General features: G+C 40.2%; 1 protein-coding gene and 1 long non-coding RNA gene across 4 annotated transcripts; one reads left to right on the forward strand and one right to left on the reverse strand.

Annotated features, from left to right (window-relative positions):
• Positions 1-4,077: 4,077 nt before the first annotated feature.
• On the forward strand, positions 4,078-20,329 carry LOC309667185. Its single transcript, XR_014267598.1, has 2 exons — positions 4,078-10,050; positions 17,942-20,329. It is a non-coding gene; the product is annotated as an uncharacterized lncRNA (long non-coding RNA).
• DCBLD1 (discoidin, CUB and LCCL domain containing 1) lies at positions 20,112-91,765 on the reverse strand. Of its 3 annotated transcripts, none has more exons than XM_082475196.1 (15): positions 91,518-91,765; positions 71,448-71,660; positions 55,393-55,527; positions 53,997-54,048; positions 50,385-50,457; positions 36,633-36,766; positions 31,452-31,492; positions 30,267-30,479; positions 28,696-28,820; positions 28,272-28,431; positions 28,076-28,183; positions 25,878-25,962; positions 25,601-25,671; positions 24,558-24,677; positions 20,112-22,198 (listed from the first exon to the last, which is right to left on the reverse strand). In XM_082475196.1, exons 1-15 carry the CDS (start codon positions 91,627-91,629, stop codon positions 21,678-21,680), a joined length of 2,163 nt encoding a protein of 720 aa, XP_082331322.1. In that variant the 5' UTR covers positions 91,630-91,765; the 3' UTR covers positions 20,112-21,677. The 3 variants fall into 3 exon arrangements, with proteins under 3 accessions (XP_082331322.1, XP_082331321.1, XP_082331323.1); XM_082475195.1 differs by having other exon boundaries at positions 25,601-25,650; positions 91,518-91,715; XM_082475197.1 differs by lacking the exons at positions 55,393-55,527; positions 91,518-91,765 and adding an exon at positions 55,255-55,344 and having other exon boundaries at positions 71,448-71,559.
• Positions 91,766-129,047: the final 37,282 nt, after the last annotated feature.

Genomic DNA, 129,047 nt, shown 5'->3' on the forward strand with positions numbered 1-129,047 from the left:
AATTAATGTAAACCATATTTCAGAAAATTACTTGAGTTATGAACATTTAGAAGTATTTATTTTTTTGTCATTGAGTAACTTTGATTTAGTCCTAATACAATATGCTGTGTATCAGCTTCCAATTCACCAAGCAATTTGGAAAAGTCTTTTCCCCAGAATTCACCCACATAGGATATTGTTCTATTTATTAAATTAAAAAGATTATTTTATTTAAGGGGTTTTATAATTAACCTTTTAAAAAAAATTTTAGCTGAAAGGTATTATTGCAAATTACCATGTGCTGTTGGTGCTAAATATTTGTCTGATCACAAATCTTTTTCAGGTGTATTTTGAGAGCTACAGTCATGGTCGTGGCAGCCAGGAGAATGCACCCCTCAGCTCTCCAGCAGGAAGGAACATAAGGGACTGAAGGCCCTCCAGCCTCTGCACTCTGGTCATCCCCACATTAACGCACAGGCTCTGCCTCACGCTGCTGCCAGCCAGGGACTGAGCATGGCAGAGAGTTGAATCCTTCACTTTGGCTTGAAGACTACCTGACGGTCTTGCCAGACTCCTTTAGGATTGCGTTATAGTCTCTAAGTCACTTTCACCCAACCTTCCTTCTTTCATTTACCTGGGGTCATGCCTGCATCAGGGGCTGGTTGCCTTCCAGCCTCCCACCAACCCCAGCTCCCACCCTCTTTTTCCTCACCAGCACTGCCCCTAGTAAGTCTGTTCTATAGCTGATCCGTTTTTGGTCTTGGTGTCTGCTTCTTGGAGGACCCAGACTAACACAAGTGGACCAGGAGTGAGAGCTGAGAAAACAGGTTCATAGCAGATTAGGAGCTGGTTCATCTCCCTCCCAAAGGATGAAGAGGATGACATCCTGGCCGGTAAGTGGTGTACATATAGGCCTTGGCACAAGGTTATGGCTCAGTTACTAGATATTTCACAGATGGTGTGCAGAAAAGAGTTATCAAAGCAGGCCTGAACCTGTTATCCTTAGAAAGGCCTGCTTTTGAGGTTCACCTGTGGCTAGTGTCCAGCAGTTTGGACTTCACGGGTGTTCCCCCATTCCCTAATTGATAAGAGTGGTTTACTGTGCCTGAAATGTTTGTGCAAACAATAGGGTTTATGCTGAACACCTGCTTTCCTTTTGGGAATCATGGATTTTGGTACATGCTAGGCAAAGAGTGCCTACTTGACTGGGCACAATAAAAACCCTGGACTCCTATGCCCAGGCTCAGGCCAGCTTCCTGGTGGACAGTACTTTATACATATTATACATCATTGCTGGAGGAATTAAGCTCATCCTGTGTGACTCTATTGGGAGAAGACTCTTGGAGCTCGTGCTAATTTCATCTGCACTTTGTTCACGTGCCTTTTCCCTTTGCTGATTTTGCTTGGTGTTCTTTCTCTGTAATAAATCACAGTTGTGAGTACAGGTGTATGCTTAGTCCTGTGGGCTCTTCTAGCAAGTCGCTCAACCTGGGGGTGGTCTTAGAGACCCCAGAAACAGGTGGTAACTTAGGCAAATATCCCCATGGAGAGGAATTCTCTAGAAGTTCAGTGAGGCAGGCGTTTGATAAATATGGAAAGGACAGTGTCTACAAAAACAGCAGAATTGGCTGGTTACTGCTTGGTTGTACTGATGACCTATAGAAGGATAATGAGAGACCGAGGGATGTTATCAAGCTGTTAATACTGAAATGTGAGAGCCAAAGGACCTCTGGGGAGCTCATAAGGAGGCCTTTTCTCCTGCAATGGAAGGATTGAAACAGCCGAGATTCAGGCTGAACATCTAATTGTTACAGTCACAAAGCTTCAGAGACTTGACTTAAATGTTCAGCCACATTATATTTTGTGAAATTCAAGGTGCTGGTAGGGAAAACCTAGAACCTTGAAACATGCCATGGGGACACCTGGAGGGATGCCTCTGAAGATGTTGACTCTGCAGTCCCTACTGCATCCTATAGTCTTGCAGAAGCAGCCCAGCCTTCCCTAATAAGTCACCTCTGCTTATGCTGGAAGATGCTGCAGAGGCTGCTACCCACCACTCCTCCTGCCACCCTTTTCCCCCTCTCGCCCGCAGCCCAAGACAGTAACTGCCACTCTCCTCTCTCTTTGCTGCTAGGCCTATAACTAGGGTTAAATCCTAGCAAATCCTGGCTGCAGATGTGCTGGGCCTGGTAAGGGAGAAGAAAGACCACACATCAAAAAAGGTAAGATTTGGCTAGTGTATCCTGGCAGAAGCCAAGGAAGTGCTACTGGGATTAGATTTTTGACAGTGCTTGATAAAGGGCAACTCTCCAGTTGAAAGAAAGGATTCAAATTGGAAAAAATCCAGCAAAAAGTTCTTTATGAGGAACATACCTAAGGATACAGAAAGTTTGAAAGTGAAAAGATAAAGAAGATACACTAGGCATATATTCTCCAAAGGCAAGCTGAGATAGTTACATTCATATCAGAGAGAATAGACTTCAAGGGAAAAAAAAGCATTATCAGGCAAGGAGAAAGCTACTTATATTCTTTTTTTTTTTTTTTTTTTTTTTAATTATAGTAGGTTTACAATACTGTTTTAGTTTCAGGTGTACAACAAAGTGATTCAGTTACATATATTTTTTCTTCAGATTATTTCCTATTACAAGTTGTTACAAGATATTGAATATAGTTCCCTCTGCTATACAATAAATCCTTGTTGTTTATCTGTTTTATGTATAGTAACTTGTATCTGTTAATTCCATACTTCTAATTTATCCCTCCCCACTCCTTTCCCCTTTGATTACCATAAGTTTGTTTTCTATGTCTTTGAGTCTGTTTCTGTTTTGTAGATAGATTCATTTGTATTATTTTTTAGATTTCATATTTAAGTGATATCATAGAATGTTTATCTTTCTATGTCTGACTTCACTTAATATAATATTCTCTAGGTTGTTTCATGTTGTTGCAAGTAGCAATAATTCATTCTTTTTTATGGCTGGGTAGTATTCCATTGTATACATATACCACATCTTCTTAAACCAGTCGTCTGTTGATGGGCCTTGGGTTGTTTCCATGTCTTGGCTATTGTAAATAATGCCGCTATGAACATTGGGGTGCATGTATCTTTTCAGATTAGAGTTTTCATCTTTTCTGGATACATGCCCAGGAGTGGGATTGCTGGATCATATGGTAGCTCTACTTTTAGTTTTTTAAGGAACCTCCATACAGTTTTCCATAGTGACTGCACCAATTTACATTTCTACCAAGAGTGTAGGAGGGTTTCCTTTTCTCCACGCCCTCCAGCATTTATTATTTGTACACTTTTTGATGACATCCATTCCGACTGGTGTGAAGTGATACCTCATTGTGGTTTTAATTTGCATTTCTCTAATAATTAGCAAAGTTGAGCATCTTTTCATGTGCCTGTTGGCCATCTGAATGTCTTCCTTGGGGAACTGTCTATATCTTCTTTGGAGCAATGTCTACTTAGGTCTTCTGTGCATTTTCTGATTGGGTTGTTTGTTGTTTTGATATTGAGTTGTATGAACTGTTTGTATATATTTTGGATACTAGTGTCAGTCGGATTGTTTGCAAATATTTTCTCCCATTCCATATGTTGTCTTTTTCTTTTGTTAATGGTTTCCTTTGCTGTGCAAAAGCTTTTAAGTTTGATTAGGTCCAATTTGTTTATTTTTGCTTTTATTTCTTTTGCCTTGGGAAACTGATCTAAGAAAATACGGCTACGATTTATGTCCAAGAATGTTTTGTCTATATTCTCTTCTAGGAGTTTTATGGTGTCATGACAAACCATTTTGAGTTTAGTTTTGCATGTGGTGTGATGAGAGGTTCTAATTTCACTGACTTACATGTAGCTGTCCAGCTTGCCTAGCACCACGTGTTGAAGAGACTGTCTTTTCTTCATTGTATATTCTTGCCTCCTTTGTCGTAGATTAATTGACCATAGGTGTGTGGGTTTATTTCTGGGCTCTGTGTTCTTTTCCATTGATCTATATGTCTGTTTTTGTACCAACACCACACTGTTTTCATTACTGTAGCTTTGTAGTATTGTCTGAAGTCTGGAATGATTATGCCTCCAGCTTTGTTCTTTTTCCTCACAGTTGTTTTGACATTTCTGGGCCTTTTGTGGTTCCATATAAAATTTATTATTATTTATTCCAGTTCTTTGAGAAATGTCATGGGTATTTTGATAGGGATCCCATTAAATCTGTAGATTGACTCCCTCTTGCAAGAGCACCGGAATCACAATTAACTGCTGAACAATCATGTCAGGAAGACACTGGAACTCAGCAAAAAAGATACCCCACATACATAGACAAAGGAAAAGCCACAATGAGACAGTAGGAGGGGCGCAATCACAATAAAATCAAATCTCATAACTGCTGGGTGGGTGACTCACAAACTGGAGAACAATTATACCACAGACATCCACCCACTGGAGTGAAGGTTCTGAGCCCCATGTCAGGCTTCCCAACCTGGGTGTCTGGCAACGGGAGGAGGAATTCCCAGAGAATCAGACTTCGAAGGCTAGCGGGATTTGATTGCAGGACTTCGACAGGACTGGGAGAAACAGAGACTCCACTCTTGAAGGGCACACACAGGGTAGTGTGCACATTGGGACCCAGGGGGAAGGAGCACTGACCCCATAGGAGACTGAGCCAGGCCTGCCTGTTGGTGTTGGGGGGCCTCTTGCAGAGGCGGGGGGCAGCTCTGGCTCACTGCGAGGACAAGGACACTGGCAGCAGAAGTTCTGGGAAGTACTCCTTGGGATGAGCCCTCCTGGAGTCCGCCATTAGCCCCACCAAAGAGCCTGCAGGTTCCAGTGCTGGGTCGCCTCAGGCCAAACAACCAACAGGGAGGGAACGCGGCCCCACCCATCAGCAGAGAAGCGGATTAAAGTTTTAGTGAGATCTGTCTACCAGAGCAACACCTAGCTCTACCCACCACCAGTCCCTCCCATCAGGAAGCTGGCACAAGCCTCTTAGATAGCCTCATCCACCAGAGGGCAGACAGCAGAAGCAAGAAGAACTACAGTCCTGCAGCCTGTGGAACGAAAACCACATTCACAGAAAGACAAAATGAAAAGGCAGAGGACTATGTATCAGATGAAGGAACAAGATAAAACCCCAGAAAAACAACTAAATGAAGTGGACATAGGCAACCTCCCAGAAAAAGAATTCAGAATAATGATAGTGAAGATGATCCAGGACCAAAGAAAAAGAAAGGAGGCAAAGATCGAGAAGATGCAAGAAATGTTTAACAAAGATCTAGAAGAATTAAAGAATAAACAAACAGAGATGAACAATACAAAAACTGAAATGAAAAATGCACTAGAAGGAATCAATAGCAGAATAACTGAGGCAGAAGAATGGATAAGTGACCTGGAAGACAGAATGGTGGAATTCACTGCCACGGAACAGAATAAAGAAAAAAGAATGAAAAGAAATGAACACAGCCTAAGAGACCTCTGGGACAACATTAAACACACCAAGGTTTGCATTATAGGGGTCCCAGAAGGAGAAGAGAGAGAGAAAGGACCTGAGAAAGTATTTGAAGAGATTATAGTCGAAAACTTCCCTAACATGGGAAAGGAGATAGCCACCCAAGTTCAGGAAGCACAGAGAGTCCGAGGAACGATAAACCCAAGCAGAAACACACCGAGACACATAGTAATCAAATTGACAAAAATTAAAGACAAAGAAAAATTACTGAAAGCAGCAAGGGAAAAATGACAAATAACATACAAGGGAACTCCTGTAACGTTAACAGCTAATTTCTCAGCAGAAACTCTACAAGCCAGAAGGGCGTGCCATGATATATTTAAAGTGATAAAAGGAAAGAAACTACAACCAAGATTACTCTACATGGCAAGGATCTCATTCAGATTCGATGGAGAAATCAAAAGCTTTACACACAAGCAAAAGCTAAGAGAATTCAGCACCACCAAACCAGCTCTACAACAAATGCTAAAGGAACTTCTCTAAGTGGGAAACACAAGAGAAGAAAAGGACCTACAAAAACAAACCCAAAACAATTAAGAAAATGGTCATAGGAACATACATATAGATAATTACCTTAAATGTAAATGGACTAAATGCTCCAATCAAAAGACACAGGCTCACTGAATGGATACAAAAACAAGACCCATATATATGCTGTCTACAAGAGACCCACTTTAGACCTAGGGACACATACAGACTGAAAGTGAAGGGATGGAAAAAGATATTCCATGCAAATGTAAATCAAAAGAAAGCTGGAGTAGCAATACTCATATCAGATAAAATAGACTTTAAAATAAAGAATGTTGCAAGAGACAAGAAAGGACACTACATAATGATCAAGGGATCAATCCAAGAAGACGATATAACACTTATATATGCACCCAACATAGGAGCACCTAAGGCAAATGCTAACAGCTATAAAAGAGGAAATCGGCAGTAACAATAATAGTGGGGGACTTTAACACCGCACTTACACCAGTGGACAGATCATCCAGACAGAAAACTAATAAGGAAACAAGCTTTAAATGACACAATAGACCAGATAGATTTAATTGATATTTTTAGGACATTCCATCCGAAAATAGCAGATTACACTTTCTTCTCAAGTGCACATGGAACATTCTCCAGGATAGATCATATCTTGGGTCACAAATCAAGCCTTGGTAAATTTAAGGAAATTGAAATCATATCAAGTGTGTTTTCTGACCACAACGCTATAAGATTAGAAATAAATTACGGGAAAAAAACCGTAAAAAACGCAAACACACGGAGGCTAAACAATACATTACTAAATAACCAAGAGATCACTGAAGAAATCAAAGAGGAAATCAAAAAATACTTAGAGACAAATGACAACGAAAACACGATAATCCAAAACCTATGGGATGCAGCAATAGCAGTTCTAAGAGAGCGGTTTATAGCAATACAATCCTACCTCAAGAAACAAGAAAAATCTCAAATAAACAATCTAACCTTACACCTAAAGGAACTAGAGAAAGAAGAACAAACAAAACTGAAAGTTAGTAGAAGGAAAGAAATCATAAAGATCAGAGCAGAAATAAATGAAATAGAAACAAATAAAATAATAGCAAAGATCAATAAAACTAAAAGGTTCTTTGAGAAGATAAACAAAATTGATAAACCTTTAGCCAGACTCATCAAGAAAAAGAGGGAGAGGACTCAAATCAATAAAATTAGAAATGAAAAAGAAGTTACAATGGACACCACAGAAATAAATACGAAGCATCACGAGACTACTACAAGCAACTCTATGCCAATAAAATGGACAACCTGGAAGAAATGGACTAATTTTAGAAAGGTATAACCTTCCAAGACTGAACCAGGAAGAAATAGAAAATATGAACAGACCAATCAAAAGTAATGAAATTGAAACTGTGATTAAAAATCTTCCAACAAGGGCTTCCCTGGTGGCGCAGTGGTTGAGAATCTGCCTGCCAATGCAGGGGACACGGGTTCGAGCCCTGGTCTGGGAAGATCCCACATGCCGCGGAGCAACTGGGCCCGTGAGCCACAACTACTGAGCCTGCACGTCTGGAGCCTGTGCTCCGCAACAAGAGAGGCCGCGACAGTGAGAGGCCCACGCACCGCGATGAGGAGTGGCCCCCGCTCACCGCAACTAGAGAAAGCCCTCGCACAGAAACGAAGACCCAACACAGCCAAAAATAAATAAATAAATTAATTAATTAAAAAAAAAATCTTCCAACAAACAAAAGTCCAGGACCAGATGGCTTCACAGGTAAATTATATCAAACATTTAGAGAAGAGCTAACACCCATCCTTCTCAAACTCTTCCAAAAAATTGCAAGGGAAGGAACACTCCCAAACTCATTCTATGAGGCCACCATCACCCTGATTCCAAAACCAGAGAAAGATACTACAAAAAAAGAAAATTACAGACCAATATCACTGATGAATATAGATGCAAAAGTCGTGAACAAAATACTAGCAAACAGAATCCAACAACACATTAAAAGGATCATACACCATGATCAAGTGAGATGTATCCCAGGGATGCGAGGATTCTTCAATGTACGGAAATCAATCAATGTGATACACCATATTAACAAATTGAAGAAGAAAAACCATATGATCATTTCAATAGATGCAGAAAAAGCTTTTGACAAAATTCAACACCCATTTATGATAAAAACTCTCCAGAAAGTGGTCATAGAGGGAACCTACCTCAGCCTAATAAAGGCCATATATGACAAACCCACAGCAAACATCATTCTCAATGGTGAAAAACTGAAACCATTTCCACTAAGATCAGGAACAAGACAAGGATGTCCACTCTTGCCACTATTATTCAACGTAGTTTTGGAAGTCCTAGCCACAACAATCAGAGAAGAAAAAAAAATAAAAGGAATACAAATTGGAAAAGAGGAAGTAAAACTGTCACTGTTTGCAGATGACATGATACTATACATAGAGAATCCTAAAGATGCCACCAGAAAACTACTAGATCAGTGAATTTGGTAAAGTTGCAGGATACAAAATTAATGCACAGAAATCTCTTGCATTCCTATACACTGATAACAAAAGATCAGAAAGAGAAGTTAAGGAAACAATCCCATTTACCGCTGCAACAAAAAGAATGAAATACCTAGGAATAAACCTACCTAAGGAAGTAAAAGACCTGTACTCAGAAAACTATATGACACTGATGAAAGAGATCAAAGATGACACAAACAGATGGAGAGATATACCATGTTCTTGGATTGGAAGAATCAATATTGTGAAAATGAATATACTACCCAAAGCAATCCACAGATTCAGTACAATCCCTATCAAATTACCAATGGCATTTTTCACAGAATGAGAACAAAAAATCTTAAAATTTGTATGGAAACACAAAAGACCCCGAATAGCCAAAGCAATCTTGAGGGAAAAAAACAGAACTAGAGGAATCAGGCTCCCTGACTTCAGACTATACTACAAAGCTACAGTAATCAAAACTATATGGTACTGGCACAAAAACGGAAATATAGATCAGTGGAACAGGATAAAAAGCCCAGAGGTAAACCCACACACCTATGGTCAACTAATGACAAAGGAGGCAAGGATATACAATGGAGAAAAGACAGTCTCTTCAATAAGTAGTGCTGGGAAAACTGGACAGCTACGTGTAAAAGAATGAAATTAGAACACTGCCTAACATCATACAGAAAAATAAACTCAAAATGGATTAAAGACCAAAATGTAAGACCGGACACTATAAAACTGTTAGAGGAAAACATAGGAGGAACACTCTTTGACATAAATCACAGCGAGATCTTTTTTGACCCACCTCCTAGAATAATGGAAATAAAAACAAAAATAAACAAATGGGACCTAATGAAACTTAAAAGCTTTTGCACAGCAAAGGAAATTATAAACAAGACAAAAAGACACCCCTCAGAATGGGAGAAAATATTTGCAAAGGAATCAGCAAAGGAGTAATCTCCAAAATATAAAAACAGCTCATGCAGCTCAATATTAAAAAAACAAACAACCCAATCAAAAAATGGGCAGAAGACCTAAATAGACATTTCTCCATAGAAGACATACAAATGGCCAAGATGCACATGAAAAGTTGCTCAACATCACTAATTGTTAGAGAAATGCAAATCAAAACTACAATGAGGTATCACCTCACACCGGTTAGAATAGTCATCATTAGAAAATCTACAAACAACAAATGCTGGAGAGGGTGTGGAGAAAAGGGAACCCTCTTGCACTGTTGGTGGGAATGTAAATTGATACAGCCACTATGGAGAACAGTATGTAGGTTCCTTAAGAAACTAAAAATAGAATTACCATATGACCCAGCAATCCCACTACTGGGCATATACACAGAGAAAACCATAATTCAAAAAGACACATGCACCCCGTTGTTCATTGCAGCACTGTAGCCAGGTCCTGGAAGCAGCCTAAATGTCCATTGACAGACAAATGGATAGAGAAGATGTGTTACATATATACAACGGAATATTACTCAGCCATAAAAAGAAATGATATTGGGTCATTTGTAGAGACGTGGATGGACCTAGAGCCTGTCATACAGAGTGAAGTAAGTCAGAAAGAGAAAAACAAATATCGTATAATAACGCATATATGTGGAACCTAGAAAATGGTACAGATGAACCGGTTTGCAAGGCAGAAATTGAGACACAGATGTAGAGAACAAACGTATGGACACCAAGGAGGGAAGGTAGAGTGGGGGGCTGGGGGGATGAATTGGGAGATTGGGGTTGACATGTATACACTGATGTGTATAAAATTGATAACTAATAAGAACCTGCTGTATAATAAAATAAGTAAATAAATCTGTAGATTGCTTTGGGTAGTATAGCCATTTTAGCAATATTAATTATTCCAATCCAAGAGCATGGGATATCTTCCCATTTCTTTGAATCATCTTCAGTTTCCTTTATCAATGTTTTCTAGTTTTCTGCTTATAGGTCTTTCACCTGCTTGGTTAAATTTATTCCTAGGTTTTGGGTTTTTTGGTTTTTTGGGGGTTTTGATGTGATTTTAAATGGGATTTTTTTTTTTTTTACTTCCTCTTTCTGATATTTCATTGTTAGTGTAAAGAAATACAACAGATTTCTGTATATTAATTTTGTATCCTGCTACCTTCATATTCCAATGTGAAAATAATTCTAATCTTGTATATGCCAATTTAAACTAGCTTCAAAATTTATAAAGTAAAAATAGAACCATAAGAAAATTATAAAAGTCCCTCACAATAGTGGAGATTGCAAGAAAACTTTCAAAGAAACTAGAAGGGAAGGAAGATTTAAACAGAAAAAGTAACAACATTGTCTTAAAGTTCAAGTTAAGAGGGTATTTGGTTATAAAAGAAAGCCTTAGCCTTTAAGTAGAATGATAGATGAATGGACTATAAGAAGGAAAATTAGATACACAAAATGTAAAACAGACAACTAAAACTTAGACTCTATGCTTTGGAAAGGTAAAATTTGCAATTTGCTAAAATGCCAGCAGGGGGCAGAAGATTCCAAATGTGATATTTTACTGCCACCTATTGTTAGAGCTGGAAGGCTTTATAAAGATTATCAAATAAAATACTCTTTATTGTGAGGATGAACAAACTGAGGACTAGGAAAGATGTTACTTTCCAGGGTCACACAGCTAGTAAGTGTCAGAGGCAGAACTCAAATCCATCTCTTGGTTCATCTTTAATAGGCCATATTCAAAGAGGGAAAAAGAAAATACAGATGAAATTGTTGGTTTTTCAGTCTTGCTCTCCCAATAATTATTTTTATTTTTCTTAAATGGTGCAAGGTTTGATGAAGCCTAGGATTGATTCTGTTTTGATTTTTTTTAAATTAATTAATTAATTTATTTTTTGGCTGCGTTGGGTCTTCATTGCTGCACGTGGGCTTTCTCTAGTTGTGGCCAGCAGGGGCTACTCTTTGTTGTGGTGCACGGGCTTTTCATTGCGGTGGCTTCTCTTGTTGTGGAGCATGGGCTCTAGGCGCGCAGGCTTCAGTAGTTGCGGCATGTGGGCTCAGTAGTTGTGGCTCTCGGGCTCTAGAGCGCAGGCTCAGTAGTTGTGGCACACGGGCTTAGTTGCTCCGCGGCATGTGGGATCTTCCCAGACCAGGGCTCGAACCCGTGTCCGCTGCATTGGCAGGTGGATTCTTAACCACTGCACCACCAGGGAAGTCCAACTGTTTTGATTTTTTAAAATGATGGTTGAGCTGGATCTGGATTTCAATAGAAATAGTTTCTTCATAGTTGAGTGACTGTTAGAATGCAAGAACTTCTCAAGTTACGAGTAGGGTCCTCAATCCTTGAGACTGTAGCATTCCCCCTCCCCATACACACAAATGTTCTGTGTGTGTGTGTGTGTGTGTGTGTGCCTACGGTCCCCAATTCTTCAGTAAGCAATGTTTGTGACATTCAGGGAAGTGTCATTGTCACTAGGTGCCTTCCTATTGTCATCCTCACCATTGTTAAGGGCATTTTTTACCTCTGCCTATGGCTGTAACAAGTGGATTATCAGCTTCTGAAAGTGGGAAAATAGTAGAACTAAAAAAAAATTAAAAACTGATTTTTCCAGGGAAAAAGACAAACTGTTGGCTCTTCCAGTCATGAAAAGGAGAGTACTAAAGGCAAATGCACAAAATAGGAAATAAGGGAGAAATAGCCATAAAAGCAGGGGGAAGTAAAAGGATAATGAAAGACTGTTTTGTTCAATTACATATGAATAAATTTGAAAACTTTTCTAGGAGAATACAATTTACCAAAACTGAAGTTTTAAAATCTAAACAGATTTCCCTGGGAAAAAAATAGAAAAAAATTGTCAGATTGCTGCCAACCCTGACAAATACTCCAATATATAGTTTCACAGGGCAATACTACTAAACCTTTAAAGGGCAGATAATTCTAATGCCTAGCAAGCAAACAACCTAGGAAGAGAAGAAAACTTCTAAATTGTTTTTGTCAAGCTAAAAAAAACCTGATAAGGATTGACACAAAGAACAAAATGAAAGGGTATCTTGAAAAAGAATATTAATGGAAAAATTCTAAATAAAATGTTATCACTGTGAATTCAGCAGCACTTTAATAGACTCATACACCATAACCAAATGTTTAATGTTAGGGCATCTAATGGTATAATTAATCATTTGGCTGGGTCTAGAGAGGGATCCTAGGGAAGAAAATCATTTGCTTCTAATTCCATAGATGCTGAAAAGGCATTGGTCAAATTCAATACCCATTCTTGGTGAGGGGAAAAAAGGGACATAACCTAATAACATATACCCCAACATAATCTATGCCCCAAAGCCAGCATCATGTTTAGTAGGGAGATACTAGAAGCATTTAATATGGCACTGGAGGAATTAAATGTACATATAAGTATTATAAAAGAGGTTGCATCAGCACTATTTGCAGACATTATGATCACATTCCCAAAAAACTAAATCAACTAAAAACTACTAGAAGTAAGGAATTTAGTAAAGGAGCAGTATGTAAACAAATCAATCAGGACAAAAAATTAATTATATATTAAAATATATATGTCTGTAACTGCTAATACCAACATAGTGCTTATCATGGGTCAGGTACTGTTCTAAAGGTTTTACATGTATTAACTCTGGTAATGTTCACCATAACCCCATGAGGTATATATTATTATGATCTTCATTTAGAAATAAGGAAATGGAGTCAGAGGGAGGTAAAATAACATTTTCTTGGTCACACAACTAGAGCAGAATTTGAACCCAGGCAGGCTAGTCCCAGAATTCATGCTTTTTTCCACTAGGGCCATAGTGGTTCTTGATATATAAAAGGAGGGGTGTGGGATCATTTACAATGACAACAAAAAACACCTAAGCATAAATTAAACCAAAAATGTGTATTATTACATGAAGACCATTTAAAATGCCCTGAAAGGATACAGAAGAAGGCTTGAACAAATGGAAAGGGTTATTATAGAAACTAAAAATTCCATTAGAAAAAAGAATGGGAGATAAAGCATATGAAAATTCTAGGCTTAGCTCGCTCTTGGAAGAAAGAGGACAGGTAATTAGAAGGGCTTGGGATATTAAGGGAGAATTCTTTACATTTGTGAGAGATTTGAACAAGTTTATAGGTCGAGAGGAAGATACCAGTTCAGAGGGAGAAGTTGAAAATAAGGAAATGGAAATAATTGGAGGGAAATCAGAGGTAAGGGAGAGGCAGTGGGCGAAGGTTTCAAACACCTTTTCCATCGACACAGGATGGAAGGACTGGAGTAGATACAGCTTTTCGTGGGAAGAGGGATGGGCAGGTGGTTGTAGGATCTGGTTTTAGTGACTTTCTAGGTGAAGCAGGTGGCAAGATCTCAGAGCAAAGGGAAACTGCAGAGTAGCATTGCTTTGGAATAGCTGCTGAGAGAGATGGAAAAAGAAGTGGATCCAAGATAAGTGAAAGAGTTGAGGAGTAATGAGCCCCAGGTAAACTGGAAACTGGGAGTTGGTAAGAGCCCCTGTGTGAATAGTTACGCAGTGTTTTTCTGCTGCAGTGATGGAGATGTGAAGATGGTTTCCTGAAGGGCGCTTACGTTGTCGGGGCCTCAGGTTTGTCAGTCCAGGAGAGACCATAGAATGAAAATGCTAAGACTAAAACAGTTCAAGTGATGGATGGGGAAGAAAAGGCAACTGAAAAAGCTTAGCAGCCAGAGGAAAATGATGGGATCTAGGCATTAAAGAAATTAAGTTAACTCTCTTAATGAGATCAATGAATAAGTAGGATAAAAGGTGAGGAATCAGAAGAATTGGAGGTTTTGAGCAGAGACAGAATTATTATTAAGATTTCAGAGCTGGAGTTCTTGCTGATAACAAGCGTGGACGTGTGTGGAGGTGGTTTAAGTGAACTGCAGGTTTCTAGAGTAAATGTCAAAAAATCATAAAAGTGACCATGTTGGACACTGAACTGTTCAACATGATTAATAGAGGAAAAACGGAGAAGAATTGAGCTAGGTGACAGTCCTCAGTCAATGGGGAAAATGGCTTGGAAGATATTAGGTGACACACGGAGAAGAAAAGGTGGTAGAGCTAGCCGGCACGAGTATCATAAAGGCAGAGAGTTTTGCATGGGGCTGAAGGAGAGAGTGGATGGGGAAGTGGGAATCAGGAGGAAGGTGTGCATTGTGGGATGGTTGAAGAGAAAAGGCAGCCTCCACTTGAAAAGGACTAAAAGAAATGGTGTTGCAAGACAATTTAGACTTCACATTGGGCAGAAAGAAAAGGAGGCAGTATTTATTGATCACCTCTTTATGCAAAACACTGATATAATTAGTCTTCACAACAGCCCTTTTATAATCCTTTCCACTTTAGGGATTAAGAAGTGGGTTTAGAACTCACCAGTGTTAAAAGATACACTGAGGCATATTAAAATTTTAAAGAGTTTATTTGAGCATTTATGGATTCTAATTGGGTGGAGGCAAACTGGAAGTAGTTAGGAGCACTCCACCAAAGGAGCCAGAAGAAAGACTTAGAGAAAGTCTGGAAAGTATGGAAGCAAAGAAAGGAAATTATTTTATTGGCTAGAGCGTAAAGACTAGTTCGCTATTTGTGATTGGTTGTCCTTAGGTTTCCGTTTCATAACCTTGAGTTATTTACAGGCTTAGATTTTGGTTTGCTTACCTAGGCTGCCATGGCATTAGAGCCACATCAGTCTCATGTCCTCCTTGTTTAACTAATTTAACACCCGTATAATGTGCCTGAAATCATGTATTTAAAAAGATTAGGGGCTTCCCTGGTGGCGCAGTGGTTGAGAATCTGCCTGCCAATGCAGGGGACACGGGTTCGAGCCCTGGTCTGGGAAGATCCCACATGCCGCGGAGCAACTAAGCCCGTGAGCCACAACTACTGAGCCTGCGCGTCTGGAGCCTGTGCTTTGCAACGGGAGAGGCCGCAACAGTGAGAGGCCCGCGCACCGCGATGAAGAGTGGCCCCCGCTTGCCACAACTAGAGAAAGCCCTCGAACAGAAACGAAGACCCAACACAGCCAAAAATAAATATTAATTAATTAGTTAATTAAAGAAACGTTTAAAAAAAAAAAGATTAAATCCCAGGTTAAACCTGAGTTCTCTATGGTTCTAAAGCCTGTGCTGTTTGCAATAAATATGATATCTTCTGTCTGTTGGGGAGGTATCATTCCAAGATGGCAGACTAGATAAGAAAAACTGTCTGAATTCCTGGGTAAAATAAAATCAGAATTCTTTAAAAGGCCCAGCTAATCTTAAGAAATAAAGGGAAATACCCAGGTATCAGAATCAAAGAAGAAACTGACAAGTAGAGTGACAAGCACTGACTGGAGCTGAGGCTCTGGGCATCCTGGGGTTGGGGAGGGTTTCAGTTCCTTAGACGCTGGGTATTTAACCTACAGGAAGGGATAGGAGACAAGATTTGCGGTTAGGCATGGCAGGAACAGTGAAAGAGTGAACCTGAAAAAATCTGCCCAATAAGACAACGAAGGATGAATGAATGACCCTGGGTGACAAGGGCAGTCTGCCCTGAGGAATTAAAACCAGAGGGCTGTGCTGCACACAGGCTTGGGTCTAAACTTTCAGTGTAGTCTAGGAACCACCAATCCAAAAGTTAAAATACAAACCGATGCTGGGTGGGTGATACTCCTGGTATTAGGGTTGCCAGATTTAGCAAATAAAAATTATAGGACATGAATAATTTTTTAGTATAAATCTGTCCCATTGCACAGAACATACTTGAACTAAAGAATTATTTGTGTTTTATCTGAAATTCAAACTTAACTGGGTATCCTGTATTTTATCTGGCAGACCTACCTGGTGTACCTGACAGATACAAATTCGAAACCCCTCAGAAAGGACATTATCATGAAGTTTTCACAAGGAGGAAAAAGCCCTGCTGAGGGATGGCTCACAATCAAAAGTCTGAGACCACACAAAGACACAAACCATCACAAACAAGAGTCGGTAGAAACAACAAACAGGACAGAGCCGCAAGAACTTCTGCTTGTTCATTCACTGAGCAAATACTTCTTGAACACTGTCCTAAGTGCTGGGAATATGCAGGGAACAAAACAGACAAAAGTCATTCCCCTCATGGGATATGGCTAGTGGGAGAGTCAGCTAATAAGCAAGAAAATAAAACTGTGCCGGATTAGCGACACACATTAAGGAGAAAAGTAAAGTAGGAAAGGAGATAGAAAATGTGTTAGAAAAGAAATGTGCAGTTTTCTGACAGGGAGAGGAAGGAAGAGGTCATGGAGGTTTCAGTGGAGTACAGACTTGACAGAGGTAAAAGAACAAGCCGTGCAGCTATCTAGGGGAAGAGCTTTCCAGGAAGAGAACAGCAAGTGCAGAGTGTGTCCCTGGCACATGTAGGTGACAGCCAGAGGGCCCACGTGGCTGGCATGGGGTAAACAAGGTGGGAGAAGTGGGAGATGAGGTCAGAGAGGTGACAGCACGATGGGGGGTGCAGATCACAGATTTGTCCTGTCCAACACAGTAGCTACATGTGGCCATCTACATTTAAATAAATGAAAATTCAACAAAATTAAAAATTTATTCCTCAGCCACCCCAGCCACATTTCCAGTGCTCCATAGCCACACGTGGCTGGTGGCTACCCTACTGAGCAGCTCAGAGCATATTTCCATTCTTGCAAAAGTTTTACTGGACAGTGTTGACAGAGCCTTATAAATCACCGCACAGACTTTGGCTTTTACTCTAAATGAGATGAAGATAACAGAAAAATCAAAGAGAATGTAAAATTAGTAGGTTTCAAATGATTAAAAGAAGGAATCAAAGCCAAAGAAAATACCAAGACAGTGTAGAAAAGGGAAGACTTGAAAAAGAATCAGTAGACCCTCCAGAAATTTTTTTATAATTGACATTAAAACCTCAATGAGAGGCTTCCCTGGTGGCGCAGTGGTTGAGAGTCTGCCTGCCAATGCAGGGGACACGGGTTTGAGCCCTGGTCCAGGAATATCCTACATGCCGCGGAGCAAGTGGGCCCGAGGGCCACAATTACTGAGCCTGCGCGCCTGGAGCCTGTGCTCCGCAACAGGAGAGGCCGCGATAGTGAGAGGCCCGCGCACCACGATGAGTGGCCCCCGCTTGCCACAACTGGAGAAAGCCCTCGCGCAGAAACAAAGATCCCACACAGCCATAAATAAATAAATAAATAAAACTTAAAAAAAAAAAAGTTAAATAAAAAACCTTCAATGATTAAACAGCCGATTAGATAGCAGGATTGGGAATTAGTAAACTGGAGTGTAATATGTAATCTTATACAGTGCTTCATGTGGGCCAGACGGTGCTCTGAAAGCTTCATTTAATCTTCATAACAGCCATAGGTAGGGGGAGAGTATTTTTTTTCCCCCAGGTAACAAGCAAGGAAACAGGTGCAGAGAAGTTCTGGTGCCTTGTCCACCATGCACTCAACAACTGTGCCATGTTGTCTTTCAGGAATTTACCTAGAACGCAGCACAGAACGATAAAGAGGTGGAAAATAAGAGGGATGAAGAGACATGGGGGATAGAATGAGAAGGTCCAATGAGCATTCAGCAGGAATTCCAGGACTGAATAAAGAAAACAGCAAAGAGGCAAGTAGTATTGGAAAAAAGGGGCTGAGACTTTTTCACAGTTGATAAAGATGAATGAATCCTAAGATTCTAGAAGCACAAGTCCCAAGTGAATACAAATGAATTTATAGCCCAACACAAAGTGGTAAAATTGCAGAATACCAAAAAGCAGAGTGAAAAATCTTTAAAGCCTCTAGGGGAATTTATTCCCAGAATAGGGAGAGGCTGGGCGAGAGACCCATAGTGGGAGATGAGAGATCTGTAGCGGGCCATGAACGCAGCAGTGTGGCTTTGAGAAGGGCACTGGGTGACTGGATGGGCTGTTTTGGGGCAGGGACCGCTGGCTGGGCTATATTCAACCCTAGCTTCTCGTTAGTGGCACTCAGCTCCTCTCAGTTCCTGGCAAGAGCCTAGGCACGTGCTCTCTCTTAACTCAGGTCAGTACAGGGTGAGCACTGCTCTCAGAACCTTAGTAAATATTTGGTGCGTGAATGAATGCAAGAGAAGCATTTTGAGAATAGTGAGGCCAAGCTGGTGGCTATACTTGGATTGCTGAACTGATGATTTATGTTTTTATGAAAGGCCTTGTGGTGATGTTTTTTGGGTTTTTTAAAAAAATTTTATTTATTTTTGGCTGTGTTGGGTCTTCGTTTCTGTGCGAGGGCTTTCTCTAGTTGCGGCGAGCGGGGGCCACTCTTCATTGCGGTGCGCGGGCCTCTCACTATCGCGGCCTCTCTTGTTGCGGAGCACAGGCTCCAGATGCACAGGCTCAGTAGCTGTGGCTCACGGGCCCAGTTGCTCCGCGGCATGTGGGAGCCTCTCAGACCAGGGCTCGAACCCGTGTCTCCTGCATTGGCAGGCAGACTCTCAACCACTGCGCCACCAGGGAAGCCCTGTGGTGATGTTTTTATGAAAGGCTATTCATGGTGTCTATAGTTGTGCATATACTATAAATTTGATTTCAGTTTCTGCTAAGAATCTAAAGCAGTGTAAGATAAACACAGAAAGATCTCTAGCATCCTTTCTAGAGGTTTTCTAGGCTGATTATAAATATTGGTGCAAGTGTAAATCATAGTAGTAGAACCCAGAGCACAGTTTCAGCAGCCTCTGTGGACAGCATAGTCTTGTCTGTCAGAGCAGATGTGTTTCCACCACAATTGTAAAAAGTGACAGAATGCAATCTTTGCCTCCCAATAGGATTTGATAACAGAAAAAAACCAGACAATTGCCTTATCTTATGTGCTAATGTTGCAAAACAATGGAAAAGAAAAACATAGTATTTTCCTGCTCTTATCCTCTAGTTTAGGCTTGGCTGTGTTGGGTGTATCAGACAGACTTTTCCACTGCCCATCCTGGGCTACACAGTAGGCCATTCTGAGGAAGCGGTGTTCCAAAACAAAGTCCTGTTCTCCCACTTTCTGTCATGATTAGATCATGTATACAGGGAAGAAATGTGATAGATGGACACAGCCCCACCGTAAAGAAGTCTGTTTTTATGGACTAATATTTTAATGTTAAAAATATATACAGCCCAAATGTTGTCACAATTAATTCTTATCATCTGTAAGCCTTGGAGGAAGGCACATTCACATCCTTGTTACACATGAGGAAACTGAGGCTCAGGGTTATGTAATGACCAACTGAATATACAAATGGATCATGGCCATACCATAAGTAAAAACAGAACTCTGGCTGGCAGTGCACAGCAATAAGCCTAGGAAACCAACTCATTATCCATAGTCACCAGCCTAGAACCCGGCCTGCTGTAAGTCAGACTTGTAGGAAGTCTACAAGTTGTAGACTGGACTGTTACTTTTTGTAACAATCCAGGAAGCCAAACTAAAATGCATGAAACAATCGACCCCAAATTGCTAAGATTTTATTAATAACTGACAGCTTCCATAATTTTTGTCCCCAGTTCCAACTTAGGACCAACCAGAGGAAGCCAGATATGCTCCTTCCACTGCACCACTTGCACTTTTACGGAGGCTGAGCCTCAAGTGCCTTCAGTAGCCCAGCAAGCAGGACACCAGTGAGAGACAGCGGTACGTACGTTGGTTTGGCATAGTTTATTGCAATTAGTATTCGTAGAAAACCATGTAAACTCACAAGGTAAATGGTTTAACCTCCACAATAACCACAGATAGTCTGCTGTGACCTTCCAGCACCTCAGTATTCTAAAATTTATGTTTCACAGAAAGTCAGTCATGCAAATAGGATTATAATACATTTTTAGGGAAAGGATCTTTTTGGTCCACATTTTCTATTAAAACAAACAAACATACACTTTCCTCTTTGGCAAAAGAGGTTAAATCCCCCCACAGTGAACTCACAAAGCAAACTCAGATAAAAACCACTGAACATGAGGTACAGCTGAAGTCTGGGCTAATCTGGAATTACAGACACATACTCGAGGGGAAATTTTTTCTTACAAAATTAGTTCAGTTTCCAACCATCTCAGTAGAAAAGCTCTATGTAGATTGGGTCTCAGTCACTTTTGTAAGAACACATGTCAAGTAACTTTTTTGTGTTTCAGAGTACGATGTGCTATTTCTGAAGAAAGTCATGAAAGTGTGGGTGTCTGACCTCAGCAATATTTTTAACCTGAGGTACAAAAGCATCTGACACAGTAATTTACAGTGTAATTGCTGTGCTACCTTCATTCAGTTTGTTGAGAGAGCAGTTTTGGTTGCCGTTAAGTCTCAGCATTTGGCTTTGCAGACAGTTTGAAAAGGCAGATTTGCATGTGAAAGCAAATGTCTGCCAGGCCTGAGGTGAGCAAGAAGCAAAGTGTGAAGGCCAGCTGCTCAGGAGCCAGGTCCCACAGGCTTCGGGCAGTGAGGCCCCCTGCAGGCTCCAGAGACCTCCTGCTCCTTGCACGCCTTGACAGGCCGCGGCACACCCCCACCTGAAGTGGAGCCTAAGGAACTGGCAGCTGCTGAGGTGGTGGATTTTGTTTGTTTGTTCTTTTTAATCTACAGTCATAATTGCAAACAAACAACCACCCTGGTGTGCTTTTCTTGCTTCAAGTAATTTCATTCCTTCCAGGAGAAGAATGTTAACAATGCTTTTAGTTCTCGATATCAAAGGAAAGGAAATGAGCCATAATAAGAACAAGATTAAGTTTAAACAGACCTGCTGCTAACACACTATCAGATAAAATATCTTTAAAAAGTGAACATACTATTATATACGTTTTTGCAACAGCTGCATTCTCCTACATAACCTCCGTGTAGAACCAAAATCTGCGCAAGCAAACTTAAGTTACTTTAATTCTTGTTAAATAACAACTCTGTACAGATTGCACATTTTACACCGAAGCAGCTCGGTATCACAGAGAAATGAAAAAATGCCATCTGAAAACTTTCATTTTTCTAGCCCCACAAAACCCAACAGACGCTCGCCCTAAGGGTCAGAACAAAACCAGCTGCACAATTCTGTAAACAAACAGTGAGGGGGGGTGCCTCTACGACTCCACCGCAGGATCCTGTTAAACCACACACGCGCGCGCACACACACGCGCGCGCGCACACACAGTCTCTCGCGCGCGCATCTCGCCGCTTCCAGGGCCGCGCACAGCCCGGCGCTCAGTACCACAGCAGCTTTCATTCACAGTGTGTTCACAGAAGAGCGGTCACGGCCGTCTGGTTGAGGGGTCTGAGGCAGTCTCTGGGGGCCAAGTAGGCAGCGTTGGTCGCGGGGTTGACCTGCGGCTTCTGACAGGTGGGATCGGCGCGCCCCGCGGCTGAGCCGCCGCCGCCGCCGCCGCCTTTGGGCTTGTCGTAGCCCGGGTCCGCGGGCGCGGGGCTCTGCGGCAGCTGGTAGCCGGCGGCCGGGGAGAAGGCGCCGGAGGAGAGGGAGTGCTTGTGCGCCGGCCCGGGCCCCGGCACGCGGTAGCCGCTCCGCGCCGAGAAGGTGTGCGCGCGGGCCAGGTGCCGCTCCACGATGGGCGTGGCGTACTCGGGCTCGGGGTTGGTCAAGGGCAGGGCGTACTCGTGGCGGCCGGCCGGGAGGGGGCAGTCGTAGTGGCCGCCAGCCGCGGCGTCCGGCCCCGCCTCGTCGGCCTCGGTGTCCATCGGCCGGAAGGTAGAGCCCTTCCTGGCGACCGTTCCGGTGCCAATCATGAGAGGCTGCTGGTAATCTGAAACCCAAAGGACAGACGTTTGTGCACCACCCCCCATACACCCACAAACCGGCTGTCTGTAGAGGGGGTTCTCTGCTGAGGGCCTGACGTGTACCGGGCAGGAAGAGAAAGATTAAGATGTAAAAGGCACAGACGCCACACTTAGGGGTTTACATAACTACGCACGTGCGTTAGGAAGCCTCAAGCTCCCAGGAACCTAGCGAGGCGGAGCTAACCTCTAACCACACCGAGGGGTAGGAGGGAACAACTTCACGGGGAGCTCTTAGGCTGACTCCTGAAAGGCCACGTTTTGGAGGTGGAGGTAACACTGTCAGGAAAGGGAAAAGTGATTGAACAACCTGATAAACAGCCATGAACATAGAGTGTGATGTGGCCAGGGCATGAGGGACATGGAGGAATTTAATAGGATATGAAGACCAAAGTAATAGCTTGGGGGCTAATGATCACGATAAAGCTCAAATAAAGCTTTCTTGAGTCCTTACTTGGTGCCAGGCACTATTCTATGACATTAAGATATCAATTAGTTAAATCCTCTGGAAAAAAAGTACTATGAGGTAGGGACTATTATTCCCTTTTACAAATGGAAAACCGAAGCAGAGAGAGATTAATTTTTCCAAGATTACACAGGTGGCAGCCAGTGGGGCAAGAATTTGAACACGTGTCCCAAGTGCGAGCTGTTATCCATGTACTAGATCATGGAGGGCACTGAGTGCCTGGCTAGGAAGTTTGGTTTAACGCTGTAGAAACCTACAAAGTTTCTAAATTTAGAGACTGGCAGAAGAGGTAACCGTGGAGGGAGACTGAAGAGGGAAAGATAAAAAAAACCCAAAAAGCAAAAAGCAGAGAAATGAGACCTGTAAGTCATAAATTAGGGGACTGGCGGCAGCTCTGGAAAGGCCACACCTTGGGGACAGGTATCAGAGGAATGTGTCACCAGTGATGTAGGGAGGGTATGACCAAAGAGGACACCGCCCAGATACTAAGCCCTGAAAACTGGGATGCCCATTCAGAAGCCACTTAGAAGAGGAATGCACAGAGCACACAGGTTAAGGTTCAGTTCTGGACCCCCTGAGGAACTGGTGACACTTGCAGGAGATGATGTCCAGCAGGCAAGAACTACTGACTTACTGGGGACCGGGAGGGAAGTCTGGGTGTGAGCTGCAGAGCAGATAAAAAGGAAAGGAAGGGCTCTGCCGGGAGCTCTGAAGTGTAGTGGGTGAGACTGCAGATGACTGGGGGCGAGAGTGGGACCCGGGGCCTTGCATGTTTCAGGTGCCCAGAAGGACCACGCAGCGAGGAGGGAGAAGAGGCCGGACCAGAAGCTGAAGGAGAATGAAGGGAGCGGGGCTCTCCACTCTCCTCGCCTCACCCCCAAGGCAGAGCTTGAACTGTCCGAGGAGAGGAACAAGACAACGGATTCTGAGTGGAGAATTGCTCCCTTTGCCCCTGAAGCAGGTCAAGCAACCTTTCCACTGGTAGCTTTCTGACTTTCATATATACACACACCACCTGGGAACTTCGGTTCAGCAGCCCTGGGGCACGGCCTGGAAGCCCCCATTTCTAGCAAGCTCCCAGATGCTGCTGCTGGCCCTCAGAACACACTCTGAGTGGCAGAAAGCTAGAGTGGCGCTACTCGCAGTGGTCTGTGGATGCCTACCTGTCTGAGAACTGTTTGTGACAGATCTGTAGAGAGGGAAGTGCACAAACTGATAGGAAGTGTTCAGATCTTGCAGCAGTTTGAGAGTGATTTTATGTCCCTTGAATCTAATTTAAAAATTAGAGCTTTGTATTTTATGTCTCTTTAAACATTTCATTTACTAATTTATACTGTATTTTACAAAAATTTTAGTCCTTGATGGATTAAAGAAATAAAAGGCAAAAAATGGATCCTTCCTCACAAATCGTTTGAGAAGCTTGGCTTTCAGCAATGGCTTGTCAGGGACCTTGAGGCCATTCTAACAGATTCCTTCATCTCCCACCTCCAATTCGTCAAGGGCAGGAGCTATGCTCAATTCATCTTTCTAGTCCCTTTCTCCTAGTGCCTTAATCAAAACCTTAGTAACAAAAACAGATTAGTTAAGGGCTTCCAGATTTCACTGGTACTTCAGGACCATTGCTCTGGGTGTCATTAGAGGCCCTGCAGGTGTAAGAGCCTTGGCTGAATGGGGCTTTTGGGAAATATTTCAGTGTCACTCTGTAACTCTGTGCAGAGCACAGAGAGAAAACGTCACACATTACTGATTTACTAGACCCCATCTAAACAAAAGATTTTGGTCTTATTTCTCTCCCTGGTCTCCCCTCTCCCATAAGCAGCACCTCCTGGCTAACAGCATGGTCACGGAGACTTCGTACCTACCTGCCATATCACTTGTGATGAGATCCAACTTTTGTGTCATCTCCTTTTCATTATCGTAGCTGATGGTAAACTCAGCTGACTGATGCCTGGCAAAGGGATATTTGATCTGCTTCCAACAGTCTGGAATAAAGATAACATGAAACAAACTAATCTCTCAGAAGTGTAACACATTTACTACACCACAGGTTCCTGGTTAAGTCAGAGGTCAGGCTGCCTTTTGCCAGCTGACTGTGACAGATGCACAACCACAGCTCTCCATGTGTGTGTGGTGGAAACAGCATGAGGAGGTCATAACACCACCAGCACACACCATGCCAACCATGCTTTCTACTCTGCGGGTAAAATGTATTTGTGTACCCATCAGGTCCCAGATTATCCCTAGGTTAGACCACCTGGGCATGGTTTTCCCTAATCTGCACTGACATGGTGTTTGTGACCTTGAGGAGTCAATGCAGCTGGCTGTTTAGAGCCTATGGAGGTGGAGTCCTAGGTTGTCCTTGAGATTCTCAGGGGTCCTGCCCTGCTGCTCTCGCTCTTTCTCTCTCCTCTCTCTCTCTTGCTCTCTCAACTGCAGCTGACTCATTGCTTGGGCATCCTGTGTCCTAAGGATTTTCTGAAACCCGCCCTGCCTAGTCCTTCCCTAGAGTGAAAAATACAATGGAGGCCTGAAGATGCTGGGAGTGCTGGGCAATGTCCAGTTCACAGATGGGGATTATATAACTTCTCCCTGGTGACAGGCAGCGTGGTGACGTAAATTCCAGTTGCCAAAAGAAAATAATTAATTTTGATAAATGATGGGATGATGTTGAACAAAAGTAAAAATAAACTGGCTATGAAGATTCTGAATTAAGAGACAGGATACAATATATTCCTTCCTGGTAGATTTGCTAACTTAAAGCTATTAGATCTTATTTCTTAAACCATGTAAGTGTGGGTTTTAATCAGGATCTGCTGATTAAAAGCGCCTCATCATGCTTTTAATCAGCAGATCCTGTCCCTTCCTCAAGGACAGAATAAAACTGTAGATAGTTTTTTCAACCAACCTGTTTTCTGAGCCTTAGCTGATCCATAAGGATTTCCTTTCTTCTTCCTCCTAGCAAGACAAAAAATCCCACTGAAAAGATTTCTAAATGGTAAGTACTGTTCATAAAATAATACATGATATTTTCTACCTCTATCCAACTTGTTTTAAAAATATAAGTTAACATTTTATCTTGGGAGAAGTAATGCTGCTTTCTACACATGAACATACGAAGAGTAAACTTTTGTGATTGTTTACATAATTAGAGAAAAAAATTTTTTAAATGTGAAGTCACATACTTTCTAAGGACTACAAAGATTCCCACTCCAGCAACCAGCAGGACGAGGAGCACCAGGGGAGTGACAACAGTTACGACGTTTAATCCTAAGAAGGGGAAAAGACATCATATCACAACAGAAATGAACAGCCACCAAATTTCATGATCTAAAACTGAATTCTGATTTGAAAGGTCCTCAATGGTTTCACATGTGGGGGACAAGGATACATGCTAGGCATTTACTGATATTGGAAAGCAAAAAGGGAGGATTCAAAATCCCAGCTAAAGTTTAGGAAAATAAAATGTATCTTCTTTTTTTTTCTCCCAAAGGCACTTTCCAATGTTCCTCAGTTTTAACATTTACTCCAAGTTTGTCGCTTGGACCATATTAGACTCTAAAAATCAAAATTAATGGGGAGGTTTATAGCTGGCCCACCCAGCCAGGAGCTATTCAGGAAGGTAGATGATGTAAGCACAGTGTAGAGCTCTCAGCTTGGCTCAGGCAACCATTTTCCCGAGATGGTGGGCGGGTTTGGACCTGTACAGTAACAGAGACCCCGGGAACCAGAGCCTTATAACTGTTGACTGAAAGGAAATGCAGCCTGAAGATCTCAACAGCAGATCCATTCTGCTGCATGAAACATCAGACCATGTGTTCCCACAACTGTCTCTTTTAAGGAAGGTCACTTTAACAGCCACTGAGGAGGCCCCAAACTTGTGATACTATGAAAACTAAAGGAGAAATGTTTGTTCTTAACCCTTCTTTTTTCTGTGTTTCCTGGGAAGAAAATAAAGGAATGATCAGGAGTGGACATGTTTAGTTCATGAAAGGGAGGACAAGGAACTTAGAAGGGAAAAAAATTTATGTAAATAACAATGGTGTTATTTATAAGAGTGGAAATTTGGGAAAAATCTAACAATTTAAACATCCAATAATAGGGGAATGGTTAACTAAATGATGGTATGTCCGTATGAAAAACATACTATAAAGATATTAATAATTGTGTTTTTCAACTATTTAATAGCACTGGAAAATGCTCATAATATAATGTCAAGTAAAAAATATATGCTACAGAACAAAATATACGGTATGCTGACACTTTGTCTCAGTTATAAATATAAATATAGTTGACTAGATACAGTGGAATATGGTGACCATGGATGCTGATTTATGCGTGATTTTTTAAAAAATAAATTTATTTTGGCTGCGTTGGATCTTTGTTGCTGCACGCGGACTTTCTCTGGTTGTGGCGAGTGGGGGCTACTCTTCATTGCAGTGCGTGGGCTTCTCATTGCGGTGGCTTCTCTTGTTGCGGAACACGGGCTCTAGGCTCGTGGGCTTCAGTAGTTGCAGCACGCAGGCTCAGTAGTTGTGGCTCGTGGGCTCTAGAGCGCAGGCTCAGTAGTTGTGGCGCACGGGCTTAGTTGCTCTGCGGCATGTGGGATCTTCCTGGACCAGGGCTTGAACCCATGTCCCCTGCATTGGCAGGCAGATTCTTAACCACTGCGCCACCAGGGAAGTCCCTATGGATGATTTTTATTTTCTTATTTATATATCTCTAATCTTTCCAAACTTTGTAAAATGAATATGCAAATTATTTTACATTCTGAAAAAATAAATGTATTTTTAATGTTTATTATTTGAATAGATTATATACATTTATATGTTTAAAATTCAAAAAGTATAAAAAGGTACGGAATGGAATGTCTCCCTTCCACCTCTGTTCTTCCTCTATGTGAAATTATGTCTCTTGACATTTTTCCAGATATACTGGGAAGAATATATATATATATATATAGATGCTGTATCACCCCCTGCTTTTACACACATGGTCGAGTGCTATGTAAACTGTTCTGTACCATGCTTATTTTTTTAAGTTGTCAGTGTGTCTCAGAGAACCTTCTATATTACTAACACATTCTTTTTTTTATGGCTGTAGAGTAATCCATGGTATGGATGTGCTATTGTTTTATTTTTCTATAAAAGATTTACATAGTGTTTGAAGGGCGCATATGTTTGTTTCCAGTCTTTTTCTACTTACAATAGTGTAATGAAAAGTGCGGACATATATTATTTTACACATGTGCAGATATCTCTCGACCATCTGCCCCCAGACACTTACATGACACAGAAAAAAATAATGTTGTTGAAGCTACCATATTATTGGCTGGAGTACAAGTTATATTCCTTAAGAAACCGCAAAACGATAACTGCCCTACCTTTGGGCATTTCTTCAGAGGGTATGGGTTTTAAGATTGTCTCATCTTCTCTGTTAGTTGAACCAACAGTATTTAGACTTGTTTTGCTCCACACCAATGAGTCATTACCTGAGCGAGAAGAGATGTTAGAGAAACCACATTAATAACAACAATTTGTGAAAGGTGACGACCAGAATCCAGTAACTCACTGACTCACCCTGAGTCCTACTTGGTGCAATCTGGCAGCCAAGGAGCTCCACTTTCAAGGCTATCCTCTGGTGCCACGTCTGGGGGATAACACGCACATATCTGGCCACAATGGGAGGGATGAAATTGTTCCGCACAGGGTCCCGAAAATTAGAGTTGCCCTGAAACACCTGTAGGAACAGGTAACATTTACCTGAAGATTCTATTAGTTTCTAGGTCTTTATCAATCCACTCACACCTGGTTATATGAAATCAAAGCGAGGATTCTCTGTTGCTTTTTTATAGACATGCTTGATATTGAAGTTACAAGGCTTTGCACTCAAAAGCTAAGTAATCTGGTGCTGTGCATCTGTTTTTGGAAACACACTGACGAACTGATGAAAATATTTGGAGGCCCACTCTCCTACTCAGTTCCTTCCTCCAGTGTCTCTTACCTTTTCTTCATTATTCACAATTCCTTTATAGGTCTCCCACTTGGAGTTGTTGTTTCTGAAGTTCATTACAAAACTCTTTACATAAAAGTTGAAATTTGACTGTGTGGATCCAGTGGTCCTAATTCCTTGTAAGAAAATATTATGGGTTAGTTTTAAAAATATGTTACACAACATGTATTATAACTTCAGGTTTCTTTTCTTTTTTTCCCTCTCATTTGAAATTGCAAATCATTTTACAGGCCTGCTTTTCTTATCTGCATTTAGAAACGTGATGACAATTGAGTCTTTTCACACTGACAATATGCCATAAAAAGGTTTCAGCATGGAGATATCAGCTCTCTCACCCACACATCCATCCTTACCCCCTGCATACAGGTTCTTCCCACAGAGACAATGTGAAGATTTGTTACTTTTAAAAAAGACATGGCAACTGACAAAGGATTAATCTCCAAAATATACAAGCAGCTCATGCAGCTCAATATCAAAAAAACAAACAACCCAATTCAAAAATGGGCAAAAGACCTAAACAGACATTTCTCCAAAGAAGATATACAGATGGCCAACAAACACATGAAAAGATGTTCAACATCACTAATCATTAGAGAAATGCAAATCAAAACCACAGTGAGGTATCACCTCACACTGGTCAGAATGGCCATCATCAAAAACTCTAGAAACAATAAATGCTGGAGAGAGTGTGGAAAAAAGGGAACCCTCCTGCACTGTTGGTGGGAATGTAAATTGATACAGCCACTATGGAGAACAGTATGGAGGTTCCTTAAAAAACTAAAAATTGAACTACCATACAACCCAGCAATCCCACTACTGGGCATATACCCTGGGAAAACCATAATTCGAAAAGATATATGCACCCCGATGTTCAGTGCAGCACTATTTACAATAGCCAGGACATGGAAGCAACCTAAATGTCCATCAACAGATGAATAAAGAAGATGTGGCACATATATACAATGGAATATTACTTAGCCATAAAAAGGAACGAAATTGACTTATTTGTAGGGACGTGGATGGACCTAGAGTTTGTCATACAGAGTGAAGTAAGTCAGAAGGAGAAAAACAAATACCATATGCTAACACATATATATGGAATCTAAAAAAATGGTACTGATGAACTTAGTGGCAGGGCAGGAATAAAGACGCAGATGTAGAGAACGGACTTGAGGACACAGGGTGGGAAGGGGAAGCTGGGACGAAGTGAGAGAGTGGCACTGACAATATACACACTACTAAATGTAAAATAGATAGCTAGTAGGAAGCAGCCGCATAGCACAGGGAGATCAGCTTGGTGCTTTGTGACCACCTAGAGGGGTGGGATAGGGAGGGTGGGAGGGAGACGCAAGAGGGAGGGGATATGGGGATATATGTATGCATATAGCTGATTCACTTTGTTGTACAGCAGAAACTAACACAACACTGTAAAGCAATTATACGCCAATAAAGATTAAAAAAAAAAAGACATGGAGTACTGAGGTGGGGGCACCTGTGCAAATTCAAAACATAATTTCAACTGCAAGTCATCTTGTTTTGTGAAACTGCACTCGTTTCAGTACCTGTTATTTTCTTTTTCTCTCCCAAATCTATCCTCAGCCACTCTCGTTTGTGGTTCTTGCTCCTGTCCCCCGAAGCCCATGACGGGCCTTGGTCCTGAAGTCGGGCTTGGCCAGGAGACCAACGGACCTGATCTCCAGTCTCATTGATCCACTCCCAAGAAGAAGAAGCTCTGATTTGCCGGTCAGGTTCCAAACTCAAGGATCTGCTGCAACCTAGAAAAAAAGGGCAGGGAAATATTTCAGATATAGACACAAAATGAAAACTAAAAAAAAAAAAAAAAAAAGCACCCCGTTTCACCTAGAATTATTCGGTTGATTTACTTCCATTCTGATATTGAATCAACTGTTTAATTACTAGTTTTTTAATGATTCAGACTTGCATTTGACTCGCTGGTGCTGTGGTATCTTGATACTGTTGCTGCTTTTCTTCTTAATGGACCTTATGTCCCCTATAAGTGACATCTCTTTGTCCCCACTGTAGATTTTCCTTTCTAATCTAAATTCACCATGATTTCAACGAAGTACAAGGTGTCCTAAAAGCTGAAAATGCTGAGGTTCTTCTCACTTGATCAGAGGGAGGACTCCACGCTCTCTACCCTTGAAGAACAGGTACGTCAGGTGCTCCGAAGATCAGTTAATTGTACCCAACATCACCCCTGGGAGCTTAACTATACCATGTCCAAGACAATGTGGAGGTTGCAGATAAAGGCCAGTCCTCCTCCTGGGCAGAGAAGACATGTTTGTACTGTTCTCCTCGAAATATGTTATTTTATGTGAGGGAGACTATTTCCCCAGAACATATTCCATGACAGAGGGGCTAAAAAAGCCTTTATGCTATTCATTTTCAATAACTTCATTCCAGATACACACAAATCAAATTGCACTGCTCAAAAGGTTTTTCTGTTAAAATCTAACATAAAGGAATTTATCTTAACTGTCATTTCAAATTTTCATTTTTTTCTGGCAAAAGTTTTAGAGAGATTATAAAGAAAAATATTTTTTTCCTAATGTTAACTGGGTTTATTGTCTGATGTATTTTTAAGTCACAGCATACTTGGTGCTACATGACCTGAGGGGAAAAGAAAAAATTAATCTTTTAAACTGTATCATCTGAGGGGTATGGAAGAATAAACTACCCCTGAAGATTTTAAAATATCAAATTCTTAAGGAAAGCATGATCCTTACCATTGGAGGGAAACAGGAATCGCTTGTCTGACAGGGAACCACTGAAACAATAAACACAAAGATGAGGAGGTGAGTTGCGTAACTGGATCTTAATGACTGGTACAGCGCTACAGGATGGGGCTCAGAGCCTTCCCACACCTCACGTGGTCCTCAGGGCACCCGGCAAGGCTACTGTCATTATCTCTGTCATTGGTATTTCATAGACCAAGAAACTCAGGCCCTTCGAAGGTAAGCAACTTTCCTGAATTCATACAGGTGACAAGCAGCCAGGACTCTTGAGGTACTGCTTTTGAATCACAATCCTGTGCTGTTTCCATCACGCCACATTGTATTGGGAAGGAGCAGGCACATATACAGTCTCCAGGACACCCTTAAATCCCAATTAATGATACGTCGTGATGGAGACAGAAAGGATGACTGCCCTGAACGCTCCCTTTGCTCAGAAGGCGCCCCTCCAGCGCCCCACTCGCTTCAACAGTCCAGGACCACTGAGACATGAAGATGCCTGATCACTTTCAGAAGAACGAGCATGTCATTTGCTAGCTGCCTTCCCTACAGACTTCTCCGCTCCTTGCCTGAGGGGTCCTGCCCCAGCAGCGTGGCTCCGCGGAGAGCCTCCGCCCCAGTCTCTCTCTCTCCAGTCACACTCCTACCTAGTGCAGCAAGGACACCAAACCATGAACCACCTCCTGCTTCTGGATGACAAGGTGCAGCTGGAGAAAACTCAGAGCACCTCACTGACAGGTCCTGAACCGCTGCAAGACAGTCCTGCACATCTGGCATTGATCCCTGGGCCTCTGGACCCCCGCGTTCTGTACCTTGTATTACTCTCCTGGTGAACTTATCAAATCAGCCTTGCTCGGCAGTTGTCTCCTTCTGCGGAAAAGAGGTTCCTAAGGCCTAAGATCGCATGTATCTTTTTGTAAATCCCTCACCAACTCAATGCTGTAACAATATGTAGAATGAATAGAAAACTTGGAAGTCTCAAGATTAATCTATGCATCGTACTTACTATATTAGATACTACAGGTAAACAAAAAAAGGTAGATGTCGCTGTCATGTTCAGTTATTTTACAGTCTGAGAGTACTCCTATTTTAAATGTTTAACTCTGAATTATTGTGGCAATAATGGACAGAGAGGGTACTGAAATGTGAAATCCACAGAGAACCCAAAACTAGTCTGGACAGAAGCATCTTCACAGCAACATTTTGTTTTTGTTTTAAGTAACAGGTTTTTCTTTCATATTCTTTGTCCACTCTCAGGCAGAGACTCTGTAAGCCCTGGTTTTCCACATAAAGATTCTGTTATAATCTGTGCTGAATATAACGCAGGCACCAATCATTTCGTACAGGAGAAAATGCAGACCCACTTGGGTCATGGGACCTTCTTCAGTTCACAGTTAGTGGCCAAGCAGGGGTAAGGACCCAGCTCTCCTAAGCGTTAAAGAAAGGTGCACACTGTTGCCATTTGTATTTAAATTTGTTAAGATTTTAGAGCCTCTCTTTGACTGATTTTTGCATTTTCTCTAATGTTCCTGCACAAAGTATTACACTTGAAGTTTGGCCCAGATAAGCCCAAATAATACTGCTGCAACCCTGATCGCCTAAACGCACTCCCACTGCCATGAAACATTAAAATATTTACTTTATTGTTGTTGAAAAAGAGAAGTTAAGGAAAGAAGGTTAGCTTTGGAGTTCATCCTGAGAAGAAAATGCTAGGTAAGGTTCTGCTTCTAAGATCTCTCTGCCTGGCTTTCCTCTATTATCAGCTGGAATATGTTTTTCCATTTCACCCAATTAAGTTAATTAAATACAACCACTAGAGAATTCTATAGGTAAATAAGCTTCCTCTTTGAAATCCCCCTAGGGAAAACGGGGTTCTAAGGCATTCACACATTAGGGTGAATGAATTCAATCAGATTCCAGGAACTGCCAGCCTTCCCAGAGGGCTGTAGAAGCAATCAGGAATAGTCTGAGGTAAACAAAGAAAAGCCTTCCCTGCAGATGGTTTGAGCCATCATCCTCTGTGTGAGGTCAATCGCTCTTCCTGATTCCATTCTGGTCTCCTCAGATCAAGGAAGTGACCTGACCCGGGATGAATCCCAGAAGAACCCTAGATATTTACTTTAGGGACCACTTCTTCCTCAGCTGCAATGCTTCCTTCTGTGTTTCTTCCTGAACGCCAAACAATCATGTGTGGGAACAGAAGTTCAATGACCGCATGTACAGTGCTTCCCCAACAGCGAAACAGCACAGATCAAAACAACTGCTCCCTGAAGATCTGGGAATGGAAACGAGTGGAAGAGACTGTATGAGCACACAGCTTACTCTTTTCTGTTCAGTACAAAAAGATGGTGCCAAACCACAGAGCCAGATGGGAAAAGGGGCCTTGACATAATTCTAGACTTTCTAACTACTTCCACCAAAACAAAAATCGGACAATTAGTTCAAATAACTATATGGAATGTGGAGCAAAACTTTTCCTAATTCATGAATGGTTTAGATTTCTGGACTCTTATTTTTGCATCAAAGTTTAATATCAAATTATATAAAGTGACTTCATATGTATTAAGTCCAGTTGATGTAGCAGAATTGAGAACATTATGTCTACTTTTACTTAATAGTTTAAATAACTTTTCTTCAAAAGTAAAATAAAATCCAAGTAGTACAAGTTAAACTTTACTATCCTATTTTTCTACAAAAGAAGCATTCAAATGTATTCAAACATAGGCAAGAGAGTCCAAAAACAGATTTAAAGCCAAAGGCCAGTTCTTTGTTCCTATTTGGAGAGAGCAGCACCTAACAAATCTAGGCCACAGCTTGATACCTTCCTGAAACAGCACCTTATTATCAATAGAGCAAACAATAAAAAACATAAAAAGAAATAGATCCTCCCAATGTTCACTGCAGCACTATTTACAACAGCCAAGAGATGGAAGCAACCTAAATGCCCATTGACAGAGGAATGGATAAAGATGTGGTACATCTATACAGTGGAATATTACTCAGCCATAAAAAAGAATGAGATAATGCTATTTGCAGCAATATGGATGGACCCAGAGATTATCATACTAAGGGAAGTAAGTCAGAAAAAGACAAATATATGATATCACTCATATGTGGGATCTGATTTTAAAAAATGATACAAATGTGAGATCTGACTTTTAAAAATGATACAAATGAACTTATTTACAAAACAGAAACAACCTTACAGATATCTGAAACAAACTTATGGTTACAAAGGGGAAACCTGGGGGGTAGGGATAATTCAGGAGCTTGGGATGAACATACACACACTACTATACATAAGATAGATAACCAACAAGGACCTACTGTATAACACAGGGAACTCTATTCTGTGATAACCTAAATGAGAAAAGTATCTAAAAAAGAATGACTATATGTATATGTATAACTGAATCACTTTGCTGTAGACCTGAAACTAACAGAACATTGTAAATCAACTATACTCCAATAAAATTAAAAAAAAAAAAAAGAAACATCCTCAAAAGTCAAAGTCAAGCAGACATTTAAAGCTTACTGTGCATAAGCAATCACTCTTACTATAAATCAGGATATAAATATATAAATCAGTATATAAATTTTAATGTCCCAAAGAGTTTGAGGCAAGTACATAAGTAAAAAAAATGTAGGGCTTTCCTGGTGGCGCAGTGGTTAAGAATCCACCTGCCAATGCAGGGGACACAGGTTCGAGCCCTGGTCCAGGAAGATCCCACATGCCATGGAGCAACTAAGCCCGTGCACCACAACTACTGAGCCTGCGCTCCAGAGCCTGCAAGCCACAACTACTGAAGCCCGCATGCCTAGAGCCCGTGCTCTGCAACAAGAAAAGCCACTGCAGTGAGAAGCCCGTGCACCGCAACAAAGAGTAGCCCCCGCTCACTGCAACTAGAGAAAGCCCGCGCGCAGCAACAAAGGCACAATGCAACCAAAAATAAATAAATAAAATTAAATTTAAAAAAATGCATATACATATGTGTGTGCATATATGTAAGTATATATAATACATGTGTATATATTATAAAATTGTATTTATGTAAATAGTACATGTGTGTATACATACATGTGCATATATGTCAGCCGTATCTGCAGATTCTGCTTCCCCAGATTCAACCAACCACAGAGTGAAAATGTTCAGAAAAAAAAAAAAATTCCAGAAAATTCCAAGAAGTAAAATTGGAATTTGCCACATACTGGCACCTATTTACACAACATTTACATTGTATTTACAACTATTTACATAGCATTTATATTGTATTAGGTATAAATAATCTAGAGATGATTTAAAGTACATGGGAGGATGTGCATAGTTATATGTAAAGATTATGCCATTTTATATAAGGGACTTGAGCATCCGTGGATTTTGGTATCCACGGGGGTCCTGGAACCAATCCCCAAGGACACCAGCTGTACAGTGGCTCAAGGAGCACTGTTCCCTCACTAGGCAGCCATCCATTCCAAAGCAAGTGTCCCTCTGGACCATTCCAAGCTGCCTGTTTATACTGGTGGACAGCTGGATCACAAGGCTGGCCTATTTTAGTTCAAACAGCTCTAGTTTTCCACTCTAGAAGCTGAGGAAACCTGAAAGCATTAAAAGCTGAGGTTGAAGTGTTTAAAGCAATTGACATACTTTTTTCTTATGAAGCGAAAAGATCAGAGGATAACACGGAACAGAGAAGTTAACAATGTTAAAAAAAAAAAAAAAAGCCATCTTTTTTTCACTTCCCAACTATTATTCATCCTTAAGAGACTGTCTCTAGGGATCCTCTAGGGAGTTCAGTGGTTCTGCTGGGTTTATTTCAGTCCCTTATCTCCTTCAGTATCTTTGGTGATATTGGTGATGATCATTAATTTACAGAATCAGGAAAAACTAGAGAGGAATAAGCTTTATCCCCTCCCCCTGGAGCACCCGAGAGTAGAATGCTCCTCTGTCCTGGGGCTTCAGATGTGTGCTATTCTAACTTACTTGTCAGTGAGCTTTTTTATTGCTGCACTTGTCTTCCACACTGACAGCATAAATGCTGTTCTAAGCAGTCACACACATTTTTCCCAGTTGACATGCCCTTGGTATCACATGCCTGCAGCCCTTTCCAGACTGTGAGCTGATGACTTGTGCCTGCGGGGTTACCTTCCACTCGGAACAAAAGGCGAGGTACTTACTGCCTTGAGAGTACACCATTGGCCAGGATCCCTTCGTATCGACTCACGCCTCTGCGCAGAAGCACACCAATCTGACCGCCCACTTCATCTGCAATTACTCCTGCATGGATGGCGGCTTTGCATAGTAAAGAGGTCTGAAACACAGCAACATCCCACTTACAAATGGCTCAACAATACATCTGAAATATAGCGGGAGCTTTACATTTTGTTACAACTTGTGCTCAGGATCCCTATTTGACCCCTGACATGGCTAAATAATAATTCATTTAAATAAAAAGTAGAAGGGGGTGGAAAAAATTATTGGCTAACTATCTCAGAATGACATCAGAGTCATTCTATTTATGCTGACGAACCTGGGAACCCTTCCACTAGGGAGGAAGGAAGGGAGGTAATTTACAGTATTCATGGCTCCCCAGTGAATAACGCCTCCTGGTGGTGTGGTCATCTCCCACACCGACTCTGAACTGGGCCCTGGCGCTTGCTTTGTTCTGCTGCAGGTAACATGGCCTGGCAAACTGCCACATATGTCAGTGAGGCCACCTTAGACTCCCACCCCAGATGACCTGCCACACGACTGCAGCTGCAGGCGCAATTCTAGGTAAAGGAAGCTTAAGAACCAACCAGCCCACACTGCCAACCCACAAACTCATCAGCAAAGAAAATGGCTGTCATTCTAAGCCACTAAGTTTTGGGGTGACTTGTTCAGCAAGAATGGATAACATTAGTTTCTTACATTCGCTTTACTAAATATACATACTGAGGATCATTTGAAAAGCTGAACCTTCCATACCATAGCTTCATTTTAAAATTAGAGATTTAACAAGGCATCAAAACCAAAATGGTAGTGTCAGCCACAGAACACTGAATAAAACAGAAAACTTCATGAAGGTCTCAGAGTGATGACGAGCAACCCAGGGCCCAAGGCCTCCACCTCAATTCCTGAATCTCCTCTGAGAGGGTCAAACAGCTGGCACCTGCTCAGCCCTCCAAGGCTGCTGGCTGGTGTGACAAACCCAGCAGGGGTACCTGGCTGGCTCTGATTAGCAGGGGACCCCGTGGTTGAAAGTGCGACTGCAGGAAGAAGTGGAACTGTTCCACGGGGTGCCCAGGCCCGTACGTCCCCTCGAGCACAGACCCGTGGGGGAGGGTGATTAGGTATTTAGCCCAGGACTGAGGGGCCGAGAGGATCTTTTCCTAAATAAATTTTAGCAATGCCTTGCTTCTCTGCAATGGCTAGTGCCGAAAAGAGAAAAGCAGCTCATGAAATTGTGTTTCAATAACTGAACTTGGGGGTTTCTCTTTGTGTTAATGACAACACTGTTTACCTTACTGCAGTGGAAAGTTTTCCCTAGATTTAGGTTACAGTATTAGGAGGACCAGTGAGACCAACTGTATTTTGCAACTAATGTGGTTGCAATAAAGTTGAGAACTTTTGTGATCTTTAACATAGAGAGCTCATACTTCCCAAACTAGATTAGATTTGGCAAAGGGAGTCAGTTTTGCAATGACTGCTATCATAGTGAAAAAAGGGGGAGGATTTCATGACAGAGAAGAAATAGGAGAATGCTGAAACTGATGCAGATACTACCCTTCTTGATTTGTGGGGAAAAAAAGAGGAATTAGAAGAGAAAGATAGTACTCTTTAAAGGGGCAGCTTGCATTTTCATTTTTTCTGAATTTTCTTAAAAAGGTTTCTTATTACTGTTTTAGACTCTTAGGGTACAAAATAGAGGAGCTGGCTGTAAAAGTCCTGGATTTAAATTCAGCAATTTAGCTCATCATCCTGACTCTGCCTCTAACTCTACCAGGTGTGCTTAAGTCACCTCCCTGCTCTGGACCTGGCTTCCCAATTCATCTTCACAATGAAAAGGCTGGGCTGGGTGATGTCTAGAATCACCTTGTGATTCTAAATGGCACCCTGTATACCTCTTATAGGGTCCATGCAGGCCTGCCTCCCTCTCTCAGCCCCAAATGAAAAACAAAGTGGTCGGCTGGGCAGCTATTCCCTTGTCCCTAGGATCACCTGGCTTCCTTGGAATTCAGTCTGGGGATGGGATGGTCTTCATCCCAGCATCCCTGCCCTGTGTGTAGAGCTCTCACTGGACTTGGCATGTACAAGGGCCTCCATGGTAACAAGAGGACAGATTAGATTCACAGGCCAACAAGCAACATGACCTATCAGCTTCATTGCCCAACAGATATTCTCATTTCCCACAGGCCCCAGCATTGAGGGAACCCAGTGGTATGTGCCCCTTTTATGGAGTTTATTTCATTGCATTATTGAATGTTAAATTACACGTATTTATTTAATATTTTTTCATAATATTAAATGCAGGCCATAGGATACATCCCCAGGAGAATAACCACCAGATCTGGCTATCATATTATTATAATAAAATTATCAGCCCTTTCCTGAGTTATTTCCTTAAAAAAATCACTCGCTCACCCACTAACTTAAATAAAATTGATGTTTTCTAAAGTTGGGGCTTTTTTGGTATCAATTTTTAAAATTCACATTCACTGAACCTGCTTTTTAAACATTTCCTTTTGAACAGTAGATTTATACTTTATTTTCTAGCTATTTTGAGGTCTAAACCTCACCGAAATGTAAATATAGGAAAGCCTATGTTAATTAGTGATTGCCTTAAACAAACAAAATAATTTAAATGTAATTCTTCAGGGAAGGGAATGCAATGGACAGGTGAGGAGTACACATGCAAGACTCATGAACTTGAAGGTTGATGGAACTAAACATCCCTGAAGTTCACTGAGCCACAAAAGATGGCCAAGCAGATCAGCATGAGAAGACAACTGTCAAAGCAGTTATCAAATCATCCCGGAAATGGAGTATTTTCTTAAGTCTTCCTTTAGGAAAAATCAATTTGTACGAAAAAGTATTGACAAAGTATTAAAATAAAATGTAATATAAACGTCTTAGGGGGAAGGCGCCTCTGCTAACCTGATAGTCGTGTTGCTGAATTGCCTGGGTCCACCTCTCCGTTCAACCAGTAAGTCCCTCCATGACCTCCTCCAGCTGGATTTTAGCTTGGACAAACCACTCTCCCTGCCCCACTGTTGGTCCACCACGTGAAAGAATGATTACCGTGTGGCTGGCAGGGCCCTGGTGCTCCGGCCGCGTGTCAAGCCTGAGCCTCTGACGTGGGAGAGCCAAGTTCAGGACATTGGTCCACCAGAGACCTCCCTGCCCCTTGTAATATCAAACGGCAAAAGCTGTCCCAGAGATCTCCATCTCAACGCTAAGACCCAGCTCGACTCAAGGACCAGCAAGCTACAGTGCTGGACACCCTATGCCCAACAACTAGCAAGACAGGAATACAACCCCACCCATTAGCAGAGAGGCTGCCTAAAATCAAAATAAGGTCACAGACACCCGAAAACACACCACTGGACATGGTCCTGCCCACCAGAAAGATGACATCCAGCCTCATCCACCAGAACACAGGCACCAGTCCCCTCCACCAGGAAGCCTACAAAACACACTGTACCAACCTAACCCACTGGGGGCAGACACCAAAAACAACGTGAACTACAAACCTGCAGCCTGCAAAAAGGAGACCCCACACACAGTAAGGTAAGCAAAATGAGAGGACAGAGAAATACCCAGCAGATGAAGGGGCAAGGTAAAAACCCACTAGACGAAACAAATGAAGAGGAAATAGGCAGTCTACCTGAAAAAGAATTCAGAGTAATGATAGTAAAGATGATCCAAAATCGTGGAAATAGAATGGAGAAAATACAAGAAACGTTTAACAAGGATCTAGAGGAACTAAAGAGCAAACAAACAATGATGAACAACACAATAAATGAAATTTAAAATTCTCTAGAAGGAATCAATAGCAGAATAACTGAGGCAGAAGAACGGATAAGTGACCTGGAAGATTAAACAGTGGAAATAACTACTGCAGAGCAGAATAGAGAAAAAAGAATGAAAAGAATTGAGGACAGTCTCAGAGACCTCTGGGACAACATTAAACGCAACAACATCCAAAATATAGGGGTCCCAGAAGAAGAAGAGAAAAAGAAAGGGACTGAGAAATATTTGAAGAGATTATAGTTGAAAAATTCCCTAATATGGGAAAGGAAATAGTCAATCAAGTCCAGGAAGCACAGAGAGTCCCATACAGGATAAATTCAAAGAGAAACACACCAAGACACATATTAATCAAACTATCAAACATTAAATACAAAGAAAAAATATTAAAAGCAGCGAGGGAAAAGCAACAAATAACATACAAGGGAATCCCCATGAGGTTAACAGCTGATCTTTCAGCAGAAACTCTGCAAGCCAGAAGGGAGTGGCAAGACATATTTATAGTGATGAAAGGGAAAAACCTACAACCAAGAATACTCTACCCAGCAAGGATCTCATTCAGATTCGACGGAGAAATTAAAACCTTTACAGACAAGCAAAAGTTAAAAGAATTCAGCACCACCAAACCAGCTTTACAACAAATGCTAAAGGAACTTCTCTAGACAGGAAACACAAGAGAAGGAAAAGACCTACAATAACAAACCCAAAACAATTAAGAAAATGGTAATAGGAACATACATATCGATAATTACCTTAAATGGAAATGGATTAAATGCTCCAACCAAAAGACATAGACTGGCTGAATGGATACAAAAACAAGACCCGTATATATGCTGTCTACAAGAGACCCACTTCAGACCTAGGGACATATACAGACTGAAAGTGAGGGGATGGAAAAAGATATTCCATGCAAATGGAAATGAAAAGAAAGCTGGAGCAACAATTCTCATATCAGACAAAATAGACTTTAAAATAAAGACTATTGCAAGAGACAAAGAACGACACTACATAATGATCGAGGGATCAATCCAAGAAGATATAACAATTGTAAATATTTATGCACCCAACATAGGAGCACCTCAATACATGAGGCAAAGAGCCATAAAAGGGGAAATTAACAGTAACACAATAATAGTAGGGGAATTGAACCCCCCACTTTCATCAATGGACAGATCATCCAAAATGAAAATACATAAGGAAACACAAGCTTTAAATGATAAATTAAACAATATGGACTTAATTGATATTTATAAGACATTCCACCCAAAAACAACAGAATACACATTTTTCTCAAGTGCTCATGGAACATTCTCCAGGATAGATCATATCTTGGGTCACAAATCAAGCCTTGGTAAATTTAAGAAAATTGAAATCGTATTAAGTATCTTTTCCAACCACAACACTATGAGACTAGATATCAATTACAGGAAAAAATCTGTAAGAAATACAAACACATGGAGGCTAAACAATATGCTACTAAATAACCAAGAGATCACTGAAGAAATCAAAGAGGAAATAAAAAAATACCTAGAAACAAATGACAATGAAAACATGATGGCCCAAAACCTATGGGATGCAGCAAAAGCAGTTCTAAGGGGGAAGTTTATAGCAATACAATCCTACCTCAAGAAACAAGAAAAATCTCAAATAAACAACCTAACCTTACACCTAAAGCAATTAGAGAAAGAATAACAAAAAAACCCAAAGTTATCAAAAGGAAAGAAATCATAAAGATCAGATCAGAAATAAATGAAAAAGAAATGAAGGAAACAATAGCAAAGATCAATAAAACTAAAAGCTGGTTCGTTGAGAAGATAAACAAAATTGATAAACCATTAGCCAGACTCATCACGAAAAAAGGGAGAAGACTCAAATCAATAGAATTAGAAATGAAAGAGGAGAAGTTACAACAGACACTGCAGAAATACAAGGGCTCATGAGAGATTACTACAAGCAACTATATGCCAATAAAATGGACAACCTGGAAGAAATGGACAAATTCTTAGAAAAGCACAACCTTCCAAGGCTGAACCAGGAAGAAATAGAAAATATGAACAGACCAATCACAAGCACTGAAATTGAAACTGTGATTAAAAATCTTCCAACAAACAAAACCCCAGGACCAGATGGTTTCACAGGCGAATTCTATGAAACATTTAGAGAAGAGCTAACACCTGTCCTTCTCAAACTCTTCCAAAATATAGCAGAGGGAGGAACACTCCCAAACTCATTCTACAAAGCCACCATCACCCTGATACCAAAACCAGACAAAGATGTCACAAACAAACAAAACTACAGGCCAATATCACTGATGAACATAGATGCAAAAATCCTCAACAAAATACTAGCAAACAGAATCCAACAGCACATTAAAAGGATCATACACCATGATAAGTGGGATTTATCCCAGGATTGCAAGGATTCTTCAATATACACAAATCAGTCAATGTGATACACCATATTAACAAATAGAAGGAGAAAAACCATATGATCATCTCAATAGATGCAGAAAAAGCTTTTGACAAAATCCAACACCCATTTATGATAAAAACCCTCCAGAAAGTAGGCATAGAGGGAACTTACCGCAACATAATAAAGGCCATATATGAGAAACTCACAGCCAACACTGTTCTCAATGGTGAAAAACTGAAACCATTTCCACTAAGATCAGGAACAAGACAAGGTTGACCACTCTCACCACTATGATTCAACATAGTTTTGGAAGTTTTAGCCACAGCAATCAGAGGAGAAAAAGAAATAAAGGGAATCCAAGTTGGAAAAGAAGAAATAAAGCTGTCACTGTTTGCAGATGACATGATACTATACATAGAGAATCCTAAAGATGCTACCAGAAAACTACTAGAGCTAATGAATGAATTTGGTAAAGTAGCAGGATACAAAATTAATGCACAGAAATCTCTTGCATTCCTATATACTAATGATGAAAAATCTGAAAGACAAATTAAGGAAACACTCCCATTTACCAATGCAAGAAAAAGAATAAAATACCTAGGAATAAACCTACCTAAGGAGACAAAAGACCTGTATGCAGAAAACCATAAGACACTGATGAAAGAAATTAAGATGATACAAACAGATGGAGAGATATACCATGTTCTTGGATTGGAAGAAGCAACATTGTGAAAATGATTATACTACCCAAAGCAATCTATGGACTCAATGCAATCCCTATCAAACTACCACTGGCATTTTTCCCAGAAGTAGAACAAAAAATTTCACAATTTGTATGGAAATGGAAAAGACCCCGAATAGCCAAATCAATCTTGAGAAAGAAAAATGGAGCTGGAGGAATCAGGCTTCCTGACTTCAGACTATACTACAAAGCTACAGTAATCAAGACAGTATGGTACTGGCACAAAAACAGAAATATACATCAATGGAACAGGACAGAAAGCACAGAGATAAATCCACGCACCTATGGTCACCTTATCTTTGATAAAAGAGGGAAGAATACACAATGGGGAAAAGACAGCCTCTTCAATAAGTACTGCTGGGAAAACTGGAAAGAGACACGTAAAAGAATGAAATTAGAACACACCCTAACACCATACACAAAAATAAACTCAAAATGGATTAAAGACCTAAATGTAAGGCCAGACACTATAAAACTCTTAGAGGAAAACATAGGAAGAACACTATGGCATAAATCACAGCAAGATCCTTTTTGACCCACCTCCTAGAGAAATGGAAATAAAAACAAAAATAAACAAATGGGACGTAAGGAAACTTCAAAGCTTTTGCACAACAAAGGGAACCATAAACAAGACAAAAAGACAACCTTCAGAATGGGAGAAAATATTTGTAAACAGAGCAACTGACAAAGGATTAATCTCTAAAATATATAAACAGCTCATGCAGCTCAATATTAAATAAACAAACAACCCAATCCAAAAATGGGCAGAAGACCTAAATAGACCTTTCTCCAAAGAAGATATACAGATTGCTAACAAACACATGAAAAGATGCTCAGCAACACTAATCATTAGAGAAATGCAAATCAAAACTACAATGAGATATCATCTCACACCAGTCAGAATGGCCATCATCAAAAAATCTACAAACAATAAATGCTGGAGAGGGTGTGGAGAAAAGGGAACCCTCTTGCATTGTTGGTGGGAATGTAAATTGATACAGCTACTATGCAGAACAGTATGGAGGTTCCTTAAAAAACTAAAAATAGAACTACCATACGACCCAGCAATCCCACTACTGGGCATATACCCTGAGAAAACCATAATTCAGAAAGAGTCATGTACCAAAATGTTCACTGCAGCTCTGTTTACAATAGCCAGGATATGGAAGCCACCTAAGTGTCCATCGCCAGATGAATGGATAAAGAAGATGTGGCACATATATACAATGGAATATTACTCAGCCATAAAAGGAAACGAAATTGAGTTATTTGTAGTGAGGTGGATGGACCTAGAGTCTGTCATACAGAGTGAAGTAAGTCAGAAAGAGAAAAACAAATACCGTATGCTAACACATCTATATGGAATCTATTAAAAAAAAAAAAAAAAACGAAGGTTCTGAAGAACCTAGGGGCAGGACAGGAATAAAGACGCAGACGTAGAGAATGGACTTGAGGACACGGGGAAGGGGAAGGGGAAGGGGAAGGGTTAGCTGGGACAAAGTGAGAGAGTGGCATGGACATATATACACTATCAAATGTAAAATAGATAGCTAGTGGGAAGTAGCCACATAGCACAGGGAGCTCAGCTCGGTGCTTTGTGTCCACCTAGAGGGGTGGGATAAGAAGCGGGGGAGGGAGATGCAAGAGGGAGCGGATCTGGGGATATATGTATATGTATAGCTGATTCACTTGTTATACAGCAGCAACTAACACAACTATGTAAAGCACTTATTAATAAAGACGTTAAAAAAAAAGTAAACGTTTTAGATTGACTTTAATAAAACATGAAGAAAGCACATGTTTAAAATGTTGTTGGAGGGCTTCCCTGGTGGTGCAGTGGTTAAGAATCCGCCTGCCAATGCAGCGGACACGGGTTCGAGCCCTGGTCCAGGAAAATCCCACCTGCTGTGGAGCAACTAAGCCCGTGTGCCACAACCACTGAAGCCCACGTGCTTAGAGCTCATGCTCCGCAACAGGAGAAGCCACCGCAATGAGAAGCCTGTGCACTGCAATGAAGAGTAGCCCCCGCTCGCCACAACTAGAGAAACCCCACGTGCAGCAACGAAGACCCAATGCAGCCAAAAATAAATAAATAAATAGATTAAAATGTTGGTGGGATGATGGTCAAATGTTAAATAATAAAAATATATTCCTCATTCTATCTTATGAATTGTTTCAGTGTTGCTGCAGTCTTCATAATTACCATGATGATAACATTTTCTTTAGGAAAGCAATACATTCATTATAGAAATTTTGGAAAATAGGAAAAAAATAAAATCACTCCTATTGTCATCAGTCAGAGACAATCACTCACCAACACAGTGTGCTTACCTCTGGCTTGTTGTGGGCGTAGGCGATGGACTGGGTCTCTCCCTTTCTCCCCTAAACCAGGAGCACACTTTTTACACTGTCTGCCTTTAATTTACAATACTCCTTGAACATTTTTGGGGGAATGGAGAATTACTGAAATGAGTGAGTTAAGGGATGTGTTCCACTTAAAAGCAGATGGTACAGTCAGCAGGCTTGGGAGAAGGTGCCAAGAGAAAACCTGTTCTGGGGGCTTTTTATTTCTGGTTTCCAGGTGAGGCAGAGCTTAAAGAGAAGCCCATGGTTCTTAACCGGCATGGTAAGCCTACACCATAAGATGCCTTAATTCAGCAGTCAAGGAGACAGACTCACAGCATCTTCAGAACTCTAAAAGATCTTTAAAGTTTTCTCTGACACCTCCCGACAGACTGTCCTACTCTCCACCCACAACACCTTCCATACACATACAGGCCGCCCTGACGAACGGCTGTAACCTCTACACTGGACACTTCCAGTGACTAGGGCCTCACTGTCCCTTGAGACGTCCCATCCCATTTTGCATTGTTCAGCTATTCCTTATATGCCACAGAAATTGGCCTCCCTGATCCTGGTTCTGCCTTTTGAAACAACACAGAATGAACCAATTCTTTTTCTCTAATTATTCTTCAATTCATCCCATTTCTTCCCTGTGACAGAGCATCTGCTTCTTCAACAGCTTCTCTAGTAACTTGTTTTACAGATTCTGTCATTCTGACCAAGAGGATATGCTTAGGTTTTGCAAAGACCCTTCCAGAAAAGACTTGTTACAACTGAACATATTCCCTAAGAGGAAGACACCCTCGAGGAGGAGAGACTCTAAGATAACCCACATGATCTCTGCCTACTGGTATTCTCCCCTTGTGTAATCCCCTTAGGCGGGGGTGGGAGCTGTGGCTTTCTCTTAACTAATAGGATATGGCAAAGGTGATAGGACAGCACTCTCATGATAACATTACATAAGATTATAACCTGTCTTGCTGGGAGACTCCCTGGTTAGGAAACTCTCCATTGCTGGCTTTGGTTAAAAAGCAAAAGCCTAAAAGCCTAAGCAATTGAAACTTGATCCTGTAGGCGGTGGTGACACCTTCAAAGTTTCTGAATAGGGAGAATAAGAACCTATCTAAATGAATCTAAGGGGAGGGGCAATATAGGGGTGGGGAATTAAGAGGTACAAACTATTAGGTATAAAATAAGCTACAAGGATATATTGTACAACATGGGGGATATAGCCAATATTTTACAATAACTATAAATGTAGTATAACCTTTAAAAATTGTGAGTCACCAATATCAAAAAAACAACCCAATCCAAAAATGGGCAGAAGACCTAAATAGACATTTCTCCAAAGAAGATATACAGATTGCCAGCAAACACATGAAAGAATGCTCAACATCATTAATCATTAGAGAAATGCAAATCAAAACTATAATGAGATATCATCTCACACCAGTCAGAATGGCCATCATCAAAAAATCTACAAACAATAAATGCTGGAGAGGGTGTGGAGAAAAGGGAACCCTCTTGCACTGTTGGTGGGAATATAAATTGATACAGCCACTATGGAGAACAGTATGGAGGTTCCTTAAAAAACTAAAAATAGAATTACCATATGATCCAGCAATCCCACTACTGGGCATATACCCTGAGAAAACCATATTTCAAAAAGAGTCATGTACCGTGGAGGATTACTGGATTGAATGTCAATATTATGACATAGTATGAGTGTGTTTCATGTTTGGTAATTGTAATCATTGTTGCTTTTGTTGTGGTCATCCATGTACAAGGCTTGGTGTCAGTCTATTTATCTCTTGTAAAAATAAAATACAGTGTGTGTATGTGAAAAAAAAAAGAAAAAAAATAATAATAATTTTTTGGAAAAAAAAAAAAGGAGTCATGTACCAAAATGTTCATTGCAGCACTATATACAATAGCCAGGACATGGAAGTAACCTAAGTGTCCATCGACAGATGAATGGATAAAGAAGATGTGGCACATATATACAATGGAATATTACTCAGCCATAAAAAGAAACAAAATTGAGTTATTTGTAGTGAGGTGGATGGACCTAGAGTCTGTCATACAGAGTGAAGTAAGTCAGAAAGAGAAAAATAAATGCCGTATGCTAACACATATATATGGAATCTAAGGGAAAAAAAAAAAAGGTCATGAAGAACCTAGGGGCAAGATGGAAATAAAGACACAGACCTACCAGAGAATGGACTTGAGGATATGGGGAGGGGGAAGGGTAAGCTGTGACAAAGTGAGACAGTGGCATGGACATATATACACTACCAAACATAAAATAGCTAGCTAGTGGGAAGCAGCCGCATAGCACAGGGAGATCAGCTCGGTGCTGTGTGACCACCTAGAGGGGTGGGATAGGGAGGGTGGGAGGGCGGGAGATGCAAGAGGGAAGAGATATGGGAACATATGTATATGTATAACTGATCCACTTTGTTATAAAGCAGAAACTAACACACCATTGTAAAGCAATTATACTCCAATAAAGATGTTAAAAAGAAAATTGTGTCACTATATTGTACACCTGTAACATATAATATTATACAGTAACTATACATCAATAAAATTAAAAAAAATAAAGATGGTACATAGATGGCAGAGAGAAAATAATCAGAGGGAGAAAGAAGAAAAAAAAAGCAAGTAGCCATGTTGGGGAGGTCCACATGGTAGGGAGCTGAGGACAGCCTCCAACCAAAATCCAGGAAGAAACTGAGGTCCTCAATCCAACAATCCCTCAGTAACTGAATGCTGCCAACACCATGTGAGCTTAGAAACAAATATTTTCCTAGTCAAGCCTCAGATGAAACTGCAGCCCCACTGACACCCTTGTGTCACCTTGGATACACCCTTGTGAGTGTCCCTCACTCAAACTCAGCAGGCCACGCTCAAACTCCTGACCCACAGAACATGAGAGAGAATACATGTGTTGTTTCAAGCTTCTAAGTTTTTGGTAATAGTCATGTAGCAACAGATATCTAATATACACACAGTATCAACATATACCAAAAAAAGACACTAATCAGACTTCTTTGAAGAGATTAGTTTTCAAAATACAAATTTTCCCTCCAGGTGAAATCATACTGGAAGCAAATGGTGTAAAACCAGTTAGTGCGTCAAATAGGAAACCTGTTTGTTAGCAATTCCAGATCACGTACTGAGACCTACCACCCAGGAAACCATTAACCTGTTACTCTGAAAAAGAGAGCTCTGTCAAGAGGAGGTGAGATCAACAAATAAAGCAAGAAAGAAACAATGCTATTTCTCTTTCTGCATATAATTCTTAAGTTTCTTACACAGGACAGGAAAATAATAAATTAAAACTTTATATTGCTAGGGGGAGAAAACTATACCTCAACTTTTTAGTTCTTTTGGTTAATTTCCTGAAGTCATCTAGGACTTCAGCCTGTGCCGAGTACATTTTCAAATTGAGGTAGTGTAAATCATTTTAAGATTCAGTTTCTAGGCCAAGTAAATATCCTGTGTCAATCTTGTAAATTAAGACAACACAAGAAAAAGGAAACAAAGAGCAAAATCACAAAACCTGCTGCTTCCAGAATCAGGATGTACTGAAAGCAAAATAAAGCCAAGTTTTTTTCCTCCTGCTGGAGATATATGATCCATCTCCTAGAACATGTATGTTTTCCCCGTGCATAAAGAACTCTTAGAAAAGTTCCATCACTATATAGATTTTCACATTTCTAATAACTCAAGCCCCTTCCCGTAAGCTATAAACCCAACTATTTTGAATAGCAAATTTTTAAAAATCAGGTATCAGATTTCCAGGATAGAAATCTGTAAATAGTAAGAAATAAAGGATTGTGTATCTGGATATAAGATATATACTTTAGAAAAATGATTTCTTGTGAATTTATTTTTTTCTGGGAACAATTTATATCACCCAGAGAGTTTCAATAGGCATTAGAAATTGGAGTGCAAGGAGGGAGGGGAATAATATATATGAGCAGGGCATACGGCTTCACTGGTCCTAGATACAATGTCACTATTCTGTGATGTAAAATTTTCATGTCCTTGGCTGTATTACATGAATCAATTGGTGCATTAAAATAAAGAAATAAATTATAACAAAATGATGATCTCATAAAAACTGGATGGAATTATACCCTTAGGTATAATTGATATAAATATAAATAATATAAAGGGTTTTGTTTACCATTTCAGTTATAGTGTGCTTAACTGGAAATGCTAAAAATAGGAATGAATGCATGAATAACCTTGGTTTTTAAACTTATTTCATTTATTCTCAGAAAAGAGAACTGTGCATCTATCTACAAAGTTTTATATCTTATTTGACTTTACTTTGTAAAGAATTTAGGCAGAGCAACCAGCACTAACTCTTTTTAATTTCCTCCCTGCCATAAAATTACCCTCTATTACTTACATCTCTATATCCATGCACCACATTCCCAGAAATATCTCCTGCTATGTCTCTACAACCAGCTGGGCAGAACTTGCTGGAAAAAAAATAAAGAGTTTATATTTTATTAGGTCGTACTTAAATTAAAAAGTGTGAAATTATACTTAAAAGTATTTTCTCTCCTCTATACAACATGCAGGAATATCTTTCTTTAATGACAAATCAGAAACCCGATTTGTGAAAACACAGACTTATCTAAAATGTTCATCTGAAGGAAAGTTTTACACAATTATTTGTTTTATATCAAAATTCATTATAAACTCTATTAAACAATGAGCTTCCCTAAAGCATCTTAATTGATTTTAAGAGGTCCAAGAAATGTTAAGGAAAAAGGTAAAGTTTCTAAATACAGTATATATAGCATAATCTTGTTTTTATAAAAAGAAATGTTTAAATAACAATTTATGTTTTCTATGGATAAAAAGAAAACAAGGAAGAATATCTCTGGATTCTCTCTCTCTGAGTGTAGGAGTTTGAGAAACTATCACTTTCTGTGTTACTAACTCTGTAAATTTGGATTCACTCTACTAGCATTACCCAATTGGAACATAATGGAAGCCACACAAGTTAATTTAAATATTCTAGTAGCCACATTAAAATAATCAAAAGAAACAGGCAAAATTAATATTAATATTACTCATATATTCTGTTTAACCTAATATATTCAAAATTTATCATTTCCACATGTAATGAACAGAAAAATTATCAAGATATTTCCAGTCTTTTTTTTAAAATAAGTCTTCAAAATCTGCAGAATATTTTATACTTACAGCACACCTCAATTTGAATTAGTCAAGTTTAAATGCCTGGAGAGTGATGGTCTACATTAGTTATAAATTACTTTTGCAATCAGATAAAAGGTGTATATTTTTTTCAGCTTTACTGGGGTATAGTTGACAAACAAAATTGTAAAATATTTAAAGTGTACATCATGATGATTTGATATACGTATACATTGTGAAAGAATTCCTCCCATCTAGTTAGTTAAACACAGCCATCACCTCATACACACACACACACACACGTACGTATATATATTTTTTTGGTGAGAATATTTAAGTTCTACTCTCTTAACAAATTTCGATTACACAATATGGTGTTATCAGCTATAGTCACCATGTTATACATTAAATCCTCAGACCTTATTCATCTCTATAGCTGAAAGTTTATATCCTTTTATCAACCTTTCCCTATTTCCCCTAACCTCCAGCCCCCAGTAACTTTCTATTTGACTAAAAGAGGTATATTTAAAATTAGGATTTCACTTACTTAAGAGTCATTTTTCAAGAAATTTTTCAGAAACATGTCATGGCATATGGTATGGTTGGGTGTGGCTTAGGGTGTGTTGACCCAGGCTCTGTTACTACCTAACTAGCTGTGTGACCCCGAATATTGCATATAATCCCCCTTAAATTCAGTTTCCTCTTCTGTAGTTCCTTCAAGCATCAACATATCAATAGGCCATGAGAGACAACCGTACACCTAAAAAGACGTGCAAAAGGAAACTCAAAATATTATGTGAACATTGACAGCTTTAAAGATGAATGCCATAGGCCCTTGTTTCTATATATACCATATTACAATAATGTTTGCTTGGTTTGTTCAAGAAGAATGTGCCAGCCCAAGCAGATTCCAAAATAGCAGTTGCTTTTATTTCATTTCCTCTCAGTTTCCTCCTGCTGACTTAGCAAATTAGGTGTGTAACAGAATCTAATTATCAAAACTACCCAAATAAATGGTTCATAATTCTTCCCCGTTGACCTAATGGAATCCAGCACTACAGCAATAATCAAGGAATTAAGAAACAGAAATAATGGAAATCCTATTACAGGTGTACAGTTCCTTATCCTAGCCCTTAGAGCCAGATGTATTTCAGAATTCAGAATTTTGGGGATTTTACAAAAGTAAAACAGTGCCAATAATATATATGATGTACGACTCCACTGAGGTCTGCAAATATTAATCAAAACATTAATATCTCTGTATCAAATATATGGATAGTCATATTAGGTCAAATACATAAAGACAAAATAGCCTCATGTTTAATTTAGTCTAGTTTTGCTGTCAGGTGAATTTAAGGTCACATTAATCAGGGACTGCCACCAAATGAGTTACAAAAATCTTTTGACTTTTAAAGCTTTCTGCATTTCACAATTATGGATGAAGGATTATGGCTCTGTACTAGTCATCATACCTCATCTTTAACTAAACACTACAAATAGGCTGGGCTACAGCTTAGATGATCTGACACCATACATCGCACTGTAGGGCTGAATATATTCCTTTCTCTAAGAGGACAGGAAATGACTACTGATGCCCAGAGGCCCTGTCACCACTAGGACTGTACACGTGTGGCTGGAAAGAAAATGCTGCTGAATGTCTCAATGGATGAACAGCAACTTTAAGGGCAACATTTAATTACTGGTCATTTTCATTTTTGTCTTTTCTCAACTGGCCTTCATATTCGTAAACACTAGAGTTGATTCTGCATATAAAAGAATCTCATTTACTAGAATATCAGATGGATAGGACCATGGACTCTTAAGCTTGACTTTTGGGGTATTCTCATTTATTGTGTAGCCCTAAGCAGGTTACTTAATTGTTTTGTGCCTCTGTTTCTGGGGTAAAACAGAACCTGCCTGGTCGGCATACTGGAACATTCACCTGAGCTATCTATATGCTAACTCCAGAGAGCTGTATCTGGTACTAAGAAAACACTCTAAGGAGTCACAGTTGTTGTTAGTTGTTGTTAGTGACCTCTAGACCAGCAGTTCTCAGCTAGGGGTGATTTCTGCCCACCAGCAGACCTTTGGAAACGTCTGGAGACATTTATCAAGACTGGCTCATATAGGCCAGGGACGCTGCTAAATACCCACAATGCACACAACAGAAAACCATCCAATCCAAAATATCAACAGTGCCAAGGCTGAGAAATCCCCCTCTACACTTTCACTTCACAGATGAGAAAACGTACATCTAAGAGATTAAGTCATTTTTCCAGTTAAAGTAAAGGTGGAATGAAAATTTTCATCTCCTATTCTCAGTAGGTCTCTTTTTTGTGGGAAAGAGAAAATGAACCCCCTCCAGAATCACAAAAGTCACTCCCAAATGCTGGCCTGGTAAAAAAATGCACTCTAGACTCCATTTTGGCTCATTGGTACTAGAGTAGAATTCAAGGGTCAGCAAACTGTGACCCATGGGCCAAATCCAGCCAGCGCCTTTCCTTTTTTGTAAATAAAGAAAGTTTTATTGGAACACAGCCATGCTCATTCGTTCACATATATACTGTCTGTGGCTGCTTCTGCACTACAAAGGCAACAGAAACTGTATGAACAGATGCAAAAGAGATTGCACGGCCTGCAAAACCTAAAGTATTTACTATCTGGACTTTGACAGAAAGTTTGCTGATCTCTGCTGTATAAGAAACTATTTCAAATATTCCTGATTAGTTACAACATAGATGATTTTTTAAAAATTAAATTAAGTACAGATAAGGTACTTTATCTGGTTTAATGTCAAGGAAAACAAAATATTCAGCAACAAATGACTGCAGCACAGCTAGGACACTGTACTTACCTGTATTCTGTCTTCAAATAATGGTTAGCTCGTTCCAAACACGTTATTAAATCTGTCATAAATAAAGATAATTGCAATCAGCTCTAAAGATTTCTTTTAAAATGAAACAGTTTTTGAAAAGTATTTATTTGTTATCTAGTTATCTGAACTTTTCTGTTTAAAAATAAATAAAAACTGACACACTATCCCCAGGATTTCATCAGTTCCCTTCATTTTTCTTTTCTACCATCAATGATGGTTCTTCAGGTATTTATCCAGTGAAATAACAGAATCTATTTCCAACAAAAAACCCAACACTGGTTAGTTACTATTCACTACATACCTACAAAGGTCATGTGTATAACCTTCCCTGGCAGGAGGAAAACAATTTCAAGAGCCCAATGTGGTTCACAGAGAAGGTTCAGGAACATCTTAATTTAACAATTTAGCTAGTGGCAATCGAGTGACCACAGGGCCAGGCGTTTAGTGAGAACACAAAGAGCCTATCAGCTTTGATCAATGAGGACCAAGGACTTAAAAGAAGTGTGCTCTCTGGAGCAATTTATAGAACTGAACTAATACTCAGCAATGGACACTCTAAGATACTGTGGATTTTGGTGCTTTTAGAGGGACCTAGTATAGTTTCCAAAATATTCCGCACTTGCTGCAGAAGTTCTTTCTTTCCTTAATCTTTTCAGTTGTTCTTAGGGAGAAACATATGCTGAATACCGGCCATGCAGGGGCCTGCTAGGATATTGCTCAGATCTGATTGGCTGAGTGAGAAATGAATGGGGTACCCCCTTCCCAGAGTACTTCTGCAGGAGGGGCCTGACAGCAGAAACTCTGGGCACCTCTGTGGCCCTGGCAGACCCTGGGCTGCATGGAAATTACTCTGGAGTTCGAGGCCTGGATGGGAGGCCACACTTTCCCTTTCCATCAATATTCATGCTCTCCTTCTCTCCTGCTCACGTGCTAGCTGGATGGGTAGGGCACTTGGTGACAGTGACTTCCTCCTCCTCACACTCGCATGCTCCCATGCTGGTGCAGTGGTGTGTATGGAGTGGGGGTGTCGCTGGTTAAAAGGCTTGTCCCCTAAGCTAACAAAGGGGTTGGTGGAGAGCTCCAGAGAATAGCCAGACCTTAGGAGGGTCAGGAGGGTAGCCCCAAAGATACACAATCCATGGTTTCAAGGAAAATGAGATCAACCCTCTCCCACATAAGTCAGCGGATCAATCTAACATGGGCTATGAAAGTATTCAGTTCAGACCTAACTACTTACAAAGACACTGCATTCCTCTCTTCCCTCACATCTTAATTCTGGATCTGAGGTCACAGTTCTGTCCGGAGATGGTGACTAGCAAGAGGAATTCTAAGACAGAAAAAGGTTTACAGATTTATGTTGGTCCTTCTGCTATACCTGGATGGTCGCTGCTGGCATAGGTTAGCAAAAAACCCCGCCCAGAAATGTGGGATCCACTCTCAAAGCGAACAGTTACTTCATTGGTGTTCAGCAAAAGTTCTTTGGGCACAGTCATGCTTCCACAATACGGACCTAAAAACAAAGCACACTTGTAGCTCATTTCAAAATTTAGACCAGTACAAAGAATTGGTATATACATTTTTTCCCCTTAAATGGCAAATTTACCAGACAACACATACACATAAGATTATAATCTTTACCCAACTGAAATTTTGCTTCATACTGAGACTAAGAATTAGTGACTGATTGTAAACTTGATTATACAGAGAAACAAGACGGGGGAAGTGGCCAGTTCTAGATAAGCAATAGCTTGGAACTAGTTAATTGTGAACAACACAAGAGATAGGTTTCGATTTTTATAAGAAGGCGACTAACAAACAAAAATCAAATATATTTAGTTAAGAAAATGTTATAGATTCAATGCAATCCCTATCAAACTACCACTGGCATTTTTCACAGAACTAGAACAAAAAATTTCACAATTTGTATGGAAACACAAAAGACCCCAAATAGCCAAAGCAATCTTGAGAACGAAAAATGGAGCTGGGGGAATCAGGCTCCCTGACTTCAGACTATATTACAAAGCTTCAGTAATCAAAACAGTTTGGTACTGGCACAAAAACAGAAATATAGATCAATGGAACAGGATAGAAAGCCCAGAGATAAACCCACACACATATGGTCACCTTATCTTTGATAAAGGAGGCAAGCATATACAGTGGAGAAAAGACAGCCTCTTCAATAAGTGGTGCTGGGAAAATTGGACAGGTACATGTAAAAGTATGAAATTAGAACACTCCCTGACACCATGCACAAAAATAAACTCAAAATGGATTAAAGACCTAAGTGTAAGGCCAGACACTATCAAACTCTTAGAGGAAAACATAGGCAGAACACTCTATGACATACATCACAGCAAGATTCTTTTTGACCCAGCTCCCAGAGAAATGGAAATAAGAACACAAATAAACAAATGGGACCTAATGAAACTTAAAAGCTTTTGCACAGCAAAGGAAACCATAAACAAGACCAAAAGACAACCATCAGAATGGGAGAAAATATTTGCAAATGAAGCAACTGACAAAGGATTCATCTCCAAGATTTACAAGCAGCTCATGCAGCTCAATAACAAAAAAACGAACAACCCAATCCAAAAATGGGCAGAAGACCTAAATAGACATTTCTCCAAAGAAGATATACAGATGGCCTACAGACACATGAAAGAATGCTCAACATCATTAATCATTAGAGAAATGCAAATCAAAACTACAATGAGATATCATCTCACACCGGTCAGAATGGCCATCATCAAAAAATCTAGAAACAATAAATGCTGGAGAGGGTGTGGAGGAAAGGGAACACTCTTGCACTGTTGGTGGGAATGTAAATTGATACAGCCACTATGGAGAACAGTATGGAGGTTCCTTAAAAAACTACAAATAGAACTACCATACGACCCAGCAATCCCACTACTGGGCATATACCCTGAGAAAACCATAGGTCAAAAAGAGTCATGTACCAAAATGTTCATTGCAGCTCTATCTACAATAGCCAGGACATGGAAGCAACCTAAATGTCCATCAACAGATGAATGGATAAAGAAGATGTGGCACATATATACAATGGAATATTACTCAGCCATAAAAAGAAATGAAATGGAGGTATTTGTAATGAGGTGGATGGAGTTAGAGTCTGTCATACAGAGTGAAGTAAGTCAGAAAGAGAAAAACAAATACAGTATGCTAACACATATATACGGAATCTAAGGAAAAAAAAAAAAAAGGCCATGAAGAACCTAGTGGCAAGACGGGAATAAAGACACAGACCTACTAGAGAATGGACTTGAGGATATGGGGAGGGGGTGGGGTGAGATGTGACAGGGTAAGAGAGTGTCATGGACATATATACACTACCAAATGTAAAATAGATAACTAGTGGGAAGGAGCCACATAGCACAGGGAGATCAGCTCGGTGCTTTGTGACCACCTAGAGGGGCGGGATGGGGAGGGTGGGAGGGAGGGAGATGCAAGAGGGAAGAGAAATGGGAACATATTGTATATGTATAACTGATTCACTTTGTTATAAAGCAGAAGCTAACACACCATTGTAAGGCAATTATACTTCAATAAAGATGTTTAAAAAAAAAAAAAAAAGAAAATGTTATCACAAAAGTGATATTCTAGGGACCTCCTAAATTTGCTTCAAGTATGGTCTAAATGCTTGTGTCCCAACCAAATTCATATGTTAAAATCCTAATGCCCAATGTGACAGTATTAGGAGGTGGGGCCTTTGGGAGGTACTTAGTTTCACAAGGGCAGAGCCCTCATGAATGGGATTAGTGCCTTTATAAAGGAGGCCCCAGTGAGCTTGCTTGCCCCTTCCAGCATGTGCAGACACAGGGAGATGGCTATGAACCAGGAAGGGTGCTCTCACCATCCACTACACCGTATCTGCCAGCACCATGATCTTGAACTTCCCAGCCTCCAGACTGTAAGAAATAAATGTCTATTGTTCATAAGTTACCCAGTCTGTGATATTTTGTTATAGCAGCCTGGAGAGACTAAGACAGGTAGTAAAGAAAATGTTATCACAAAAATGATATCTCCTAAATTTGCTCAAAGAAACTCACAAATTCCCTTTTTTCCAAGAAAGTTCCACTACTGTATAGCACAGGGAACTATACTCAATATTTTGTAATAACCAATAAGGGAAAAGAATCTGAAAAAAATAAATATATGTATAACTTTGCTGTACACCTGAAACTAACACAACATTGTAAATCAACTATACTTCAATTTTTTTAAAAAGTGTAAAGAAAAAGAAAGTTCTAGAATTAAAAGACTGTCCAATACAGGGTAAAAATCTTATTCTCATGCAATTTGCACATTCCTCTTTCTCTTCTCTTCTTTACCACTCTTAACAGCAACTTCTGGTTAACTCATATAATTTATTTTGATTTGTAAAATGAAGTTTATAAGAAAGCAGAATAATTTCTAAAGGCTTTTGAAATACCACAGTATAAATTATACAATTAAGAGTATAACATACTGTTTCTAGAATACGTTGCTTGAAAAGCAATAGGAAGCTCTATGAACTTTCAAAAGACAAAATTAGGGCTTCCCTGGTGGCGCAGTGGTTGAGAATCTGCCTGCCAATGCAGGGGACACGGGTTCGAGCCCTGGTCTGGGAAGATCCCACATGCCACGGAGCAACTAGGCCCGTGAGCCACAACTACTGAGCCTGTGTGTCTGGAGCCTGTGCTCCACAACAAGAGAGGCCGCCGCGATAGTGAGAGGCCCGCGCACCGCGATGAAGAGTGGCCCCCACTTGCCGCAACTAGAGAAAGCCCTCGCACAGAAACGAAGACCCAACACAGCCAAAAATAAATAATAAATAAATTTTTTTAAAAAAGACAAAATTAGATTTGGAGCTTAAAAAAAAAAGACCTTCCTAAGAATACTCAAGTTGAAGTTTAGTTTGTAAACTGTCATCTTGAAAGTCAAGTGTGCAAGACAGGATAATTTCTCTAAAAATAGGGGTTAGCAAGCCAATTTTGAAGAGAGGTATTCTTCATCAACTTCTCCCAAAATAGAACAGTATAGAAAGAGTCAATGGAACAACAATGACAACATCAGGTTAAGGGAAGAAAAAGATTACTCCAAGTCAATGTGAGTACAACTAGTCACACCAGCCAAAGCCAACATAGGGACCAAACTGCTAAAAGATGCAGAAGATCGTGAACCCAACTCAGCCTTCCTTTCCTGATAAAGGGATCAAATTTCTCTTCTGTCCTGTCCAGGTGCCACGTTCTGAAGATGTGATCAAATGAGAGAAATGCTGTGTGTTTACATGCCCCAGATCTCAGTTGTTGCCTATTATTAAATTATAATGAAATCCAAATAAAAAGGATCATCTCTCTCTTTAGAAACACTCATCATATACAATTACTTACATGAGTTAATACCTGCAAATTATTTAGAATGGTACCTAGGATACAAAGTGTTAAGTACTCATTAAATAAATAAATACATTAAAACAAACAAACAAACAAATAAATAATGCCTGTTTTCCTTTTAGACAATGTTCCATGGGGTTAGGGACTTTTTTATATCCGTCACTATCTCAAACACCTTGTACGTGTGACAGCTTTCCAAATATTGTTTGAATCAAAATGAAGTTAAATGTTCTTCTATTTGCAACAGCTGGTTTTTAAAAACCAAACATTATTATAAAGATACATAAAATATTTAATCCTGTCATTACAAAATAGCATGAAGAAGTAAGCAAGAAAAGTGTGGAAAAGCAAGAAAGGAAAAGAAAATCATTAGTGTGGTGGATATATGGATTTTTTGATCTTTAAGAGTGCTCAAAAGCATGGAAGATAGGCAATTAATACTAAATCCATTTTTGTATAATAAAGTAGAATGATAAGCATTTTTGCAAAATTAAAGTGAGTCAGATTACTGTGCTTGACTTATGCAACTGATTCTCAGTTTGTTTTAAATGAGTTTCAAATTCATTTGTTCTTTGCACAGGTAAGTGAGATACTTACTTTGCAAACTTAAGAACAAAGATGAAATAACTAGTAACTTGTTGCTATTAATAAATCAGAATATTTTTCTAAACATATTTCTTTCTTCCAAGAAGAAATAACAACATATATACTCTTCTCCAAGTCATGATGACGATACCATACCAATCTCTCCTTAAACTTCTATTTGCATTCCAATGAGTTCTAACAAAAACAGTGAGGAAAAGTCTAAATTGATAATCAGTGAGAACTTGTTTGAAATTTTTTTAGTTGAAATATATTTGACATATAACACTATAATGTAAGGTATACAACATGTTAATTTGATACATTTATATATTTAATATGATTGTCATTGTAGGGATAATTAGCACCTCTATCACATTACATAATTATCATTTCTTCTTAGGGGTTGGAATAATTAAGTTCTAGTCTCTTGTTTGATGATTATAATACAATATTGTTGTCTATATTCACTATACTGTGCATTAAATCTCTAGGGCTTATTTGTTACTCGTTGCAAGTTTGTACCCTTAAACAACATGTGTCCTATTCTCCCACCCTCCATCCCCTCGTGACCACCATTTCATTCTTTGTTTTTACCAACTTGTCTTCTTTAGATTCCATATGTAAGTGGAGATCATACAGTACTTGTCTTTCTCTGCCTGGCTTATCTCACTTAGCATAATGTGCTCAAGGTCCATCCATGTTGTTGCAAATGACAGGATGCTCTTCTTTCTCGTGGTTGAATAACTGGAATTTTTTTTTAAGATTTTTATGGAACAGTTGAAAGGAAATGTTGCAAAATTATAAATATTTTACACAAATAGATAAGAGTGTATGCCATTACACTAAGTTGTTGTACAATACATACAATTTCCTAGATCAAAACCACATAAATATAGTAAAACTCTAATTTGGTTGCATCCTCCCAAAGTCATGGTAGGCATGGTAGGTAAACATTTCTGGAAGAAGTTCAAAGAAAGAAAATGGAAACACACACACACTTTAATCACCGTTACCCCACAGGCACCATCCCTCTCACATTTTCATTGATGTGCTGCAAAAACGTAACTAAACCCTAGCAGGGACAGGGTATGCCCTGTGTATACAAATGCCATCCTTAAAAGTTATTTGACAGGTTCATCAGGGCACAGCCATCACAACAGCAGGAGGCAGCTGTAGCCCAGGGTGGGGAACTGAAGCTGAGGGTTGGCTGCGGTATCACCTTTGACAAAACACCCAAATTATTGCCTGTCTGAAGGTCTGACAGATAAAGATTCCTTTTCACAGACTAGAAGTTAATAACCGCATTCCTAGAATTAAAAGGGAAAAAGAGATGAAAATAGAAAAATGTGACTGGCAGTGAGAGGGAAAAATAATTAATGGGAAACCATGAAAGGAGTCTGTCCTAAGCAATGCTCTCAGTTTTCAGCAGACCCCCTGGAGGAGGATATCTTTTCTTATGAAAGCCTTTCACCACGCACACCTGCCCCAAAGATATATTTACTGTTAGTACTCTCTGTCCCAATTTTTTAAAAGGATCTACACCTGTATTTGAACATGCACAATGCCATTGGAAACCCAAATAAGAGCTCAGAGGTGACTTCTAGCTTTGACCGTGGTTATATTTGCCATCCTGTGCAGTGTTCCTAGATTGGTAAACCTGTTTCAATTCACAGTCAGACGGAACCCCAAACCTTCTTGAGTGGTTCTTAAGACCTCTAACCTAAAAGTAAGACTCACAGTCTGCATAGATGTTTGCTTCACAACTGGCAGTGCTATGTTTCATAGAACTTGGACTTGCTGTCTAACAATGACCTTCCTCCTCACCTCTATCCTTGTCTGGGAAGCAGGTTCCATCTTTGTAGTCTCAAATTCCCACCAGATTGGGAGACAGCAGAAAGGCAGTTCATCAGGTAGGCAGAAAAATCAAAAAAATAAATCCTCTACCTTTTGTGGAATGCAGTGAGTCACCCTGGATTGTGGGAAAAGCCATCAATGATACCAAGTGGAATAGCATGTGGCATTTGGCACCAGACATGAGACCAAGAGCTAGCAGACAATGGACTGATTCCTTGGACAAAAGGAATAAAGGGCCAGGAACCCTAGGCGCTGCCTGCTTTGAGCACAGTAGGCCAGTTCCTCTCAACACATCCCCTGTTCCATGAGCAGCTGAGAAGGGAAACCCTTTATCTTCCCACATGTGAATAAAAGCAAACTGTCCTACAAGGAAGAATGAACTGCCTGCCTGGAGCCAGTCCTCTGGATTCTCTGGCAATCTGACAATCTGTGCAGCAATTTATCCTCCTGCTGCATTCTCCATGGCCTGTCTGCCTAAGTCTCCAGACATTACAAGGTAATATTTTGTTTAGTAACTGTTCCAAGTCATTACAGATGGGTCTATGCTTTTGATGTTGAAACTGATGACACTAAGTTATTGTTTCATCTGTGAAAAAGATGTGTTTAAAAAATGGTATGCATGCTGTTAAAAGAAATCAAAGAGACCCATCCCTCTCCATAACCAGTGGTGAAAAACAGAAAGCAAATAAAAAACTAAGTCTTGAGAGATCTGTCATAAATCAAATTGAACAACAATAAAAAAACTCCTAAAAACCTTCATTAGCCTTACCAGCACCATCTTAAGCACACATTTAATTTCTCATGACAGATAAGAACGTGCCAATGAGACGAAGTGATGCTCCCTGGGAGAGCCACTGGCAGAGCCAACCACTCGGCACACCATCAGCCAGCTGCCGGGAAAGTGGTACCTGGCACGGCCCAGATCTGGGTGCAGAGGCGTGCTGATAAAACAGTCTCCAGAAATGTTGAAGCTGCAAACGCCACTGGACTTGTGTCCATTTTCCTTCTGTTTCTTTATTTTTTTTTCCTATGCAGTCAAATGGCAGGGTTTGTCCTTGCTTGCTAATTGCAATAGGTCACTGTACAAAATTACAGAATTTTCAGGGCCATTTTCTTTGAAAAGGAAGGAAATTAGCATAAAAAAGGGATATTCCTGGACTGTGTCATTAAAACCATAGTCACGTAAGAATGTAAGTGGTATCCCTGGAGAGTTTTGGTCTCTGGTTCCCAGACAAAAATCAGTGACAGATGATAAATGAACCAGGCGGATTCCTAGACAAAGGTGCGGCTTTACTTGGGGCTAGGGACTCAGGTCAAGAAGCGCTTTCACACCAGAACCTACCTAGGCCATTACTTCTCTCCCAACAAAAGATGGCAATTTGCTGAAATGAATCACAGTGCATCTCTGGGAAAGTGTTTGAGGAAAAGGAGGAGGTGGAGGAGGTGGAGGAGAAGGCCAATACTTTTTCTCCTTGAGGATTACGGTTACGTTAATGAGACATCTAGCATGGAACCTTCTGGCTGATATAACCTTTTTTATAAGTTTACGATTCTTTCTGTATTCTACCTTGGCATAAAAGGCAAAACAAAGCAAAACAAACAAAAATCAGTCCTTCTCAAGCATTTCCACCAAAGTAGCCTCAGTCATAGAGGAGAACGCACCTCTGGGGTGCTTGAGGCTCAAAACAACTTTCCATAAGCTCCTTCAAAGGCTTTTGTTTTATCATTAAAAGTCCTAAGAATTTTGCATTCTCCATAATATGGCTGTGAGACATAAACCATATATAAAATAGAGGCTGCCAATCTTGCATTTTTTTCTATTTGGAATTTTTTAAAAAAATGAACAGGCAAGGCATAATGATTAGATCTTACTGCAATATGCCAGATATTGCATATTGCAATTAGTATCATTCTAAACCATTATCACAGAAATCTTGTTGCAATTATGAGTCAAAACACTTAGTATTATTTCCTACTTTTCTCATTTCTCTTGTTTCTGGTGTAATATAAATATTAACGGTTGACTTCATATCGTTGTACTTCTAAGTCACTGACAATGGTTAAAAAAATACTGGGGGTGGAGGTGGAAGTACAGGAAGTGTAAGAGAACAATTCTGGAACTTCCTGGCTTTTCTACAGTGCAAATCATTTAGCACAACACAGCTAATTTAACTGACTACAATTAGGTTCACTGACCATGATGTCTCCCTTAATTTTTTGACTAAGATGCATTTTTTTAAACCTTGAATTCATACTAGCACTCTGCGTGTGAGTGATTTCTCCGAACTCCATTTGGTTCTCAGACCCCTAGGGGAAGGCCTGCAGAGGTCTCCATTTCTTGTTCATCATTCAGCAAATAACGAACAAGAACTACAGTTCACTTCTTCTGCACAAGCCACAGGATCAGATGGCTTTTGTCACCCTGAATGGGAATGGCACAGTGCTTAAAAGTGGGGTCCCTGGAGTCAAATGCCCAGACTTGAATCCCAGATCTAGTTAAGTGATTGTAAGCAAGGTACTTGACCTCTTTGAGCTTCAGTTTCCTTATGTGTGGAGGCTAATAAAAGGCCCCCTCTTACAGGGCCATTACGAGGGTTAAGTGAGTAACTCTGGAGCACCAAAGCACAGTGTACAGCACAGATGAACGCTCCACTGCAGGCACCTTCTTTACTGTTTCAAGGTCTTTTCTATATGATAAGTAGAGTCCGAAAATTTTAGGTAAACCAAGTCTTTCTTTAAATGAGGAGGGGATATTTATTGATAGAGGAATCTTACTGTAAATCTTCCTACACTGTGAAAAAAGACACTCAAATTTATAAGCTTATAGATTTTTAAATATATAAAGTTTGCCAAGATCAAGCTACATGCAGCCAGACTCATTAAACATTGATTGAGCATCTGCCAGTGTAAGACTACGCTAAGCAACAGAGGATAAGCGAAGGATGAATAAAATGCAATTCCTTCCTCAGGAAACCCCCTGTCTGGTAGAGAAGCTAAAATAATGATCTCAACCTGAGACTGGTGTTCCACTGAAGGCTTAGAAAAACAACGTGAGTCCAGACGAGGGAAAGACTGGAGCTGCTGGACATCAGAGGAGGTTCTAGGGTAAGTGGCATTGGATTTGCTTTGTCTTTGGTGTGTGTGTGTGTGTGTGTGTGTGTGTGTTAGAAGGGGCAGAAAAGCATGGGAAGAAATAGAGGAAGAAATAACACATGGAAGAAATAACATCATCAAATGTACCGAACATGAAACTGTGTGATGTGTTTAGGAAAAGGCATAGAGATGCGGAGACTCAGAGATGTGGCTGGAGGACTTCCCTGGTGGCGCAGTGGTTAAGAACCCGCCTGCCAATGCAGGGGACACGGGTTCGAGCCCTGGTCCAGGAAGACCCCACATGCCACAGAGCAACTAAGTCCGTGTACCACAACTACTGAGCCTGTGCTCTAGAGCCCGCGAGCCACCACTACTGAGCCTGCGCGCCTAGAGCCTGTGCTCCACAACAAGAGAAGCCACCGCAATGAGAAGTCCGCGCACCGCAACGAAGAGTAGCCCCCGCTTGTCGCAACTAGAGAAAGCCCGCGCGCAGCAACGAAGACCCAACGCAGCCAAAAATTAATTAATTAATTAATTAATTAAAAAAAAAAGATGTGGCTGGAAATGTGGGTGGGGAAGAGAGTGAGGGAGCGAGCCTTGAACCATGCTAACAAGTGTCTATGGACAGTGGGACACAATTAACAATTTTTGAAATAAGGAAAGAAAGAAATTATTACAACAATATTTAACAAGATAATCTTAGATGGCCCGGAGGGAAAGGAGACTGGTGAAAGGAGAGAGGGGAAAATCGGGAAGCTCTTTCTATAAGAAATAGATACAAAGATGTGGACCGGTGGTGGCAGTGAAAATAAAAAGCCAAACTGAATGCACTACGGGCTTAGGGAACATGGGCTCTCGGCTCATCTCATGAAGCTGGATGGAGAAAATCTGTCCACGAAGCTCTTTCTGGCTCAGGGAACCCCTGCCACAGGCTCAGACTGATTTGGGTAACTTAGGTCACCAGGAACGCACCAGGAGGGGTAGAGTGGGGGGTGCTGCCGCAGCTCAGCCTCTGCTGGGTGGAAGGAGCGTGCTCAGGGAATTGAGAGGGACCGATGTGTTCTCTGCTCTTAGACATCTTAGACAAAGAATCAACTGTGTGCAAGGCCACTGGGGAGGAAGAGGGGGTGGGAAGCGGGGAAGGGCAAGAGGAGGAAGGGGAGTAGGGAGGGAGTGATGATGGTGGTTAATGAATGCTTATTATGTGCCAGACATCATTCTTGTAAGTTATGTATACATGTGCCTCAATCACCCATATGTGGCGGATACTATCATTTTGCCCAGTTTAAAGATGGGGATACAGAGATACAGAAAGTTAAGTAATTTGCTCAAGGTCATGTAATTAAAAAATGAGTAGTAAGGCAGGAATTTGGAGCCAGGCAGTTTAATTCCAGAGTCTGCACTCTTAAGCCCAAGTGAAAACTCTGCCCAGAAACAGAAGTGCTCATCTCAATCCATGCTGATCCACAGTGACCTAGGCGGGGAAGTCTCTGAAACTACATCAGAACAAGGTCCTCTGAGATCCCGAGGAACCAGTATCTGGCTCCCACCAAGATTCCTCCAGCAGGTCCCTCAGGGGGTCTAGGAATAGCCCTAAACTCTGCCCACTAGGGGAAGATCAACTTTCATGGAAAACTGGGACCTAGTCAATCTTCTTGAAATATCAGGAAACAGAAATGACAGTTTCTCTGGGATCCCCACAAGCAGTCGTGACAGAAACAAACCTCTGGGTGAATTCTCTGCGGTAAGACTGGAAATGGAACTTAACCAGTAAAGGTTAGAGGGTCCCTAACAAGTTTTAAAGTTGAGAATAATGACCTTCAGTATGAATTCGTAGCCTTCCCTCTTCAGTGTCATAAATAAAACAATGTGAGACGTTTCATGTTTTAAATGTAGGTATACCGGTATGACACAATGCCTGAATCAGCACCTACTCTTCCCCCAAGTTCAAGATATTTTAATATTTTATATAACTAACCTCTTATTATTTTACATCACAAATATAAAAGGGAGGAGATTGAGAATCAGTACCAAAGCAGCAATCTGAACTGTACTACACAACAGCTAAGTGCTTCACGATCCTGATTGGATTCTAGACCAGAAAAGGGACATTAGTGTTTCTTTTGAAGGGAGGCTCTGTTACTTTGGTCTCTTAAACAAAAATGCAGAATACCCTTAGTTATAGTGAAAACAATCTCTACTAATCAAAGTATGATACTTCTTAAACATTTTTTTTGGCCAGGATATTAGTACACATGATCTTAAAAGTCAGTGTATATGTTTACAGCCAAAAACTTTTATATGTTTAAAAGTATCTTTAAAATCTTATTTTGTTCTCAAACAACATATATTCTAAAGTGAGGTTGATCTAGTTTATCAACTTTGCTGCATCCTGGCTGTTTCAAGAGTATTTTAAAAGGGAGAGTCAGTGTCTTAACTCAGCCATAGATATGTAAGTACATTCTTTTAACTGATGTTTGAATCTGAAATATCAGCCCTCATTATAATATATGACAAACAGAAGAATAATAACCCCATCTTATTTGTATCAGGTCTCTTAACAATCAATGAGATCAGGTGCATATTTTGCTTGATCACTGTGAAAGCTGGTGTGGGTCACACTTGTTTATAGTATTATACGTTTTGCTACCATGAATGAAAGCACCCAAAGTATATGAACCAAACATTTAAAACAAAATCGGCATGGGGGGGTGAACCATTACAAATGAACTGCATAAGGATTAAAACTATATAACTTCAGCATATTCACAATGGTTAATGCAATCACATTCCACCTATGTCCACTCTTGGCAGAGCTTATAAACAGGGATGCCAGAAAACATTATTCTTTTTCCAAACATTAACTCCACATTTAAAAGTCCGATAGTGTTGAGTCTTAAAATCTCTTGGCAACGGGTTTTAGCAATTAATTGAAAAAAACTGAGCTGGATAAACCAAAACTATTCAGCTGTTTCAGCCATACATGTAACCTTTAGAGCCCTGTATACTGGAGTTGCAGGAGGTATTCTAGAACATATGTTCCCCCCGGGGGGAACTGCAGTGGGCACTTCCCTCGACTGCCGGCCCAAGCAACAGCGTTTTGGATCCCTGAGACCCTCCCTCCACAGTCCTGTGGCCACACTGGCTGCAGAGGGGCCTTCCCCACTACAGGGAGCTGGGTGACAGTCCCAAAGGAAGGCCCACTCCCTGAGCTCGCACAGGCCAACAAAGCACTCCTCCTCCTCTTCCTTCTCTTTCTCCTCTGTAGATGCTACACTCCTCCAGGAAGTTCAAACTGACCAGGGGACTATTTTAACTAAATTAAAATATAGGTCTAAAGTTAGTGTTCTTGGTCAAAGAAAATCTACTTTTTTAAGAAACGTATGTTTATTAAAGAAAAAAATAGAGACTAGAGAGAAAATATAACAATACCCAGAGTTGAACCTTTTAAAGTCCTCCTTCTAACATTTTGCTACGATTATGTTCTGTCTTACTTTATTCAGAGGCTTTTTTCTATTATTAGGACATTACTGTGTATTCATATTTTACCTAACACTATATCCTAAGCAGCTTTCTATGTTAACAGTCTTTTCAACAAGTAGTTGCTTAATATTGCAGGTATTACATGTTTTACTGAACTGGTTCCTCGCCATTGAATCTGCCAATTCACTTTTAAAACCATTTATTCACGGAGTATCTACTACGTTCAAGTCACTGGATTAAATATTGTAAGTATACATATATGAATAAGTGGCTCCTCCCAGAATGCTCTTCAAAACTACAAAAGACACAAATATATACATGCAACATACACACATATGCATGTGTACACCTGCTATACCTGGCCCTAAGCCACTTAATTTTTTTTTTTTTAAGGGCACATTAATTTTACTCAGGGTGAGATAGAACTTTTTCAGCCTATATGTAATAAAGATTTTCCTAACAAAGAAAATCTGTAGTTCTGACTGCAAGAAAATTTAGAATGTAATTCTTTTTAAATATGCTTATAGGATTGAAATATTCTAATTTCCTTTCCATGTATCCCTTTTATTGCTAATTTCTGTTATTCTTGTCTGCTGGATTTTTGCCTTAACATGACTGATGAGGGAATCTTTTACATAGCCTCAAAAGAAAGAAGTTCTGAGCATCGTTAAATATTTTATCTTAAGAACATCCCCAACCCAAAGTATTAACTACACCTGTGTTTCAGGCAAAATTGCTGTATGATGTAATACTGGGCTGGTCCACCTGGGAAGGGTGATAACGCACTGAGTTTTTCTTTGGGTGTTGGTACTGGGAGAGGAACAGACATCTGGAAACATGTTTTGGAGCCACAAAGACATAGATATAAATTTTCCCTTCAGCCCTTAACTAGCTTTGTGATCTTCAGCACGTTCCTAAAATAAAATAAAATAAAATACTCACCGTGCCTCAGTTTCCCTGTTTGTAAAAAGGAGTTAATAATATTTACCTTGCAGGGTGGATGTAAGGGTTCCAGAAAATCTACGTGAGGCCAAGCATGTGCCTGACATACAATGAGTATGCTTATTTCTATAATGAGTATATACTTCGTTTTTAAAAGACAAACATAACTATGTAGGAAAAAATTTAAAGAGAAAAACGAATTTACTGGGCTTTATTGAAATGAATTGCAATTCATTACTCACTTCCTAGTGAAGAGTCTAAATCTTGAAAATTCAACAAGCTGGAAATGTGGACTAGAGTGCCCTGAGGCCAACCATGATCACCTCCTATAACCCGGCTCCTAAAATGTAGTTAATCCCAGGCTTTTCCTCCTTTTTGTGTATTTGCGAATATACATCAAAGACAATGGAGTAAATGCCTGGGTGTGGGGAAGCCACACCAGTTCTCCAATCCTGTTTCAGGACGATGTGCTCCCCTGTCTGGTTCTCACCTCAGCCCCCGAGCTGAGACCCAAAGCAACAGAGATGATTACGCGGCTGCTCTGTCAGCAGGTGGAATTAACTGCTCAACTTCTGGAAGAGTAGACGCTTCGCCACAGAGACTAGTGTGGAAAAGCCGTTTCTGGCCCTGCGGCACTTTCCCTCGCGTTTTACACAGGAGCTCTGACACTCAACGCCCTCCTCTGAATCTGAAGGAAATTTCCTGGCTAATGAAGGACTCCCTGAAGAGTGGCTCCACAAATTACCACACATTCGATTACCAGAGCTAACAGAACAGTAAGTGTTCCCAGGGGCCTCAAGCATCCCCGGAATTCTCATTTTTCCCATTTGAGTCAAACTGGAGTTAAAAAGTTGCAACTAATTATATGAAATCAACCATCTTTACTCTGTCAGAGTAATTCAACCAACATTAAAATACAGATAATATTCCCAGGGATAAAAAAAAAATAAATCTTAAGTTTTTTCCTCCATGGGGGCTAGATAGGTTTAGATAAAAAAAAATAAATCTTAAGTTTTTTCCTCCATGGGGGCTAGATAGGTTTAGACCTCTGAACTCTCAGGACTGGTCCGGGCTTCCACCCTAGAAGTGAGGAAGCTCTGGATGCAAAGGTAAAGACCGCCTTGAAAGCTGTGTGTTTGAGAGAAATTACCTATAGAACTAGCAGGAGGACAGGGTTTTGCTTAAAACCTGTATCATTTTTGGAGTTGTAACACACAGAGAATTTCAAAAAATCTCTAATCTCAGAAGAATCTGTATGTAAGTTCTGTCTTTGTTTTCTAATCGATAAAACCCAAGTTGTTTCCTTGGGCTAAGGATTGTAGGGTTAGTGCTAATGGTGATTTCAGACACCAGTGTGCTAACAGCACACCCCAAAACCACAAAAAGCTTAATTTCAGAAGGTTACTCTGAAAACTGTCCTTTGCACTTGCCCTTCCCCTACCCAGAAAACTGACCCCAGACATATGTGTACAGTCCCTTCACTCACTCCATTTGGGTCTCTGCTCAAATGTCTTCTTATTGGTGAAGCCTTCCTGACCATCCCATCTGAACACACACACACTCAGAATCAGACTTGGTATCACCTTAGGATGACTCCTTTTTCTTATTCCTTATTTTTCTTTCTCACTGCCTCTCATATTATAGATGTACTTGTTTGTTTTCCGCCTGCCCCTCTACCAGTGTAAGCACAATGAAAGGAGGAACTTTGTTTTTTCACTGCTGAATCCCACCCAGTCCTCCACAGAGCACTTGAACACATGACCACTGTTCAATAAATATTTGTCACACGAATGAATGCACTGTAGGTGTTTTAGCCAAATGCTATATATCTCCAGTTGTCTTCCCGACAAGATATAAGCTCTAACTAAGCTCCTGAGACCCACGCAAGGCTACTATCTCCTCAGATGTCTTTGCGCAGCTTAGGAAACAAGTGTATCCGTGTGAGCTACCCTGAGAGTCTACAAAGAGCAAGTTCCTCTTCTGATCTTCCCAGGCGGTAACACTGATGAACGTGCCACTTGCCTCCTCCCTGCATCTCAAATTGTCCCATGCTCAGTGAAACCTAGATCTCTTTTCTTACCATATTGATCTGAAGAGCTAGTGAACAGAAGGTAGTCAGAAGCACAGGTCTGGGATTCAATATCCAAATCGCCCAACCTCAGAATCAATCTCTTCCCCTTCGGTACTGTGATTGTCTTTTCACAAACAGTGTGATTGGGGTAAGTCCCTGGATAATTCTTAGATGTCATGGTGCCACTGTCCTTGTACGTCACTATGTGCCCACAGCCATCACCTGTTAAAGAAAAAAGAATACAAAAAGTAAGTGAAATTAATTTTTACTGAAGACAGAAAACGTCCAGTATAATCTTCATCTTAGGTATTCTACTCCTTCTATGGAGAGAGAGGGAAAAGCTTAAAAAAAAAAAAAAAAAAGGATTGGATTATTAAACAGTATTTATTATTCCAGGTTATTTCATCTCTTGTTTCTCAGTTTAATCTTCCGAACATTGTTGATCAAAATGTTTCATGTATTAGCACGGTAAGCCCTTTGCAAATACATCATTTAGTCAAATTACTTTTTCTAATCATCTATCCATCTACCCATCGACACTTGCACAGCGGGCCCTTGGCATTCTCAGATTTGCCATTTGTGGTTTTGTCTACTAGCAAGTCAATGCCATGAAATAATTTGCAACCGAGAAAATACTACTACTCATTTCAGGGGTTACTGTCCTGATTAAATGGGATCATGTATGCAAAATGCTCCTGGTAGAATCTGAGGCTTATGCTGAGAGGACTTTGTTTAAGAGGCTGTCATTCAACTGGGGACTAACAAGCATCTGACATCCACATCTCAGTTAGCAACAGTCACAGATTTGGAAGTTCCTGATAGACTCAAGATGTATCATGAGTATCAAGGATCTACTGTATTGAGTGCTTGCCACCTGCCAGACATGGCATTGTTGGAGACACATAAAAGCAGCAATGGCTGCTCAGGACTCAGAGTGAAATGGGAGAGTTCCACGTTCAGATAACTATAACACTAGGTGCCCCTGCCATAGCAGAAGCTTAAACAAAGGGCCAAAGAGCGCAAGAGAGAATCTATTTCAGTGAATTCTCACTACTTCACTAAAACAAGGAATTCTCTTAAGACTTTCTGAACAGGGAAGTTAATCAACTGACCAACAAGTTGTTCCAGTATATTAAAGTGACCAGGTTAATCACCCAAACATCTAACAGCATGCACAACTGGGTGGGCTGCAAGGTTAGGAGCAAACACTGCATGCAAAGTACGAAGTACAAAATGTCTGTGGTTACTACGGCTTCAAAGAAACAAAGCCAGAATTTTTGCCCTTCACCGGAGGGAGAGAAAGTAGAAGTCTGTTGGAGAAGGAACTCTCTGAGGTGGTAACAGAAGGTATCCCAAAGCCTCCTATGGACAAGCCCCAACTTGGGCATCGTGGGAATCTGAAGCCCAAGGCAGCCTTCTTCCTTCTCCAGGCTAGTCCCTGCTAGAGGATTCATCTGGGGTCTTCCTTTATTCCACCTCCTTCTTGCCCTGAGGCTTGCAGCCCAAATGACATGGGGGCCTAGTTAAAATAAGGGGTTGGGGAAAACTGCAGAATCTATTCCAAATCAGCAGTCAAGCTCCAGGCAAGGACCCACCCATTATGCAGAAACTCTCACAAGATTCCAAGCAGGGAGGTTGCATTGGGGGAGTTGACCTATAGAAGCAATGAGTTAGTACCAGAGGGAAATGGAGATAGACAGCTAAGATAGAACTACTCTGAAACCTGGAGGTCCAGGCAGAAGTTGTGGAGTTTATACAGTAGGCAATAGGGGCCCACAGAGGTTTTTGGGAAGGGAGATAATGAAAGAGGTATTAGAAAAAGTTTTGATACAGGAACTAGAATGTAGGAGAATCTGCCTCAGAAGAGCAGTAGGAGGGCTAGGAATGGGGTGGCTGGAATGGAAAGGGAAAGAAACACAGGGGGAAGTTCACAAGAAAAAAATCAACAGGCTCAGGTTTCGGTTAATTATAGTGGGAAAGAAAAGAGGAGAAAAAAATAAAAAAACATTGAGATGTTGAGTCCAGAAATGATTGGAACACTGAGGCTAATATGACAGAAAGGGAAGCCCAGAGGGCAAGCAGGTTTGGGGACAAAGGTTGTAAGTTTGGTTCTTAAGTTTGAGGTGATAGCTATATTCCTTGGGCTCTCTGGCAGTAAGTACAAAATTGTTGAGAATTAAACGAAAATTATACTAGAGTAAAGCATACGGTGCAGAAGTACATAGGGGTTTTGATTTAAATTTAGAATTATTTACCTGCTCTTAAAGGCTTTTGTAAAAAAAAAAAAAAAAAATTCAATTGACAATTTCTCTTGGAAACTGGAAGACAGGGCAATCATACCAGCAGGTGTTCTCACAGGGCTGAAGGCTGTGGCTGCCCCTTTAAAGGAGACAAACGCCCTAGCTCCCCACAAGGTCGTGTAACTCGTTTCTAACACTTGCCCACCTTAGAAGGCAGTGACTTTGAGCACCCTGATGAAACAACACTAGGGTAACTAGTGTACAACTATGCATACAAATATACACATAACTAACCCCCTCTAAGCCACCAAGATACCACCGGTGAAACCTTTAAATGTCTCTTTTCTTAGTACTATGAAGTTCTGCTTTTATAAGAGAAAAGAAAGTGAAATCTTTTCCTAGAAAACATCCCTAGACATAAAATGAGGCTCAGTTACAGGTGAATCAGCCCACACATGATTACTGTATTCGAAGTTTTAAGCGACATGTCATGACAAAGGAAAATTCCAGGGTGTCACTTTTATTCAAGCCTGTAATTATGCTTCTTTTCAATGTCTTCTACTCTAACGCCCAAGAGGAAACTCATTTCACCCAGCGACACTGGCAGAATGTGAGCAGGTTTAAGTCTTCAACACTCCCATCCTTACTTTACGTGGGGGATTGTGCCTCAGATGTGGAGAAGCTTCCCTTTTCCATTAACTATCAGAATGAAACTAGGTCTTTGCTCTGCCAAAAAACCTGAAAGGAACGGCTGAGTCCTAATTTATTACAAAGCAAACTGTCATCAGAAGTTGCAATTTCACTCCGGCCTATGGAAGACAATTTATGGAGTCTTCTGTGGCAAGCACTAATATAATAAACTTATTCCCTGGGTACTAATGACATCAGGAATTTTCAACCTACTGTCTTTCCACAGTTTTGATGACTTCAAAGGACTAGATATAGTTAACAATATTATAGTATATAATTGGAAGTTGTTAGGAGAGTAGATCTTAGATGTTCTCACCACAAAAAAGGAGACAGTAATTATGTGAGGTGATAGCAGTGTTAGCAAATGCTACGGTGTTAAATAACTTTGAAATACATAAATGTATAAAACTAATGCATTGTAGACTTAAACTTACACAGCGTCATATGTCAATTATATCTCAATAAAGCTGAGGAAAAAAAAGAACTAGAAATATGCCAAAGAGCAAATGGAAAATGCCTAGGGAGAGAAAATGCCTATGGTATCATATATTGAATAAGGCATATGCATGCAATTGAAAACAACAGAGAAGCACTATTTCCACAACCTCATCCTAACACTTTTGTAGCTTAACTCAGAGCCCAACTCTAATTAAGAAACACTGACAAGGAAGACAACAAGAGTTTATTTAAAAATCTACCAGTTCACGTTCCATATGTAATGTATCAACATCAATATCGTGGTTGTAATATTATACTATAGCTTTGCAAGATACTATCACAGGGGAAACCAGGTAAAGGTACACAACATCTCTCTGTATTATTTCTTGCAACTGCACGTGATCTATGATTATCTCAGAATTAAAAATTTAATTAAAAAATTTTGAAAAAATCTGTCAGTCTGGTTAAGTTTTGCTGGCAGGGGATGAAAATGAAGGGGCTTTTTCTATTTTATACTTTTTATACTATTTGGATTTTGTGATCCTGTATGCTCTTCTACTTAAATTATTTTTAATTAAAGAATTTATACAAGCTTGCATTAAAAAGATCACCATGGAATGACAACAAATAAAGGAGGCCACTTTTATTCTAAAATCTCTGTGTACTATATCCATTAACCAAGTTCTCACATTTGTCTAAAGAGCATAGGGTGTTGAGTCTGGGGAGGTTCATAATATATGCCCCAGTTTACAGATGAGAAAACAAGATGTATATGACTTTCCTTAAGGCTACTCAACCAGTGGTACATACCACATGACAATTCCAAGATGATCTAGTTCTAGGATTTTAAAAACACTTTTGTCACCTCTTTATTTGATTTTGTAACACAAGTGTATTTGTGTTTAATTTTGGAAAACCACCTGCGCTGATGCCTTACCAGACCTCTTTTTAGATACTTTCACAACATCTGTCTATTAAAATGAACAGCTCCCTAATAAGATGGAGCTTATCTGGCAATGGTCACAAATAGATGGAAAACCTTTGGGTGGAAGGTTGAGGAAGAACTTTATTTTTTTAAACTAATTTTTATTGGAGTATAGTTGCTTTACAAGAGGAAAAACTTTAAAATGAAAGGATCAGGCAGGTCACCATCTAAACTTATTAATGGATCTCAGCATGACTACAAGTGAGAAAATCAGATATTACAAGTCTCCTGCTAGGATAAAATGTGCTCTACATGCCAACACCTATGAAGCACTCTTGCCAAAAAGCAAAACATTTGAATTGATAATTGACTCTGAATCTCATCAAGCCTTTACGTCTAACTTCAGTTTACAGGAAACACAAGGGGTAGAAACACAAGTGTATTGCCACCACAAGGAAGTCATCAGCTGAATCCAGGTGATATTCTAGGTGCAACTGACCCAGTTTCTTCAACAATGAACTGTATAAAGAAACGTTTTAAAAAGTGTTTATTTTAGATTAAAGGAAACTTAAACACTAGAACAACCACATGAATCTTATTTGGACCATGACTTGAAAAACCAATCTTACAAAACCATTTTAAAAAGATAACTGGGGGCAATCTACAGATTCAGTGCAATCCCTATCAAATTACCAGTAGCATTTTTCACAGAACTGGAACAAAAAATTTTTAAATTTGTATGGAAACACAGAAGACTCTGAATAGCCAAAACAATCCTAAGAAAGAAGTATGGAGCTGGAGGAATCACACTCCCTGACTTCAGACTATACTACAATGCTACAGTAATCAAAACAGTATGGTACTGGCACAAAAAACAGACACATAGATTAATGGAACAGGATAGAAAGCCCAGAAATAAACCCACAAACTTATGGTCAATTAATCTATGACAAAGGAGGCAGGAATATACAATGGAGAAAATACAGTCTCTTCAATAAGTGGTACTGGGAAAACTGGACAGCTACATGTAAAAGAATGAAATTAGAACATTCTCTAACACTGTATACAAAAATAAACTCAAAACGGATTAAAGACCTAAATGCAAGACCACTCCTAGAGGAAAACATAGGTAGAACATTCTTTGACATAAATCACAGCAATATTTTTTTTTGATCCATCTCTTAGAGTAATGGAAACAAAGGCAAAAATAAACAAATGGTACCTACTTAGACTTAAAAGCTTTTGCACAGCAAAGGAGACCATCAACAAAATGAAAAGACAACCTACGGAATGGGAGAAAATATTTGCAAATGATGTGACCCACAAGGGTTTAATTTTCAAAATATACAAACAACTTATACAGCTCAATATCAAAACAAACAAACAAAAAACAGCCCAGTCAAAAAATGGGCAGAAGACCTAAATAGACATTTCTCCAAAGAAGACATATAGATGGCCAACAGGCACATGAAAATATGCTCAACTTAGCTAATTATTAGAGAAATACAAATCAAAACTACAATGAGGTACCACCTAACACCTGTCAGAATGGCCATCATTATAAAGTCTACAAATAATAAATGCTGGAGATAGTGTGGAGAAAAGGGAGCCCTCCTACATTGTTGGTGGGAATGTAAATTGGTACAGCCACGATGGAGAAGAGTATGGAGGTTCCTCAAAAAAACTAAAAACAGAGTTACCACATGATCCAGTAATCCCAGTCCTGGGCATACATCCTGAAAAGACGAGAATGTTAGTTCAAAGAGACACATGCACCCCAATGTTCATAGCAGCACTGTTTACAATAACCAAGACATGGAAGCAACCTAAATGTCCATCAACACATGAATGGATAAAGAAGATGCGGTGTGTGTATGTAAACACATATATATAATGGAATATCACTAGTCATAAAAAATAATTAAATAATGCTATTTGCAGCACGATGGATGGACCTAGAGATTATCATACTAAGTGAAGTAAGTCAGACAAAGACAAATACTATATGGTATCACTTATATGTGGAATCTAAAAAAATGATACCTATGAACTTATTTACAAAACAGAAATAAACTCACAAACATAGAAAACAAACTTATGGTTACAAAGGGGAAAGTGGTGGGGGAGGGATAAATTAGGGGTTTGGGATTATCAGATACACAGTACTACATAAAAAACAGATAAACAACAAGGTCGTACTGTATAGTACAGGGACTTATATTCAATATCTTGCAATAACCTATAATGGAAAAGAATTTGAAAGAGAATATATAACAATCACTTTGCTGTACACCTGAAACATTGTAAATCAACTATACCTCAATTTAAAAAAAGCTGGATTTTCAAATGCAATATATTTACACTAATAAATACCAATGCTAATTTTAAAAAAGATAATTGGGGTATTAAATAATATCAGGGGAGTATTATTCACTTTTTTAGGTGTGATAATGGTATTGAGGTTATGTGAGAAAATGTCTTTACTTTTAGGGATGCCTACTGACATATGTAGGGCTGAAATAACATGACGACATGTGGTCTGGGATTTGCCATAAAATACTTCAGCAAAAAAGGGAGAGAGGAAAATAAGTAAAAAAGATGGGGAAATGTTGATGGTTACCATAGCTGGATGATGAGGGTTCACAGGTTTTTTGTGTTTTTTTTTAAATTAAAATGAAAAGAAATAAAGGTCAATCTTGAAGGCAAAAAAACACAATCTTGGTTTTACGGTTAAGCTCCACTGGTGTTGGGAGGACTCGAGGGCAGTGAGCCGCGGTGACGCAGTAGTGGGAGGTGACAGGGACACTGAACTGTCACCACCTACCATCAAGGGGGGAACATGGCAAGAAGGGGGATGGAGGAAGCTTGGCCACAGGGAACTTGTCTACTCTTCACAAGTGGCTACCACGCAGCATTTATCATCTTCTTCCTTTGAACTGTAAGTTAATTGCCAAAGCACATGATGACTAAACTGTGTATCATTTCCTCCTCTCCTCAGACTGGAAGCTTCTCCCCCTGTAGAACAGTTGTAGGGTCCACGATGGGCCTAAACCCTGGGGTTTGCTCGGAGCCATAGCTGGTTTGTGAGACTGACCCACCACCTCCTCAAAACAACTTACAGAAATTAAACTGGATGGAGGAAGTTTAGATTTTGGAAAAAGCTGCAAGTACTCATTAATGTTTTATAACTCCCCAAGTGATCTCTACCCCAAATTTAAGCATTTTAATTCTGAGCATTTGGAAACAAGCTAAATTAGAAAAGAGTCAGACTATGACACCTCCGCGCAGATTGATATTAGGGAAAAGTTAAGGCCATGTTTTAGAAAACGATTTAATTTTAAAACAGAATATAGACCACATATATAGATATGAAGGAAAAAAGGTTTAAACTGTATATTTTTATGGTGTGGGATTAGAATTGATTTCCATTTTATTTATATTAGTTTTCTAAATGTTCTACAGTATGAATACATTATATATAAACCAGAAAAATAATATAATTATAACTACCAAATCCACCTAATGTGCTTTGTAACATTAAAGGCTACTTTCAGCATTGGTCTTAAGGTATGCAGACGGGAAGAAGTCTCTAAACCAACATACCCAAACTGGCATTAAAAACTTACTCAACAAACAGCTCGGAATTTAGGATAATGTAGTTCCCATTTGAAGGAGATCACAGTCAAGGGGAGAGAGACGTAAGTTAACAAGTAATTCCTGAGAGTAAAGTGACAGGTCCAATGGACTCATTATCTGTTCCCCCAAATGCCTAAAATGAATGGATATGCGTTTATCTTTCAGACTTTTACATCAGCTATTTAGGAAGTATGGATATACAAGGTATTTTCTAAATAAGCTTAAAACAAATCCCCAGATGCTTGTCTACACGAGTCAACCATTTATTTAGTCTACTCGAATTCCAGTCACTAAGAAAGGAAAACAATAACTTCCTTAAAAGACTACTTCCCTTTGATAAGTAGTCACATTCCACTAACAGCAAAGTGAAATTAAGATATATTTGATATGGACTAAGTTCTGCAATACTACAAAGAATGATTTAGGCTTTGAAAAATTTTTTAAACTTAATTGCACTTGGAAAATTATTTGAAGTAAAACAACTAGTATCTTTACTAGTTGTTTAAGATTAATTCTTTAAGATTACTATCTTTAAGATTAATTATTAACTAGTCCACAGAACAAGACAGCAACCTTCAAACTTGTTGAAGACCCATAGTTAGAATATAGATTTCTCATCACAACCTAAGCAAGCACACATGCGTACACCCACATAAATAACAAACAAAAATCTAATGTTATAATACTTTTTATTATATGTAATGCACTGTGATATTTTCTGTTCTATCCCATTTCATTTTTAAGTTAAGAGCGTGCTGGCTGTGCCAGATGAACTGCCTGCCTACAAATGGGTCACAAGCTGCAATTTGGAAAATAGTGCTCTAAAATATCACGAGTGAAACCACTTCTAGAAACATGATTTCATTACAGTTGTATCCTTGCTCTTCCTAATATTCAAGTTACAACAGGTCTCAACACATACACCATTACCCATGTGTGGGTGTGAGAAAATTTCTTCCCATTTCTGAGAGCAAGTGAGCTCTTGATGACTACAATCTTTTCAACCACAAAAGGGAGCTTGCAATTATCACAGAGCTCTTTGTCTGATGGTAAGGCAAACAGCTTTCCCAAGCTATTACTAATTTCACCGTCAGCCATCCTCTCTTATAAATGTTGTTCTTCTCCAGTTGTGCTTAACTTTTTCACTGCCTGGAAAGGAATGGAAGCACAAGGGCAGGAGAGCCTTTGTATTCTACATGAGAATAAAAAGAGTAAAACAGAAGTTATGATGGTAAAACTTCAATTATTCAAAATCTTTAGTTTTCCTGAAAGGAAAATGGATAATAGTCACAGCTATGGCCTAGAAAGACATGACCAAGTTCTGCAAAACTGTTCTGCAAAACTTAGAATCTCTTTAAACCTTACTCTCACTGTGTATAAAATAGATGCTACAACACAGTGTTTCCTATCAGCTAAAAAAATCACTTAAAACAAATCAATTTGAATGCATGAAAATTAAACAAATCATTTCAAGAGGTCCTATCCAAGAGTCCCTACATAATGGGAGACTATTTCCATTAGTGTGCAAAGACATCAATAATTTTAATATTAACATATTAAAAAGCATCATTTATGCCCAATGGAGATAAAAATCTCAAAACCTAGTTTAATGCTATTCTTTAATGTGCTATAAGTAAAATCAGTGAAAACTCTATAGTTCTTGGTCACTCTCCAGTCTATGAAAAGGAAAAACAATCACTGAAAGGGCTGTGGATGTGGCGGAAGAGGGTTGTGCACATGTCGGCTTCTAACTTCATAAACTATTTCCATATACTTGGGAGGTGACAGAGCACAATGGTTATGACACTGGGTTCCTGTGTCCTTGGGAGCTGTGTGGGCTTGGGTGAGTCCCTTTACCTCTCTAATCGTCAATTCATCATCTGTAATATAGAGATAATGATAGTGCCCAACTCACAGGAACATTAAATAATATAATGCTAGTAAAGCACTGAGCACAGAGGCTAGCATACAGTGAGATTCAATACATTTTAACTACTATATTTCTATTTTAAAAATACTACACCTATTACAGTATCAAGAATATTGCTTTGAATTAGCTGACTTCTTCCAAATTCCATCACTCATTGGCTCTTTGATTCTAAGAAGTTACCTATTTTGTATCAATCTTCCTCATCTTCAAAACGACCACCCAAAACTGGGTGTGGTAAAGATGAATGAGGCTGTGTGTGTTAAGTGCTCAAAACTGCTGAGAAATCTAACCGGAATTCATTCCCCAAGATTTATCTAGGGCCACTAACTGCTAGCTCAGCATCTCTCAAAATAGGCACTGGATCCCTCAGTCCTTAGAAGGCTTACAAAGAGATCTCACCCTTGTTGCCAAAAGAGGCAAATACGCTTCCAGAATCCCGCCTTTTTCTTCACCACAGGACATCTCAAAGGCCTTGCAGTGCATGTGAAGCTTTAAAGGAGGATGCATGCTCAATGGGCATCTCCTGGGAGTAGTGTTTTGTGGGACACACTGGCCAACTCCTGGGCTGGGCTCACAAAAGGGGGGTGCACAGAGAGATCCCAAAACGGGGCTTCTGGGATCAAAGATCAGATGTGGAGAGGTGGATTTCGGTCTTTAGAGCTCTAAAAAATGGACACTGAAATTGTAACCTGTCACTGATATTCAAAAGCAAGACTTGTCACTGTTGTTATTAACTTACAAGTGCTTAAGTTACAAGGGGAATTGGCAACAAACTGGACACGATGTTTGAGAGACGTGTCCTAATTTCACAGATAAAAATGTAAAACAAAACAAAACAAAACGAACCCCTTGTTTGTAAAGCAAAATAAGTCTAGGATGACTGTGTTATCCTTGTTGAATAGATGCTCAGGATACGGAAGTTGGAGAAAAGTGGCTGCTGACCTTTATTAATAATGTCAGGATGTTGATGTCATGTCTACGTTGCAACTGCTGAAGCTGAGGATAAACGCGAGCAATCCTTCCTGTCTCTACAATGTGCTGTATTTTCTAACCTTGGTTCCATGTTAAATATGCATATCACCAATATTCACATAATGTGTAACTGGATGTTGACTTTTCTCTTGGCGTCCAAATATTCCAACATTACCAAGTACAGACAAAGTTCATCTGAGTTTCAGAAGTTAAAACTGTGGATAAACAACAAGGTCCTACTGTAAAGCACAGGGAACTATATTCAATATCTTGTGATAAACCATAATGGAAAAGAATATGAAAAAGAATGTATATATATGTATAACCGAATCACTTTGCTGTACAGCAGAAATTAACACAACATTGTAAATCAACTATACTTCAATAAATTTTTTTAAAAAGTAACACTTTAAATGTTTCTCTCTTGCTCCCTCATATACACAGATATTTTCACTTTGACAGATTTTTTTTTAATTAATAAGAACCAAAAAGTTATTAGAACAGGAAAAAATCATAAAATTAATTGTGAAAGTGCTCTTACTAACTAAGCAACCATTTATTGTAAAAGGTGACAGATACTGAGTGTTCTAAGGGACTTTATATTACCTTATTTAATCTTCAGGACAATCATATTTGATGGATGGTATTATTAGTTTCCTTTTTAAAAATTACGAAACATTTCACACACGCGCGTACATACAGATAGCTGTGTATAAAGAGTACTATCTCAAACATCCAAGTATATACCCCATAGCTTATAAGACAGGACATTTCCAATACAGCCCAAGAAGCCCACAGCACCCTTTCTTTATCACATGTCCTTCCTATTGTCCTTGTTCTATGTGTGAAGAAGTTGAGGCTCTGAGAAGCTGAGTCATCAGCCCTGGTGGCGGAGCTGGCATCTGAACCTCACCTGTCTGACTCCAGAGACCATGAAACTCAAGCACTGAGGCGGCAATTGCTGAAGTCACCCATTTCAGAAGTGAGGACGCTGAGTAGAGAGATTTCAGAAACCGCCCAAGATCACACTACCAGGGTTTTAATGCCAGCACAACCGGCATCAAAACCCACATTACGATTATTTATTTATAGTCCTACTCTTTTGCTCTTGAAATTAACATGAGGAAGATAGCCATATTTAATTCAGGGTTTCTTGTAAAACTTATGAGGAATTCCACCACTCTCTGTGTTTAATCATTTAAGTAAGTACTTTTTACTAGCCTGTTAAAGGAATAGTCTGAGAGGCGGCTAGTTTACTTCCCACAAAGGCTGTTCTCTTTGCTTCGCACCAATGGAGCTCCTAAAAGCTGCTCTGTACATGAAGGGTCAGTAGATTCAAGTGCTGCTTCTCAAACTTCAGCGGGTACAGCAACCACCCAGGGATCTTGCTAATGTGCAGGGTCTGAGATTTCTGCATGTCCAAAAGTCTCTTGGTAATGACTCTTCTGCTAGTCTTTTTAAGACATACTCTGAGTAGCAGGAGACTAAAGGGCCCTCATTATTAAGAGGGAGCTTGCAGTGAATTTTCTTAAAAATGAAAAATCCTTGAGATACCAGTTTTGTATGGTTTTACTTTAATATCTATTCCTAAAATTGGAACACATCTATATTTTCAATTCTCTGACACAGTTTTACTCTCGATTTCATTTATACATCCAGGACAGAAAATAATAAATTTCAGGATCTATATTTAAGCCAGAGTGACGTTTCTGACACCTGGACAAGAGCGTCAATTTAGGAATTACCTGAGCACAGAATGAAAAATACACAAAGAAATAGGATGAGAAGGTTTGCGGGAACATACATGTATGTACCACATGTAAGGAAAAAGCAATCAATGTTAACTAACCAGAAAATAGCAAATCTCAGTTGGGAAAGAGATGGCATTTTATCACTCATCGAATGAGGTACAAAACATAAGAGTTGAGAGAAAAATAAATAAATCATAAAATTCATATCACGTTGCATGGTCCTGAAAATTGTATAGCCTTTGCACATTCTGTGTTCTGCACTGCTAAATGTATCACAGTGGATTAAAGCACAATAGCTACTAATTGGGAGTTTTAAAAGTCTTAATATTTCTGTAGCAATTGTAATCATCTCTAAGAGAAGCCAAAGGCTATTAATTTAAAACTTTATTGCATAAATAACCCCCTGAAATTGTGTTCCTCCAAGGCTTCTTTTCTTGAATTTGATCTCACCTGGATGAACGTCCCTTGAAGATGAGGGGCAGAAGACCATCATACGGCATTTAGAATTGTAGGACAGGCACCTGAGCCCCTCTTTAGGCACATAAAGTGAATGCATCTGGGGTAAATGATTCAATCTCTCTGAATCTCAGTTCCCTCAACAGCTCTCAGAATTGTCGGGATTCAATTCAATTCAATTAGATGCAAAAAAAATCCCAAAAAACAAAAAACCACCTGATAAAAAAATATAGATGAAGGTAAGGTTTTAAAATGTTATTTACATAAAAAATATCTGATTGGTCAAACAATAATGATCAATAGATGCTTAAACCACTGAGTGAAATGTTGATGGGGAAGAGTAGTCTGAGTGAGCGCGAGACTATTATCCCACAGACTACTTCCAGGTCATATAGGAAAAGGCAACTTTATAAAGGATGGATTGAGTTGTCACTTCCTGAAGTCACTGATCATTCTCAGCATCACTGAAATGGGGGGGCAATAATAATAACAATCATAATATATGCATCTTGTTGTGATACAATTAGCAGTACATGGCACCTTGAGGTACTTTTACCAAAAACACTTAACCTGAATCTAATCAAACCTGTAGGTGTAATTCAGGTTTATACGTTAGGGGATGGTGCAAGTAAAAGACACACCACTCAGAAGCAGTAAGTCAATTTAGGATGTGAGCTGTGTCACCAGACAATTGAATCTGACTTCCTTGCAGGAAAATAAAATGTATGTGGGTGGGGATCAGTGGTAGATCAAAAGTGACTTAAAGAGACGTAATAACTAACTGCAATGTGTGGACTTTGTTTGAACAAACCAATAGCCAAAAGACATGTTAAGGTTAACTGGGGAAATATGACTTGAGTATTAGGGGAGAAATGCCATGAAGTCTTCAATATATTTTAAATACCTCAGGGGAAAAGCAGTGTGTTTGTTAAGATCTTAATAATATAGCACAGTAACTGTAGCAAAGAGGATGAAAAAGGAAAAGTAAGAAGAAAGATGGGCGGAAAAAGAATTTCCTACCCAAAAGGCAAGAGGGTCTCAAAGATTTTTAGACCCTTTTGAGCTAGCACTAACAGCAGGTACAGCACCATTTATCTGTAGAGTTGGCTATCTTCTATTTTAGACTAGGGGGAAGAAAAAGGCAAATCTTGGTCCATGTAATTCTCACAATAAGCAGCCTCCATTCTAAACTCCTCAGAGTGGGAGCAATTCAATAAACAGATCTCATGTCCCAGTGGGCTCATGGGCTATTAAGTCTCAAAAGTTTCCTCCTTTGGACTGAAATCAACCACATTTCAATCTGCTTTTGTGAAAAGCAATAAAAAAAAGCTGAATTAAATCCACTCAGCCAGTTAAAAATTAAGTGAGACCCACGAAGATGTTTACCACTTTCCCTGTAGGAAATTTTATGCACTGGCACTTTGAATTTAACTGGACTTCTGATCTCTGTCAGAAATAATAGTGAAATAAAGTTTTTTTTTTCCTTTTTCTTTTTTCAAGAATAGAATGCTCCATAAAAATCATTTACACACAACCTCTAGGTACATCCACTAAACACTCTCAGTCATGAAATGGAGCCATATAAAATTAAAATGACCATATGTAAGCATATATCAATACAAGACAAAGACATTTCTGTAAATACGGGGTATTAGAACATCCAAGGAGATAGTCTATGAAAACTAGATGAACAGACTAAACAGAAATGGCATTAAACAGTCAAGGCATATAGGACTACATGGCTCAACACAGTGCTAATGTCACAAATGCCTAAACACTGTCCCCAAGGGATCTTCAAGGTAAAGCAGGGTCCTGCTGCCCTCAATGTATAAGCACCTGCAGATTTTAGGGGACCAAAGACCACCTGCTCCTCTATCCTCAAGACGGCCAGCACCTAACTTATGGCAGCTTTGCTGGTATTACCTGGAAAGGAGTCTCTGAGATTCCCAACTCTTTTCAGAGTTGAATTTAGTTATTTTCTTGAATACATGTACGGTGTGTCTAAAGACATCACAATAGTCATGTATGCAATTTCTGTTTAAAACACTTCAGTGACTACTACCCTTCACCTCATTCTCTCAAACCTCAGCCACAAGCGTTCATGCACCGACTCAGGAAATAGTTATCTGGAGCCTGTTATCAGCCAGGCACTATAACCGGTGCTGGTGGTGAATAAAAAAGCTCTCTTTCATTTTGCTCTCGCAAAGCGTAGACTTTCCTTCTATTTTCTTCCCATTCCCCGCCCCCCACCCCAAAAAAAAACCCCTATCCTCTTCAACTCCCACTGAAAGGCAAGTTTGGCAGTTGGTTCCGGATCCATCATACTAGGGGTCATAGTTAGAATTTATTTCCACATTGGGTTAAAAATCACCATGTGGTTGTTTTTCCTCATGAGTTAAGTCTCTCCTATCCCTGCACCCCCAGGGCAAACAACTATTTTTTTAAATTTTATATACAAAGCAGAGAATGAACATCTGGAAGATGACATCAACACGACTCTTCAGTTGCAAAAAGGCAAAATTACTCCGTAGTCTAATGAAAAAGAATCTGAAAGTCTGGCAATATTTTTCCTTTCATCTTCAATGCCAGACTTTGAATATACCAGAATGAGTTCCTCTATTTTAAATCCATATTTTCAGACTTTTTGTTTACAAACAACACTTGGACTAGACATACAACTTCATTACTTTGTCTTGTTGCGGTTGTGATTCTCAACTAGAGTCAGCGCTGAGTCTTTAACAACAGGGCAGGAGCTGTGTTTTCACTGTCTTCTCCCCCCATCCTCACTGAGGGGGGAGAAGACACCCATTCCCTACTGAGCACCATCATGTGCTGGCCACTGGTCAAGGCACATAGCTTCTCATGGACCTTAACTTCTCACAGTGGGGAGACAGACAAGAAAGGTAAGTATAAATTATAGACTCTGTTGGAAGGTGGTAAACGCCCAAGAGAAAACTTCAAGCAGGGAGGGGGAATGTGGAGTTCTGGGGAAGGCGAGAGGGTTCCAGGTGGTTAGGGCCATTCTCCCTGTGAAGGCAATATTTGAACAAAGATCGAAGGAGAAGGGAGTCACGTGGACATTTGGGGCAAGCCTGTTCCAGGCAGAGGGAATAGCACATGCAAAGGCTCTGAGGTAGAAGGGTCCCTGATACCACTGAGAAATAGCAAGAAAGTCAGTATGCCTGGGGATGCGGGGGAGTGTGGTAGAGAATGAGGTCCGAGAGGCAGTTGGGGAGGCAGAACAAAGGGGTCCCCGTATTTGTCAAATTAAGAGTAATAAACAGTAATGATTAGGAAGAGAGCTGGCATTTATTGAGTTCTTTGTGCTAAATGCAATTCCAAATAGGTATCGTGTATTATCTCCTTACAAATTCAAAGCAACTGGTCCCTCTAATAGGCACAGAGTTGCATTTATGCTTTAGGACACGCATGGCAGTAAGTGCAAAACTCCATAGGAAGTATTTCCCTTAACAAGCCCTCACCCCGCCCCTGCCTTAACATGACTAAAACCTTCACTAAACGCTGCAATTAATCTCCCCTTGCATCTTAAAAATAAAAACATAGTTTCTTATAAATGTCAAATGTCTTGCTTATTTCCAAGTTGTGGTTTTTTATATGATTTTCAAGTCTGTTCCAGTACCCGAAGGTGAAAGGGTTCAACTTATGAAAAGTTAATAAGTACAGTTTGAGACACTATTCAGAGTTCAAATCCTGCTTTAATAACATCCTTTGATGTGTTTAATGAATCCTTTAGCACAACTTTTTTTCCCCCTGTAATACTGTATATGGTATAACTTCATGTTTCAGAGTGTGTTACAAATTACATCTAATAGAGCCAAAAGACATGGTACATATTGTTCTGCTGGCCATGTTCCCTTCTTTCTGCTGTACTTGCATTTAAAAGGCATCCTGACATATAGAAATAAGCATGCCAAGAGAGCTGGGCTTGCTAAACAAAGTTAGTTAGTGGAAGTACCAGATGTACCTTTATAAAGAACTTTGGTAGACTCTATTACTTAGTTTCCACTAATTAGGACATAATTTGAAAATATCTCCTAATACAAAAAGATTGTTCAGTTCAATTCAAGAAACATTTATTAGTCAGGTGCTCTGAAGATAAAGACAATCCCAGTGGCTGCCTTCAGGAACTTAAAGTATCCCAGGCTGACCGAATCGCAGGCCTTCAAGATGAAGGAAAATCTGGGGTGAAGGCAAGCACTGATGCAGAAGGTGCCAGAACAAACTTGTGACTACTTTTTAAAAAGCCACTCACCCCAAACATCAGACATCAGCTGTCCCCTGCTGAACCAAATATAAAGGAGTGACGGCTTAAAAACAGAACTTCCGAAAGTAAAAAGTTAGAGGTGGGCAGAATTTTTTAATCCATTTTTCTGTGTCTAATTCTACTCTTAGAAGTTTCCTCAGAGATTAACTGCTTATTTTTATTCTTCTAATACTTAAATCAGAAGGAGGAAAATTTTAATATCCATTTCCAAATATTTTGGTGAAGAGAGAATCAGGGATTTTTAGTTAGCACAAATTCCTCACATGAATTAAGGGTATTTTATTCCACAAAACTTATAATCAAGGGAATAAGACCTAAGCCCAAGCCTATGGATTTATACAAATCTAATCAATGCTAATGATCAATTTACATGTGATATTATGTAAAGTCAAAATCATGTGAAACAATCTGTGTAAATATCTAACTTCAGTTAAGCGGATCCAGAGGAGCAGGGCACAAGAAGGAGCTAAAATCAACCCATATTCTGCTCAACACGCCCTAATGCCTGGGGCCTGGCCGGCTGTGAATACAGGAAGAATGGACTTTTTTTAAAAAAAAATAAATTGAGCAAAAATACCACATAGGCAAGTAGCAGCCTTAAAAAGGAACTAGTATAGCTTCAGGGGTCACCAGACTCTGTCTTTAAAATTTTGAATAATTTCATTGACTAGGCTTACCAATATTCAGATTAATGTATCACATTTACTTCCTGAAATATAACACAATGAATAAAAGTCTAATATTAAATTGTCTATGACACAGACAGCAGTAGCACTTTACCATAACCCTAACATTATCAGATGTTTCCACCATCGCAATGCTGATTTGAATCAGAATTACCTGTGGGCATTTTTTAAAGTCGCATATTCCCAGGCCCCACTCACTGGATGGTGTGATTCATAGTACGGGTCTGGAGCTTTATAAAGCTCCTGGAGAGAGTGGTGATCAGCTAGGCTGGGGAGCCAAGCAGCAGCAGACTAAGCTGACTCCAAGGACAACGGAGGTAAAATGTAGTAAATGGTGTCTTCTCACCAAAACCAGACTGCTATGCTAAGGCTACCCTCTTGCCTTCTAAACATTGAGAGCACTAATATCATGGATGACCACCATCTAACTGTACATCCAGTAGCATATTTCAAAACCTAAAATGGTTCTGCATGCTTAAATTTATGAAAACTTGAAAAATAAGTGACCAAGGGCTAATTGGGAAAACCACAGATGTGAGAAATACTCAAAAAACACTGATTATGCCTCTTCACTCATGAGGTATCAGAACTCGAGTTCGTAGATTTTTTTCAGTAAATGTGCCAAATCTAAGTTTTACTTCTTTTGCGATCGGTTCTTTTAACATCCTAAATATATAGGATGCTTCACCGAAACATGACATCTTCTTCCATCAATCATGTGCAGTAAAGTCTCAAATTTGAAGCTCTAAGAATCTAAGCAATCACACGTCTTCCCAGAGAACTGCTCTATAAAGTTAACAGCCTGGATGCCATATGACATCTGAAACTTCATTTGGAAAGATGGGTGACAGCTCTGGCCAGATTAGTACAGGGACACATTGTTGGATCTATTCATAGATGTACAGTATTGAAGGTGCCTCTTCAAACAGTGACCTGAGAAACATTTAAGCGCTTAAAACACCCATGATCAAAATCGTACATTTTAAATAAAAGCATACGTATTTATATTTTACGATATATTCCTAGCATTCTGCTACAGTGCCAAGATACAGTTTGTCTAAACTTTAGCTTTTTTTTCTTTCCTAACAAATCGGTATGCACGCAAACTTAGGAACCACTACCAACATCTTGAGTATCAATGTTTCAGACTGGGAATACATGGTTCAGTGAAAAAAACGCCAGCATTTGGCTTAGTTTTGATTCTTGTCTCATTAGAAAACACGGGGCGGGGGCACGGGGGCAGTCCAAATATTCTGGCTAGATGCACTGCCATTAAATAACCTCAGTCGTAGAGAGGCAAAAGTAAGGGAGGAGGGAAACAAGAACTGAAAAAATCCGCAGAAAGCTGCCCCTTGCGATCAATAAAGAACTAAATTACAAGGATTTGCCTACAGCTGGTAAAACGGCTAACTGCCCTCATCTGGTGGCTATGCCGCAGTAAACTCGGTTGTGGGCTAATTAGGTCCAACTTGAAGCCAAGGACCAGGTCCAGAGACAGATCAGCCTGGTCGGGAGTCGACTCGCTCAAACACCCAAGAAGGAGCCGAGCCACAGGGTTCCAAGTCGGGGCGCAAGCAGCTCACTCGTGACGGGAGGCGCGGTGGGACTGCCGGCTTCCCAGGGGGACCTCAGGGAAACCCTTCCCGACCCTCCGTGCAAGCCACAAACTCACACGCTACGATTCCAGCCGCGCAGGGAAGCGAGGCGACCGGGAGGGCCCGGCCGCCCAAATGCCGGGCAACTCTGTCAAAAGGAGGCTTGAGAGGGGCCTCCCCGCACAGGACTCTCCCCTAAGCCTGGGGTCGTCAGCTCGCGACCCCTGGGCCATGTCACTTCAGGAAGGAAGTCTGGAAACTAAGTGAGCGGGGCTGCGGAGAGAGAAAGTGGGGAGGCGCCAAGCTGGTCCTCTTGTTTGGGAGCGAACGGAACGCAGTTAACTTATTTTACACTCGAGCCGCCATCGGCCAGAGAGAGCCGGACTCCGCAGGGCGCAGGCTGCGACCCCGACCGCCTCCCGCGCGCGGTCCCCTCCAGGCCCAGTGCGCCGCCCGCCGGACGCGCTCCACTCACCCAGCTCCTCCGCCTGCAGCCAGAGCGGCGCGGAGACAGCGAGCAGCAGGACCAGGAGGCCGCGCCGAGCAGCCCCCGCCTGCGCGCAGCCGCCGCGGGCGCCGGCCACCATGGCCCCGCCGGGCGCCAGCTTGGCAGGCTCGGCTTCCCCTTGGCGCGCGCAGCGCCGCCGCCGCCGCCCCGGCCGGCCGCCTCCTCAGCGGCCGAGCGCGGCGCCGGGACTGGGCATAGCCGCGGCCCGGCACCGAATCTCATTGGGGCGGCCCGGGGCCCAGCCCGGCGGGGGCGTCTCCCGCCCCGCCCCGCTCCGCGCGCCCTCCCCCAAGGAGGAAGTCGCTCCGGGGCGGCGGCTGGCCGCGGGGGCGTGGGCGTACCGGGCGCGGCCCGCGCTCCCCTCTAGGTACCCTGCGCTCCACGCTCGCGCTCTCCTTTTCCTCCGCCCCTCCTCCCCCAGTGCACGTGAACCTGGGAGTCCGGAGGACTCCTGGCCTTGAGACCTGTCCCCAGCCGCGCTGTGCCCGGGTCGTCCCCAGAGTTCCTGAGAGAGTGGTGGGAGCGCCAGAAAGCCTACTCTCCTCCAGGGCTTTGCCAGCCCTACAGGGGTGGGCATGCCATAGACAGTAGCACTGGGGGACTCGAAATATTGCCACGGTAGGATGATGGTGGTGACAAAATCCAGTTCAAGTTCCTTCCTTCATTCATTCAAAAGTTACTAGGTTCCAAAAGTGTGCCTCCCAGGCACAGTGCTAAACCCTTGTGACACTTGCAGACATTAAAAATAATAAGGCAAGTATGCAAATGCAAATCGCAGTCGGTGACAAATAGTGCTAGCGGAGCCCATTCAGCAAGATCTAATTAGACGGCGGGTGACGAGACTGCAGGTAGGAATCAGACAGGAAAGGCCTCACTTAAAAAGTGGCATCTAAGCTGAGACTCGGAGAGTGAATGGGACTTGGGAAAGCGGAAGGCGGGGGACAAGAAAACGGACAAGGTGTGCAAAAGAGCTGAGGGAGGAAAGGGCCAGGGTGGGGGGAGTTAGGCTAACAGGTGGGTTCATGGCCGGAGGTGGAAGCCGGAGCCCTGAGCAGGGTCCGGAACGTGGAGGGCCTGGAAGGTCGCGTAAAGGATGTTTAAACTTTATCCTCGGAGCTAGGAGCAGCCAAGAAGTTGTTCATACGGAGGAATGACACGATCCGATTATCTGGGGGGTGGAGAAGGGCTTGGGGGAGGGGAGAATTACAAGGCTATTAGCGAGTAGCTGGATGGGGAAGTGGCAGTGGAAATAAATGAGGGCAGATTAGATACATATTTTAAAGACTCTGACGTCTCCAGATCGCTAGTCCTCCGCTCACTGCCATAACCTTCGCGCTACCGTTCAGCGCCCTGCAGTTTTCCTGGGTAACACGCAGCGACAGTTAACACCTGCAGATGCCGAGAAGGGGAAGTGTTAGAGGCGGGAGGAAACAACAGCCCCTCCAAGGTCCAATACTGGCCCGTCACTTGCTCTTTGGATACCCCCGATAGACTCTGTTCACACATACATTCCTTTTTTCCTCTGTCTTTATTTTTTAACTAAATACAAACGCTGTTGAAACTTCCCATGAGATATCTTTGGGGCTTTGCTTTCTCGAAGGCGGCAGAACTTAGAGGAAAGAACTTGGGCTTTAGAAATGAGGCTGATCCAACTCTGAATCTAGGATCAACCACTGACTGGGACTGATTCTCTCTGAGACTCTCTTCGTTGGGGAGTATAATACCTAACTTCCCTGGCTGTCACAGAGACAAAATAAAATATGTATAAGAAGTTCTAGCATATAAGAGGTAATCAATAAATAATAGGTTTAGCATATTTGTATTGAAAGCAAAGGTCACACCCATGAAAATATTAAATATTCTGACACAAAACATAAAAAGATACTTTGACACATTGAATCATTTCCTAACTCCAGCTTGCCCTATTTCTTGTTTTCATTCTTTCCAAGAAGGTGAGTATTGGCAGCTGCTGGCCTCTAACAGGTGTGGCTCCGTGAGCAATGAATGAAGAAAGACAATGGGAGCATTGTTCACTGTGAGGAATTCGTAGGGTCGGGCAGGTGAGCTCCCAGGGGGGACCTTTTCCATCTCAGGTAGTACCTTGATGGGAATCCAGGAGTTTATTCTACACCAGAATCCTGAGCCAGATCAGGAGAGAGATTTAGGATCTGGTAACAATGAGAAAACCTAAAGGCCAGGTGGATCCTAGCGCTTCGTATGCCATTTCTTCCTTGCAAAATAAAAAAATCTCTAATCAAGAAAAGCATAGTGAAAGAAAAATGTGAAAATACAACAGATTATCAATTATACTTTTGTATATAATACAATAAATAAGCCTCATTGAATTGATATACTTCAACCACACAGACTTTTGTGTTAGGCATGTGTACCTGTTTTATTCTTGAGTTGATACCATTTTGATCTTTTTTTAAAATAATGCCTTATGGAATCTCAGAAGATAATGTAAAGTTCCAAGATTCCATTAAAAATTATAATTGTTAGAATCCATCTGCAACATCTCACAAACTAAGATTTAAAAACTGCTTATCATATGAAACATCTCTCGGAAGGGGCTCTCACAAGGCTATCTAACCCCAACCCCTACTTACTTACCATTTAGCCTTTCCGTATTTTGCATATCTAACTACAATTTATGCTTACATCTGTAGCCGTTCTGTAAAAATAGAGAACAGCTGGTCAGGGCTGCCTTGTTTTATATATAAAATATGTATTCTGTATTCCTTAGGCAAGACAGAATTTAAACAGAACTGCAAGCCTAGTATTATTCTAAAGTAGTTACAAAGCTTCAGATTGTAGTTCAATTTGACAACCTAATCAATTTTGTCCTTAACATTTAGTAACCCTGATTGTGACTATGAAGTAGACCAAATGAGAAACCCTTACAGGTTTCTGAAACCCTTACAGGCTTCTGCTTCCTCAACACTCTCCCTTTTCTGGTTCAACTCAATAAACATATTTTAAATATTTTCTGTATGTGAGACAATGTGATGGAGATACAATGAAAACAAATACAGGTACTTCTCTCCTTCTAATGATAGAAATTTGAGAAAAGTAATGATATAGGTTGACAAGTACAATAAATGCAAGAGGCTCAGGGTGTTATAGAATCACAGAGGACAGGTACATAAATGGATTTCAAAAGCCTGGGAGGTCGTGGGAGGGGTGAAGATGGGAAATAGAAGAAAAATGTTTGTCAGATGAAGAACTTGTGAGAAAGCAGAGTAGAGATGACAGTTGCTTATAGGAATCGAGCCTAATTCATCGGGGCTGGAACAGTGAGCTTGAGACGGGAGGGAGAGCCTGAAGGTGGGGTAGGAGGCAGGAGAAGGATCTGAGGGCTCTAAGGGCAATGGGAAGCAGGGAAACTGGCAGAACTTGTTCAGATTTGCATTTTTGAAAGACCATACTGGCTGCAGGGTGGGGAATGGATTGGAAAGGGAGGCAGGGAGACCAATTAGGAGTTAGCGGCAATACTCCAGACTAGAGATGACGACACCTCACCTCCTGTACTCAAAGGGGGCGGCCCCCAGGCCACCAGCATCTGCAACACTTGGGAGCTTTCTAGAAATGCAGGCTCCTGTCCCCACTCCCACCAGGAACTCTGAACCAGAATCTGCATTTTAATAATATCCCCAGGTCAGGATAAAGCCATGGGCAAATCTGAGCAATAAAGGATAAAAACACAGGGCACATATTGAGTCTTAGAATGTAAACAGTGAGAAAGAAGAAAGATTAAATTTTGAATGCAATGGCCAAAATAATTTGTATCACCCACATTATTTCCTCATCTGTAACTCCCTACTGACTTTTTTAAAAAATTTATTTATTTAATTTATTTATTTTGGCTGCATTAGGTCTTTGTTGCTGTGCACAGGCTTTCTCTAGTTGTGACGAGTGGAGGCTACTCTTCGTTGCGGTGTGCAGGCTTCTCATTGCAGTGGCTTCTCTTGTTGCGGAGCACGGGCTCTAGGTGCGTGGACTTCAGTAGCTGTGGCATGCGGGCTTGGTAGTTGTGGCTCGTGGGCGCTAGAGCATAGGCTCAGTAGTTGTGGCGCATGGGTTTAGTTGCTCCGCGGCATGTGGGATCTTCCCAGACCAGGGCTCGAACCCGTGTTCCCTGCATTAGCAGGCGGATTCTTAACCACTGTGCCACCAGGGAAGTCCCTCCCTATTGACTTTTCAAAAACTTTGGTTGCCTATGTTCACTAGGTAGCTGTGTCATCTAAGATCCAGCAAGAATTCTTAAATGCTGTAGCTCACGGTGGCCAGGTCTCACCTTCTGGTCCTCTCTTTTGGGGGCCCAGAAACTTGATTTCTGTCAGTGTGCTTGACCTTGGGGATACTGCTCCATGATTAACGTAGTTACAGAAGTATACAAACCAGCATCAGTGCCACTTTATTAGTTAATAGTGAGAACTATAAAATGGTGAGGGACATCCTCTTCAGCCTGAAAACAACTTTGGAAGCTAGACTCCATCAGAGGTTGTTAGGCGAACATAAAAGAAAAGCAAGGCTGATTATTTGAGGGGTTCTAATGTTCGAAGGCAACACAGGAAGAATACTTATCCTTCCTACCTCTCACCCCTATTAAAGTAAAAACTTATTCTGACACTTATTAAAACTGTAAGGAAGACTTTGTTCAGGGCTATCTCAGTAGGGGTTAAGACTATGCCAATAAAGGGAGAGATCAGGTTTACCTCTGAATATGGCAAAGACAGCTGGGGATTTCCAGCCAGGGAGCAGAGTGACAGGGGAGTGGATGGGACATGACTAAGAGGAGACATCAAGGGTAGGAGGATTCTTGTTAAACCCACTTAACTTAACCCACTTCAGCAGGATTCCTGCTGAAGGCAGGTCAAGGATTTATATATCAACAGTGGGGAATGAGGAACTCGATCAGCTATCAAGGGTAATCAGATATCAAGGGTGGGAGAGCCTCTCTAAACTGACTTAACAGGAATCTTACTAAAACCTAACGATGCAGGCCAGAGAGGGCCCAAAGATGAGGCCTAATCAAAAAGGGGGCTCGGAGGAGCTTGACTTTATTTTGGTCAAGGAGAGTCTTTGTTACACATGTGTGTGTATTTCTGCCACCAGCACTAAACAGCTAGAATAAGCAGGTCAAACTCTCTCCCACTGCAGAGCTTAACAGAGAACTGACCTTTCTCTAAGTTCCGTTTCTTCTTTAGATATTAATGTGAGAGTCAGGCTCTCTCCTGCCTAGACTTTCTCCCATGTTCCCTCATTCTGTTTCCAATTCACTATCTATTGATTTATGGTGTTCACTTTCAAGGAATAACCCTGTTTTCAAGTTCTAGTTGCCTGCAATACATTTGTGTAATTTTATTTATTTATTTATTTTTAATTTGGTTTTCCAGTTTTATTGAGAAATAATTGTCTACATCATTGTATAAGTTTGAGGCATACAGCATGATGATTTGACTTACATATACTACTGTAGAATGATTATCACAATAGGTCCAGCTAACATCCATCATTTCATACAGATACAATATAAAGAAAAGAAAAAAAAAACTAAAGAATTTTTCTCCTTGTGATGAGAACCCTTAAGATTTACCCTCTTAACAACTTTTCTATATATTACACAGCAGTGTTAACTACAGTCATCATGTTGTACATTACATCCCTAGTGCTTATTTACATTTGTGTAATTTTAAAATATAGTTTTTGAAGAACGTTCATATACTTGATCTGAATGGGTTCTTAGCTCTGGGGTGGTTGTTACCTAATTGCAGGATGCTCACAGAGCCCACTGAGGCTGGAAAAGCTTTGAAGCCAAGAAACTTATTTATTGAAACTTTTGTTTCCCAAATGGATCTGAAATTTCGTTTTTGTTTTCTGTGGTGTGTTGGGTGGGATTTAGGGTAACTGCATAGTTTCTATTTCGTTTTGTCTTTTTCCAAACACATTCAGAAGAGGCACAGTGGGGCAGCTTCATCCCCCAGGCTTAAAAGAGCCCATCACTAACCAGTGGCTCATTCCCACTCTCTCATGGGAGATTGAGATGGAGGGGACAGACCAGTGTGGATTGCTGGAGGAGAGTTCTAGGCTCTGCTGTCTTCACAGTTGCCACCTTCAGTCCAGAGACCTGGGCCGTTTGCCTGGGTGAGGAGGGGAGGGAGGAGGAACTTTGAGGCTCACTTCTGCGAGCAGGCTGAGCCAGGGCCCTGTACTCCTCCTGGAATTACACGTCTTTAACGGCTGTCATTCAGAACCCCCAAGGTAAAGGAGAGCCCTCCACCTCACTCATAACAGCCACAAACTGTTGATATGAGTGTTGGGATTGGGCCTGGGAGCTGAGTGTCCGGCTCAGCTGACAGGCTCCAGTGCCTCCCCCTTTCTCCTCTGGCCCCTCCATCTGAGCCTAGAACCCAGGGAGGAAGCACTGGAGAGGAAGCTTGGGGAGCAAGGGCTTAACAGGGAGACGACAGCAGGAAGCAGAGGGTACCAAACTGGGGAGCCCTGGGTGTGGGACTGTAGGGTATCCGAATTCTGAAGCTGAAACTGACTTTTAGACCTTTAGGCTATGACCTCTGAGATTAAATCCAACGTGCTCAGAGCTGGGGAAGTAAGAGGAAGGGCTAGGGGAACTGAGCAGCCCCTAGCACAGCCCGACCCCTGCCCGCTGCTCTTACGCTCTTGTGATACAGGGGGCAGGGGAAAGGCTCTGGACAAGGAGTCAGGGAGAACTGGGTCTAGTCCTGGCTCCACGAACTCTGTGACCTGTGCAAGTCGCTCCCCTTCTTGGGGCCTCATGTCTACAGGGAGGAGGCTGGACTGACTGGAGAATCTGTGATACTTCCTGCTTGGACATCTGGGATACTGTCCTGATGCTAATGTGAGCCACTGGGGAAGTGAAGGTGATCCTTTTTGATCTCTGGAAGGCATTGTTGGAAGCTTAAAACATTGAACAAGCAAATGAAAACTTTCAAGAAGAGGTGGCTCCCATCCTCTGGCCTCCCCCCTGTGACTCTCAGATATTCAGACCTGAGGACTGAGGGTTTCAAAGAACAGGTATCTGGTGTGGAGGGGGTGAGAGCAGAACATCTATGAAAACATGCATGACCACCTCGCAGTGCCTACAGCGAGAGAAATCATGAAGCCGGGGACAAATGAGGGCTCTCCGTTCAAAAGCCTGGGCCATTTCTATCAACTTCTGCTAAGAGAGTGGGTTCTGATTTCTTTTTTTCCTTCTCCCTACATTCCAACACGTGATTTGACTTTATAGTTTGAAGAAAACAAAGACCATTAGTAGCCACCAGTCCATTTAAACAGGAGATGCATTTCTTTTAAGCAAAAGGATGAACGTTCCAGCAGGAAGACCTCAGCAGCAGTGTCTGGTCTTTCTGAAGATCCCTTCTGCCCTGTCCCCACACAGCAGTTTGTAATTTCCATGCAAATTACCAATTCTTATCCTGATAAACGTCTTGAATGCAAAAACTCAATGAGGTTTAAAATAAAAAGTCCTAGTGATGAGTAAGAAATCGGACTATTCTATTAAAAACTATTGTCCACCTTTTTTTTCTAAAGCCTTCTATCTCCTACCTTCACATGCTTTATCTCAAGAAAGATCCTCATTTAGTAAATATGTGAAGGATTGAATTTCAGCTTGTTTGTCAAACAGCTTTGCCTTTTCAAAGAGGATGTTTTCCATTTTCTCTAAAAATCTTAATGTTTGTGCCATATGACTTTAAAAAAATCGTGACTACATACCACATGGAGATGATCATAGGTCAGAAAACAGAGAGATAAAAATCTTAAAATCAAGAAGTTTGAGTAATTAGCATAGGGGTTCCTAAATAAACAGAGAGCACTTTATGGGTTTGATTCTGAAATCATCATTTAGACAACAATTCTCTTGGTTAATGGAATTTTTATTTGACTAGAAACACAGAATTAGGAGATTGAGAGGCAGGTTATAAGGACTCCAGAAGGCTTGATAGTCCGTGAGCAGAGCCACTATGGGAAGCCAGGCAGTCTGACACCAGTCTCTCCCTGTCCCCTCTCCGCCCCCTCCCTGCACTTGGCTACTCTGTGTCAGCTTCTCAGACTCACCAAATGAGATCTTTAAGGATACAAGGTTGGCAGTCCATGGTTAAAATATGAGCTAAGATTGGGACTGACATATATACACTAATATGTATAAAATAGATAAGAACCTGCTGTATAAAAAATAAATAAGTAAAATAAAATTCAAATCAGAAAAAAAAAAAGAGAAAATGTTCTAAAAAATTGACTGTGGTGATGATTGGACCTATCTGGTTGTGACTATACTAAAGAACCATTGAATTGTACATTTTAAATTAGTGAATTGTATAGTATGTGAATTGTATCTCAATAAAGCTGTTTAAAAAAGAAAAAAAAAAGAGCTAAACAGTTTCTCTTTCACTCCTGCTATCCTTTCCCTCTTTGCAGCTTTCAAGGGTCTTCCATACTTCTATGAATCATTTTTACAAAACTTTACTCTCTTCCTGTAGCCCAGAGGTGTCTTTGGGGATGTTAACTGATCACGTTTTAACAGAATTACAGATGGTCCCCAACTTATGATGGTTCTACTTATGATCTTTTGACTTTATGATCAGAAAGCAATACACATTCTGTAGGAACTGTACTTCAAAGTTTGAATTTTGTTCTTTTCCTGGGCTAGCAATATGCAGTACCAGGCTCTCTTGTGATGCTGGGAAGTGGCAGCTAGCCAGAGCTCCCCGTCAACTACACGATCAGGAGGGTAAACAACTGATATACTTACAACCATTCTGTACCCATAGGACCATTCTCTTTTTCACTTTCAGTACAGTATTCAATAAATTACATGAGATATTCAACACTTTATTATAATACAGGCTTTGTGTTAGATGGTTTTGCCCAACTGTAGGCTAATGTAAGTGTTCTGATCATGTTTAAGGTAGGCTAGGCTAAGCAATGATGTTCAGTTAGATGTAGTAAATGCATTTCAACGTATGATATTTTCAACTTACGATGGGTTTATCAGGACATAACCCCATCATAAGTTAAGCAAGATCTGTATTTTTTAAGAGGATAGCTTAAACAACTTGGGCTGCTGTAGCAGGTACCCTAGGCTGGGTGGTTTAAACAATAGAAATTTATTTCTCTTAGTTCTGCAGGCTATGAAGTTCAAGATCAAGGTGCTGACAGATTCCGTTCCTGGTGAGAACCCTATTCCTGGTTTGTAGATGGATGGCTTCTTGCTATATCCTCACATGGTGGAGAGAGAGAGAAAGAGATTATCTCTCTCATGTCTCTTCTTATAAAGACACTAATCTCATTCGTTAAGGCTCCACCCTCATGACCTAATTACCTCCTAAAGGTCCCACCTTCAAGTACCATCACATTGGGGATTGGGGCTTCAACAAATGAATTTGGTGGGGGGACACAAACATTCAGTCCGTAGCAGAGGAGCTATTGAAAAACAACAATATCAAATTCAGCTTCCTGGGCCAATGTTTTCTGTCCCTACTTGAAGGTGAACCCAGTTGTCTTTATCCCTAAGGCATCTCTTGAGGACTGAAACACACTCAAGAATGGAACTTGAAATTATGTCCCATTTATCAAATTTGGGGGCTGGTGACTGATCACATCTTTACACCCACATTCTTAAGTTTTCTCTTCTGTTGAATGTAACTGGGATTCAAAGCACCAGCCTGGAGTCATCAGACTTTCCCTGGGAAGCCAAGTTGGTCCTACTTTTCATTGGAAGGAGGCAAATATACCTGATTTCCAGCTAGAGACATGACAAGATACTATCAAAGACAAAAAGAGAACAATGTTGGGATCACTGAGACCAAGCAAAAGGTCAAGACTACAAGTCAGAAGTACTGTCAGGATGAGGGTCTCAGAGCCAAGCCAACAAAACAGCCTGGTTTGAGGACAAGGTCTACTTATGAGGCATGGCAAGGTTCCCATCATGCTCTTCATGCCTGTCTGACTGAGGTGTGAAAAACAGCTTCAATGCCCAAAGAATAAAAGTACAAAGTGGATATGACAGGCTGAGGAACTGAAGGTTTTGTTGGGGTCTCAGCCGTGTACTCCTGCACAGTATTTTAGGTCAGTGGCTCACTTCTGTTAGTGTACACCATTGACCAGATTATTACCCTGGAGAAAACTGTCTCCTTTCTACCTGTTTGGCTTTCATGACAGTAAGGTTTATTTCTCCCTTGTTCTTCTGCATGTTCAAATATCACAGAAATTCCATAAGCCTCTTAATTCACTCTGCAGAAAATCTGCTCTAGAATGTACTATGTGCTGTGTTATCAAAATGTGTTATTTAAAAAGAAGCAATTGGGGACTTCCCTGGTGGTCCAGTGGCTAAGACTCCATGTTCCCAATGCAGGGAGCCCAGTTTGATCCCTGGTCAGGAAACTAAATCCCACATGCATGCTGCAACTAGAGATCCCACATGCCGCAACTAAAAAAAAAAAAGATCCTGCATGCTGCAACTAAGACCCAGCATAGCTAAATAAATAAATAAGTAAGTAAATATTTTTTTAAAATAAAAAGAAGCAATTGGACTTCTGCTTCTGGGAAGACGGATTGGACATACTTTTTCTTATTCTTCTTGCTAAGTACAGCTAAAAACCTGGAAATTGCATATAATACAAACATAAGAAGACTATGGAGTAGGGAGATGCCTAGAAACATTGGGACACAAGGAACAACATGGTGATGAGTTTCTTTTTGTGTTACCCATCACAGACTTGGAACTGCAACCAGGAAACACCAATGGGTACAGACCAAAGAACACACACACACACACACACATACACACAAAACAACCAAAGCCTGTTCTCTCTAGCCAAAGGACCAGAGTAGGGGCAGCATAGGAAGACAGAAAACTTTTAGACAATCACTTCTCTACTCTAGCCAAACATCACAGATAAAACTATAGCCTCATCCACACCCACACCAGCAAAGGTGTGGAGGGGGGAGCCTAGACTTCCGTCCTCATGAAGCTGTAATGATGGCTGCCAACACCCACTCTGGGGTGGTGTTAGAAGACCAAGTAGGGAGCTGGGACTTTCCTCCCCATTGGTCAGTAAGGAGGTCCACCTCCTGCACCTATAATGTCAGTGGAGACCACATGGCGAGTCAAAATTCCCATCCCCACCCAGGAGTAACGAGAACTCCACCCCCCCACACACACACACCTTGGGTGTCACTGGAGGCCAAATGGGGAACCTGGACTTCTCCCTCCATTGGGAAGTGATCAGGCAGCACACCACTCTTCCCTGCTGGAGGTGTGTCAAAGAAACCCAGCTAAAACAGGTTTAAATGAGATCCAGAGTCTCATAACATAATGTGAAAACATTCAACTTTCAATCAAAACTCACTCACCATATCAAGAACCAAGAGGTTCTCAAACTGAATGAAAAAACAAAGTAGATGCCAATGCCGAGGTGACAGGGGTTTTTTAGAATTACCAGACAAATATTTTAAAGCAGTCATGATAAAGTTGCTTCAAGGAGCAATTGTGAATATGCTTCAAACAACCACCGCAAAATAGAAAGCCTCAGCAATAAAAGACATAAGGCAGAATCAAATAGAAATTGTGGAACTGAAAATACAATAACAGAAATTAAAAGCTCAGGATGGGCTGAACAGAATAGAGGAGGGAAAAGAGGAAAGAATCAGGAACTGGAAGATAGAACAATAGAAACTACCTTATCTGAACAATAGAGAGAAAATAGACAGAAAACCAGGAACAGAGCCTCAGGGACCTTTGAGGTAATAGCAAAAGATCGAATAATATTGTCATTGGAATCCCAGCAGGAGAAGAGAGAGAGGCCAGCACCAAAAAAGTACCTGAAGAAATAATAACTAAAAACTTTCCAAATTTGGCAAGAGACATAAGCCATAAGATTCAAGAAGGTGAATGAATCTCGAAGAGTATACACCCAAAGAAATCCACGGAAAGGCACATCATAATTAAACTTCTAAAAACTAAAGACAAAGAAAAAAATCTTGAGAAAATAGCCAGAGAAAATAACAACTTACTACGGTGGGGGGAAAAAACAGAATGATGGGAGATTTCTCATAAGAAATCATGGAGACCAGAAGGAAGTTGCACAATATTTTCAAGTACTGAAAGAAGTCAACCAGACTCCTACAACCAGAGAAAATGTCTTTTAAGAATGAAAAGGAAGTCAACACATTCTCAGAAGAAGGAAAAATTAGAGCTTATCTCCAGCAGATGCACCTAAAGAATGGCTGAAGTAGTTCTTTAAACAAAAAGGAAACATTAAAGGAAGAAACCTTGGAACATCAGGAGGGAAGAAAGAAAACAGTAACCAAAAATATGGGTAAATACAATAGACTTTCCTTTTCATCTTGAGTGTTCTAAATTATGTTTGTTGGCTGAGGCAAAATTTTTAACACGGTCTGATATGGTTAAAAAAGTGACTTGAGAGCTAAGAAGACAGAGACAGAGACAGAGAGGGGCATTCTATAATGATAAAAAGGTCAATCCATCAAGATGACACAGCAATTCTAATTGTGCAAGAACCAACCACATATGTAAAATGTTTTAAGCAAAAACTAATAGAAGTGAAAGAAGAAATAGACAAATTCATAACTGTAATTAGAGACTTCAACACCCCTTTTTCAACAGTTGATAGAACAACTATACAGAAAATCAGCAATTACATAGAAGTCAACCCCACCATCACTCAACAGGATCTATGTGACATTTAAATAACACTCCACCCAACAACAGCTGAACACACATTCTTTTCAAGTGCCCACAAAACTATACTAAGTTAGACCATATCCTTGGCTATAAAACTAATCATACAAATTTAAAATAATTGAAATAATACAGAATGTGTTCTTTGACCACAGTTGAATCAAACTAGAAATAAATAATGGAAATACCTCAAGGACTTAGAAAAAGAAATACAAATTAAACCCACAGCAAGAAGAAAGAAGGAAATAATAAAGATGAGAACAGAAATCAATGAAATTAAAAGTCAGAAAACAATAGAGAAAATCAATAAAACAGAGAGTTGGATTTTTGAAAAAAATAACAAAATTTGACATACCTCTAGCAAAACTGATAAAACAGAGAGAAGATACAAATTACCAATATTAGGAATGAAAATAGAGATAGCATCACAGGCTCCGCAGACATCAAAAGCATCACAAGGGAACATTTATACTACAAACAACTCTACATACAAACATTTGACAACTTAGATGAAATAGACCACTTTTTTTGAAAGACATGAAATACCACAATTTACCCAATATGAAGTAAGTAATTTGAAGAGCCCTGTAACTATTAAGGAAATTGATTTCATAAGTAAAAATCCTCCAAAAAGAAATCTGCAGGCCCAGATGCTTTCACTGGAGAAATCTACCAAACATCTGAAAAATTAATATCATTATATACAAACTTTCCAGAAAATAGAAAAGGAGGGAACACTTTCTAATTCATTTTATAAAGCTAATTTTACCCTGACACCAAAACAGACAGCAAACAAATAAAAAACACCCCAGAAACATACAGACCAATATTCCTCAACACTACATATTCTAAAATCCCTAACAATATAGAATTAGCAATATATAAAAAGAATTATATTCCATAACCAAGTGGGGCTTATGCCAGATTTGCAAGGCTGGTTCAATATTTGAAAATAACTGTAATCCACCATATTAGGAGGCTAAACAAGAAAATTTACATGCTCATATCAATTGATGCAGGGAAAATATTTGATAAAGTTCAGCATTCACTCACACACAAAAAAAACCATAGAAAAGAAATCCCTCAACTTCATAAAGAACATCTACCAAAAACCCTACAGCTAACATCATATTTAATGTGAAAGCCTGATGCTTTCCCACTAAGATTGGGAACAAGGTAAGAATGTCTGCTCTCACCACTCTTATTCAACATAGAGCTAGAAGCTCTAGTCAGTTCAATAAGACCCAAAAAAAAAAGGAAATAAAGGACATACAGATCAGAACAAAAGAAAAAAAGAAATAAAACTACCTTTGTTTGCTGAAGACATGATTGTCCATGTAGAAAACCCCAAGGAATCTACCAAGACTTTCCTAGAACACATAGGTGAGTTTAGCAAGGAGTGGCTTGATTTGTGAGTTTCTGGGCAGGTCCAGACAGCCCGCTTTCTCTCTTCCCATTTATTAATCTACTGCCCGGAGTAATTTGGTTTGTATTCACTGTAGGATTTGGGAGTTATTTTCATTCAACTCATATTCTGTAGTTAACAAGTCTGTCTGCCCAGACTAAAACAAAACAGCTTTTCTATTGAAAGCAAAAAGCTACTATTTTTATGTAGCTAAAATAAGTCGTATGAATCTTTTCACCTTGATTGTGCGGGGAACAACATATGTGAGTAGCCTAGCCTAAACTGTCATAAGAAGAAATATGGGCTCATTTAGGTTTCAGAAAGAACAAAAGTACAACCATAAAGCAAAAATAATTTAGGAGTTTGAAAATAATAAGGATTTCTATTTCACAAAGGACATTCTGAAAAAAATTTATAGGTAGATGAAAGACTGGGGAAAGATATTTGCAACTCCTAAACAGACAAGGAGCCAACATTTGGAATACATTCATATGTTCAAATCATCCAGAAAAATCCAGGACATGTTTCAGAAAATAGGCAAATTATATGACATACCATTTACAGAAACCTAAACGCCTAACACATGTATAGACAGCTGTCCAAACTTATTAGTGAATTTTATGTTATTTTATTATTATTTTTTAAACATTTTTATTGGAGTATAATTGCTTTACAATGTTGTGTTAGTTGCTGCTGTATAACAAAGTGAATCAGCTATGCATATACATATTTCCCCATATCTCCTACCTCTTGCATCTCCCTCCCATCCTCCCTATCCCACCCCTCTAGGTGGTCACAAAGCACCGAGTTGATCTCCCTGTGCTATGCGGCTGCTTCCCACTAGCTATCTATTTTACATTTGGTAGTGTGTTTATTGTCATTGCCACTCTCTCACTTCGTCCCAGCTTCCCCTTCCCACTCTGTGTCCTGAAGTCCGTTCTCTACATCTGCGTCTTTATTCCTGCCCTGCCACTAAGTTCATCAGTACCATTTTTTTAGATTCCATATATATGTGTTAGCATACGGTATTTGTTTTTCTCCTTCTGAGTTACTTCACTCTGTATGACAGACTCTAGGTCCATCCACCTCACTACAAATAAGTCAATTTCGTTTCTTTTTATGGCTGAGTAATATTCCATTGTATATATGTGCCGCATCTTCTTTATGCATTCATCTGTCGATGGACACTTAGGTTGCTTCCATGTCCTGGCTATTGTAAATAGAGCTGCAATGAACATTGTGGCACATGACTCTTTTTGAATTATGTTTTTCTCAGAGTATATGCCCAGTAGTGGGATTACTGGGTCGTATGGTAGTTCTATTTTTAGTTTTTTAAGGAAACTCCACACTGTCCTCCATAGTGGCTGTATCAATTTATATTCCCACCAACAGTGTAAGAGGGTTCCCTTTTCTCCACACCCTCTCCAGCATTTATTGTTTCTAGATTTTTTTGATGATGGCCATAACTTACTAGTGAATTTTAAATGCAATGAAATGTCAGTTTACACTCTGTGAGAATGGCAAAAATAGAAAGTTAGATAATATAACATTTGGTGGGGATGTTGGATAATAGGGACCCTCCTGCACTGCTGTAGGGAATGTAGACAGGTGCCGCCATTCTGGACAGTGATTTGGCAGTGCTCAATCAAATTAGGCACCCACAGCTCTATGATCCAGCCAGGACCATAATGGGACATGCATGAGGATATAGAGGAGTCAGGATGTCCATCACTTGGGGGAATGAGCAAGTGAAATGTGGTGTTTGCACACCTTGAGCACCATGCAACATTTAGAAGAAATGAACTTGATGTGCATATAAGAGCATAGATAGATGTTAAAAACATGGTATGGAGTCAGAAAGACTCAGATGGGACCTTGTGAGTGCAAATTCATATAAAGGTTTAAAACACACACTCAAAAAACAATGCTTTTTACAAAGTTTCATCTTAACTCAAGACCACACATAAACTACATTACTTTTGTTGCCTGTAGTGGGGAAGAAAACAAGGGTAGTGTATATATAACTAAGCAAAAGGGGCTTTGTATGGACTTGTGACATTGATGATGCTGTGACTTGGAATGAGTGATTAGCTAAATTCTCTGAATCTGAGGTAATTAAGGAAGAAGAGATGAAGGAGTAATGGAAGACTGGTTGTATAGGAAACTGAAAGCTGAGATGATTTCATGTCACATCAGCTAAGTGGAGTTGCTAAATTGGGAAAGACACATTAGGCATGCACAGCTCAGTTCTTTCCTTTTTTCTTGGGAGGTGGCCTCCATTGCATAGGCCTGCTTAGGTCCAGGGCTATCTAGGATTGGGTGGGCAAGTTTTCCTAATTTTGTAGTTTAGTCAGTAGGCCTAGTTGGGTCTCACACTTTCAACCAAGGACCATTGGTAATGGCTTCCATTTTTACTTTATTACTTACATTGTTTATAATGGGATGGGGGAGGGGGTACTACTTATTGGGAGCTCACCAGAGACTGCAGCTGTCACAGGCACTTGAATAACCTGGGTTGTGTTGCTTTTATTACTTGGCAACTAATTTTTCTACCATCTTACCCACCCAGATCAACATACAGCATGGACTTGGCAAAAAGCATCTTACTGAGATAAGTAGTAAAGGTCATGGTCTCACCACTCACTGGAGAAGAGTGAAGCCATTAACAGAACTTGACATTGATTCCGGCAGTGAAAAGCTGGAAGAAGGACCTTGGTTCTTGTCTTCTTTGAAGAAAGAATTCAGAAGAGAGACCAAGTTGGTGAAAAAGATAAAAGCATTTACTCGAAGGAAAGTACTGTGTGGAAGAGCACACAGGTGAGCTCAGAGTGAATTGCCTGCAATAGGGGCAGCTTAGGTTGCTTATATAGGGGCAGTTTTTTGGGTTGTCTCTGGCCAATCATCTCCATATTTGGTCCTGGTGTGGGCCCACATCTCTCAGCCAAGATGGATTCCAGCTGTTACCTTCTCCCTCCTTTTGTCCTTCCCCTAGACTGAGAGCCTTTTCTGTGCATGTCTTGGGTCAGGAAATCCACAAGAATGCACCCAATCAGGGGCCAAGGCTGGTATCCCATCTCGAAGCATCAGCAGGAGACCAGTTGCAGCTGATCAGCCTGGGGAAACCAGTTGCAGCTTCTCAGACTAGGGCCTATATCTCTCCTACCTCAAGATCGGAGCTTGTTGACTCAGGTATGCTTGTAAAATTAACCAAGCTTGCTTATCAGGCTTTTGCTGGCTACTTTCAATTATTACTGTGTCCCTAGGGTGTGGTGTACTAGGAGGAAAAATGAAAAGGGGGCTGCGGCATGCTGGGAACAACAGGCAGCAAAGGAGGTAGCAAGGGAGCCAAACAGCATATAAAAACCTTAGTCATCATGGAGTGCCTTGTGCAGCACAATCCCTGATGTCCCTGAACCTTAGGACAAAGGTGATGTTTTCCTCAATATATTGTGTTCAATTACACAAGAAGATATCTGATACAACTTTAATAGATTGCTGTTAAAAATAAAGACATTTAAAATGGTTAACTTCAGCTTTCTTAAAAATTGCTTATGTACCACACCTAATTCTCCAATCTTGTTTGATAAATGAATTATGACTTGATATTACTATGTTAAAATAATTGTTATATTTACTGAGTCTACTTTTGGTATTTTTCTAAAAAGGTATATCTTATCCTCTCTGCACTTATCTAAGTAATAAACCCAAGTTCATTATTATGGGTTCCAAGTCCTTTTCTTTTCTTTTTTGTGATGTTTATTTACTTTTTTTTAACATCTTTATTGGAGTATAATTGCTTTACAATGGTGTGTTACTTTCTGCTTTTTAACAAAGTGAATCAGGTATACATATACATATATCCCCATATCTCCTCCCTCTTGCGGCTCCCTCCCACCTTCCCTATCCCACCCCTCTGTTGGTCACAAAACACCGAGCTGATCTCCCTGTGCTATGCGGCTGCTTCCCACTAGCTGTCTATTTTACATTTGGTAGTGTATATATGTCCATGCCACTCTCTCACTTCGTCCCAGCTTACCTTTCCACCTCCCGGAGTCCTCAAGCCCATTCTCTACATCTGCGCCTTTATTCCTGGCCTGCCCCTAGGTTCTTCATAACCACTTTTTTTTTTTAAGATTCCATATATGTGTGTTAGCATACGGTATTTGTTTTTCTCCTTCTGAGTTACTTCACTCTGTATGACAGACTCTAGGTCCATCCACCTCACTACAAATAACTCAATTTCATTTCTTTTTATGGCTGAGTAATATTCCATTGTATATATGTGTCACATCTTTATCCATTCATCTGTCAATGGACACTTAGGTTGCTTCCATGTCCTGGCTATTGTAAATAGAGCTGCAATGAACATTGTGGTACCTGACTCTTTTTGAATTATGGTTTTCTCAGGGTATATGCCCAGTAGTGGGATTGCTGGGTCGTATGATAGTTCTATTTTTAGTTTTTTAAGGAACCTCCATACTGTTCTCCATAGTGGTTGTATCAACTTACATTCCCACCAATAGTGCAAGAGGGTTCCCTTTTCTCCACACCCTCTCCAGCATTTATTGTTTCTAGATATTTTGATGATGGCCATTCTGACTGGTGTGAGGTGATACCTCATTGTAGTTTTGATTTGCATTTTTCTAATGATTAGTGATGTTGAGAATTCTTTCATGTGTTTGTTGGCAATCTGTATCTTCTTTGGAGAAATGTCTATTTAGGCATTCTGCCCATTTTTGGATTGGGTAGCTTTTTTTGTTTATTTTTTAATTTTTTTTAAAAATTTATTTATTTATTTACTTATGGCTGTGTTGGGTCTTCATTTCTGTGCGAGGGCTTTCTCTAGTTGTGGCAAGTGGGGGCCACTCTTCATCGCGGTGCACGGGCCTCTCACTATAGTGGCCTCTCTTGTTGCAGAGCACAGGCTCCAGACGCGCAGGCTCAGTAATTATGGCTCACGGGCCCAGTTGCTCTGCGGCATGTGGGATCTTCCCAGACCAGGGCTCGAACCCGTGTCCCCTGCATTGGCAGGCAGATTCTCAACCACTGCGCCACCAGGGAAGCCCTAGCTTGTTTTTTTGATATTGAGCTGCATGAGCTACTGGTAAATTTTGGAGGTTAATCCTCTGTCAGTTGCTTCATTTGCAAATATTTTCTCCCATTCTGAGGGTTGTCTTTTCGTATTCTTCATGGTTTCCTTTGCTGTGCAAAAGCTTTTAAGTTTCATTAGGTCTCATTTGTTTAATTTTGTTTTTATTTCCATTTCTCTAGGAGGTGGGTCAAAAAGGATCTTGCTGTGATTTATGTCATAGAGTGTCCTGCCTATGTTTTCCTCTAAGAGTTTTATAGTGTCTGGTCCTACATTTAGATCTTTAATCCATTTTGAGTTTATTTTTGTGTATGGTGTTAGGGAGTGTTCTAATTTCATTCTTTTACATGTAACTCTCCAGTTTTCCCAGCACCACTTATTGAAGAGGCTGTCTTTTCTCCATTGTATATTCTTGCCTCCTTTATCAAGAACAAGGTGACCATATGTGCGTGGGTTTATCTCTGGGCTTTCTCTCCTGTTCCATTGATCTATACTTCTGTTTTTGTGCCAGTACCATACGGTCTTGATGACTGTAGCTTTGTAGTATAGTCTGAAGTCAGGGAGCCTGATTCCTCCAGCTCCGTTTTTCTTTCTCAAGATTGCTTTGGCTATTCGGTGTCTTTCCTATTTCCATACAAATTGTGAAATTTTTTGTTCTAGTTCTGTGAAAAATGCCATTGGTAGTTTGATAGGGATTGTGTTGAATGTGTAGATTGCTTTGGGTAGTATAGTCATTTTCACAATGTTGATTCTTCCAATCCAAGAAAATGGTATATCTCTCCATCTGTTTGTATCATCTTTAATTTCTTTCATCAGTGTCATAGTTTTCTGCATACAGGTCTTTTGTCTCCTTAGGTAGGTTTATTCTTAGGTATTTTATTCTTTTTGTTGCAATGGTAAATGGGAGTGTTTCCTTAATTTCTCTTTCAGATTTTTCATCATTAGTGTATAGGAATGCAAGAGATTTCTGTGCATTAATTTTGTATCCTGCTACTTTACCAAATTCATTGATTAGCTCTAGTATTTTTCTAGTAGAGTCTTTAGGATACTCTATGTATAGTGCCATGTCATCTGCAAACAGTGACAGATTTACTTCTTTTCTGATTTGGATTCCTTTTATTTCTTTTTCTTCTCTGATTGCTGAGGCTAAAACTTCCAAAACTATGTTGAATACTAGTGGTGAGAGTGGACAACGTTCTCTTGTTCCTGATCTTAGAGGAAATGGTTGCAGTTTTTCACCATTGAGACCAATGTTGGCTGTGGGTTTGTCATATATGGCCTTTATTGTGTTGAGGTAAGTTCCCTCTATGCCTACTTTCTGGAGGGTTTTTATCATAAATCGGTGTTCAATTTTGTCAAAAGCTTTTTCTGCAGCTATTGAGATGATCATATGGTTTTTCTCCTTCAATTTGTTAATATGGTGTATCACATTGATTGATTTGCGTATATTGAAGAATCCTTGCATTCCTGGGATAAACCCCACTTGATCATGGTGTATGATCCTTTTAATGTGCTGCTGGATTCTGTTTGCTAGTATTTTGTTGAGGATATTTGCATCTATGTCCATCAGTGATATTGGCCTGTAGTTTTCTTTCTTTGTGACATCTTTGTCTAGTTTTGGTATCAGGGTGATGGTGGTCTTGTAGAATGAGTTAGGGAGTGTTCCTCCCTCTGCTATATTTTGGAAGAGTTTGAGAAGGATAGGTGTTAGCTCTTCTCTAAATGTTTGATAGAATTCGTGTGTGAAGCCATCTGGTCCTGGGGTTTTGTTTGCTGGAAGATTTTTAATCACAGTTTCAATTTCAGTGCTTATGTTTAGTCTGTTTATATTTTCTATTTCTTCCTGGTTTAGTCTCAGAAGGTTGTGCTTTTCTAAGAATTTGTCTATTTCTTCCAGGCTGTCCATTTTATTGGCATAGAGTTGCTTGTAGTAATCTCTCATGATCCTTTGTGTTTCTGCAGTGTCAGTTGTTACTACTCCTTTTTCATTTCTAACTCTATTGATTTGAGTCTTCTCCCTTTTTTTCTTGATGAGTCTGGCTAATGGTTGATCAATTTTGTTTCTCTTCTCAAAGAACCAGCTTTTAGTGTTATTGATCTTTGCTATTGTTTCCTTCATTTCTTTTTCATTTATTTCTGATCTGATCTTTATGATTTCTTTCCTTCTGCTAACGTTGGGTTTTTTTTTTTTTTGTTCTTCTTTCTCTAATTGCTTTAGGTGTAAAGTTAGGTTGTTTATTTGAGATGTTTCTTGTTTCTTGAGGTAGGATTGTATTGCTATAAACTTCCCTCTTAGAACTGCTTTTGCTGCATCCCATAGGTGTTGGGTCATCGTGTTTTCATTGTCATTTGTTTCTAGGTATTTTTTTGATTTCCTCTTTGATTTCTTCAGTGATCTCTCGGTTATTTAGTAGTGTATTGTTTAGCCTCCATGTGTTTGTATTTTTTACAGTTTTTTTTTTCCTGTAATTGATATCTAGTCTCATAGCATTGTGGTTGGAAAAGGTATTTGATACGATTTCAATTTTCTTAAATTTACCAGGGCTTGATTCATGACCCAAGATATGATCCATCCTGGAGAATATTCCATGAGCACCTGAGAAGAAACTGTATTCTATTGTTTCTGGATGGAATGTCTTATAAATATCAATTAAGTCCATCTTGTTTAATGTATCATTTAAAGCTTGTGTTTCCTTATTTATTTTCAGTTTGGATGATCTGTCCATTGGTGAAAGTGGGGTGTTAAAGTCCCCTACTATGATTGTGTTCCTGTCAGTTTCCCCTTTTATAGCTGTTAGCATTTGCCTTATGTATTGAGGTGCTCCCATGTTGGGTGCATAAATATTTACAATTGTTATATCTTCTTCTTGGATTGATCCCTTGAGCAATATGTAGTGTCCTTTTTTGTCTCTTGTAATAATCTTTATTTTAAAGTCTATTTTGTATGATATAAGAATTATTACTCCAGCTTTCTTTTGATTTCCATTTGCATGGAATATCTTTTTCCATCCCCTCACTTTCAGTCTGGATGTGAGCCTAGGTCTGAAGTGGGTCTTTTGTAGACAGCATATATATGGGTCTTGTTTTTGTATCCATTCAGCCAGTCTATGTCTTTTGGTTGGAGCATTTAATCCATTTCCATTTAAGATAGTCATCGATATGTATGTTCCTATTACTATTTTCTTAACTGTTTTGGGTTTGTTATTGTAGGTCTTTTCCATCTCTTGTGTTTCCTGCCTAGAGAAGTTCCTTTAGCATCTGTTGTGAGCTGGTTTGGTGGTGCTGAATTCTCTTAGCTTTTGCTTGTCTGTAAAGGTTTTAATTTCCCCGTCAAATCTGAATGAGATCCTTGCTGGTAGAGTAATCTTGGTATTAGGTTTTTCCCTTTCATCACTTTAATTATGTCCTGCCACTCTCTTCTGGCTTGCAGAGTTTCTGCTGAAAGATCAGCTGTTAACCTTATGGGGATTCCCTTGTATGTTATTTGTTGTTTTTCCCTTGCTGCTTTTAATATTTTTTTTTGAATTTAATGTTTGATAGTTTGATTAATATGTGTCTTGCCGTGTTTCTCCTTGAATTTAGCCTGTATGGGACTCTCTGTGTTTCCTGGACTTGATTGACTATTTCCTTTCCCATATTAGGGAAGTTTTCAACTATTATCTCTTCAAATATTTTCTCAGTCCCTTTTGTTTTCTCTTCTTCTTATGGGATCCCTATATTTCGAATGTTGGTTCGTTTAATGTTGTCCCAGAGGTCTCTGAGACTGTCCTCAATTCTTTTCATTCTTTTTTCTTTATTCTGCTCTGCAGCAGTTATTTCCACTATTTTATCTTCCAGGTCACTTATCCGTTCTTCTGCCTCTGTTATTCTGCTACTGATTCCTTCTAGAGAATTTTAAATTTCATTTATTGTGTTGTTCATCATTGTTTGTTTGCTCTTTAGTTCTTCTAGATCCTTGTTAAACGTTTCTTATATTTTCTCCATTCTATTTCCAAGATTTTGGATCATCTTTACTATCATAACTCTGAATTGTTTTTCAGGTAAACTGCCTATTTTCTCTTCATTTGTTTGGTCCGGTGGGTTTTTACCTTGCTCCTTCATCTGCTGTGTATTTCTCTGTCTTGTCATTTTGCTTACCTTACTGTGTTTGGAATCTCCTTTTTGCAGTCTGCAAGTTCGCAGTTCCCATTGTTTTTGGTGTCTGCTCCCAGTGGCTAAGGTTGGTTCAGTGGGTTGTGTAGGTTTCCTGATGGATGGGACTGGTGTCTGTGTTCTGATGGATGAGGCTGGATGTCGTCTTTCTGGTGGGCAGGACCATGTCCAGTGGTGTGTTTTCGGGTGTCTGTGACCTTATTATGATTTTAGGCAGCCTCTCTGCTAATGGGTGGGGTTGTTTTCCTGTCTTGCTAGTTGTTGGGCATAGGGTGTCCAGCACTGTAGCTTGCTGGTCATTGAGTGGAGCTGGGTCTTGGCATTGAGATGGAGATCTCTGGGAGAGCTTTCGCCATTTGATATTATGTGGAGCTGGGAGGTCTCTGGTGGACCAATGTCCTGAACTAGGCTCTCCCACCTCAGAGGCACAGGCCTGACACCTGGCCAGAGCACCAAGACCCTGTCAGCCACACAGCTCAGAAGAAAAGGGAGAAATAAATAAATAAATAAAATAAAATAAAATAAAATAAAATTAAACGTTATTAAAATAAAAAATAAAAAATAATTATTAAAAATAAAAAAATTAAAAAGTAATAAAAAAGGGAAAGAAAAAAGAAAGAAAGAAGAGAGCAACCAAACCAAAAAACAAATCCACCAATGATAACAAGCGCTAAAAAGTATACTAAAAAAGAAACAACAACAACAACAAAAACGGACAGACAGAACCCTAGGACAAATGGTAAAACAAAGCTATACAGAGAAAATCACACACAGAAGCATACACATACACACTCAGAAAAAGAGAGAAAGGAAAAATATATATATATTGTTGCTCCCAAAGTCCACCGCCTGAATTTTGGGATGATTCGTTGTCTATTCAGGTATCTCACAGATGCAGGGTAGATCAAGTTGATTGTGGAGATTTAATCCACTGCTCCTGAGGCTGCTGGGTGAGATTTCCCTTTCTCTTCTTTGTTCGCACAGCTCCAGGCATTCAGCTTTGGATTTGGCCCCGCCTCTGCGTGTAGGTCGCCTGAGGGCGTCTGTTCTTCGCTCAGACAGGACAGGGTTAAAGGAGCAGCTGATTCGGGGGCTCTGGCTCACTCAGGCCGGGGGGAGGGAGGGGTATGGAGTGCGGGGCGAGCCTGTGGCGGCAGAGGCCGGCATGACGTTGCACCAGCCTGAGGCGTGCTGTGCGTTCTCCTGGGGAAGTTGTCCCTGGATCACGGGACCCTGGCAGTGGTGGGCTACACAGGTTCCCGGGAGGGGAGGTGTGCATAGTGACCTGTGCTTGCACACAGGCTTCTTGGTGGCAGCAGCAGCAGCCTTAGCGTCTCATGCCTGTCTCTGGGGTCCGCGCTGATAGCCGCAGCTCACACCGGCTCTGGAGCGCCTTTAGGCGGTGCTCTGAATCCCCTCTCCTTGCTCACCCTGAAACAATGGTCTCTTGCCTCTTTGGCCGCTCCAGACTTTTTCCCGGACTCCCTCCCAGCTAGCTGTGGCGCACTAGCCCCCTTCAGGCTGTGTTCACGCTGCCAACCCCAGTCCTCTCCCTGGGATCTGACCTCCGAAGCCAGAGCCTCAGCTCCCAGCCCCAACCCACCTGGCAGGTGAGCAGACAAGCATCTTGGGCTGGTGAGTGCTGGTCAGCACCAATCCTCTGTGCGGGAATCTCTCTGCTTTGCCCTCTGCACCCCTGTTGCTGCATTCTCCTCCGCAGCTCTGAAGCTTCCCCCCTCCACCACCCCCCATCTCCACCCGCAAAGGGGCTTCCTAGTGTGTGGAAACCTTTCCTCCTTCACAGCTCCCTCCCACTGGTGCAGGTCCCGTCCCTATTCTTTTGTCTCTGTTTTTTCTTTTTTCTTTTGCCCTACCCAGGTACGTGGAGAGTTTCTTGCCTTTTGGGAGGTCTGAGGTCTTCTGCCAGCGTTCAGTAGGTGTTCTGTAGGAGTTGTTCCACATGTAGATGTATTTCTGATGTATTTGTGGGGAGGAAGGTGATCTCCACATCTTACTCTTCTGCCATCTTGAAGGTGTCCCCCCCAAGTCCTTTTCTAAAGCCAATGAAACATGTAAGAGTTTTAAACAAAAGAAGTATCTGTAATTTAAACCATTATTTTGAGTGTGCTATTGCTTTACAGAATGTTGTGAAATTGCAACATGTATATTTTGTGTTATGTAATTGTAGACTTTGATCAGAAACACACAGAGACTTCCCTGGTGGTCCAGTGGTTAAGACTTCACCTTCCAGTGCAGGGGGTGCAGGTTTGATCCCTGGTCCGGGAGCTAAGATCCCACATGCCTCATGGCCAAAAAACCAAAACATAAAACAGAAGCAATATTGTAACAAATTCAATAAAGACTTTAAAAATGGTCTACAAAAAAAAAAAAAAAAAAGGAACACACAGTTAAATAGTAACCTGTAATAAATTTATATTACATATGTAGCTGGGTTTGCAGATTCTCTGTCCAACTTAGAATGATAATAATAACTTTTAATTTCTTCAGTTCCATTTTGAGGAAACTGTGACTATGTTTGACAACTTGGGCTGGCAATAACGTTTCCAACAAGGCTGGAAACACACATTTTCCCGTGTCTGTACTCTGATCTCTGCAGTCCTCATATTCACTCAGATGCTTAAATCTTCATGTGCACTGAATCAGAAGGAATCAATATGAATATGAGAAGACATCTTTATAATGCTGAGTAGAAATTTGCTGGGAATTATTTATCTATCTCACATAAACTCCAGAAGCTAAACGTAAAATTTTAAATTATTTTTCTGCTTAAAATACAGTATGTGATTATTGTAAAAATGTAAAACATTCCAGAAGTAAAGGACAGAATTAAGGTTTTTTGTCTTCCTAATTCCTTTTCCTCACCCACACCAGAAAACCACTGTTATGTTTTTGTGTGAGTTCCTCAAGAATTTCCAAAATTGAGCTTTGATTTTGCCACAAGAACATCACTGTTTAAGTACAATTATTATTTTGTGACTATATTGACATCACATGAATAAAATTTTTAAATGCAGATAAAATTTGGTTTACTATGTGTAAACTTATGATAGGAACTTTGAGGAATCACTTCACAGTGTTAGATGTGATTCATTTTAGATTCCATTCTTTAGAACAAGAAGAGCTGGTTAGGCCTGTTTCTCTTGGCTCCCACAATCTTTTCCTGGCCCAATACAACTTTATCTCAAATTGTTATATACCCAGTAAAAACTTGTTTTCACACTATTAGTATATGTTACTTTTAATAGTTCTTGGATAAATTATTTTTTTGCTTCTTTTCTTTGTAGGAAAAAAGTCAGCTAGTATAGGCACTAGTAGCTTAAACTCTGCTGAAAGCAATAGCTGCCTCTGTCAAAGCAAGGAAAGCTTTTGGGACAGTTAATACCAAGTTCTTTGCATCCTGGATAGATACAAAAGCTTAACAATTTGTAATTTTACACTTTCCAGTACATTAAAGAGGTAGATAATTGATCTCTGTTGATTTGCAACCAAAATTCTTGGGATATCAAATGGGTGAATATAAGTAGGAGAGTAATTCTCAATTTTATGTTTCCAATTATTAATGCTTAATTAAAGAGACAAAATACTTATTAAATAAATGGATAAATTGCTTTTAAATTAATGGATAAATACATGGCTTTAACAAAGATGTGGTAATATTTTCTCATAATTGAATAGCCAAATGGTTCTAAGTCCATTCATTAATTTATTCACTCATTTGTTGTTTGGTTAGTGTATCCAGCCATCTATCCATCTATCTATCCATCTAGAGAGGTTAAGTGACTTGGTCAAAGTCACACAGCTAGTTAGTGGCAGGGACACATGATAATTTGACATGAGCTGATTTGATATGGGGTCATTTTAGATTTCTAAAACATAAATTATTGAACTTCTATTTGTTCTTATTTGATTTATTTTTATTTACTTTAAATTAATGAATATATTTATCTGCTTAACAAAGGAAACTAATTTTCACTTGACATTCTAGTGCATGGCTTAGTTGACTATAGGTTTTCTAACAATGCTAACCTTACTTGAGTGGGTATAGAGAAGACAGGTGATGATGGGAGGGATATTTGGACCATAGTGTGATACCCTAGTCTCCATTCCACACTGTTCAGTAAAATCCACAATTCAATTTTTATCATTTCTTTCAGTACTCAGTAACACATATGTTATACTCAAAGCTATCAAATGCCTCTATAATGTTAGTTTTGGCCAAACTTTTTGCAGAGAACAGATTTTTAAAAAATGTATCTTCACTGCCTTAATGATTATAAAAATAATAGATGTATAAAAAAATCCAGACAAATAGAAATAAAGCAGAAAGAGCCTTGAAATGGGGCATGGTTAGGGAAGGATAAGAGTCAGGGATATCTGTAATAAAAAATAATGTGGCCACTATAAAAATAAACAGCAGAAAATAAGTTTTGGTGAGGATGTGGAGAAATTGGAACTCTTTTGCACTGTTATTAAGAATGCAAAATGGTGCAGCTGCTATGAAAAGCAGTATGGAGTTTCTTAAAAAAAAAAACAAAGCGAAACTAGAATTACCATATGTTCCAGCAATCCCACTTCTGGGTATGTATCCAAAAGAATTGAAAATAGGATCTTGAAGAATATTTGCACATCCATGTTCATTATAGCATTATTCACAATAGCCAAGAGATGGAAGCAACAGAAGTGTCCATCCACAGGTAAGTAAATAAAACGTGACATGATAGAGGTGGTAATGCTACAGTGGAAATCATATTGCAAGATATAAATGTATCAATCAAATCAACACATTGTATACCTTAAACTCACCACAATGTTATATGTCAATTATATCTCCATTAAAAAAGGGAAAATGTGGTATATATTGTACATATAATAAAATAATGTTTAGTTCTTAAAAAGAAGGAAATTCTGTCATATGCCACAGAATGTATGAAACTTGAGGACATTATGCTTGGTGAAGTAAGACAGTCACAAAAGGACAAATACTGCATGATTTCACTTAAATGAGGTATCTAAAGTAGTCAAACTCTGAGAAGCAGAGAGTAGAATGCTTGTTGCCAGGGGTTAGTGGGGAAGGGGAAAAGGAGAGTCGTTGTTTCATGGAGTTTGAGTTTTGCAAGACGAAAATTTTCTAGAGATCTGTTGCACAACAATGTGCATATAGTTAGCACTTAGAAATGGTTAAGATGGTAAATTTTATGTTACATGCTTTTTTTTTTTTTTTACCACAATAAAAAAATAGAACCCAGATGTCTTAAAACAAACAAACCCCAGTGATTATATTTTGATCAAGGGCAAGTGTTCTGTCTTAGTAGTTCTGGGGCTGGGACTAGAGTTCTCCAGCTTTCTAACTTGTGAGATCAGATCTGTGTCACTCTGCCACGTTGTCTCTTGGGCTAGGGATACAGATGTTTCCCACAGAAGCCCCGTCATCCCTGTGAGGAGGCCCAGGACAGCAGAGTGCTGCAGGGGAATCAGCCCTGGGTTCAGACTGCTCTCTGCACCGGGTAGGTCACTGAATCTCCCAGCCTCGATTTCCTTGTCTACACCTGTGCATAATATCTATTTTGCTCTGTAGTGAGGATTACCCGTCGAGCCTTGTTAGCAAAGCATTGTAGCTATTTTGACTGCCACCTTCAGGCCTTTCTAGTTTGAGTTTCAGGGCCTCTCTGTCAGCAACCCAGATTCTCAGTACTCCGAACCGGCAATGCCGGGGCAAGCTCCTGGGTACAAACCTCAGTGAGCTCAGAAGGGTAGCATTGTGTTCCAGAGCAATGCAATTCTGGAATGCAATGCCAGAGCAACCAACGACAGCCAAGTTATCTGAATGGACCTTTGAAATCTGTTATAAAGGTAAGCAACCATCCCTAAAAGAAAGGTCAGAGACACAGCTTTCAAAATCATCATTCATATCAGAAGAGTGCTTGTACTGCCTATTCTATCAAACAGGAAGTTATTATGTAAACTTCAGGATCTATTGAGAAACTGTAAGTGGGACGTGCCTGGCCTTCTGTGGAAGAGAGTAAATGGCATTAACTAATTAGTGACCGATCCCGCCCACATATTAGGCAATATGATTTAGAGAATGTATTATTTAACTCAGACAATATATTCAGTTTTTGAGGAAAGCAGCTTTCATAGCCCTAGATATATATTTTACACCTCAAAGATCCTCTGCCACAAGTGGATTGCAGTCCTGGAGGGCTCTCATTAATATTACTATTTTTTCTTCTTTTTTTTATTGGAGTAAAATTGCTTTACAATGTTGTGTTAGTTTCTGCTGTACAGTGAAGTGAATCAGCTATATGTATACATCTATCCCCTCCCTCTTGGACCTCCCTCCCACCCCACCCCCCATCCCCCATGTAGGTCATCACAGAGCACTGAGCTGAGCTCCCTGTGCTATACAGCAGGTTCCCACTAGCTATCTGTTTTACACATGGTAGTGTATTTATGTCAAACCTAATCTCCCAATTCGTCCCACCCTTCCTTGCCCCCGCTGTGTCCACATGTCCGTTCTCTACCTCTACGTTAATATTAATTCTCTACGTCTCTTGTTAATATTAAAAACTACATTAAAAACAAAAATGACTCTGTTTAATCAGTCTAATTATAGTTATTCAGTGGTTATTTTTACAAGAGTTGTAGAAGTGGGCATTTAGAATCTCAAAACAGAAGTTCACAGACAGAGCAGGATAAGAATTGAAACATATGATACCTTCTCTCTTAGAGAATTAGATAGAATTAGAGAGAGTTAGATAGTCACTGTTTACCTATTCAAATTTCAGCAATGCCATGATAAATATCTGAGTCAACATGGGCAAACAAAAGACAAACAAGTAAGATTAGGACTGAAGACTCCTAGAAGAAAACAAAGTCCAGCATGAAGAGTCCTTAGAGATCAGATTGCTTTTTATTCCATGGACATTGTGACCTGACATTAAAAAAAAAGAGAGAGAGAGAGAATATATGTCACTAGATTCATATTTAGTCTGGTTTTTTTTTCTCCTTTGCTAATTATTTTTACTCAGCTGTTGAGTCTATAGTGCTGCTTTATTAACAGGAGGTGAACACTGGCGTGGTGCATCACTTAGAAACTATAACAGGGAATTGCTCAGTAATTTCTCAGTAATTTCAGTGTTGTCTTTTTGTCATGCAAAAGAAAGTAGCCCATACTTCCCTTTACCCCTACTTTAATGATGTGAACAAAGAGTTTCCAAATTCCAAGTCTGTTGTTGTTTGTAGTAAAAAGTATACATTTTCTTCTAGATTCCTTCTTTAATGAAAATAAGGAAATATAAATAATTTGTAAATATCATGTCTGCAACAGTGGATTTATGCTAATGGAGCCAATGCAAATTGAAGGTCATTGTTTTGGTGCCCATTTCCCAGATAGATAATTGTTAAGAATGTTCAAGAAGGGGGTTCGGCATTCAATGAAAGGTTGGACTAGAATTATGTTTTCTCAGTTTAAGAATTTTAACACACTCATGTGTCCAGATTTGGTATTAAGCATGTAAAAGTAATTTATTTCTAAGACTCAAGTATTGAAGCTAGTGAATGATTAACTTAAAAAATAGAGAAGATTCAAGATTATCCTTATAATATCCCTGTCACTCACCTGAATTTCAAAATTCTTTCTTTTTTTTTTTTTTTTTAATTAATAGCTACTTTACTTATTTATTTATTTTTAGCTGTGTTGGGTCTTCGTTTCGTGCGAGGGCTTTCTCTAGTTGCGGCAAGCGGGGGCCACTCTTCATCGCGGTGTGCGGGCCTCTCACTATCACGGCCCCTCCCGTTGCGGGGCACAGGCTCCAGACGCGCAGGCTCAGCAGTTGTGGCTCACGGGCCCAGTTGCTCTGCGGCATGTGGGATCTTCCCAGACCAGGGCTCGAACCCGTGTTCCCTGCATTAGCAGGCAGATTCTCAACCACTGTGCCACCAGGGAAGCCCTCAAAATTCTTTCTTAAGTTGAGGAAAAGGAGTGAAGTTACAATCCATGAAATGTCATGGGCATGTATAGCATGTGAAAATGTGTTTTGTGTTTTTTGGTGGAGAAAAGGTGGAAAACATTGAATTTTGTGGTTTCTAAGTCCCCTAATATTCTACGATTTTGCCAAAAGCAAAAAAAAAAAAAAAAAAAAAAAAAAAAAAAGCCTTAAAAAAGGCATGCATTGATAGGCTTTGAACTGTTTGATTAAATTTGTATTTCTTGTCAGGGCTCCAGGGAGGTTTGGAAACATCAGTCGTTAACCATCCGTGTCTGTTTACCAGTATAAAACAAAGCCATTGATCTCACAAGGAGTTGATGGGCATTAGCATTTCCCCATAAAGATAAAGATTAGGTTTTATTAACATAGCTTTTACTTAAATTCTATTTGGGTTTATGGGGTGTCACACTGCCACCCTGTGGACATGAGGCTTTTCAGCTTTTAGGGAGGTCTTTTAATTGCTAACCAGTACTCTGCCTAAAAATATGCAGGGCTATCAACTGTAATAAACATACCACTCTGGCGGGAGATTTTGTTTATGGAGGAGGCTATGCGTGTGTGAGGGCCGGGGATATATGGGAAATCTCTGTACCTTCCTCTTAATTTTACTATGAACCTAAAACTGCTCCAAAAAATAGTCTTAAAAAAAAAAATCACATGAGAAAAATAAAAAACAAAATGCAGGGCAGGGACTTCCCTGGCAGTCCAGTGGTTAAGACTTCGCCATCCAATGCAGGCGGCGCGGGTTCAATCCCAGGTCAGGGAGCTAAGATCCCACATGCCTCGTGGCCGAAAAACCAAAACATAAAACAGAAGCAATGTTGTTAACAAATTCAATAAAGACTTTAAAAATGGTCCACATCAAAAAAATCTTAAAAAAAAAAAGCAGGGCAAATAGCATCTATTTATCAGTCTGTCTACCTAATAGATAGATATGTAATAACTTTAAAATTAGTATATGTGAAATTGTGAAATTTTGGGGCATTGTTCACCATGCAGGAATTAAAAGAATAATTGTTTTCTGCTTAAATGAAACTATGTAAAATGATAGTTACTACATAAGCCAGTTTTAAAAAATATAATTATACCATCACCAGAAACCACAAAACTCATCCCAGGAAAGTGGGTTTCTCTTCTGAGCTAAGTCCCAGTCGAGGTTGGCCAACTGTCCTGGTTTGCCTAGAACTAAAAGTTTTCCTAGGGTACAGGAATTTCCATGCTAAAACTGGGGAAGTTCTAGGCAAACCAGGAAGAATTGATCCCCTTAAGTATGACTCACATACTGCTGTCTTGCCCAGGGATTTTAGCCTTGTTTCTAGTAATTTGTCACAGACCTAGGGGAGGTCACTGTAATCTCTATAAAGTAAAAGGAGAGTATGATGAACTAAAAGTAAACAGAGCCAATGTCATGAGCAGCATATTCATAATAGCCCAAAAGTGGAAGCAATCCCAGTTTGTCATCTGTTGAGTAGATAAATGAAATGTGTATTCATACAATGGATATTATTCAGCAATAAAAAGGAATGAAGTACTGATACAGGGTACAACATGAATAACCCTTGAAGACACTATGCTAAGTAAAAGAAGCCAGGCACAAAAGGCCACATGTATGATTCCTTTTACATGAAATGTCCAGAATAGGCAAATCCATAGAGACAGAAAGTAGATTAGTGGTTGCCAGGGGCTGGAGGGAGGCGGAATGAAGATTGTTAGTGGGCAATGGGTTTCTTTTTTGGATGATGAAATGTTCTTAGATTAGATAGTGGTAATGATTGCACAACTCTGTAAATATACTAAAAGCCATTGAATAGCACACTTTAAATGGGTGAATTGTGTGGCATGTGAATCATATTTCAATACAGCTCTTTACAAAAGAAAATAGCTCCTTGGCGTCATGCTTCCACTATAGCAGACTGTCAGCAAACAGGATGATGAATAATATAGAAATATATGAAAAATTAATGTATGTGTATAAGTTTCCATGATTAACCCCTTTCAGGTCTATAAGCTATGGAATCAATTAACTTCTAAATGACTTGAGAGAGTAAGGAAGCCATCAATTTCAGATGCAACTTTGCCTATATAGAGATTTGGAGATTTAGTGTCAAATATATCTATCTGGGTTTGACTCCTGGCTCAAGCACCTAACTGCTCAAGCCTCAGTTTCCTCACCTGTAAAATGGGTTTGATACCATGTTCACTGAGTTGAGTTGCTGTAAGGACTGAAGGCGTGCAGGTCTTGAGTGATCTGGTTGGCCTTCTGAGGCAGGATTGTCGTGGCGGTTCATGCACATCCTACTTTTCCTGTTGTTGTCACCCCAGGTACTGACTAAGTGCTGGGTTGGGTGAATTGCCATTCTGGGTGAAGGAGGGAAAGCCTCCCCTCTTAGGCCACACAGGGCTTTTGTCCTTTGGGAGGTGGCTGTGGTCTGAATATGTTGATGAGCTCCTCAGAGCTGCCATTCATTAGAAAGTCAAGTCAGCAGATTGTGACTGGGAGAGCTTTTCATTCCAAGCTCTATGAGAGAGTCAGGGCTCCAGGGTGCATTGGACCTCAAGCAGCTCTGGAGGCTGGATGATGGACAGGGTGTGATAGTCTCAAGGATCTACTTCCCGAAGGACCTGTTCCTATCTTCTTAGACCATTTGTTCTTCCTTCATCTTGCTTTCCTTCTGGCCAGTCACTAGGCATTATTTTATTATATGATTCATACTACTATCTTTCGCCTTATATATAAAATGCAATCGTTTCTCTAGTGCTCCAAAGCTTGGGCAATTATCAAAGGTTTTAAGTTTTAGTAACAAGGTGTTTCAGTTGACTATTTTTCTCAGTATGATTAAATCACCTCTTCTTTTCCTGGCTTTGCTAGACTTGGGCTTCACAAGGTAGGGGGCCAATGCCTGTCAGGCATCGGCCCTCACGGGGCTGGCACACAGGATGTGCCTGCTGAATGCTTATGTGAGGTGAGCAAACCAGTAAATTTATAACAATGAGTGGGGCTGGGGGAGAGAATTCTATGCAGTATTTGTCATATCCCTGTATACTCCCTTTCCCCAGTCTCCCGAATGGTTTCTTCCCTCAACATTCCCCTTGTCCAAAGTCTCTTAGGTGGAGAATCTATGAGAGGAATAAAATTGAATGGACTTAACTCAGGTGCCATAGACTTGGCATCACTATAAGTTTTGGTTGTGCTTGAATCAGAGGAGTTCTATGGAGTTCTAAACATTAGGGGAGTTTGGGTGAGGCATTCCTGGAGAGCAGCTCCTGGCTGAGAGAACTGGTCTTGGTTATAAACAGTTAAATCCAACTCAGGGAAGGAAAGTGAAGAAAGGTGTCTGATGCTTCGGGTGGGGTGGGAGGGTGACAGTGCCAAATCTAGATCCCGTCCTGGTTCCTCCTTCCGTCAGTCAGCAAGAAATCATGCAGAACTCACCTGCAAGGCCTCAAGGGAAGCTGACCTTTTGAGCTAAATCTCAGAGAAGAATGAAGAAAACTCAGGTGAATAGAGAACTGACCTAAGATTAAAGCAGCAGAGGGAAACTACTGATGTTGTATTTCAAATAGGAACCATTTTTTAGAATTTATTATTGTATTTAATTTTGAAAAAAATTTCTGTGAAACCCAATTAAATTTTTCAAAATTAGCATAACTTAAGAGATTCTTTTAATAACAATTAACACTAATAGCTGATCTCCCCCCACACACATACACACACACACACACACACACACACACACACAGAGAGAGAGAGAGAGAGGGAGATCCTAAAACCACAGTGAAAGGTTTTTTTAATGTATTTGCTTAATAAGTATTTGTTGAACAGGTATTAGGTTGAAACATGTGAAATTGATGTTCGGATATCAGCCATTTCACATGCTTGAACCTACTGGCTAAAGTAGTCGTTCAAGGAATCAGCAGTGAAAACTCTCCTACTCGCAAGGGATTGATAATTTGTGTGGAATACAGCCTTTATACAAATAACTAAAGAGTAATTAATCAGCAAATAATTACAAGTGTGCCAACTATGAGCAGAAAGAGGGACCCAGGGGACCCTGGAATGAGGGAACCAAAGCTAGTCTTGGAGGGGGTGGGTCACTGGGAAAGTGGTGTGAGGAATGGGTAGGATGAGTCAGATGGAGAAAGGGGTGGGTCTTCCAGGCAGTGGAGACTGATGAGGGAAGGCCCATTGGTGAAGGAAAGAACCAGAAGGAGTTCTGGCCAGTTGCAGGTGATGTAGGAGGAGATCAGAGGGAGAGAAGCTGAGCAGGTAGGCTGAGGAGACCCTTGTAAACCACCTCTGTTTTAGGGATTTTAGATGTTGAACTGTTAAAGGGTAAACTGAGGCACATTAACAATTTTAAGTTTATTTGAGCAAATATAGGTTCTAATAGGGCAGTGCCAAATCAGAATCCATTTGGAGCGAAGTGTTTAGGAGTGCTCTGTCGACAGGAGCTGGGGAAAGACTTACACAGAGAAGGTGAGAGAGAAGCAAAGCAAGGAAATAATTTGATTAAGCAGTTGCCTCATTTGGGAAAAGCCTAGTTGGCTGTTCGTGATGGATTGTCCTCAGGTTTCGATTTCTCAACCTCGAGGCATTTACAGGCTTAGGTTTTGGTTTGCTTACCTAGACCACCACAGCATTAGAGCCAACTCAGTCTAATGCGTTCCTTGTTTAATTAGTTTAACAGTCCAAAGGGAAATGGGAAGGCAACAAAGTGTTTTAGGCAGGGGAGCAGCTGATTTTTACACCTTGTGTTGGTATAGAATTAGTCTCAGAGACTGTCTAGTTGACATTTCCAAGTCTGAACAGAATGAAGCATCCAAAGTCTGAATTGGTGTCCAGCAACCCAAGTCTTAGGAGTGCCAAATCTGTGCACCTGTCTTTCTAGACAGTGTCCACCTGTGATGAGGGCGGTGCTTGTCCTGGGGAGCAGCGAGGCAGCTATCTCACCACAGCCCTCACAGCTGGGTCGCTTGAGATTCATTTACAGGCTTTCTTGTTCCTCTGGGAAACTGTGACTATTCAGTTTCCAGAGGAACAGATGGAAGTAAAGATTCAGAAAGGAGGTGGCATAGGAAGACATCATAGTTCTCTTTTACACTTGAAATAAATGGCTTGGGGTGGATCAGCTGCTGAGGAGTCCCTTCAAAACAATGGAGCCAGGGCTTTGAAGGGACTATTTCAGTGAAAATTCAAGGTAGGTAAAAAAGCAACTGAAAAAGTACAATAATGACTACAGTAGCTGATCTGCTTACGATATTGGAACACACAGCCATGTTGGCTGTAGATAGTGCACCATGTACGGTAAGACTGTTTAATATCTGGAACAAACCTTACGAGTAAATAATAGCCCTGTGCTCCCGAAGCTTAATTAGGACCCATCCTTCCCATGTGATTGGGATAAGCTACCGGAAAAAAAACTGGAGTTCTTATTTTGAATTTTTGATGTTAAATCTTTTCTTATTTGATACCGATATTCATCACCCATAAACATTTTTGTATCACCTGCAAGGTGCTGGGCTTCATCGTTATCTGTTAGCATTTTATATTTTTTTTGTTTTTATTGTTATGTATCACTTTAGAAGCTCTTGACTAAGAATCAGAGTAACAAGTTGAAAATGTCTTAAACAACACAAACATGATCTCATTTAAAGAAGTCTGGAAGTAGGTGGGCCCAGTGTTAATTCAATTTTTCATTGATTTTTATATTAAAACATGTTATGGAGTAAAATGCTAAATTTGTATGAATTTAAAAACCGAAACTAGAGATACAAAGAAAATTTGAGCTCATGAGCAGCTCAAAGCTCAAAACTCAAACCCAAGTCCAGAGATGGCCATCATCCTCGCTTAACTCATTAATTCTCCTTTGCTGTCAGAGTTCTCCCACGGAGAAGATTCAAAAGCACAGGGCACTGTGATCTTGCGAACATAGAGGTGTTCATGATTAGAACAGACCACTGAAGTCTAGCTATTTCACACATGTCAAAGGGATTTAGTTGGATCAACTTTTCACAATTCTAGAGACCAGGGAACAGTCTGAGTAGTCAAACTGATTGACCTAATGACATGTTAAGTTCATGAGGACATTTTTAGTTCCCA

This window comes from Balaenoptera physalus (genome assembly GCF_965194825.1).
Source record: "Balaenoptera physalus genome assembly, chromosome: 9".
Lineage (NCBI taxonomy): Eukaryota > Metazoa > Chordata > Mammalia > Artiodactyla > Balaenopteridae > Balaenoptera > Balaenoptera physalus.

Bases quoted from the DNA above. Each gene is read 5' to 3' on its own strand.
- DCBLD1 (XM_082475196.1), bottom strand. From the start codon at position 91,629: ATGGTGGCCGGCGCCCGCGGCGGCTGCGCGCAGGCGGGGGCTGCTCGG. The intron at 55,528-71,447 runs GTAAGAAAAGAG...CTTTGTTTTTAG, and splicing joins TAGCTCTTCAGATCAATATG to GTCCGTATTGTGGAAGCATG. The intron at 22,199-24,557 runs GTAGGTACGAAG...TTTGGGTTTCAG, and splicing joins CATCACAAGTGATATGGCAG to ATTACCAGCAGCCTCTCATG.